The 143,338-nt window shown below is 46.2% G+C and overlaps 2 protein-coding genes, 6 non-coding genes and 1 pseudogene across 10 annotated transcripts; 2 read left to right on the top strand and 7 right to left on the bottom strand.

The window, feature by feature from the left end:
- The first annotated feature begins 3,697 nt into the window (after positions 1-3,697).
- LOC121149148 lies at positions 3,698-4,316 on the top strand (annotated as a pseudogene).
- Positions 4,317-14,240: 9,924 nt separating this feature from the next.
- On the bottom strand, positions 14,241-28,155 carry LOC121148980 (E2F associated phosphoprotein). Of its 3 annotated transcripts, none has more exons than XM_040969368.1 (6): positions 27,957-28,155; positions 25,973-26,154; positions 24,771-24,866; positions 21,129-21,246; positions 17,840-17,953; positions 14,241-14,800 (listed from the first exon to the last, which is right to left on the bottom strand). In XM_040969368.1, exons 1-6 carry the CDS (start codon positions 28,028-28,030, stop codon positions 14,524-14,526), a joined length of 861 nt encoding a protein of 286 aa, XP_040825302.1. In that variant the 5' UTR covers positions 28,031-28,155; the 3' UTR covers positions 14,241-14,523. The 3 variants fall into 3 exon arrangements, with proteins under 3 accessions (XP_040825302.1, XP_040825304.1, XP_040825305.1); XM_040969370.1 differs by having other exon boundaries at positions 21,129-21,243; XM_040969371.1 differs by lacking the exon at positions 17,840-17,953.
- Positions 19,484-19,590, bottom strand: LOC121149522. Its single transcript, XR_005882682.1, has one exon. It is a non-coding gene; the product is annotated as a U6 spliceosomal RNA (small nuclear RNA).
- Positions 28,156-31,359: 3,204 nt separating the features above from the next.
- LOC121149714 lies at positions 31,360-31,523 on the top strand. The gene has a single exon (XR_005882845.1). It is a non-coding gene; the product is annotated as a U1 spliceosomal RNA (small nuclear RNA).
- Positions 31,524-32,418: 895 nt separating this feature from the next.
- On the bottom strand, positions 32,419-32,582 carry LOC121149713. The gene has a single exon (XR_005882844.1). It is a non-coding gene; the product is annotated as a U1 spliceosomal RNA (small nuclear RNA).
- A 2,966-nt stretch (positions 32,583-35,548) lies between these two features.
- Positions 35,549-35,712, bottom strand: LOC121149712. Its single transcript, XR_005882843.1, has one exon. It is a non-coding gene; the product is annotated as a U1 spliceosomal RNA (small nuclear RNA).
- Positions 35,713-43,500: 7,788 nt separating this feature from the next.
- On the bottom strand, positions 43,501-43,664 carry LOC121149711. The gene has a single exon (XR_005882842.1). It is a non-coding gene; the product is annotated as a U1 spliceosomal RNA (small nuclear RNA).
- Positions 43,665-46,129: 2,465 nt separating this feature from the next.
- LOC121149710 lies at positions 46,130-46,293 on the bottom strand. The gene has a single exon (XR_005882841.1). It is a non-coding gene; the product is annotated as a U1 spliceosomal RNA (small nuclear RNA).
- A 6,140-nt stretch (positions 46,294-52,433) lies between these two features.
- Positions 52,434-110,872, bottom strand: SNX6 (sorting nexin 6). Its single transcript, XM_040968368.1, has 14 exons — positions 110,828-110,872; positions 110,622-110,669; positions 100,271-100,375; positions 99,236-99,346; positions 94,832-94,953; positions 92,503-92,626; positions 81,809-81,904; positions 78,170-78,275; positions 72,371-72,446; positions 69,850-69,889; positions 64,890-64,976; positions 58,213-58,372; positions 58,048-58,133; positions 52,434-54,052 (listed from the first exon to the last, which is right to left on the bottom strand). The coding sequence occupies exons 1-14, from the start codon at positions 110,831-110,833 to the stop codon at positions 53,999-54,001; spliced, it is 1,221 nt and encodes a 406-aa protein (XP_040824302.1). The 5' UTR covers positions 110,834-110,872; the 3' UTR covers positions 52,434-53,998.
- Between the last annotated feature and the right edge of the window lie 32,466 nt (positions 110,873-143,338).

Genomic DNA, 143,338 nt, shown 5'->3' with positions numbered 1-143,338 from the left:
GTGGAATGCCATTCAAATGACCATGCTCATTCAAAAAAGTAAATTTAGATTCCTTTCAAGCCTCCGCATCACAAGGCTCTACCAGTTTCGTGCCTCAGTGAGCGAGTGAAGAGCTAGCATTTCCGTGGCAGCATCAACAAAAGCTGCATCTGGCAGTGTGCAATTTGGTCTGGGTTATTTCTGCCAGGGAGAAGGGAGGAGTAGCATGAATCAAGCCTGCGATATATCTGAAACCCCAAAACTCAACCATTTTCTAACTTTATTTTAATTACCAAACAGTAACAAGACTAACAGCAACCTCATTCTTGGTTTTCTTTCACCCTGATTGAAAAGAATGAAGCCACTGAAAACTATCTGAAGGGTAGAAAGATCATCATGCACTCATATAATAGAGAAGCAGATAAGTCAACTTCTCAGTAATATTAACCATAGCTGTGTCTCAGTGATTCAGATCAGATGTCCAAAAAGTACTTTAATCTCTCATGTTTTAGGAGGAATTTTCTTTGGACATTTATCTACCATGAAACACAAGCTAGGGGTTAGTGCTGTGTCATATCAAGCTAAGCCTCTGCCTGTAGTGCTGGCATCCCATATGGGCAACAGTTCAAGTCCTGCTGCTTCACTACCAATCCAGCTCCCTGATGATAATCTAGGAAAGCAGGAGAGGATGACCTAAATCCTTGGGTCCCTGCATCCACATGGGGGACCCAGAAGAAGCTGCTGGCTTGAGGCCAGCCTAACTGTGGTCATTGCAACTGTTTAGAGAGTGGACCAGTAGTTGGGCGATTGATCGCTCTGTGTGTGTACCTCCTTCTCTATGTATATAACTCTGCCTTCCCTATAAATATAAAATAAATATTCTATAAAAAAAAAAGACACAAGCAGGTCCGGCATGATAACCTAGTGGCTAAAGTCCTTGCCTTGCATGTGCCAGGCATACGGGCACTGGTTCATGTCCCAGTGACTCCACTTGACTCCTGATTTGGATCAGCTCAGCTCCATCTGTTGTGGCTAGCAAATGGAGGATCTTTCTTTCCATCTCTCCTTCTCTCTATAAATCTGTTTATCCAGTAAAATAATAATAATAATAATAATAAAACATTTTTAAAATGACACAAGCTGGAGTTATGAGATGGGGAAGTCACTCTCTTGCCCTCAGAGATTTACCTGTCGAGATAAAAAGCAACAAGGCTGAATGCCAGCAGTTCAAATGACACACAAAAGGGGGAAAGCGACCAGAATCAAGATGGCAGAATAGGGTAAGGACGGAGAAACATTTAATCAGGATGAAGAGAACACACATTCCAGGAAATAGGAGAAGACAGAACAACAGCAGACGGGTACCTGGAGACTGTCGGACACAGGAAAGCAGCAGACAACAGTGTGCTGTTGTAGTGACTCGTACTCCAGTGGCATTCAGCTAACAGCCTGAGCTCCACCAGCAGCCGGAATTCCACCAGCAACCAGGTGGGAAGAGACTTTCACTGGGAGCTTGAGAGGTGAACCTAGACAAAGAACTGTCCATCCTGCTAGTCTGTTTGATTGTACCAAGAGCGGAAACTAAGCAGGTGTTAGAGTGTGGGTAAAATGCTATTGTTGGGCAGTGTGAGGTTCCTTTGTGTAGGGAAAACTGCTACTTTGCCAGGTCAGGAGGCGCCTGGACTTTGGGAGGATTCCGCTTTAGTGATAAATCTATTCTTTGCTGTAACCCAGGTGCAGGGGGACAAGGGCACAATTCTTCTCCAGTCCCAAGAACAGGAGGAAGATAAGGGAGTGAAAAATGGGATGAGCCATACAGATAACGGGTACGGGAATAGAACAGGCTGCCTGTGCCTGAAGGCCATAAAAATGAACATGTCTAAGTTGTTACTTTTAATTTATTTCCCAGCCCAAAAGGGCCTATATAAGCTTCTGTCTTGGACTGCTCAGGGTCCGACCGCCCGGCTTGGCTGGCCTGCGTGCCCCAAGTGCGGTTGGGCCCCAGCATGCTGGCGCAATAAACTCTGGTTGCTGTTTGCACTACCAGCGAGACTCTTTGTCGTACTCTGGGGGTTGACTGGCTCGCACCCTGACATCCGGGGGCTTGAGCCCAGACTCTAACACAGGTAGTGCGAAAACAGGGTAGATTTCACAGTCTAGTTAGCCCCCTACAGCCGAATTGGGCAACATTTTGTGTAAGAAGGCAAAGACAAGAAAGAGGACTGAGCATAAACTGAGCTCGGAGTGAACTCATTTTTGACTCGGTGAACTGCAGAAACGTGGCATCCTATGAGTTCCACCCATGACAGGTCTGGGTAGCCCTCAGACCTGCCAGCCAGCAGATCAAGAAGCCTATTAGTGGTACGTCGGGCGCCATTTTGTGCACTGTGGCAATAGCTTTGGGACTGCAGGGACAACAGTGAACTGCGCATGTGCTGGGCTCGCGAGAACTCACTGAGTTCCGTGGATTGCACTGGTCCCACAGGAAAATAATACCGACTGTGACATCATACAGGTCAAAATAGATCCATGTGGTACCCAGACCTAACGTCCAACAACTGGAAACCATTATGCTCAGTGGAATAATCCAATCCCAAAATGACAAATATGACATATTCTCTCTGACATAAAGAAATCTTCATGCAAAATGTAAGATCAATAGATGTATAGCAAACACGTATATATGTATATTCTCATAGATTAACTGTATAATAGAGACTAGCATAGCAGGAAGTGAAGATACATTGCAGTATACATCCTACTTCTGAATAAAATGAGATCTCCCAATGAAACTGTTAAATACATTTTGACAATATAATACTGTATTTTCTACCATTGCCTATACCTACAATTCCATGATACACTTAAATAGCAGAATGCTGGACTTGTGACTGTTGTTGAAGGACTATACTATTGTAATAATGGGGGGAGGGTATGATGGGAAGAGAGAATGTGAAGGGGGTGGAGGAGAGAATGCCTATATCTACAAAGCCATATCATGGAAAATAATAACAATTAAAAATACAAAAAAAGATGGAGTTTTAATGCCATATTAGGACTGGAAGTACCAAATACTGCTACATGGATAAGGAGGAAAAAGAAAGGCCAAAGACAAGAGAACTGACTCAAAGGTTGATTGAGGGGCATGTGTGATGGCTCAGGGCTAAGTTCTCACATTGCAAGTACTGGGATCCCATATGGGAGTCAGTTCTAATCCTGGCGGCTCCACTTCTCATCCAGCTTCCTGCTTGTAGCCTAGGAAAGCAGTCAAGGACGGCCCAAAGCCTTGGGACCCTACACCCCACACGTTGAAGAAGCATCTGGCTCCTGCCTTCAGATCAAATCAGCTTCGGCAACTGCTGCCACTTAGGGAGTGATCCAGTGGATGGAAGATCTTTCTCTCTGTCTCTCCTTCTCTCCATAAATCTGATCTACCCTTCCAATAAAAATAAATCTTTTTTTAAAAAATAATAGATTGAAAGCCAAGGATGCCCCAGAAAAATCACAAGATTTCCTCAACTCTGCAAGACACAGAAAACGTAATCTCAGGAGAGAGGGAATCAGTGAGACAAGAGGTTTGGGAAACTGGGCACAGCACAGAGAGGAACATGGCTGAAAATAAAGGATTCAACAAAACTTCTGATCGACACTGGTGGGCCTTTGGCTGGTGGATGATTCTGGAAGAGACGCTTCCAGGCTATTCTGAACAATTGCTGTCATGATGGCTCAAGGAAGCCTGGTCACAAACCAAGGTCGGCACTTCAAGTGGGCCACTGAGCTGAGCAGACTGGAAGACCGGTAGAGGCCGAAGTGACCAGGATAGTGGCCAGGGAGACAACCTGTACCTAATCGGTTACTTGAACAAGCAAGTGTCAGATACCCATGTGCAGGAGACAGACTGGGTCCAGGTGGAGAAGTGCTGCTGGGACATTGCCTTGGGTCCCCTGAAACAGAATCCCATGAACCTCTTCATCACACATATGGCAGGCAATACTATCTCCAATACCCTACCATGATGGTGTGCTCGATGGCCTGGCAATCCATTCAGGCACTCATGGCTATCTCAGCCCACTTTCAAGATGCTAGAAAGTTTAAGCCAGAAATTTCTACAGGGCTTGGTCTATCGTATTGGGAACCTGATGGGTTTGGCATTGGCTATTTACAAGTGCCAGTCTACGGGATTACTGCCTTCGCATGCATCAGATTGGTTAGCCTTCATTGAGCCCCTGAGACAATGGAGTTCAGTGGTGGAGGATGACTTTCATGAACCTGAGTCAGATACACCCAGCATGGGATTTGCTTCTCCTTCACATCCTTCTTCAGGCTCCAGTGGCTCTTCAGCATACCATTCACCACTCACATGGGAAAGAACCCAAAGCTCCTTTCTCCTGGAGAGGAGACAGCTCCTATAAGGACAATGTACATTTCCACTGCTGTCGCAAAGAAACACTACCACAACCCCTAGCTGAAAATAATTAATAATGCTTTTTTTTAAAAAATGTTGTGGGCTCAGCATGGTAGCCTAGCAGCTATAGTCGTTGCCTTGAAAGTGCCAGGATCCCATATGGGCACCAGTTCTAATCCCAGCAGCTCCACTTCCCATCCAGTTCCCTGCTTGTGGCCTGGGAAAGCAGTTGAGTTTGGCCCAAAACCTTGGGACCCACATGGGAGACATGGAGGAAGAAGTTTCTGGCTCCTGGCTTCAGATCGGCTCAGCTCCAGCTGTTGCAGCCGCTTGGAGAGTGAATCGATGAACAAAAATCTACATGGGAGGTCATAGGCACACAGCACACTGTGTCCCCGGGGGAACCCCTGACAACAGTTTCAGTTCATCGAAACCTCAACTTGGCCTATTTACTGGTCCTACAGGCCAGAGTGGTGGGCTGCACCCCAGTCTTTCTTCTCTGTTCTTGTACAAATTGTGCTGAGACTTCCTTGATAAGCAACTCTGAGGAGTCAGGTGCAGCCCACATTACCTGCCAACCAACCTGCCAAACTGAGTGTTGTGCGTGGCCGATGACATAATTTAAGAGTCCAGAGAGATAGATGTGCCTTCTAGCGAGAACAGTGCCATTGTTGGGTGGGAGGACTACTGGGAAATGTCTCCCTCTTTCCCTTTTCTTAGCCTATATAAGTTTGTACTTGCGGGCTCAGTACCGTGGCCTAACGGCTCAAATCCTCATCTTGAACATGCTGGGAGCCCATATGGGCACCGGTTCTAATCCCAGCAGCTCCACTTCCCATCCAGCTCCCTGCTTGTGGCCTGGGAAAGCAGTCGAGAATGACTCAACGCCTTGGGACCCTGGACCTGCATGGGAGACCTGGAGGAAGTTCCTGGCTCCTGGCTTCGGATTGGCATAACACTAGCCATTGCGACCACTTGGGGAGTGAATCATCAGATGGGAGCTCTTCCTTTCTGTCTCTCTTACTCTCTGTATATCTGACTTTGTAATAAAAATAAATAAATCTTTTTAAAAAAAAGTTTGTTCTTGCATTACAAAATGGACATGCTTGATTATACTGGCTCCAGTGGTTTGGACTGCAGAACACTGTGGCCTTACCCCCTTGGTGGTGGTTTTAGGGACCTGCTGGTCAGCAAACCCCCAAGGCAACACAACTGTTTATTGAATGGCCAAGTTGAGAAAGCCATTCCTGCTGCTTCTGTTTTCATTTTGCTTCTTTCATTTTTTTAAAGATTTACTTATTTTTGCTGTAAAGTCAGATATACAGAGAGGAGGAGAGACAAGATGTTCCATCCGCTGATTCACTCCCCAAGCAGCCACAATGGACAGAGCTGTGCTGATCTAAAGCCAGGAGCCAGGAGCTTTTTCCAGGTCTCCCGTATGGATGCAGGGCCCCAAGCCTTTGGGCCATCCTTAAAGGCTTTCCAAGCCACAGGCAGGGAGCTGGATGGGAAGTGGGGCCACCACAATTAAAATCAGTTCCCATAGTGGATCCCAGCATGTACAAGGCAAGGACCTTAGCAGCTAGGCTATCACACTGGGCCCTGGATTTTGCTTTAATTGCTTTAATCTTCCTCTCTGTCTCTCCCCCTCTCTGTATATCCTCCTTTCAAATAAAAATAAATAAATCTTTAAAAAAAAAAAAACTTACCGACAAAGACACCACCGACTGAGCTTACTCAGTTCCACGTGTCAGGACCTCAGGACAGCAAGAGTCCTTCAAGATCCCAGCCATGCAGCAGCAGCAGTGCCATTCCACTACCTTGCCCCGCATCTCCCAGAGACCCATGGGATACGCGAATCAGCTGCCTTGTGTCTGCAGGCCTTGCTTTATCGTAACACCCTCACTGCTGCAAATGTAACATGTAGTCCTGAGAAAGCTGCAAATCCACTCTTCCTCAAGATTCAATACAATTCCCTTCTTTGCATGACCACCAGGAACAGAGGATTATCCCTTTCTTGCCATAGAAAGCTGTATCACAGCACACAGAGAAGCAGCCTTAAGGAAAAACCTAGGTGCAAAGCTTCCGAGCACGTGTTTGTGAACACAGCACTCCACACTTTGGAAACTGCTGAACCAAGGAAATAACACCCTCAGGCCACCTGGCACTGACCTTGTACAACAACCTGAATCTCCACTCTTCCCCCTAAATCTTATGTTAATTCTTTTCTTCATTGGGTCCTGCTGTACAAGTTCTCTCATTGGGATGGATTCCCAATCCCAGCTGGATGGGAAGTGAGACCACTGGGACATGAACCAGTGCCCATATGGGATCCTGGGGCATGCAAGGTAAGGTTTTTTGCAGCTAAACTACCATGCCGGGCCCGGTTAGCTTGAAATTTGATTCTGTGCTGATGTTGCAATGATGAAAGTTTGGAAGTTGTATTGTAGAAAGCTTAAATCGGCTATAAAAATAAGATGCATGGGGGCCCATTGTGGTGACCTGGCAGCTGGAATCCTCACCTTGCATGTGCCAGGATCTCATATGGGCCCTGCTTCCCATCCAACTCCCTGCTTGTGGCCTGGGAAAGCAGTCGAGGACGGCCCAAAGCCTTGAGACCCTGCAACCACGTGGGAGACCCAGAGGAGGCTCCAGGCTCCAGGTTTCGGATCAGCACAGCTCCAGTCATACCAGCTCTTTCTCTCTGTCTCTCCTCTCTGTATATCTGACTTTCCAATGAAAGTTAAAAAAAAATCTTCTCTCTAAAAAAAAAAAAGAAAGTTTCTAGGAAAATCCAATACTCTTTAGGACATTCAGTATTAGAGTAAAGGATCAGGCTCCAGAGTCACTGGCTTTGAGGCTGACATTTTTTTTTTAAAGGTGAATGAACTCTGAGGCAACATCTGTGCTGAGTACAGAGATGAAGGATGGAGACTCGAGCAGCACAAAGGCGCAGAGGGAAAGAGGCATCAAAACAGCATGCTTAAGGAGGAGCAGGGCAGCACCACACCCGGACCCAGAAGCACAGGCAGCATGACAGGAGGAAACGCCGAGAGAATCACCCAGAAGCTTAGGAGAGTCCAAAGACCAGAGAGGCAGAGAGCTACAGAGTACAGGAATCATGTACAGCCACCAGCTGCAACCTGCAAGGTAGGAAATGGAGGAGCTGGTGTTGTGGCACAGCAAGTTGAGCTGCAGCCTGCAATGCCACCATCCCGCAAGAACACAGGTTCAAGTTTAGCTACTTCACCTTGAATCCAGGTCCCTAACGGCCTGGGAAGGCAATGGAAAACAGCCCAAGTGCTTGCGTCCCTGCACATACATGGGAGACCTGGAAGGAGCTCCTGACTCCTGGCTTCAGCCTGGCCTAGAGCTGGTTTTTGCGGCCATTTGGGGAGTGAATCAGCAGATGGAAAATATGCTTCTCTTTGTTGCTGCTTTTCAATACAATAAATAAACCTTTTTTTTTTTTTAAAGGAAAAGGAAGGATATTAAAGTTTATACCTTGTTCTTCATCTTAGCTCACTCCATGGGAAGCTGGTGCCGAGGACTCTCTCACAGCCATGGTAATAACCTGTGTGGCCATGTGCTACAATAGCCAACTTGCCAGCGATGAAGTTAGACCCTCTGAAAGCAGATCCCCCAGCCCCAAAGCTTCAGATGCCTAAAGTTTCAGCTCTAGCTGTGACCTCTTAAGACCTGGCGCGAGAACAGACCATCCTAGCCACTCCCCCAATTCACAGAACACAGAAACCGCAAGATAGCATATCATCTTACTTTAGTCTCCTAAATTCTGGGGAAATTTGTTATGCAGAAACATATGCAAAGAATCATGTGAAGGTAAGGCTATGAAATGTGCATCGTCTTGATTTCAGATTCTACTTTGCATCCAACCTCAGGCTAACATCATTACAGGAATTTTAGTCAGTTCTTTTTCTCACAATGTTGATCCCAATGTTTGGGACTGGCAGCTTAATAGGGAGTGCAAATCTATTGCTCAGTTCTTCCACCTAGTTCGTATACATCTGGGGTCTACTTTGTTCTTCATCTCTTGTGCAACTGTTAGGATTCCTGGCCAGTCAACAAATGCTACCACGTAGGCCACTCGAGAGCCAGATTACCAAGGAGCATCAGATCAATACCAAGAGTGTGAGAGTAATAAATCAGTATCTTGATGTGCTGAGTTTAATGGATACTCACTGTAAATCAACAAAATACTTAATTTAGGGACCAGCATTGTGGCAGGTGCTACAAGCATCCCCCACTGGGGCACTAACTGCAGTCCCAGCTGCCCCACGTTAGATCCATCTCCCTGTGAATACACCTGGGAAAGCAGCAGCAGCTGATCCAAATGCAGGGGCCCCTGCCACCCCGTGAGAGACCCAGATGGGGTTGCAGGTTCCTGCGTCTGCCTGGCCCAGCCCCAGCTTGTTGTGGCCATTTAGAGAATGAACCAGTATACAGACGCGCTCTCTTAACTCGGCCTCAAAAATAAATCTTTTCATTGTAAAGTTTTATTCCACTTTTAATAAACCAATTAAACCTCAACAAAGGTACAAAAAGACTTCAAACTTAATCCAGAAATATGTAGGAGTTCCCAAGTTCACCTCTGGTTTGTACAACTCACTAGTGTTATCACCTTTGAGAGGGTACCTTTATGTAGGGAAGGAATCCAAAATCGGGCCCTTCATCATCCTAAGTCACAAAAGTCAATAATAAAACTAAAGCTAAGCATTAACAATGTTAAGATTTACACAGCAAGGCTCAGCGCAGTAGCCTAGTGGCTAAAGTCTTCACTTTACACACGTCGGGATCGCATATGGACATCGATTTGTGTCCCAGCAGACCTGCTTCCCATTCAGCTCCCTGCTTGTGGCCTGAGAAAGCAATGCAGGACGGCCCAAAGCCTTGGAACCCTGCACCCATGTGGGAGACCTGGAAGAAGCTCCAGGCTCCTGGCTTCATATCGGCTCAGCTCCAGCCATTGCAGTCACCTGGGGAGTCAATCAGCAGACAAAAGATCTTCCTGTCTCTGCTCCTCTTTGTATGTCCGACTTTCCAGTAAAAATTAAAATCTTAAAAAATATTTACATAGCAGCCAAGAAATAAAAAAGCAAGAACCTAGCTTGCCAATCAACTTCTCTATCAGCTGGGAGCTCATGAGTCATAATGAGCAACAAGAACAAAGATCAGACATACCTAATAAATGGGAAGAATATTCATAGATTTTCTGGGAAAGGGACATTGTAAATCCTCAGAAGCCATTTTCTTTTTGTCCCTTTATGGCCTTTGACAACTGGGAACTGTCAAGGGGCTCATGGGAGTGGGTGTTAGCACAGAAATTACGAGGCTTGAAATCACATAGGCAGGCACCTTGGATCTCACCAATTGAAATGAGTTAATCAGAGGAGGAGCTTCTGCTGGGGAAACCCATCCTGTTGTCAAAGAGGAGAGACACCAGGACAGGGTAAAACCTCAGGCACTGCCCTGGGTAACGTTAGGGTCACAGGAGTCGACAGTTATACTCCCGGCTGTGATTACAGCGAAAGGAGGCAGAGTAAAATCAGCCAAGGAAAACAGCATGTGGGACTAAGGTCAAGGGGAAACGAAGAACCAGCATCCAAGGACACAAATCCCTAGTGGTAAGCTGTTTTTAAGATTTATTTTCTTACTTAAAAGACAGAGTTATATACAGAGAGAGGGAGAGAGAGAGATCTTCCATCCTCTGGTTGATCCCCCAATGGCTGTAATGGCTCAGAGTGGGCCAAGCTGACCAGGAGCCTGGAACACTACGCCATGGGTGGCAGGAGCCCTTCCTAGCTGCATCAGCAAGGAACTGGCCTCACAATGGAGCAGCTAGGACGAAAACTGGCACTCAGTGTTACAGCAAGCAGCCCACTGCCTATACCACAGTGCGGCACCTGCACCCGTACCCCACTCTCTTGCCCTGCCCCAGCTGTAACACAGGTGAAGATGTTGACCATAGTTGCTCATTAGAGAGTCAGTTCCGTGTTATTTAAGGCTGGTCACATACGCTCCCTCTGCCTAGCAGCACCAAAATTTCAATCTCAGTGTAGGTGTACAGCATACACACAAGGGCATTTCAGCACGCAAGCCACTGCTAGTTAAGGTGGCTGGATTCCCCCCAAAATTCCCAATACACCAGAGCCATCCAACGGCCAACTCTGTGAGCAGACTGCCCAGGACAGCAGTCAGTCATGTATGTTCACCCTTTCAGGCAATTTAAACACATTCTACTGATTTCATGAAGCAAAGGGTGCTAAAATCTACAGCTTGCACTCCCATATTTAAAAAAGCATTTCATCACCCACTTTCCCCTGATCCTCGATAATTTCCACCCTAGTAAACCCTGTAATCAGCATCAAATAAATAAATTTAAAAATAAATAAGTATTTCAATAGGCAGAAAAAAGCATTTGCTAAAATTCAGTATTTCAAGAAAACATTTTTAAGTAAAACACAACCTGAGACAGCATCACTAGCAGAGGTAGGCACCAGGCCTAGCAATGCAGCTGCCAGCTAAGGACATTCGTGCCCCCAACTCACATCAGTGTTCTGACGCAATTCCCAGCTACGGCTCCTTCCTCCAGCTTCCTGCTAATGCAGACTGTGGAAGCCAGCAGCTGACGGTTCAAGTAATTAAGCTCCTAACATCCACGTGGGAGACCTGAATTAAGTTCCCAGCACCCAGCTTAAGCCCTAATTGAGGGCCATAGCAAGTATCTAGAGTCAACCAGGAGATAAGAGCTCTCACCAATTAAAAAGTAAGTTCAATTTTAACTACAAAAATAGGTATACCCCAAATGCCTAACTTTATTTTTTTAGTAAGCATTGTTTTGATTTTAAGCAATCACTTTTTAACAATATATTTTTATTGTCTTTGAAAGGGAAAGGGAAGGGGAAGTAGGAAGGGGGAGCACACTTCCACCCAGTGGCCCTCCCCCCAAACACCTGCAACAACTGACGCTGGGCCAGGAGGAAGGCAGGAGGCTGGAATGCAAAAATCGCAGTCCTCCCAAGAGTCACAAGGCCATTATCTACTGTCTCCCAGCACTGCGTATGAGCAGGAAGCTGGACAGGAACAGAGCTAACACACCATATGCAGCACAGCTGTCCCAAGCAGCACTTCAAATACTATGCTAAACACCTGCCCCATTATCCTTAATATATAACTAGTTTATATCAGTATCAACTAAGTTTAAATAGTATCAAAAACTGCTTCTATACAGGTCTTTCCTTCTCATGTTGTTACCATTAATTTTATCTTTACACATTGAGATTTCTTCTTTCATTACACTAACACTCTTAACAATAAGCCTTCTCGAACATTTTTCAGGTGATTTTTATGTATAAGATCATTGAGAACCAGGATAGCACTATGGTACTGTGGCTCCAAGGCAAAGCAGGTAAAGCTGCCAAAGACAGCACCAGCATCCTATATGAGCACTCCACTTGCGATCCAACTCCCTGCAACTCACTGCTAATTCACCTGGGAAAGCAGCAGAGGATGGCCCAAGCACTTGAGCCCTTGCCACCTACACTGGAGACCCAGAAGCTCCTGGCTTCAACCTGAACAAGCTCTGGCCATTCAGGTCACTTGAAGAGTGAACCAGTGGAGGGAGACCTCTTTCTTTTTTTCCCCTTTATAACTTTTTCAAATAAAATTTTTTATTTTTTTATTTATTTAAAGATTTATTCATTTTGGGCCCGGCGCAATGGCGCAGTGGTTAAGGTCCTCGCCTTGCACACCCGGATCCCATATGGGCGCAGGTTCTAATCCTGGCTGCTCCACTTCCCACCCACCTCCCTGCCTGTGGCCCGGGAAAACAGTCAAGGACGGCCCAAGGCTTTGGGACCCTGCACCCGCGTGGAAGACCCAGAAGAGGCTCCTGGCTTCGGACCGGCATAGCATCGGCCGTTGTGCTCACTTGGGGAGTGAATCATTGGACAGAAGATCTTCCTCTCTGTCTCTCCTCTCTGTATATCTGCCTTTCCAATAAAAATAAAATCTTAAAAAAAAATTATTCATTTTTATTACAAAGTTAGATATGCAGAGAGGAGAGGAGGAGAGACAGAGAGGAAGATCTTCCGTCCAATCATTCACTCCCCAAGTGAGCCACAACGGCCGGTGCTGCGTCGATCCGAAGCCGGGAACTAGGAACCTCTTTCAGGTCTCCCACGCGGGTGCAGGGTCCCAAAGCTTTGGGCCATACTCGACTGCTTTCCCAGGCCACAAGCAGGGAGCTGGATGGGAAGAGGGGCTGCCGGGATAGAACCGGCACCCATATGGGATCCCAGGGCGTTCAAGGTGAGGACTTTAGCCACTAGGCCACACCCTGGGCCCTCAAATAAAAATTTTTAAAGATTTATTTTTATTGCAGTCAGATATATAGAGAGAGGAGGAGAGACAGAGAGGAAGATCTTCCGTCCAATGATTCACTCCCCAAGTGACCACAACAGCAGGTGATGCGCCGATCCGAAGCTAGGAGCTAGGAACTTCTTTCTGGGTCTCCCACATGGGTGCAGGGTCCCAAGGCTTTGAGCCAAACTCTACTGCTTTCCCAAGCCACAAGCAAGGAGCTGAATGGGAAATGGGGCTGCCCATATGGTATCCTGGTGCGTTCAAGGCAAGGACTTTAGCCACTAGGCTACCACACTGGGCCCTCAAATAAATTTTATTTAAAAGTAAAATAAAAAGACACTATTCAAGATAAGCACATCCCACACTGGAAGTGCCCAGGTTCAAGTCTCAGCTTCCTGTTACTGTGTACACTGGGAAGCAGCAAGTGATGGCTCAGGTACTCTGCTGAATCCCTGCCACGTACGTGGGCAACCTAGACCGAGTCCCAGGATGTTAGCTGTGCCTTAACTCACCTCCAGACACTGCAAGCACTTGGGGGGGGCGGCAACCAGCATCTGGAACATCTCTCTCCTGTGCCTTCTAAATGAATAAAAACAAATTTTAGAAATTTAAGCTTTTTTTTTGACAAAACCAGAAGGCAAGGAGGGTAGTTTCCCTTCATAGGAGAAGCTCCCTCAAGTCTTATTAACGCCCGACTTCTGCAAGCAATCACTACACGTGTCAAGAAAACTAGGCCTTGGGCCTGGTGGTGTGGCCTAGCGGCTAAAGCCCTCACCTTGAACACGCCGGGAACCCATACGGGTGCCGGTTCTAATCCTGGCAGCTCCACTTCCTTTCTAGCTCCCTGCTTGTGGCCTGGGAAAGCAGTTGAGGACAGCCCAAGGCTTTGGGACCCTGCACCTGCATGGGAGACCCGGAAGAAGTTCCTGTTTCCCGGCTTCAGATCGGCATAGCACTGGCCGTTGCACTCACTTGGGGGGGGTGAATGATTGGATGAAAGATCTTCCTCTCTGTCTCTCCTCCTCTCTGTATATCTGACTTTGTAATAAAAATAAATAAAGAAAGAAAGAAAAGAGAAAACTAGGCCTCGGGCCCGGCAGCGTAGCCTAGTGGCTGAGGTCCTTGCCTTGAACGTGCCGGGATCCCATATGGGCAACAGTTTTAATCCCGGCAACTTGCCTTCCCATCCAGGTCCCTGCTTGTGGCCTGGGAAAGCAGTCATGGATGGCCTAAGGCCTTGGGACCCTGCACCCGTGTGGGAGACCTGGAAGAAATTTTTGGCTCCTGGCTTCAGACTGGCACAGCACTGGCTGTTGAGCCCACTTAGGGAGTGAATCATCGGACGGAAGATCTTCCTCTTTGTCTCTCCTCCTCTCTGTATACCTGACTTTCCAACAAAAATAAACCAATCTTTAAAAATAACAAGAATTATTAACAAAACTCAGAAACAAAGATTACTCCCAACTCCAAACTATTTCAGTTCTAAAGAGCTTTTAATAAGAGAAAAACCCCACAGTTTCCAAATGCCCATCAAGAAGACGGAACGAATATTAGTCTTGTTGGTATTAGGAAGAAATGAAATTAAAGGATAAAAAAGAGGGAGAAATGATGACGGCTGATAACTGTTCTCATCCATAAAGACAAGATACCATTTCCTCAGGTGACAACTCCTACTACCACAACGAGCAGGCAGGAGCAAGGGAACCGTCCACATCGGCCTCAGCTGCAGCATCAGGCAATGAAATGGAGTCACACAATCAGGAATGGCTTGCTAAAACGTTGAAGAAGTGAAAGACTTCATCCTTGTCAAAGACGGCCACCTCCGTGGAGCACTCGGAGCACAGCACTGGGTGGTAGGTTTCCTCCACATCCGTCTCCACCTGCTGCACAGCGTCTTCCTGGTTAGACCTCATCTTCTTCCGGCCTCGCCATTTCTTCCTGTTCTCCGGGGCTTTGTATCTTAGAACCTCCTCCTTGTTGACAGAGCAATTCATCACGAACATTGCTCTATACTGAGTTTTATAAGATTCATGCCTAAGAGGAAAATGAAATGAAAAACTGGTATTTATGTTCTATTCTAACAGTTACCCATTTATACAAAACTTGAAAATACCAAGACTTACTGAAATACCAATCAAAGGTAAGTGGTGGGAATAAAATCATAAATTCAAACGAATATTATGATATGTTTTGGCCCCGGCATGGTAGCCTAGCAGCTAAAGTCCTTGCCTTGAACATGCTGGGATCCCATATGGGTGCCAGTTCTAATCCCAGCAGCCCCGCTTCCCATCCAGCTCCCTGCTGTGGCCTGGGGAGGCAGTCAAGTATGGCCCAAAGCATTAGGACCCTGCATCCACATGGGAGACCCAGAAGAGGCTCCGAGCTCCTGGCTTCAGATGGGCTCAACTCTGGCCATTGTGGCCACTTGGGGAGTGAACCAACAGACAAAAGAACTTCATCTCTGTATATCTGACATCCCAATAAAAAATAAATTTAAAAAACCTTTTTTTAAAAAAAGAATATTCAATAAAAAAGTAAAATAAGGGCCCAGCGCGGTGGCGCAGGTGGTTAAGGTCCTCGCCTTGCACACCCGGGATCCCATATGGGCGCAGGTTCTATCCCAGCAGCCCCGCTTCCCATCCAGCTCCCTGCCTGTGGCCCGGGAGAGCAGTCGAGAACGGCCCAAAGCTTTGGGGCCCTGCACCCGCGTGGGAGACCCGGAAGAGGCTCCTGGCTTCGGATCAGCATAGTATCGGCCGTTGTGCTCACTTGGGTAGTGAATCATTGGACGGAAGATCTTCCTTTCTGTCTCTCCTCTCTGTATATCTGCCTTTCCAATAAAAAAATAATAAAAATAAATCTTAAAAATAAATAAATAAATAAATAAAACAAAAGGTAAAATAAATATTTTTTAAAAAAGAACATTATCATATGTTTTAATTTACAATCAAGTAAGAAGAAATGTACTCTCTTTAAATGGAACTTTTACTTCAGGAAAAAATGGATTTGCTTTTCAAACATATAAAGCATGAAAAGTTGATTTGTGGCCCCAATGTAGTAGCCTAGTGGCTAAAGTCCTCGCCTTGCATGTACCGGCATCCCATACAGACATCAGTTTGTGTCCCAGCTGCTCCCTTTCCCATCCTGCTCCCTGCCTGAAACAGCCCCAAGTGCTACAGCTTTTTGAGGCAGTGAACTAGCAGAAAAAAATATCTCTTCCTCTCTGTTACTGTGTCTTTGAAATAAATAAGTATTTTTAAGTGTTTCTTATAAACTCATCAAATGACTGAAGGCTAGACAGCTTCTGGGTGCAAGCGGGTCACCTGCTGGAGGAGAGCTTGACCAGAGGGCTGGGACATCCATCCCACCCTCACCTCCAGAAGGCGCGAGGGGCTGGAGACTCGGCTAAGCATCAGGGCCCAAAGATGCAACCCATCACATTTGTGCAACAGACCCGCCATAAAAACCCTAAAGCTGCAGCCCGAGCACTTCCAGGCTGGTGAACACACCCACCTGGTGGGACAGACTGCTGGGAGCCTTGCCCTATGTTCCTCCCATCTATCTGCTCACTGACAGATGATGGAACCCCCAGCTTGTACCCAAGACAAAAGAGCAGGTAAACCTGGGAATGCACAGCTTGAAGTGGCATTGGAAAGGGCTTGCACAGCTGAGGTTTAGGCAGCAGCATCTGTACCAGCTCAGTGCATGTCAGAATTAAACTGCAGGAGAGGCACAACAGGCTAAGGTGCTGCTTGGGGCACCCAATCCCCATCAGAACAAGCTACTCCGTGTTCAATCCTTTCAATCCCACTCCCCAACTAACGTGTCTGGGAAGCAGCCTCAATGGCCCAAGCACTTGAGTTCCTGCCACCCACGCTGAGATCCCAGTGGAGTTCCTGGTACCCGGCTTCTGATTTCAGCCTGGCCCAGCCCAGGACTGCTCGCTCTCACTCTCGCTCCTCTTCTCCCTGCCCCACCCCATCACTCTCTCAAATAAATAACATTTTTTTGTTTTGTTTTTTAAACAAACTAATTAACTGGGTCTGGCATTCTAGTATAATGCCTACATTATACCAGAAGTCTCAGCTTCCAGTGCTGCCCCCTCATGTGGATGCCAGTCTGAGTCCCAGCTGCTCCACTTTCAATCCAGCTCCCTGCCAATGCACCTGGGAAAGCAGCAGAAAATGGGGAAGCATTGGGCCCTTGCATCTACATGAAGTTCCCAGCTACCAGCTTAGCCTGGTCCAACCCTAGCCATTGAGGTCATTTCAGGAGTGAACCAGTGAATAAAGAAAAAACTCTGCTTTTCAAATAAATAATAAACCTCCAATATTATGAAAATTTTTTAAAACAATAAAGTTAAATTTTTTTAAAAAGAGATTAATCATGCAGCATCAAGAATGTGCGTACAGGGCCCAGCGTGGTAGCCTAGCAGCTAAAGACCTCATCTTGCAAGCGCTGGGATCCCATATGGATGCCGGTTTGTGTTCTGGCAGCTTCACTTCCCATCCAGCTCCCTGCTTGTGGCCTGGGAAAGCAGCTGAGGACGGCCCAAAGCCTTGGGACCCTGTGCTTGTGTGGGAGATCTAGAACAGGCTCGAGGCTCTGTGTGTGCAGAACCTTATTAGAATTCCAAGCACCTTAAAAGTTTACTTTTGGGGCTGGCATACTGGCATAGCAAGCTAATCCTCTGCCTGCAGTACTGACATTCCATGTGGGCGCCAGGTCAATTCCTAGCTGCTCCACTTCCAATCCAGCTCCCTGATAATGGCCTGGGAAAGCAGAGAAGGATGGCTCAAGTCCTTGGGCTCCTGCAAACATGTGGGAGATCTGGAAGAAGCTTCCAGCTCCCAACTTCACGCCAGCCCAGCTTGGGCCTTTACAACCATCTCAGCAGCAAACCTGCAGATGAAAGCCTGCTCGCTTGCCCTCTAATCCTTTCTTTTTTTTTATCCTGACTTTCAAGTAAAATAAACAAACCTGAAAAAAAAAAACAAGAAGTTTACTTCTGACTTGAACAAAGCATCACAAGCTGCTCTCTTTTTTCGGTGTGCATGTAAGCATTCAGGTTACCTCTGGCAGTCCAGGCACAGAGTGGTCATGCAGGCAGGGCAGTTCAGCACAGCGTCACTATTGGGAACCGGCTGCTGTTGCTGGCGTGGTCTCTGCAGGCCAAACCCATGGTAACTGGAACAGAAAAAGATAATGTGGGAGGGGAAGGACATACCTGAACCTCAACTTGGTTTTTTAGTGCCACCCTCCAAAAAGACGAACCAGGGCTCCCTGGAAGAATAGCTGACTCCAAGAATGTAGCACACAAGACCAGCACAAGGTATTGTGGCACGGTGGGTTAAAAAGTCACCTGGGATACCTACACTGCATATCGGAGAGGCCAGGTTTAAGTTCAGACTAGCTTCTTTATCCAACGTCTCGTCTCGCTACTGTGCAAGCTGAGGGGCAGCAGATAATGGTTCAAGTACTTGAGTCTCTGCCACCACATGGAACACAGCCAGAGTTCTTACAGACGCAGAAAGTCAGGAAGCATTCAACACACAAAAACACAATGAGAAGGCTTTGTCAAAGGAACAGGAGCCAAGTGAAAGGGTTCCCGAAGGCCAAAGTGGAAAACACCTGAATAATCAATCATAAGGGAGCTTCAGCAATCTCTTGGAAGGGGCTGGCACGGCAGTATTGTAAGTTAAGCCCCTGTCTATAGCATCAGCACCCCATATGGGCACTGGTTCAAATCCCACAGTCCAACTTTCAAACCAGCTCCCTGCCCTCCTTGGCCCCTGCACTCATCTAGGAGACCCAGAAGTTTCTGGCTCCTGGCTTTGGATCAGCTCAGCTCTGGCTATTGCAGCTATCTGAGGAATGAACCAGCAGATGGAAGATCTGTCTGTCTTTCCCTCTTTATAACTGTGCATTTCAAGTAAATAATGTTTTGTTTTGTAAGTATCAAAAACTTCATGGAGCATGGAGTTTAAACATTTCAGGAGCAGACAAGGCACAGACACATCCCAGGTCAGGGTGTCGGGGCTGAGTCCCACCTCTGCTTCCAACCCAGCTTCCTGCCAGTGGGCCCGGAACTCAGGGTCCCGTCACTCATGCGGCAGTGAGCAAGAGGATGGAATCTCTATCTCTGCCACTCTACCTTTCAAATAAACACTCTTAAAAGAGAAAAAAGAAAAAAACAATTCATGTTTGGGCTTAGCATTGTGAGACACTGATTAAATGAACCGATAAACAACAGATCTCTCCATCAGCTTTTCAAATAAATAAATGTTAAGATTTACATTCAGAAGTCCAGCATGGTAGTCTAGCAGCTAAAGTCTTCACCTTGCACACACCAGGATCCCATATGGGCACCAGTTCTAATCCCGGCAGCCCCGCTTGCCATCCAACTCCCTGCTGTGACCAGGAAAAGCAGTTGAGGACAGCCCAAAGCCTTGGGACCCTGCACCACCCGCATGGGAGACCCGGAAGAGGTTCCGGTCTTCTGGCCACAGGTTGATGCAGTTGCGACCACTTGGGGAGTGACTCATCGGATGGAAGATCTTCCTCTCTGTCTCTCTTCTTCTCTGTAAATCTGACTTTCCAATAAAAATAAATAAATCTTAAAAAAAAAAAACACATTTTACATAAACTTTTTATAACCCCCTCAATACATTAAAATATAAAAGTGGCCAAGATTATCTTTTTTTCTTCCTTTTTTTGAAAAATATGGAATGCTTCAAGAATTTGCTTGTCATCCTTGCGCAGGGGCCATGCTAATCTTCTCTGTATCGTTCCAATTTTAGTATATGTGCTGCCCAAGTGAGCACAGATTATCTTTTGTTCTAAAGATTCTAAATAAATACTAAATTTAAATTCTTACCCCCATGCAATAAGATATTGTGATGTAACCAATGAATCAACAATCAATGAGAGTCAGATTGCTTATAATCTACATCAAAGAACTGAGAAACCTGATATGCTTTTAATACCCTATGTTATTCCATAATGGGTCAGGAGAACAAAGAAAGCTTCCACCTTCTTAGAGTGTGTGAGGAAGATGTCAAGATTATAACAGGTAACACAGACATCAGACTCAAATCTGCATTAGGCATTAGCAAAAGCTATGAAGACATGCACTGGGATCCAAGAGCGATCCTGACAGCCTCTTACAAGGAGGTCATATGCACAGAACAGGGGGACCCCAGAGTGGAGCAGGTGAACAGGAGGAGGCTTGTGTCCCAGCCCTGGAGACTCCCGGATCCTCACCTAGGACTATCAGTATGGGCACCAAGGACTACATCCCAACTGCCAAGGAGACCACAGGGAATTGGAGTGCCCTCACAGGACAAGAACTCTTCAGGTCATCCATTTCCTAACAGACCTCCCACACGGGATGGAAGAAGCCCACATCCTTCCTCACAGAATCTAATGTCATCAGGACAACAGCCAGGAGCCCTGAGTGGTCCGCAGAAACAGAACAATAAACTTCCTTCAGGACCCGGGAGAGGAGCTTTCTCTGGTCCTAACTTAGTTTCAACTTTGGATCCCTACCCTCTCTTGCAATGACCATCAGGGTTGCTCTGGAGCCCCCCCAAAAAATTAGATCAGATAGACAGAAACCAATAAGGAAAGCTTAGAACAGACAGGAAACGGTCAGCTTGGACTCACACATACCTTACTAGATAGGACACAAAGATTAGTTACTCCTTACTAAGGTATTGAAGATTTCTCTGCACACCCCTCCTAAAACTGTTCTGCGCCTCAATTTTTAACATATGCCTTGTTAGAGCTATAAGCCTCTTTGGACTATCCTAAAATTCGCCAAGTTCAGTAAAAATCACACTTTAAGACTATAAGCTGCTAAAAATAAAAATGAAAATAGACACGAGACAGCTGAATAGTACCCTATAACCATTTTTAGGCATATAGCAGCCAGTTGTGTATAAACTAAAATTGAAATTTCAATGAAGTAGTCACAGAACATGGTTAAGAACTTGCATTTTCTAACATATTAGTCACTCAATACCATATCAACTAACTCCATGATGTTGTAAATTGTTGTTGATGTTGTAAATTGTTGTTGTGGCTTTTCATTGGAGGGGATGATATTCTGCCAGCTCTACTTTCAGACCAGGGATGGTCTCCCAAGGAAACTGTTGAATTGATCTGGACAATAAGATTCTGGACTCTATGCATGGTACATGCCTGCAATGAAGGAATCATGACTGGATATGAACTGTACTACTGCAACAATGTGGAGGAATCCAACAAGGGGGGGGAGGGTTTGGGGAAATCCCAGAGCCTATGAAAGTGTGTCATAAAATGAAATAATAATAATAATAATAATAATAATAAAAATTCTTACCCCCTTCTCTGTGCATCAACCCAGGCCTGGTCTCTGTTGTCTTTTTCAGGATCATAGAGTAATTCATCATTTGTTGGAATCCTGTATCGTTTCTTCTTTTTTTTCTTGGTCTCCCCTGCTAATTTTCAAAATGTTCAGGATTATGGCTAAGTATAAAGTTGAAACTTTACATTTCTTATGCATAATGAAGAATCCAATCTCCCAAACTACAATTTTTTTTATTTTTCCTTCTTTAGAAAGTTTAGAAGAAAACTTTAGAAGTCATTCAAGTAAAGTTTTCAACCAATCAGTAGATTACTAAAACAAAAATGATACAGTAGGCAAAAATTACTTCTTCATCAAAAACTTCTATCTCCAGGACTACAGATAACAAAAATTTAGTCTCAAAAAGATCACTTAAAATGTATCAAGAGGGGCCCGGCAGCGTGGCACCATGGCGCAGCAAGTTAAGCTCCACCTGTGGTGCGGCATCCCATGCGGGCACTGATTCATGTCCCAGTTGCTCCACTTCCCACCCGCTCCCTGCTTACGGCCCGGGAAAGCAGCAAAGGATGGCTTAAGTCCTGCGGCCCCTGCACCTACATGGGAGACTTGGAGCAAGTTCCTATTCTGGACCAGACCCTCTCTGGCTGCGGTGGCCACATCAGAGCGATCAGAGCAGCCAGGTTCAGATCCCAGCTCTGGCTCCTGGCTCCAATTTAAGTTCATCCAAATCTCTAGGACACAGTTGTGATAGCTCAATCACCTGGCTTCCTGCCAGCTCTACTGGCCCAGGACCAAGTGACTGGCTCCCTGGTCTGACCCCAGCTCTGCCTTAGCCACTACAGGTCAGCAGATCAGAGCACTTTCGTCCCTCTGCCCCTCAAAACATCAAATAAATAAAATAAATCTGATGTTACTAAAATCAGAAGAAAAATACTTCAAAAATGAGTTGGGGAAAAACCACCACAGCTATCCACATACACTAGATTTTAAAAATGTGGCCTGACGGGCTCAGTGCAATGGCTCAGTAGCTAAATTCTTGCCTTGTACATGCTGGGATACCATATGGGCACCGGTTCGTGTCCCAGCTGCTCCACTTCCATTCCAGTTCCTTGATTGTGAACTAAGTAAGCAATTTAGAATGGCACAAAGCCTTGGGACCCTGCAACCACATGGGAGACCAGGAGAAAACTCCAGGCTCCTGGCTTCATCAGCTCAGCTCCAGCCATAGCAGGTTTTGGGGAGAGAACCAGCAGACAGAAGATCTTTCTCCCTGTACCTCCTTCTCTCTGAATCTGCCTTCCCAATAAAAACAAATAAATCTCAGACCTGGCACAGTAAAGTACTAGTCTTGCATGCACAGGGATACCATACGGGTGCCAGTTCATGTTCTGGCTATTCCACTTCCCTTCCACCTCCCTGCATGTGACTTGGGAAAGCAGTTAAGGATGGCTCAAAGCCTTGGACCCTGCACCAGCTTGGGAGATCCTGAAGAAGCTCTGGTTCCTGGCTTCAGATCAGCTCAGCTCCAGCCATTGCAGATTCTTGGGGAGTGAACCAGCAGACGGAAGATCTTCCTCTGTCTCTCCTCTCTGTAAATCTGACTTTCCAATAAAAATAAATAAATCTTTAAAATAAATAGGGTCCAGCATGGTGGCCTAATGGCTAAAGTCCTCGCCTTGAACGTGCAGGGATCTCATAAGGGTACCGGTTCTAATCCTCGCAGCTCCACTCCCCATCCAGCTCCCTGCTTGTGGCCTGGGAAAGCAGTTGAGGACAGCCCAAGGCCTTGGGACCCTGCACCCATGTGGGAGATCTGGAGGAAGTTCCTGGCTCCTGGCTCTGGATCGGCACAGCACTGGCCATTGTGGTCACTCGGGGAGTGAATCATTGGATGGAAGATCTTCCTCTCTGTCTCTCCTGCTCTCTGTATATCCGACTTTGTAATAAAAATAAATAAATCTTTTAAAAACATTAATAAATAAATAAAACAAATCTTTAAAAAAGGAAAAAATGTACTCTGGCAAACCAGTAATCAAGTACTATTTAATATGCAAAAATATAAAGTTGGAGGCAAGAGTTTAGCACAGAGAGCTGAGATTCTGCTTATGACACTGACATCCCATGGTTGGAGTACTGGTTGAAGCCCTGGCTATCTGCTTCTGACAAAGCTGCCTGCTAAGGGACCGAGATGGGGTTCTAGGCTCCTGTCTTCACCTTGCTCCAGCCCCATCTACTGCAGATATTTGGAGAGTAAACCAGTGGAGAGACATTCTCTTTACATCCATCTCTGTCTCTGCCTTTCAAATAAATTTTTTAAAATAAAAATAAAGCAGCTGGCACTACAGCACAGTGGGTTAAAACTGACGTCAGGGGGCCCAGAGCAGTAACCTAGTAGCTAAATCCTTGCCTTGCACGCACTGGGATCCCATACGGGTGCTGGTTCATGGCCCGGCTGCTCCATTCCCATCCAGCTCCTTGCCTGTGACCTAGGAATGCAGTAGAGGACAGCCCAAAGCCTTGGGACCCTGTACCTGCATGAAGAGACCCACAAAAAGCTCCTGGCTCTTGGCTTCAGATCAGCTTAGCTCCAGCCAATGCAGCCACTTGGAGAGTGAGCCAGTGGAAAAAGATCTTTCTCCCTGTTTTTCTCTCTGTATATCTACCTTTCCAATAAAAATAAGTAAATTTAAAAAACAAAACAAAACAAAAAACCTACTGCCAGGAATCCCAGCCTCTCATAAGAATGTCAGTGGACATTCTACCTGCTCTATTTTCAATCCAGGCCTCTGCTAATGTGTTGGGGAAAGCAGTAGATGATGGCCCAAGGACTTGGGTGGGCCCTAGCCCCTTGCCAGGGAGACCTGGATGGAATTTCAGGCTCCTGGTTTTGGCAAGGCCCAGGTACAAGCATTGCAGCCATTTGGGGAGTGAACTAAAAATATGAAAGTAAGTTAAGTAGTAATAAACACTATTTGGAAAAAAAAAGAAAAGAAAAGAAAGAAAGAAAAGAAACATTGTTTGGAAGTATGGAAGCAAATATTGCTATTCTGAGGAAACTAACGCATTGGGGAGCCAGGATCTCAGACAAAGGAATTGCTAGGTCCGGACCCTTTCTTCTGGTGGCAACAATGCTGGTGCAGTGCACTCACGCACTACACCCCCAGCTTCTCGGATTAATCAATTCTGCTTCCATTTCCACATCAGTGGCCTATAGTTTCTTAAAAGATAAAACTCATGGGCCCAGCAGTGTGGCCTAAAGTCCTTGCCTTGAACGCACCAGGATCCCATATGGGCGCCAGTTTGAATCCCGGCAGCTCCACTTCCCATCCAGCTCCCTGCTTGTGGCCTGGGAAAACAGTAGAGGATGGCCCAAATTCTTGGGACCCTGCACCCGTGTGGGAGACCTGGACGAAGTTCCTGGTTCCAGGCTTCAGGTTGGCGTATCACCAGCCGTTGTGGTCACTTGGGGAGTGAATGATCGGACAGAAGATCTTTCTCTCTGTCTCTCCTCCCTGTATATCTGACTTTCCAATTAAAAAAAAAAAAAAAAAAAAAGATAAAACTCAGAGGAACGTCTTAATATCAAACAATTGCTAAGCAAAGCTTCCCTCCTAAAATGTAACTGCTAGCCCCGGTAACTACCTGTGTATCACTCACCTGCTCTGTCTTCTTCCTCAGAATCAGAATCAAAATATACATCATCATAGTACTTCGTCACAACCGCTCCACCTTTCCCACTTCCTGAGGAAGACCCTATCAAAACCAGCAATGAAATTAACTCAAAGTAAACCACATAATTAACAAGAGAAATCCTTCATATATTCTTGCATAAAGGACTAGCAACTCATGTACAACCTCGTTTGGAGTGAGGAATATTGTCACATCAATGATTTTACTCCATTTCTTTGGCTTAAGTAATTACAAATTAAATAACCCAAATCGTGATAAAGTTATTCTCTCCCCTTTCCCACAACCATACCTAGACAAAAAAACATTCCTGGCTAGGGAGCCAGCAAACCCCTGCCTTTTAGCATGGAAGCTAATGCTAAGTAGAATTCTCCCTTCCTAAGCCAGCCTCTGGGTCAGGCCCATTTTACACAGAGCCCAAGAACAACAAGGAGGCATGTCCCATCATTATTAAAATGATCAAGGGCCAGGCATGATAGCCTAGCAGTTAAAGTCTTCGTCTTGCACACACCAGAATCCCATATGGGTGCTGGTTCTTATTTCAGCGGCACTGCTTCCCATCCAGCTCCTTGCTTATGGCCTGGGAAAGCAGTCAAGGACGGCCTAAAGCCTTGAGACCCTGCACCCGCGTGGGAAACCCAGAAGAGGTTCCAGGTTCCTGACTTCAGATTGGCTCAGCTTCAGCCACTGCAGCCGCTTGGGTGTGACCCATGAGACGGAAGATCTTCCTCTCTGTCTCTCCTCCTTTCTGTATATCTGTTTTTCCAATAAAAATAAATAAGATCTTTAAAAAAAAATGAAAAGAATGAAATGAACAAGAACTGGTAATGACACCTCTTTAAAAGTACTACATCAGGGCCATCTAATCCCAAAAATACTTCCACAGGCTTTTAAATAAAAAATTCTGAAGTTAAAACAAAAATAACAAAACAAAAATTCTGACATGAAAAACTACAAAAGCAAAGCAAACAATAGTGAAGTCGCTAACACAGCAGGACACTTCTCTTCAGTCATGAAAGAAAATTCTAGCTCAAGTAGCTGACCACACTGATTTCTTCACTCAGTGCTTCCTGAGCAGCTACTGAAAGTGCTCCAGAGACACCAAGCACACACACGGCTTCTGTCTTTATGGAGAATCCAAAAAACAGATGACAACTGAACCCAAAGTTTACCTGTTCCCAGAGAGGATAACTTGTCCTCCATTGTTTTTATGGTAGAGTTTAACTCAGCTTCCATTTCTTTTTCAAATTCATCTTCACTAGATGATTCACTTTCTCCAGTGAGACATTCTCTGAGCAGTTTTCGCTTTTGGTCTGGAGTTCCATGTAAAAGCACATCCACTTCATCTTCAGAACTAACCCAGGTTCAAAAGAGGAAAACATATATAAATATTTACAAAGCAAAATAACTGAAAGCCCCATCATCTCACTAGCCATCAATTTTCCTAAATTTACTTATGTGAGAGACAGAGAAAGCACTCTCACCCACTGGCTCACTCCCCAACCACCGACCTCAGCTGGGGCTGGCCAGGCTGAAGCCAAGGGCCTGGAACTCCATCCAGGCTTCGTGTGGGGGTGGCAGAGACCCACCCTCCACCCAGCCCTCCACACCCCACCCCAAGAATTCATCACCTACTGTGTCCCAGACCCTGCACTAACACAGAACCACAGCCAGGAGGCAGTGCAGGCCAGGGATACAGGCACTTCCATCCGGGACAGAGATGCTTTAACCAGCAGGCTAGACACCTACTTTCCCAAAGGCTACATTTGAAAGATCTAGATCACATATTACCTACAGCTAGACTCACTTAATAGATTAGCCACTTCCAAATATGGCTTTTTAAAAATATTATTAATTTTTATCAGTGAGGCAGAACAGATTTACAGGGTGAAGAGATAGAAAGTTCTTCCATTTGCTGGTTCTTCTCCAAGTGGCTGTAACAGCCAGAGCTGAGCCATTCTGAAGCAGGGAGCTTCTTCCAGGTTTCCTATCGGGTGCAGGGTCCCAAGGCTTAGGGCTGTCCTTGACTGCTTTCCCAGGCCACAAGCAGGGAGCTGGAGCAGAAGCAGAGCAGCCAGGACACCATCAGCGCCTACATGGGATGCCAGTGCCAGGATGCTGGTCCCAGTAAATAAGACCCCTCTCAAACACTAGTATCAGTTTGCCTTCTTAAAATAATACCCACTGGCATGGAGCGCTCAGCAGACAATGCATATAACAACACTCTTTCGGTTCCATAGTACTTATTCACTTATTTGCTTTGACAGAAAGAGAGGGCGTACACTCCTCTCCACAGGCCCCATCCCACATCCCTGCAGCAGCCCGGCCTGGCCAAGGAACTCAATCCTGTCTCCCACTGGTTCCCCGAGTCTACTTTAACAGGAACCTGGAGTCAGGAGCAGGAACAGAACCCAGGCCCTCCCACGCGGGATGTGAGCCCACAAGGTAGGCATTTCAACCAGTGGTCCAAATGCCTGCTCCCCAAACTCCTCTTTACAACACAAAGCCCATGTTGCCATCCTTCCCCAGAGTGAGAAAGCACGGGGAATGAAGAAAAGCGCAACGCCACCAACAACTGTGACAGAGACAACCAATGTTTTAAAGAGGATGAGTGGGGCGTAGCTGTTGTAGTACAGCGAGACACTGGCTTCCTGTACCTGGAGCACCTGCTTCAAGTCCCAGCAACTCTGTGTGTCCAGTGCAACCTGGTCCCAACGCACCTGCAAAGCAGCAAGTGATGGCCCAAGTACTTGCGCTCCTGCCACAGCCTTTCCTTGCAGTGTCTCCTCCCTCTCCTCCTTCCCCCCATATCTTGGTCTCTGGCAGAGATTCAGAAAAAGAACCAGCAGACAGAAGATCTCTGTATGCTTAACTCTTTCAAATAAAGAGAGGCAGGATTCGAGCCCACTGGGCTGTGCAGGACGAGGGCCGTGCCCGTGGCTTCTCCCTACCCCCTCACCGGCGCCGCCTGCCCAGGGCCAGCGTGTCCCCACCGGGGGCTCCCCGACCCTCGGCCGCCCATCGCGGGGGGCAACAAGCAGCGGACCCTCGAGCGGAGCTGGAGACCCCACGGCTCAGCAGGTGCAGCGACGGGAGGCGGCCAAGCTTCAGTCACGGTCTGGAGCCTGGCAGAGCAGAGCGGGGCCCAGGGCTCACCTGCTCAAGGCCGGGTCCTCGTCGCTGGGCTCTTCCACCGCATAGGGGTCGTTGTCATCCGACAGCCGGTTCATGGCGGCCGGGAGCGGCGTCCTCAGGCCGCACACACTCTTTGTGGCGTCGCTCTTCACTCCGCCAAGCCTCTCCGAAAGCGTCCGCACGCCACTTCCGCCCGTACTTCCGAGTCCTTGCTGCGCGCTTGCGCACAAGGCTCCTGCCAGAACGAGGGCGGAACCGGTGGGCGGGTTCCAAATCTCCCCGGGAGCTGCGGCCTCACTCTGAGGGAAGAGAGGCAGCTCTGTAGGACTCGGAGAAGGGCGTCTCCGGAGGAGGTGAAAACCCGGAGGCAGCGTCTAGGACCACTAGCAAAGCCGAAAAGTAGCTGCGGAGTCAGAAAAAAAAAAAACAACCAGCTTTTTCGACGCCTCACTCTGACCCATTCCTGTTTGTGCCCTCCTTAATTCTACTCTGCTTGAACAGCCAACGTGAAGGATGCCTGAGATCTGCAAATTTTACCTCACCCTGAACCCCACTACTAGTCCTTCCAGATGCCTAACCTGCCCTGGCCCACCCACTGTCACGCTTCTCATCACCTACTAGCTGCCACCTCCTGCTGCCTCCTCAGCAACTCAAACTTGGTGTGGTTCCAACCCAGCCCAGGTCCCGCTCTTGCCTGCACCTCAGCCCTGCACTGCTTCTGGCTCAGTTTCTGCTCAGGCCAGCCCCTCCATCCTCACACCTGCCAGAGGCTGGATCTCCTGCAACCCCGCCGCCTTGCTCTCTGTCCCTGAGCTCAGCTCCCAGGGCCTGGCATCCTAGCACTGTCTCCTCCCGCCATGTCCCCACTGCCTCCCGCCTGTGAAGCTTGACAACAGGCTCCCCCTAGCAAGTCTTCTGTTGGCTTTTCTTGCAAAATCATCTTGTACCTGGGGGACCATGCTTTTCTCGGGCCTCAAAGCATCTTGCCCAAGCCATGTCCTTCCACCCCGACCTGGAGCCAGCACGACTGGCGGATGCGGAATCTGTGTCTTTGCCCCCTCACAGCCTGTGCTGCTGCCCGAGGCACCCTCTCCTTGAACTTTGTCATGTCTGCAGACCAAAGCTCCGTCGGCAGGATGCACATACAGCAAGAACGACCCTCAGAACACTTGCAGCCCAGACAGGTGGGCTTCCAGGCACCCACCCTGCACGTTCTCCAGGACGCATTTTTAGATTCCCCGCTCCTGGACGCTCGCTCCTCCATCCACCCACTTGAAAGCTCAGGGTGCGTGCGCCATGCCCACATCTTGTCTGGTTTTCAGTTACTCTTCATGCCAACGCCCTTGCGAGGCATCAGGGGTCTCCATCAAGGCAGCAGAAGGAGCAGCGGTGGTGCAGCAGGTGGAGCCACGATGCACAGCCATTCCAAAAGTGCCTCGTTCACAGTTCTCTCCACAGGCCACCCCACAGTTCTCTCAACTTGGTGCTGAGGTCCTGCCATCCGCGTGGGAGACTCAGTTGGAAGACCTGACTGCTGCAGGCACCTGGGGAGTGAGCCAGCAGATGGGAGAGCTATCCCAGTGCACACTCTGGCTCTCCTGCGGAGAGATTCTATCACCCTGCCTTTCAAATTTTTTAAAAAAAGAAGAAGAAGAACAAGAAGAAGAAAGAAGAAAAATATAAGCAGGGGAGGGGTGAGGGATGGCAAGTTAAGCCTACACCTGTGGTGTCAGCATCCCACGTTGGCACCGGTTCTATTTCGGGCTGCTCCACTAGTGACTCAGCTCCTTGCTGATGGCCTGAGAAAAGCACTCACTCCCCTCATGTGTGTATGTGAATGTGCGTTGTACCTGTGTAGAACTGAAATAAAAATGGAGTCAGCATGGCTCATTGCTAAGTGCAATACTTCTCCCTTTTGTAACTCCTGCTTTGCTTGCTTGGCTATGAAACTGTATGAGACTCTGCAAGTGAGCCCCCACGTGACCTTCAACAAGTATGGTTCCCACTTCCCAGGGATTCACTTATGTCAACTCTGGTTATGTCACGGACGTTGCCAAGGCCTGACTCTGGTTATCTAGACTGCCGGGCCGCAAGGGAGTCGGGCACAGGATGCCCAGCTGGGACAGGCAGGGACCACACAATGCCTCCCTGCTCTCCTGCTACACTATGCAAGCCGTTGTAAAGTGGCCCTATAAAACTGTAAATGTGGTGTTCGGGGCCGCACTCCCGTAAGGGGTGTCAGTCCGGTCGGTCAGTCGGTGGGTCGGTCGGCTTGCTTCTCATTTAATTATAGTTTGTTGTGACTGTCACTGTTTTAGCACTCAGTGGATGCAACACTTTTTTTTTTAATTTTTTTTTTTAATTTTTCAAAGAAACTTCCGAGAGATGGTGAGGGGTTCACTGTGGTGGTTGGACTCTCCAGGCCACGGCCATCGCGGGGCCTCCGGTGCCTGCGACAGCAGCAAGAGAAGCTCAAGCGTCCGCCCAGAAGACGCTCTTCCTGACTCCTAACCAGGCCGGCCTCAGTGGCCGCTTCCTCCGACGGGCTCCTTGGAAGGCCACGGGCGCAGGTTCCAGGCCCCGGCCCCCAGGTACCTGGGGGAGCCCCGAGATACTGGGGGAAATTGGGGAGCAAAGCCGCAGGTGGAGGCTTTGTTCCCGCGTGTGTCTCGGCTTGCCTTTCCCATCGACAACAAATGGAAGTATCAAGCCCTCAAGCCCCAAATGTTCCCGGCATCCGCCTGGTCCCCTTGTGCTTCCGGGCGCGCTTGCTCCCATCCATGGCCTCTTGCCTTTCCCTGTCATTACACACAAACACCCCGACAGGAGGAGGGCTGGCTTCTCCTCAGTGCCAGACCTCTGGTTCTGCCGGGAACGAGCGTGCTCCGCGCCCACCCGGGGCCTCGGCTGGGGACGGAAAGCCTTGGCAGACGCCCGCCCGCCCGCGGACAGCAGGGCTCAGCCTCGAACCCGCGACCCGACCTGCCGCACCTGCCGGGACGGGGGCCACACGGAGTGGGAACGGTGACCAGGCCTGGTCCGTCCTTGCCGGGCGGCGGGGACGTGGCGGGAGTCCCTGCAGGCCCCAGCCCCGCGTCACAGAAGCTCGTCCAGAGCCGCGGCTTAGCGTGCCGAGCACGGGACCAGGGACGGCGACCAGGAGCGCAGCTGCGGGGACGTCACGGTCCGGGGCGTGTCGCATGCAGATGAGCATGGCGCGCAGAGGCTGCCGGTCCTGCTGCGTCCGGCGTGAACGTCCCGCGTGGGCGTGCGCGCAGGGTGTTGTTGGGCGCGCGTGTGTTTGTGGAGGGTTGCTGGAGGAGCGGGCGGCGCGTGGTGTTGGCGACGCGGGTGTTGGCGGTGGGCGTGTGTTGAGAGGGTGTGGGTGCGGGTGTTGAGTGTGTGTGTGTGGCGTGCTCAACTCATACTTACCTGGCAGGGGAGATACCATGATCACGAAGGTGGTTTTCCCAGGGCGAGGCTTATCCATTGCACTCCGGATGTGCTGACCCCTGCGATTTCCCCAAATGTGGGAAACTCGACTGCATAATTTGTGGTAGTGGGGGACTGCGTTCGCGCTCTCCCCTGATATTCCTTGTGCCGAATATCAGACTGATAAGTGTTTGCTCATTTATGACGCTTGACTAAGGTTCGGTGCTACGGTCTTCAGAATCTTGACCGCGTTAGTTTTCTTTTTTATCCTTGATAGCTCATCTCTCTTTAAAGGTCTTGCCATCTTTGATAGCGGAAAAGTGAAGATCTTTTTTCTGTCTCCCTCCCCTTTCCAATGAGGGATTGGATTTCAAATATTAAAAGACAAACGCAAATCCAAAAATAGCTGATTCCAGCACGTGTTAGTTTTGCCTGCCTAAGACAAAAGCAACCACGTCCACCACAAAGGAGCAATGGTTGAATCTACCCAACGCGGTGACTAAAACCTACCTTCTCTTCACTTGCCAGTTGTATCCTCGTAACCCCGCTATTCACTGGGCAGGGCATCCTGTTCGTGCTAATTGGCTAAGAACGGACTTCCGGTGACTCTCAGGTCGCAAACATGAAAAAGCGGCAGAGATTTCTTTCCGTATAAAAGTTGCTGAAGGGCCCGGCGCAAGTGGTCCTCGCCTCGCATTTCGGGATCCCATATGGGCGCCGGTTCTAATCCCGGCAGCCCCGCTTCCCTTCCAGCTCCCTGCCTGTGGCCTGGGAAAGCAGTCGAGGACGGCCCAAAGCTTTGGGAACCTGCACCCGCGTGGGAGACCCGGAAGAGAATCCTGGCTTTGGATCGGCATAGTATCGGCCCGTTGCGCTCACTTGGGACGGGAAGATCTTTCTATCTCTCCTCTCTGTAAAAATAAATCCTAAAAAGAAAAAGAAGTTGCTGAAACTTTGTAACTACAGCCTATGAGGGAAGAAAAGAAGCACTTGAGAAAGAAAAATACACTGACGTAACACTTATCAGTCTGATATTCGGTACAAGGAATATCAGGGGAGAGCGCGAACGCAGTCCCCCACTACCACAAATTATGCAGTCGAGTTTCCCACATTTGGGGAAATCGCAGGGGTCAGCACATCCGGAGTGCAATGGATAAGCCTCGCCCTGGGAAAACCACCTTCGTGATCATGGTATCTCCCCTGCCAGGTAAGTATGAGTTGAGCACGCCACACACACACTCAACACCCGCACCCACACCCTCTCAACACACGCCCACCGCCAACACCCGCGTCGCCAACACCACGCGCCGCCCGCTCCTCCAGCAACCCTCCACAAACACACGCGCGCCCAACAACACCCTGCGCGCACGCCCACGCGGGACGTTCACGCCGGACGCAGCAGGACCGGCAGCCTCTGCGCGCCATGCTCATCTGCATGCGACACGCCCACACCTCCCCTGCCGCCCCGCCCACCCGCGGCTCGCGCACCGCCCGCGCTCGCGGACCTGGGACCTCCGGGCCAGACCCCGCTGCCCGCCGGCCGTGGAGGGCCTGGGTAAAGGCACGGGCTGACTGCCGTCCCGTGCTGAGCCACTCGGGAAAGAAGCAGCCGTGGAGCCTACCTTCCGTGCGTGGGGACTGACTGCGTTATTTCAAGGGACACTAGTTCCTGGCAAGCTGGGGCCACTCCTGGTGCTCTGAAACCCCGAGGGGGGATGGTCGGCATTCTGAATTGCAGCTCAAGATGAAGGCAAACTAGCTGAAGGCAAACCACGATGCAGCGCAGCAGGTTTCCCAGGCAGCAGGCCTTGTCCTGGCACACGCAGCTGCCGGCCCTGTGTCCTTGCTCTTTCGGGATGGAGCAGTTCGGTGGGTGGGCTGTCTGCACCAGCTGCTGATCTTACACAGGTGGGAAACCTGAGAGTTGGAAGGCTGAGAGACACGTGCCTTAGTTGTATGTTCATAAAACTGCCAGGACCACGATAGCTTGTATGACATGTAATACAGAGAATTGCAGAAACAGGCAGAGAAAAGAGAGGAATCCTTGAGAGTGAGGAGAATTAAGATGCATCACGGCCCGGGTAGCATTCAAAATGTGTAGCATAGTGGAGCAGCATTACAAAGCCTTTCTCCATCAGCCCCTGGGGGCCTGGGGGTGCGGGCTCGAAGGGGGCCAGTCGTACCTGGGTCACACTTCCAGGCAGGTCCAGTGAGCCTGAGAATTCCCCACCTGTGATTGGTCCTGGACGGGGAGGGGCGAGAGGATGGGAGGGTCCTCGGTTACCGTGCTGTCCTGGTATGCTGATGGACCGGGTTTGGGGAACTATGAGTGGGCCTGGATCTCGAATGTGTGGTCAGGCAGAGCTCCAGGCCAGCACACCACGCCGCCGGAAGACAGGGAGAGGGGAAGACCGGGTGTCACAAGGCTGGGCTAGGGAACCCATGTGCTCCCTGGCGCAGGGGCTGTGGATGGGTCAGGGAAAGGGAAAAGGCCCCGTGGGGGAGGGAGGACCGCTGTGAGAGTGTGTTGCAGGTGAGGGTTGACTTCTGAGGGACTCCCGGTCAACAAGGCCACTGTACTTGCAGGGAAGCACGGGGACTGAGACCTAGAGCTCTGGAGGTTGGAGCTGGAGCAGGACCTTTATGCGTCAGACCGACGCACCAGCCCACGTGGGGGAGACCTGAGCTGGGCTAATTAGCATGGATCACCCCCCCACCACCACCACCACCACTCACCAGTACACAAGAAGGCTAGGGCTCACGGGCCTTCCTGGCAGGGCAGGACTAGGTCACAGTACCTGCCAGTGCAAGTCGCAACAGGAGATGGGCAGTGTTAGGCTGGGCCATGCCACTAACCTGCATGCAAGAGAAGCAGGCCTGGGGGCAGATTCTGTGGGGGATCCAGGGCCTCACCCCGTGGAGCTGCCATCTCCTCTGGTCTACTTGAGAGCCGGGGTGGTGATGCCCATGGGTACTGGGGTTGAGAACAGGGGAGTGGGTCCAGGCTGCAGCACCCACAGGAGCACCCAAAATTGGGTATGGGGCGGGCTGGGCCACAACAGCCGCAAACTCATGGAAAGGCTGGGATGAAGGAGATGAAGGGGGCTGACTCTGCCGGGTAAGGGCCTAGCGCCTGCCAGCACGTGTGAGATCTGGGAGTGGGTCTGGTGGGGGAACTTGGGACAACCCCTCCCCCCATGGTGGGACACAGCTCCCGCAGGTGAGGTGAGCATGTGATTCAAACCTGGGTGTTGGTCAGAGAGGGCAAGGCAGCTCCACCTGTCGGCAACTGTGGGGCTTGGTTCTGGCATCAGGTGGACTGGGCATGACAGGGCCCACCTTGGCCCACTGGCATGTGCAGGAGCCACGCTGGAGTGCGGGGCACGCCAGGCTAGGCTAGCACATGTACTGATTTGCAGGAGCCAGGGATGGGAGTGGATAGGGCAGGGCTAGGCCGCAGCAGCCCCCAGCTCTCAAGAGTTGGGCCTGGGGGGTTGGCCAGGGGCCAGGCCGGGCCAGGTTGCGACATGTGATGGCAAAGGGGAAGACGGGGCATGGGCTATGCAAAACTGTTTCAGAGCAGCCACTGACCACATGCAAGATGTGTGGACAGGAACAAGCCTGGCTGGGGAGCTAAAAGTACACCTAGGCTGGGCTGCATTGTGGTTCCACAGGTGAGAGTGAGCCAGAATGTGGGGTGTGACGGGGTTGGAGATCTGGGCTGGACCTGACCGCAGTCTGTTGCCATGAATGTGGACTGGGTCTGGGGTGTGCCAAAGGAATAGACTCCAGCACCCACTGGTGCTGGTGAGAGCCAGGGTGGGTGAAAGACAAGCTGGGATAGGTCTCGTCACTCGCCAAACCACAGGAGAGCTGTTTGTGCTCAGGACGGAGCATGAACATAAACTATAACTTAAGGCAGAGATGGGTCCCATACCTGGGGTCAGGTGGGCAGATGGCAAGGTGAAGCCAAGCACAAAATCAGAGCTGTTTTGTAATAGCAACAGGAGACAACAAATACCAGGACTACAACCAAAAGACAAAAAATTATAATGCCACGGTGGATGTTAAAATAGTGGAAACTGGAATTAGTGAATAACCAGAAACTCACAAGTGAGGAATACTTTAGTAGAAGAGCGATGACAGAGCAGAATCAGTCTGATTTTATGTACAAGGAATATCAGGGGAGAGCGCGAACGCAGTCCCCCACTACCACAAATTATGCAGTCGAGTTTCCCACATTTGGGGAAATCGCAGGGGTCAGCACATCCGGAGTGCAATGGATAAGCCTCGCCCTGGGAAAACCACCTTCGTGATCATGGTATCTCCCCTGCCAGGTAAGTATGAGTTGAGCACGCCACACACACACTCAACACCCGCACCCACACCCTCTCAACACACGCCCACCGCCAACACCCGCGTCGCCAACACCACGCGCCGCCCGCTCCTCCAGCAACCCTCCACAAACACACGCGCGCCCAACAACACCCTGCGCGCACGCCCACGCGGGACGTTCACGCCGGACGCAGCAGGACCGGCAGCCTCTGCGCGCCATGCTCATCTGCATGCGACACGCCCCGGACCGTGACGTCCCCGCGGCTCCAGGCGGGATGCTGGGAGGGGCAAGGGAAGGAGTCGAAGCCCAGAAATGACCCCGGAAGTTCTCTTTTTTTTTCTAGACTCAGTGAACAATCCTTTATAGCCTGAGATCTCAAGGGAGCTTGACTTCCTCACCCTCTCTGGCGGGCCTTGTCCCCAGGGAAGCCACAGCCCGGCGAGGCATCCCAGCCCTCCGAGGCGTCCCGACTTAGGGCTGTTTTTGGCTTTCCGGAGCAGGTGCACGCGTAGAGAGGGAGCAAAGTCTGTGCGACGCAGGCGGGAGCCGGAAACTCAAAAGGTCTTTCTGCCAAAGGGAATGAATCTCAGCTCAGAAAATCAAAAATGACAGAATTACCCAGGTGGCAGAAGCAAGGGGCAGCGGCATCTGCCCCAGGATGCCCGTATAAAGGCATCTACCTCTCCCACACCTCAGCCCTACCACCGAGGGATCACCCAAGGAGTGGCAGGATTGGTGCCACAAAAGCATGAGAAGATGCTGAATGGAGAAATGGTTTTCTTCATTTACACTACGGCCATCTTCCATGCTTTCAGGATGCCCTTTGGCTCTGAATACACAGACTTTTACAGCCCAAAACAACCCAGGTGTGGTACAGAGTTTCTTTAATCCTTATCTTAGCAGTCCTTAGAATAGTTATTATATTAAAAGCAACTGAAAAAGTAAGACACCAGTACAGGGGGTTTGGTATGCTTGGATTCATTCTGTAAAATGCAAGGAACGCAAGAAGAAAGTATAGCAGTAGAGTTAGGGATGCTTTCTTCTGTTATCTTTATCCAGAGCGAGGCAGGAAGGAGAGCTAGCGCCAGGACTCAGTCTGCCACTTGGTGTTCCATGGTTACTCACAAACCCGGGTGTTCCTGGCTTGTGACGAGCCTCCTTGTCTGCCGGTGCCCTGGGCTCCTTCATCTCCCCTGTCCCCGGAGTCTGAAGCACGGTTACCTTGACTGTATGTTGATGATGCGTCACGGTGTGCATTTGCGTGACTTGCCTCTAGACTATATAAAGACTTCATAAGCAAGCAAGAATTAGTGCATAAGTAAATAACAGTCCCCTGAACTAGAATAACTAACTCTATTGAAAGGATTTAAGAATGTTGGTGGGCAGGTCTGAGCAGCAGCAGCAGCATGACACAGGTGTCTGGGTCTCCCAGCCGCATGGCTGTGGCTGAGTTTAGAGTGCCTGTGTTAGGCCCGACTGCCTGGTGGGGATCCTGCTCCCCATGCAACCCTGCTGGGTGGTGGGAGGGTCCTGGGCTTGTGGGTAGCCACAGCGCCAACTGGCCCCAGGCTTTGCGCGCTGGCAAGCCCTCTGGCAAGCTCTGGGGTCTTCGGGTATGCAATTATTGTCTATAAATATTCATGGATAAAGCCGCAGTATGTACAGGCGAGGAATGAATCCTGAGGCACATTCAATGACAGGTGTATTTGCCGAAACTGTACTTTCAGGTAAGTGAGGGGACTGAGACCTGGTGGTTTGGAAGGTAGAGACCTGAAGATATTTTTGGGTAAGACCGGTGCACCAACCGACATAGGAGTCCCGGGTTGAGCTTGTTAGCATGGAGTATGGCTGACCACCACATGCCAGTGCACACAAGCTATGGCTGGGGGCCTCTCTGACAGGGTACAGCCCAGTACCTGACAGTGGGTGTCGGATCAGGGGATGGGTCATGTTAGACTGGGTCATGACACCAACCAGCATGCAAGAGAACCAGGTCCAGGCAGGGGTGGATTCCATGGGGGATATGTGGGCCCAACCCTTTGGAACTGCAAGTCCTGCTGGTTAGCTTGAGAGTTGGGATGCTGATGGGCTGAGCTAGGCATGACCATGGAACTCACTGATGCTCACCGGTACTGGAGCTGAGAACAAGTGGGGCAGGTCCAGGTTGCAGCACCTACATAAGCACCCTAAAGCAGCTTTGAGGCAGGCCAGGCCACACCAGCTCATACAAAGGTAAGGGCCAAGCACCCACTGGCATGCGTGAGATCTGGTTCTGGGAGTGGCCTGAATGGGAGAACCTGGGAAACTACCCTAGTAGGTCATTACTGGGGTCCATGCTAAGTAGGTGTGGACGACACAAAAGGGTGAAGAGAACAGCTCCCTTGTTTGGCACGGCCCGGGGGAGCTTCCCATTGCACGGCAGGGCAGGACCCGGCGGATCTCTCTACAACCAGCTGAACGCAATTCCATCTCCCTTTGCAAGGACACCTAACCACCCTGCTGCGAATTCTGTAATCTATTGAGGCATTGTTGTTTGCCCCTGTGAGATGGTTTTTTACAACCAATGTGAGCTTGGGAGTTAATGTTGCTGATAATGTCTTGGTGAGCGGGCCTTTAACAATGTATGCTGTCTCAGGTGCTCTGATGGCCCTTTGGCTGGAAGAGCTCAAGAATGTACTAACATTATAATACACACTTTCAGACAACTTAGGGTTACTGAGTCCATAGTTGTAGTGGGAATCTATGTTTGTAGTTTTTCTGTTTCTGATCTTTTCCCATTTGTGATATATTTTCTCCTCTAACTGATGAATTGTAGAATGAGAATTGTAGTAGGGGTGTATTATTGATTAAGATGAGTTGTCTACTGAGGAATTCCTGGCTGCAACCTCAGAATGGATAATGCCCTGCCTTAAGATGAAACAATTTGCAGAATTATCTTTGGAAGCACCGCTTGTCCATTGTAGAGATGAAATCAAAATGGAGTAAACATGGCTCATTGCTAACTGCAATTCTTTTCGCCTTTATAACTTGTGCTTCACTTTCTTTATTATTATTATTTTTATTGCAAACTCAGGTATACAGAGAGGAGGAGAGACAGAGAGGAAGATCTTCTGTCCGATGATTCACTCCCCAAGTGACCGCAACAGTCGGTGCTGCGCCAATCCAAAACCAGGAGCCAGGAACTTCCTTCAGGTCTCTCAAGCAGGTGCAGGGTCCCAAAGCATTGGCCCGTCCTCAACTGCTTTCCCAGGCTACAAGGAGGGAGCTGGAAGGGAAGTGGTGCCACCAGGATTAGAACCTAGAACCGGCACACATATGGGATCCCGGCGTGGTCAAGGCAAGGCAAGGACTTTATTACTTTTTTGTTAAGATTTATTTATTTTTATTACAAGGTCAGATACACAGAAAGGAGGAGAGACAGAGAGGAAGATCTTCCATCCGATGATTCACTCCCCAAGTGGCCACAATGGCCAGTGCTGCACCGATCCGAAGCTGGGTAACAGGAACCTCTTCCGAGTCTCCCATGTGGGGGCAGGGTCCCAAAGCTTTGGGCTGTCCTCTACTGCTTTCCCAGGCCACAAGCAGGGAGGTGGATGGGAAGTGGAGTTGTTGGGATTAGAACTGACCTGTATGGGATCCAGGCGCGTTCAAGGTGAGGACTTTAGCCGCTAGGCCACCGTGCTGGGCCCCACAGCTTTACTTTCTTGGCTAACAAACTGTGTGAGCTTACAGGCCTGATGGCCAACGTGACCTTTAGTGCCAATTGCCCCAATCCCCATAAACTAAGGCCCCAGCCTTATTACCCATAGATAATTCAAGGTCAGGATCTGGTTGTCAGATGTGGTGCCAAGGTTGGAGCCTGGACCTGAGGAGAGCAGGCAGCGGCTGGCAAGCAGAGAGAAGCAAGGAATGTGTAATCCTTCCTCATTCACCTGTTGTAAATTGTACCCCCCCTTGAAGCTGTCTCAAACTGCCCCTAAAGAAAACTTTGCAATTGTAATGCTCGGGCCCGCACTCTGTGGTCTAGTGGATACAACAACATGATGTACCCTTCTTGAGTTCTGAACTCGGCTGGAGCTGGCCTCCAGCGGGTCACAGCTCCCACTGATGAGCACATGGTCCAGGCCTGGGTGTTGGGCAGGCTGAGCAGTGTAGCACCATCTGTCGGCAAGCATGTGAGTTGGTTTTGCAAGGGGGCAGAATGGGCAGGGCAAACCATAGCCCACTGTCAAGTGCAGAAAAAGGATGGAGTGCAGGTCATGCTGGGCTAGGCTGTCACGCCTGCTAGTTTACATGAGCCAGTGATGAGAGCAGACAGCATGGCGAGGTTGCAGCACCTGCCCAGTAAGAGTTGGGACTGAAGGCTGGCTGGGCAAGGCCAGGCTACAGCGTCTGAAGGCAAAGGCCAAGACAGGGGAGGGGTTGTGCTAAGCTAGGTCAGAGTAATCACTGGTACCAGCGAGATCAGTGCCTGGGATCAGGCCTGGTTGGGAAGCTAAGGGGATACCCTGGCTGGGTTGTGGGTCCCACTGGTGAGCACAGGAGCCAGACTGGGTGATGCAGTCCGGTCTGGATATGGATGCAGTCTCCCTCACCATGGGTGTAGACTGGGTCTAGGGTATGGGTCTAGACTCCAGCACCCATTGGAACTTGTGAGAACCAGGATGAGTGCAGGACAGGCTGGGCTAGGCTTCTGTTCCCACTGAGCCATGTTTGAGCTGTCTGGGTATGGACTGGGCTTGGCTGGGCTGTAGCAAACAACAATAAGGACCAGAAAGGGTGAGGGCCAATCAGGAAAGACCACTGTTCCTGCAAGGACAGGAGGTGGACTAAGTAGGGCTGGCTCATAGACCCACTGGTGTGTGCAAGATCTAGTATTGACAGAGATCCTGATGGAGGAGCTTGGCAACTCCTCTGTCAGGACACAGTCCCTGCAGGTGAGTGCAAAAACCATGATAAGGAGCAGCCCATGACAGGTTATGATACCCATGGGCTTACCTTGGGCTCAGGTCTGAGATGAGCCAGATTGGACCAGTTCACATTACCTGCTGGCAAGTCCAAGAGCCAAAATGGTGTGTGGGTCATGCTGGTTCAGGCCACAATACCAGACATTTCACATTAGGGTCGGGAATAGGGGCTGGCTGAACTGGGCTAGACTCTAATCCTCACCAGTGTGACCTAGAACTGGGGTTGGACCAGGCTGGGCCAGGCTACAGCACCCACTGGCAAATGCCAAGGTGAGGCAGACCATACATATCAGACAGGGCCGCAGTGCCCAGCCAGCACACATGAGACCCAGAGTAGAGTGGGCAAACCCAGCAGGGGGGCTGCAGGGAGATACCCTGGTGGGCCACTATTCCCACTGGTGAGCGTGAGAGCTGCAGACAGGGGCAGACCAGGCCGGGCATTGCCAGAGGCCAGCTCCAGCTGAGTTCAGAGGTCAAGAAGTGTGCATGGAGTAGGTGTAAAGAGAAAAGAAATGGGCCTGGCCCCGTGGCCTAGCGGCTAAAGTCCTCACCTTCAACACACCAGGATCCCATATGGGTACTGGTTCTAATCCCAGCTGCCCCACTTCCCATCCAGTTCCCCATTTGTGGGCTGGTAAAGCAGTTGAGGACGGCCCAAAGCCATCCTTGGGACCCTGCATCCACAGGGGAGACCCAGAGGAAGAGCTCTTGGCTCCTGGCTTCGGATCGGCTCAGCTCTGGCCATTGCAATCACTTGGGGAGTGAATCATTGGATGGAAGATCTTGTTCTCTGTCTCTCCTCCTCTCTCTATATATATCTGACTTTGCAATAAAAATAAATAAAATTTGAGAGCGAAGAAAGAGAGAAGAGAAATTATCATAATGGACAATGCAAGAAAGCTATCCCCTTTATTCATACAGAAGCAGTCATAAGCTCTGGCACAGACTTTTTACGCCGTGGTCAAATGGGTGTTTCCAAGAATAATTCTGCCATGTGTTTTGTCCCGTCCAGCAGGACAGTCAATGGGGGTCGCAACCAACCTAGGAGAGAATGAAGGGACAAGAGACACGAAGAATGGACAGCAAGACAGGATGTTTGATCAAGCTGTCAGTTTATTGATTTTAATTGAGGGTTTTTATATTCTTCAGTAACTAAGGCTCAGGGAGGAAAGGAGAAACTGGGACACAAGCCATGGTTTCAAGACTGATTGTTCTTGAGCAGCTACCATATCAACAATAGTAACCACCATATCAACAATAGTGCAGGTAACCAGTAACAGGATGTTGGCAGGTACAGCATAAATCACATTCTGAAACAGTTTTTAGAAGCAATTGAAGCTAAACCTGTGATTAGTTTCATAACCTCTTTCCCAAGCATCTAACCAGCCGGGGGTTTTCCACTGGCCCATAGTTCTATATTCTAAATGGCTTCAGGGTGGCTACAGTACACGGCTCTTGACAGTGTTTCACCTTAAAGCAGTTTGTTATCCATCCTGACCCTGTGGTCAGGAAGTTCTCAATACATGGTGCATATCAATCAGTAACACATTCCTACTACAATCCTCATTCTACAGCTTGATGTTGAATCAGTTAAGGGAGGAAATGCAGCGCAGAAGGACCCACCTAAGGATGGTCAGTGGGGACAGTAAAGACAGAGACAGCATGTATTGTGAAAAGTCCTTTTGCTAAAACGGTATCAGCAACATCAACTTCCAAGCTCACATTGATAGTAAAAACCAACCCTGCAGCAGTAAAGGATCCCTAAATAGATCACAGAATTCTCAGCGGGGTGGCTAGGTGTCCATGCAAAGGGAGGTGGAACTGCCTTCAGGTGGTCGCAGAGACATCCGCTAGGCCCTGCCATGCAGCAGAAAATCCCTTGTGGCCTTACCTGCAGGGGAACAGTTCTCCACACACCTTCATGTCCTCCACACCCACTGCATGGACCCCAGCAGGGCAGGGCTACAAAACCTGTTGGTCTGCATATAAGTTCGATCGGGGACAAGCGAGGCTGTGTGGCACATGTGTAAACCAGAAGGGGTGAGGGTTGGTTGGACTCTGCTGCAGCATCAGCTGGCAGATGCTGGGCTGGGGGAAAAACTTTGTTGAACAACTGCAGAACCACCTGGAGAGTGCAAGATGCGAGTGTGGGAATGGACTCAATAGGGAACCAGCGGGCACCTCCCTTTTGGGTTGCCACTCTGGTAAGAATGAGAACCAGGACTGGGACAGTTTTGGCTTGACAGAGTGGCACCCGACAGCACATTGTGTGGGTTTGATAGTGGGGCTGGTTGGGTTGAAAGAGGCTTCAATGCCCACTGACATGCAGTGGGATGTGGGACAGATAAGGGGTGGAAAGCATGGAAAAAGGGGGAGGGACCTGGTGGGGGCTATTGTGGCTAGTTCCATTAAGCCACAACTCCCACTGGTTTGTGTGGGGGCCAACCGTGTGGTGGGCATTCTCAGGCTGGACTTTAACACCCATTAATTTGCATAAAGCCAGGGCTGATGGGCCGGAATATATCTTTTCCCCTGTGTATACCTGACAGCCACATAAAAAAGAAGGCCCAGTGTGATACTCCAACGATTAGTTAGCATAATCACCTGCAAGACTCTGGCATCACAAGAAGAAAATCCACCTAAATAAACACAATCTGACAGACCAAGAAAAAGACCATTCTAAATAAACACAAAGTACTCTTCCAAAAGGAAAAAAAAAGGTAAACCACTGACACAACATTTGTTGATGAAAAAACTTGCTGCAAAACCATCATGTTGCAAACAAAATAAAGCAAACTGTTCACACTCTGATTTTATGTACAAGGAATATCAGGGGAGAGCGCGAACGCAGTCCCCCACTACCACAAATTATGCAGTCGAGTTTCCCACATTTGGGGAAATCGCAGGGGTCAGCACATCCGGAGTGCAATGGATAAGCCTCGCCCTGGGAAAACCACCTTCGTGATCATGGTATCTCCCCTGCCAGGTAAGTATGAGTTGCTCAACCCACACACACACTTAACACCCGCACCCACACCCTCTCAACACACGCCCACCGCGCACACCCGCGTCGCCAACACCACGCGCCGCCCGCTCCTCCAACAACCCTCCACAAACACACGCGCGCCCAACAACACCCTGCGCGCACGCCCACGCGGGACGTTCACACCGGACGCAGCAGGACCGGCAGCCTCTGCGCGCCATGCTCATCTGCATGCGACACGCCCACACCTCCCCTGCCCGCCCCGCCCACCCGGGCTCGCGCACCGCCCGCGCTCGCGGACCTGGGACCTCCGGCCCAGACCCCGCTGCCCTCCGGCCGTGGAGGGCCTGGGTAAAGGCACGGGCTGACTGCCGTCCCGTGCTGAGCCACTCGGGAAAAAAGCAGCCGTGGTACCTACCTTCCGTGCGTGGGGACTGACTGCGTTATTTCAAGGGACACTAGTTGCTGGCAAGCTGGGGCCACTCCTGGTGCTCTGAAAGTGTCACAAGGCTGGGGAACCCATGAGCTCCCTGGCGCAGGGGCTGTGGATAGGTCAGGGAAAGGGAAAAGGCCCCGTGGGGGAGGGAGGACCGCTGTGAGAGTGTGTTGCAGGTGAGGGATGACTTCTGAGGCACTCCTGGTCAACAAGGCCACTGTACTTGCAGGGAAGCACAGGGACTGAGACCTAGAGCTCTGGAGGTTGGAGGTTGGAGCTGGAGGAGGACCTTTATGCGTCAGACCGACGCACCAGCCCACGTGGGGGAGACCTGAGCTGGGCTAATTAGCATGGATCACACCACCACCACCACCACCACCACCACCACCACCACCACCACCACCACCACCACCACCACCACCACCACTCACCAGTACACAAGAAAGCTAGGGCTCGCGGGCCTTCCTGGCAGGGCAGGACTAGGTCACAGTACCCGCCAGTGCAAGTCGCAACAGGAGATGGGCAGTGTTAGGCTGGGCCATGCCACTAACCTGCATGCGAGAGAAGCAGGCCTGGGGGCAGATTCTGTGGGGGATCCGGGGGCTCACCCCGTGGAGCTGCCATCTCCTCTGGTCTGCTTGAGAGCCGGGGTGGTGATGCCCATGGGTACTGGGGTTGAGAACAGGGGAGTGGGTCCAGGCTGCAGCACCCACAGGAGCACCCAAAATTGGGTATGGGGCGGGCTGGGCCACAACAGCCGCAAACTCATGGAAAGGCTGGGATGAAGGAGATGAAGGGGGCTGACTCTGCCGGGTAAGGGCCTAGCGCCTGCCAGCACGTGTGAGATCTGGGAGTGGGTCTGGTGGGGGAACTTGGGACAACCCCTCCCCCCATGGTGGGACACAGCTCCCGCAGGTGAGGTGAGCATGTGATTCAAACCCAGGTGTTGGTCAGAGAGGGCAAGGCAGCTCCACCTGTCGGCAACTGTGGGGGTTGGTTCTGGCATCAGGTGGACTGGGCATGACAGGGCCCACCTTGGCCCACTGGCATGTGCAGGAGCCACGCTGGAGTGCGGGGCACGCCAGGCTAGGCTAGCACATGTACTGATTTGCAGGAGCCAGGGATGGGAGTGGATAGGGCAGGGCTAGGCCGCAGCAGCCCCCAGCTCTCAAGAGTTGGGCCTGGGGGGTTGGCCAGGGGCCAGGCCGGGCCAGGTTGCGACATGTGATGGCAAAGGGGAAGACGGGGCATGGGCTATGCAGAGCTGTTTCAGAGCAGCCACTGACCACATGCAAGATGTGTGGACGGGAACAAGCCTGGCTGGGGAGCTAAGAGGACGCCCCGGCTGGGCTGCATTGTGGTTCCCACTGGTGACAGCCAGAATGTGGGGTGTGAGGGGGTTGGAGATCCTGGCTTGACCTGACCAGTCTGTCGTCATGAATATGGATTGGGTCTGGGGTGTGCCAAAGGAATAGACTCCAGCACCCACTGGTGCTGGTGAGAGCCAGGGTGGGTGAAAGACAGGCTGGGATAGGTCTCAGCACCCGCCAAACCACACGAGAGCTGTTTGTGGGCATGGGTCAGCATCCAGGAGCAAGAAGCGGAATGGGTGGGGGCTGGATGGGTCAGAACAGGATGGTGAAGCAGATGAAGTCTTCGAGGTCATAGGAACTAGTTGCGTGAATTTTGCCACTGATAGGAAGCCTGAGAGAGGTGCTTGCAGAACCCCTCTGGGTAAGACAGGGTCGGTGCAGGTGAGTGCTACAACCACAGCTGGAACAGCACAGGCTATATCTCTCCGGCTAACCCGGGTGACTCGGGTCTGGGGGAAAGAGGACAGGCCCCACAAATGGGGGCCAAAAAAGAGAATTGTCAGGTGAAGTAGAGAATAACCAGAGGCGGTTTCTAATTAGCAACAAGTGGCAAATATTGGATAACAGCCACTGACAAGTGAGAAAAGTCTCCATATCCGAAAGAGAGACATTTTATATAACAGCGGCAAGAGAGCAGAATCAGTCTGATATTGGGCACAAGGAATATCAGGGGAGAGCGCGAACGCAGTCCCCCACTACCACAAATTATGCAGTCGAGTTTCCCACATTTGGGGAAATCGCAGGGGTCAGCACATCCGGAGTGCAATGGATAAGCCTCGCCCTGGGAAAACCACCTTCGTGATCATGGTATCTCCCCTGCCAGGTAAGTATGAGTTGAGCACGCCACACACACACTCAACACCCGCACCCACACCCTCTCAACACACGCCCACCGCCAACACCCGCGTCGCCAACACCACGCGCCGCCCGCTCCTCCAGCAACCCTCCACAAACACACGCGCGCCCAACAACACCCTGCGCGCACGCCCACGCGGGACGTTCACACCGGACGCAGCAGGACCGGCAGCCTCTGCGCGCCGTGCTCATCTGCATGCGACACGCCCCGGACTGTGACGTCCCCGCAGCTGCGCTCCTGGTCGCCGTCCCTGGTCCCGTGCTCGGCACGCTAAGCCGCGGCTCTGGACGAGCTTCTGTGACGCGGTGCTGGGGCCTGCAGGGACTCCCGCCACGTCCCCGCCGCCCGGCAAGGACGGACCAGGCCTGGTCACCGTTCCCACTACGTGTGGCCCCCGTCCCGGCAGGTGCGGCAGGCCGGGTCGCGGGTTTGAGGCTGAGCCCTGCTGTCCGCGGGCGGGCGGGCGTCTGCCAAGGCTTTCCGTCCCCAGCCGAGGCCCCGGGTGGGCGCGGAGCACGCTCGTTCCCGGCAGAACCAGAGGTCTGGCACTGAGGAGAAGCCAGCCCTCCTCCTGTCGGGGTGTTTGTGTGTAATGACAGGGAAAGGCAAGAGGCCATGGATGGGAGCAAGCGCGCCCGGAAGCACAAGGGGACCAGGCGGATGCCGGGAACATTTGGGGCTTGAGGGCTTGATACTTCCATTTGTTGTCGATGGGAAAGGCAAGCCGAGACACACGCGGGAACAAAGCCTCCACCTGCAGCTTTGCTCCCCAATCTCCCCCAGCATCTTGGGGCTCCCCCAGGTACCTGGGGGCCAGGGCCTGGAACCTGCGCCTGTGGCCTTCCAAGGAGCCCGGCCTGGTTAGGAGTCAGGAAGAGCGTCTTCTGGGCGGACGCTCGAGCTTCTCTTGCTGCTGTCGCAGGCACCGGAGGCCCCGCGGTGGCCGTGGCCTGGAGAGTCCAACCACCACAGTGAACCCCTCACCATCTCTCGGAAGTTTCTTTGAAAAATTAAAAAAAAAATTAAAAAAAAAAGTGTTGCATCCACTGAGTGCTAAAACAGTGACAGTCACAACAAACTATAATTAAATGAGAAGCAAGCCGACCGACCGACCGACCCACCGACTGACCGACCGGACTGACACCCCTTACGGGAGTGCGGCCCCGAACACCACATTTACAGTTTTATAGGGCCACTTTACAACGGCTTGCATAGTGTAGCAGGAGAGCAGGGAGGCATTGTGTGGTCCCTGCCTGTCCCAGCTGGGCATCCTGTGCCCGACTCCCTTGCGGCCCGGCAGTCTAGATAACCAGAGTCAGGCCTTGGCAACGTCCGTGACATAACCAGAGTTGACATAAGTGAATCCCTGGGAAGTGGGAACCATACTTGTTGAAGGTCACGTGGGGGCTCACTTGCAGAGTCTCATACAGTTTCATAGCCAAGCAAGCAAAGCAGGAGTTACAAAAGGGAGAAGTATTGCACTTAGCAATGAGCCATGCTGACTCCATTTTTATTTCAGTTCTACACAGGTACAACGCACATTCACATACACACATGAGGGGAGTGAGTGCTTTTCTCAGGCCATCAGCAAGGAGCTGAGTCACTAGTGGAGCAGCCCAGAATAGAACCGGTGCCAACGTGGGATGCTGACACCACAGGTGTAGGCTTAACTTGCCATCCCTCACCCCTCCCCTGCTTATATTTTTCTTCTTTCTTGTTGTTCTTCTTCTTTTTTAAAAAATTTGAAAGGCAGGGTGATAGAATCTCTCCGCAGGAGAGCCAGAGTGTGCACTGGGATAGCTCCCATCTGCTGGCTCACTCCCCAGGTGCCTGCAGCAGTCAGGTCTTCCAACTGAGTCTCCCACGCGGCTGGCAGGACCTCAGCACCAAGTTGAGAGAACTGTGGGGTGGCCTGTGGAGAGAACTGTGAACGAGGCACTTTTGGAATGGCTGTGCATCGTGGCTCCACCTGCTGCGCCACCGCTGCTCCTTCTGCTGCCTTGATGGAGACCCCTGATGCCTCGCAAGGGCGTTGGCATGAAGAGTAACTGAAAACCAGACAAGATGTGGGCATGGCGCACGCACCCTGAGCTTTCAAGTGGGTGGATGGAGGAGCGAGCGTCCAGGAGCGGGGAATCTAAAAATGCGTCCTGGAGAACGTGCAGGGTGGGTGCCTGGAAGCCCACCTGTCTGGGCTGCAAGTGTTCTGAGGGTCGTTCTTGCTGTATGTGCATCCTGCCGACGGAGCTTTGGTCTGCAGACATGACAAAGTTCAAGGAGAGGGTGCCTCGGGCAGCAGCACAGGCTGTGAGGGGGCAAAGACACAGATTCCGCATCCGACAGTCGTGCTGGCTCCAGGTCGGGGTGGAAGGACATGGCTTGGGCAAAATGCTTTGAGGCCCGAGAAAAGCATGGTCCCCCAGGTACAAGATGATTTTGCAAGAAAAACCAACAGAAGACTTGCTAGGGGGAGCCTGTTGTCAAGCTTCACAGGCGGGAGGCAGTGGGGACATGGCGGGAGGAGACAGTGCTAGGATGCCAGGCCCTGGGAGCTGAGCTCAGGGACAGAGAGCAAGGCGGCGGGGTTGCAGGAGATCCAGCCTCTGGCAGGTGTGAGGATGGAGGGGCTGGCCTGAGCAGAAACTGAGCCAGAAGCAGTGCAGGGCTGAGGTGCAGGCAAGAGCGGGACCTGGGCTGGGTTGGAACCACACCAAGTTTGAGTTGCTGAGGAGGCAGCAGGAGGTGGCAGCTAGTAGGTGATGAGAAGCGTGACAGTGGGTGGGCCAGGGCAGGTTAGGCATCTGGAAGGACTAGTAGTGGGGTTCAGGGTGAGGTAAAATTTGCGGATCTCAGGCATCCTTCACGTTGGCTGTTCAAGCAGAGTAGAATTAAGGAGGGCACAAACAGGAATGGGTCAGAGTGAGGCGTCGAAAAAGCTGGGTTTTTTTTTTTTTTTCTGACTCCGCAGCTACTTTTCGGCTTTGCTAGTGGTCCTAGACGCTGCCTCCGGGTTTTCACCTCCTCCGGAGACGCCCTTCTCCGAGTCCTACAGAGCTGCCTCTCTTCCCTCAGAGTGAGGCCGCAGCTCCCGGGGAGATTTGGAACCCGCCCACCGGTTCCGCCCTCGTTCTGGCAGGAGCCTTGTGCGCAAGCGCGCAGCAAGGACTCGGAAGTACGGGCGGAAGTGGCGTGCGGACGCTTTCAGATGTTGGCTGATGGTGCAGCAAGTGGAGGCGGGTAGTAGATGAGTAGTGTGACAGTGGGTGGTCCAGGGCAGGTTAGGCATCTGGAAGGGCCAGGGGTGTTTCAAAGTGGGAAGATGTCATAGTTGATCAGAAATGCCTCATTTAGGTCCGGTGGCGTGGCCTAGCGGCTTAAGTCCTCGCCTTGAACGTGCTGGGATCCCATATGGGCGCAGTTCTAATCTCGGTAGCTCCACTTCCCATCCAGCTCCCTGCTTGTGGCCTGGGAAAGCAGTCGAGGGCGACCCAAAGCTTTGGGACCCTGCACCCGTGTGGGAGACCTGGAAGAGGTTCCTGGTTCCTGGCCCTGGTGCAGCCCGGGCCATTACAGCCACTTGGAGAGTGAATCATCGGTTGGAAGATCTTCCTCTCTGACTTTGTAATAAAAAAAAAAAAAAAAAAAGGAAAGAATGAAAAAGAAAAGCCTCATCTGCTTAAGCATCCAATAGAATTTTGAGGGTGGGACAAGGATTGGGATAGAGAATAACCAACCATCTTTGAGATGTCTCTAGGCAACTATGTTCCTGCTTTGTAAGTAAGACAGTGCCCAAAGAATGTTCAAGTCAGAATCTAATGGAGTATCCAGCTTGACACATGAGGGCTTGGTGTGATGGCTTAGTGGCTAAAACCTTGGCTTGTATTTACCAGGATCCCATATGGCACCTGTTCGTGTTCTAGCCTCTCCTCTTCCCATTCAGTTCCCTGCCTTGGCTTGGGAAAACAGCATCTCCCAAGCCTTGGGTTCTTGTCACCCAATGTGGGAGACCCGGAGGAAGCTCCTGCCTTTGTACTGGCCCAGCCCTAGCTGTTGCAGCTGCTTGGAGGGTGAACCAGCAGATGGAAGATCTTTCCTTCCTTCCTTCTCTGTAAAATTGACCTTTCCTGTAAGTTTCACACAGGATAGCTGCTGTTTTCACACAGGCCTTGGCTGTGGAAAGCAGTCAGTGTTGATTCATGGAGTTGGATAACGCCTGTCAGATTTGTATGGCGTTCCTGACTCCCAGCTATGGCCTAGCTCAACCCTGGCTTTTATAACGCTGGCACCCAGTATGCAAGTATTAGCTGGCGTTCTGGCTATTCAACTTCCAATCCAGCTCACTGCTAGCACAAAGCAGAAAATGGCTCAGATTGGGCCCTTTTCACCCACATAGGAGGCAGCTGGCTGGAGTTCTGGGGTCCTAGCTTCAGCCTGGACAAGTCTTGGCCATTGTAGACAAGAGGAAGTGAACTAGTAGGTGAAAGATATCATTGTCTGTCACAACAAATACCTTCTCTGCTACCTGGAAGTCAGACTGTAGTCCATTGCCGTAGTAGCTCAGACAGCAGTCAAGCACAGGAGTTCACACCTGGTCCAGCAGAGCAGGGGAGCTGTAGGTGAAGCATAGCCCCAAACCCCTTGTGCTGACATCCTGGGTGAGCAGTGAGCCCTACCTACCTGTCCAGGCTGCTTACTCAGTCACCTGTCACCAAGGCTGTATCCTAGCCACTGTAGAGTTCTTCACTTTGATACTGTGAGCTAAAGATGGCCATGGTGTTAGTGGACATGTTTGGAATTTTTTTTTAGATTTATTTATTTTATTGGAAAGTCAGATATACAGAGAGGAGGAGAGACAGAGCAAGATCTTCTGTCCAATGATTCACTCTCCAAGTGACTGCAACGGCCAGTGCTGTGCTGATCCAAAGCAAGAAGCCAGGAATCTCCTCCAGGTCTCCCACATAGGTGCAGGGTCCTAAAACTTTGGGCCGTCCTTGACTGCTTTCCCAGGCCACAAGCAGGGAGCTGGATGGGAAGTGGGGCTGCCGGAATTAGAACCAGCATCCATGTGGGACCCCAGCACATTCAAGGCAAGGACTTTAGCCACTGGGCCACTGTGCCAGGCCCTGGAATTGGTTTTTGTTTTTTTTTTTTTAAAGATTTATTTATTTCTTGCAAAGTCAGATATACAGAGAGGAGGAGAGACAGAGAGGAAGATCTTCCTTGCGATGATTCACTCCCCAAGTGAGCGCAATGGCCGACACTATGCCGATCTGAAGCCAGGAGCCAGGAACTTCCTCCAGGTATCCCACACGGGTGCAGGGTCCCAAAGCATTGGGCCATCCTTGACTGCTTTCCCAGGCCACAAGCAGGGAGCTGGATGGGAAGTGGAGCTGCTGGGATTAGAACCGGCACCGATATGAGATCCCGGGGTGTTCAAGGCGAGGACTTCAGCCTCTAGGCCACCGTGCCAGGCCTCCTGGAATTGTTTTAAACCAATGAATTGTTCCCTATTCTGTCAGTTTTTTCCTAAACCAACTACTAATATTCCCTTCGTAACCCACCTTGACGCCTCACCCTCCGATCACCTGAAGGAACTCTTCGACCTCCCTCAAGGACAACTCTGTGGTCCCCAAGGACCCTCATGGGTGTGTTCCTGTTGCACTTCTGTGTCTCCAGGGCACCAGATGGTCCCCTGTGAAGCACAGGCCTCAACTTAGCAGCACTGAATCCAGGGCTGGCTATTTTTGGCAGCAACTAACAGTGAGCTATAAATACACATCTCAGTTGTTCACCACTTGCCCTTCAGAGAGTCATATACATTCTTTACCTTATTTGTAAGTTTTGTTACTGAGAAGGCTTTGTATAGGGCAGCTGTAAACTCACTGTGTATATTAAGTCTCTCCCTCCAAAACACACACACACACACACACACACACACACACACACACACACACACACACTCTTAACAAAAACATGGCTTATGTCATATCCCTGATCTCAAAACAAGCACTCAAAATATGCAAACCAAGGGATGCAGTTCCCACTCATCCTCCTCATCCACCAACCACCTGCCCTGTTCTTGTAGGTTGGTTGCATTTACACATCATCTCTTCTCTTTTCCAAAGCATGATACCAACATTTATTAATCCTCACAACATCCCTGTGAGGTAGGTCAACGTGTCCTTTGTAGTAGAGAACTGAGGCAGAAGTCAAGCAAACTTGCTCAAACCTGGCTTGAGGCCACAGAGGCAATGAGTGAGGGGGCTGGGTCTGAATCCAGTAGCTAGGCCCCAGTCCTGGGTTCTCTCACTGCTGGACTTCACCAGGGCATACTTTTATCAGTTGAGATTACACGAAAGACAAAACACACAGATGTGTCAGCCAACAGAAACATCAACAGTTCAGACAGCATTGTGGAACATGTCCATTGAGATGCAACATTAACCAGCACATGAATGAGGATGCCAAGAGTACACGCTGTTGAAAAAATGCTGGCATCACCACAGCGGCAATGAGCCTGAGATCAGGCCTTCTTCAGAGTGGCTTTGGACAATGTAAACAAGTTAGGAACCATCCCAGGGGTGACCAACCCACATGCCTATGGTTTCCCAATGGGAGAAAAGTTAGAAAAAGTGTGAAAAAAAATCCAACCACTCAATCAAACTTTAAACCAGGAATGACAATAATGTTCATTCACATTAGAAAGGCCAGTACCATTCGTCAGGTAACTGCTGGTACATAGTATCCTACTGTACACCAATTTTCATTCAAAATATTGTACTACTTTTACCCTACAGGTAAGTGCTGTTCCTTTCAGCAGACCTCCTTCCCTCTACATACCAATCTGTGTGCTGGCATGGCAACTACCAGGTGGATGAATGGCATCTATCTCATATGTGACTCACTGGGCTAGGGACGGAATCTGGGACACTCAATGGACTGCCTACTGTCTGCTCCTTGCTCCAGATACAGCTTTCTCTCACCTGCCCCCGTGCGATTCCATCTTCTATGAAGCATACACAGAGGAGCAGTTCCTTCTTTTGTGGAGGGACTGGTGAACTCAGTTCAAGGTGTCATTTTAAAAGTAAGAAAGAAGAGAAACTAAAACCTGCACTGTGAAGCATAAGACAGGAGTCGGTTTATTACAGCCACTCTAGATTCCAGAGCGTGATACCATGACCACAGAGCGAGAACGATCACTGTTACCGCTGGTTATTTTATAGGAATTGGTTTAGTCTACAAGTTTAAGGCAAACATACTAATGCATTTGCTTTCCTTCAGAATCATACTTATAAAGATACATAAAGTTTGTCCCAAAACATCTAAGAAATGTTCATTAATTTTAATAAGATTGGCAGCCATAAGGAATACTATTTGTAAAATAAAGATAGTTATGGAAGCTACTTTAAAAAGACTGAACTTGGGGCTTTTGAGTAGGCCAAGTGCATGAAGACGGACAACTGTCCCTGGGAAGACAAAGCAGGGCCACACCACAGACTGGCATTACCTGGGCGTGGCAGCGTTGCTCCCTTATGGACTTTTTCAGAGAAAGAAGAGTATATGCACTTTTCAGCTGCGTTTTTGTTGTTTCCAGTGAGCATATATGCCTAACAGTATTAAGAAAACAAAAATAAAATTGGAAGAAAGGCAGCCCTTTTGAATAGGAAGGCAGAATATGCCTTATGTATCTCCATTTAACACTGCCAGGCAGTTCTGCAGCAACTGTAGGTTACCCTAAAAAAGAAAAAAGAAAAATATGAAAAAACATACTTTTAAAAAAGTTATTTTTTATTTAAAAGGCAGAGTTAAAGGCAGAAAGGAGAGAGGAGAAAGAAAGAGACAGACTGATTGACCTTCCATCCACTGGTTCACTCCCCACATGTTGCTATGGTTGAGCTGGGCCAGGCTGATGCCAGGAGCAAGGAGCTTCTTCTGGTTCTCACACATGGGTAGCAGGGGCCCAAAAGTCGGGCTGCCCTCTGCTGTTTTCCCAGCACATCATAGAGCACTAGATTAGAAGTAGCTGTGACTTGAACTGGTGTCCATATGGGATGCTGGTGTTACAGGTGTTACCTTAACTTGCTGGGTCACAGAACCAGCCCGAAATTAAAAATCTCTACATGGGATCATGCACAATTACAAAATCATTAAGAAATATCGGGCTTTAGGTTTCTCAGCAGCAGCACTCCTGACATTTTGGTTGCAGCGGTCTGCCCTGAGCACTGTATAGCATTTAGTGGCATCTCTGGCCCTTTTAACGTATCATATACCAGTAAAAATGTCTGCAGACATTTCCAACTGCTCCCCAACAAGCAGAATCACCTCCACATGTGGCTCACTGCAACAGAGCAGCTAACAGAAAACTGAATTCAGCAAACTCATTTTAGAAAGGATTTGGAAAAGTACAAAATGGGGAGCCAGAGACTTTTCTGTAAAACGCTAAAATAGTCTAGGTGCTGAGAGACATACAGTACCTGTTTCAAATACTAGTTAGCTATGGTAGTAGGGAAAAACCCAAGGTATCAGTGAACAGGCATTCCAATAAAATCTTGAATCTTTAAAATTTATACAGTTATTACATCTCATGAAATATTCTTCTACGGCCCGGTGCAATAGCCTAGTGGCTAAATCCTTACTTTGCAGCCAGCAGGATCCCATATAGGCACTGGTTTGTGTTCTGGCTGCTCTGCTTCCCATCCAGCTCCCTGCTTGTGGCCTAGGAAAGCAGCAGAGGATTGTCCAAAGCCTTGGGACCCTGCACCCATTTGGGAGATCTGGAAGAAGCTCTTGGCTCCTGGCTTTGGATCCGGTTAACTCTGGCCATTGCAGACATTTGGGGAGTGAACCAGCGATGGGGGACCTTTCTCTCTCTCTCCTTTTTGTAGATTTGACTTTCCAAAAATAAATAAATAAATAAATAAATAAAATCTTAAGAAATATTCTTCTAGTGTTTCTCAACAACCATTTAAGACTGTGAATGATTCTGAGCTCACAGTCTCTAAAAAGAGATGGGCTATAATTTACCAACTCCAAGCTTATAGCAAAATTTTTGCAAGTTCTTGAGTTTAATAAGATAACAATTAACATTAGAAACCTACACAGGCTAAATAAAAGTAAATCATGCCAAACTGCTGAGGACATTTTATGCAGAGAGTTACCACACCAGGCAATCAGATAACAAATACCTTAATTATGATTTTTTGACAATTACACCCTTTATACATAAAGCATAGATAGAAATGGCTGATTATATGCTGATTTAAAATTGAATAAATATAATCAAAGAATAATAATAATTCAACACAAATTAGTATAGAAGGAAAAGAAATTTCAGCCTTTTCTGGAGTCATGTACTATTGCATATTCTATTAGATTAATGGATTTTTAAAAACCATATTTTTATTTTTAATTAGTATTTAATAAATTCAATGTTATTTGCTGAACGCTGGTTCCTGTTGTCCTAATCATTTAAAAAAAATATTTATTTATTTTTATTGAAAAGTCAGATTTACAGATAAGAGGAGAGACAGAGAAGAAGGATCTTCCATCCACTGATTCACTCCCCAAGTAGCTGCAATGGCACTGAGCTGATTTGAAGCCAGGAGCCAGGAACTTCTCGGTCTCCTTTGCAGGTGCAGGGTCCCAAGGCTCTGATTGTCCTAGACTGTTTTCCCAGGCCACAAGTAGGGAGCTAGATGGGAAGCAGGGTGGCCAGGATATGAACCAGTGCCCAATGGATCCTGGCACATGCAAGGTGAGGACTTCAGCCATTCGGTTATCATGCTGGGCCCCTAATTTAATCATTTAAAGCAAGGCTTTGATGAGGAGGCTCAGTTAAGGGTTCAATTAGTTAATCCCCTGCCAGTAAGCACTAGCATCCCATATGGGTGGTGGTTCATATCCCAGTTGTTCCATTTTATATCTAGCTAGCTGTTTATAGCCTGGGAAAGCAAGGGAGAATGGGACCCTGTACACATGTGGGACTCCATAAGTTGTTCCAGGCACCCAGGACTGGATCAGCTCAGCTCTGGCTGTTGTGGCTATCTGGGGAGTGAACCAGGCAATGGAAGATCTTTCTCTTCCTGTAGATCTGCCTTTCCAATGATGATCCAAATTCTTGGGGTCCTGCACCAACGTAGGACAGGTGGGGGAAGATTCAGGCTCACGGTTTTAGACCAGCCATTTGGGGAGTGGATCAGCAGACAGAAGATCTTTTTCTCTGTCTTTACCTCTCTAAATCTGCCTTTCCAATAAAAATGATCAACAGCATTTCAGAATTATAAAAACGACCTGGGCAGATGGAATGTGTGCCACATCAGGACCCTGGCTTGCTATCAGGCGGCTTTTCCCTATCCCCAGGTACTGGGGCAGTTGAGAAGCTGGGTATGGCTTCTCCCCTTCTCCCCCCCTCACCCTAGAAACAGGAAGAAGAAACAAAAAATTTGGAAACAATGATCTCTTTTCCCTAGCCCTTGATCCTTCCCACTCATCTAAAAATAAAGGTTTGGATCCAGGCTTTTCTCTGCTTCTTCTCACATATTTGACAGAAGGAGGGAGGGAAGATGGGAGGAAGAGAAGAAATGCCAGTTTACTAGTTCCCTTCTAAAATGGTTGCAATGGCCAGGCCTGGGCCAGGAGCTGGGCACTCAATTCTGGTGGCAGGAATCCAGCGAAAAATCATCATTGCTATCTTAACAGTGTCTTTATTAAGAAGCTGGAGCCAGGAGCTGGAGCTGGGGCCTGAGCAAAGCATCAAACTCAGGTACTCTGATACGGTGACACAGGTTATCTCAATTCACACCTTAACTGCTAGGACAAATGCTTGTCTCCAAGTCTTTCTGTTTTATTCATTTTTAAAATATTTCTTTTTTTCCCAAGATTTATTTATTTTTATTGGAAAGGCAGATATAGAGATGAGGAGAGACAGAGAGGAAATCCTCTGTCTGATGATTCACCCCCCAAGCAGCCGCAATGTCCAGAGCTGAGCTAATCCAAAGCCAGGAACCTGGAGCCTCCTCCGGGTCTCCCACAAGGTGCAGGGTCCCAAGGCTTTGGGTCATCCTCGACTGCTTTCCCAGGCCACAGGCAGGGAGCTGGATGGGAAGGACAGGGTGGCTAGGACTCAAACCAGCACTCTGTTATGGGAAGCATGCATCCAAGCAGCAGATGAACCAGCTGCATCATATCCTGACACTCACCCCTCCATTTTTGTTAAATGTTTACTCTATCCACTGGTTCATCCCCCAAATGCTTACAACAACCAACACTGGACCAGATCAAAGGCAAGAGCTCAGAATTCCAGTCAGTTCTCCCACATGGGTGGCAGGGTTCCAAGCACTTGGGGGATCATTTATTCTTGCCAAGGATGCATTAGCAGAAAGTTGGATCAGAGACAGCTTCTGGCGTGTGAATCAGCACCTCAATAGGAGATGCAGGTTTCGCAAAGAGCAGCTCAACTTGTGCTGCAGGCATCACATATCTAACCTGAGCCTTTATATTGCATAATAAACAAACACTGCTAAAAACAAAAACCCAGATATTAACATATTAACTAATTTTTTTCTGAAGCACTAAAACAATATTTGGAAAACTTAATTCCAGCTCAGCAATAGTTCTTAAAGTACTTTGGTAGGCAGCAACTGTCAGTAAAGGATCAGGATCAATTTCATAACTGAATCAACTGTAAGTTACACAGCAACCAAATCATTACATCTTTAATGTGAGATTACCTTTGCATGTTTCAGTTCCAATTCTGCAAGTTCCACTAAATTTTTCCTGAATGCAGCAACTCTTCTTGTCTTAAAATCTATAAGTTCTGAAAACAAACCATGATTATTCAATTTATATCAGGGTCATAAAGCATGCCTTGTGATTCAAGATCAACATAATAATACCTTGCTTTGCAGATTCAGATATTTTTTCAAATTTCTGACAGCATAATTGTTGGGAAGTTTCAGCTTGGAGAACATCTTTATTTTTTGCTCTTGCTTTATCCAGTGCTTTATTAGCATTTTCATAATCTACTAGTGACCTGGATCTTCGATAGAGGAGATCCTATAAAACAGAATGCTTCACAATATTATGTGAGTCGGCTGCACATTTCTGCTACTCGCATGCACTCATCACCAGCACCACCACCACTGTTAGAGTGAATACACGGGCACAGTGAATACTAGATGCTAACCTGCTGCTTTTTTAGTAATAGTTTTTCCAAAGATATAATTCACATATAAAACTCACTTGCTCAGAGACTTGTGTAACCATTAGCACAATTTATTTTAGGACTTTTTTTTAATAAAGAAATCTCATGCCCATATGCAGCTGTTCTTCATTCCTCCCTCATGTCCTCATGTCCTTAGCCATATACAACAGACAATGAATTGATCTATTCTGGACATTCCATCAAAGTGAAATCTCATAATACAAAGAAACTTTAAAAAGCTCAAGAACATGGGACTGAGGGGGCCAGCGTTGTGGCACACCTGGTAAAGCTGCTGCCTGTGATGTTGGCATCCCTTCTGGGCACCAGTTCTGTGTCCTGGCTGCTTCACTTTGGATCCAGCTTCCTGCTAGCATCCCGGAATAAGCAGAGGTGGCCCAAGTACCTGGGCATCTGCATCGAAATGGGAAAACTAAATGAAGATCCCGGTTTCAGCCTGGCTCAGTTCTGACCATCATGCCCTCCGGGGAAGTAAATCAGTGGAAGGAAAAATCTGTCTTTTTCTGCACCTCTTGACCTTTTTTTTTTTTTTTTTTTAAAAAAAAACTTATGGTTCATTGGGAAGGCAGATTTACAGAGAGAAGGAGAGATACAGAAAGATGTTTCATTCACTGGTTCACTCAATAGATGGCCAGAATGGCTGAAGTTGAACCGATCTGATGCCAGGAGCCAGAAGCTTCCTTTGGGTCTCCCACGTTAGTGCAGGGTCCCAAGGCCTTGGGTCGTCCTCAACTGCTTTCTCAGGCCATAAACAGGGAGCTGGAGGGGAAGTGGAGTAGCCAGGATACAAACCAGAGCTCATATGGGATCCTGACATGGCAAGAAAAGGATTTAGGCACTGAGCCATTGTTCTGGGCCCAAATCTTGATCTGAACATATAACATAACTCTTAGGATTGGTATATATGGGCACTCTTCATGCATCAAATGCCCTATGTACTATTTTTATAGTATATATAACTATATTTATAGTTCTATTTACTGATTTTTATTTACTTGAAAAGCAGAGTGAGAGATCCTCCCTCTACTATACTTTCATCTCCAAATGCCTCCAACAGCAGAAATGGCCAGGCTGAACCCAGGAGTCAGAATTCCATCCAGCTCACCTCTATGGGTGTCAGACACCCAAGAACCTGGGCCATCATCTGCTGCCTTTCAGGGTGAGTATCACAGGGAGCTGGACTCAAAGCACAGGCAAAACTCAGTAATTGAAGGCACTCTGAGAAGGGATCCGTTATCCCAAGCAGTGCTTCATTTGCTGCACCACAATGCCCACCCTAACACCACAGAGCTGCCGAAGTGTCCTGACATACATTCTTTGCACAATTGGCTTTGCATCACTTAGTAAGATGCGTCAAATTCAGCCATCTTATAGTATGAATCAACACTTCACTCCTTTCTATGGTAGATTAATATTTCATTCTAAAGATGTATCACACTAACTTACTCATTAAACAATCCAGTGGCATTTGATTTATTCCACTTTTTGCTCTACTAAATAATGCTGCTGCACATATTTAGGAACATGTGTTTATGTGGATATGCTTCAATTTCTCCTTATTAGCGAAACTGCTGGGTTATTCATTTAAAACATTTTGAGAAACTATTGGACTGTTCCAAAGTGGCTGCACATCTTACATTCTTACCAAATCTACATGAGAGTCGGTCGGTCTGTCTGTCTGTCTGTCTGTCTATCTATCTATCTATCCAGTTTTTAAAAAAGATTTATTTATTTTTACTGCAAAGTCAGAAATACACAGAGAGGAAGAGAGAAAGAGAGCAAGATCTTCCATGTGATGATTCACTCCCCAAGTGACTGCAATGGCCGGTGATGTGCCTATCCAGGAGCTCCTCTGGGTCTCCCACAGGGGTGCTGGGTCCCAAGGGTTTGGGCTATCCTTGACTGCTTTCCCAGGCCACAAACAGGTAGCTAGAAGGGAAGTGGGGCTGCCGGGATTTGAACTGGTGCCCATATGGGATCCCGGCACATTCAAGGTGAGGACTTTAGCCACTACGCCACAGCGCCGGGCCCTATCTATCTAGTTTTTGAAGATTTATCGTAAAGGCAGATTTACAGAGGAGACAGAAAGATCTTCCATCCACTGGTTCATTCCCCAATGGTAGCAACAGCCAGAGCTAAGCCAATCTGGTGTCAGGAGGCAGGAACCTCCTCTGGGTCTCCCATATGGCAGGATCCTAAGGACTTGGGCCATTCTGTGCCGCATTCACAGAATACAAGCAGAGAGCCAGATGGCAAATGGAGCAGCTGGGACCCAAACCAGTGCACATATGGAATGCCACTGCTTAATGGTGAAGGATTAGCCAATACTGCCATTGCGCTGACCCCCTCCATTACATTCTTCAAAGATAAGGGCCCGGCATGGTATGCTAGAGGCTAAGTCCTCAACATAAATGCACCAGGATCCCATATGGACACCAGTTCTAATCCAAGCTGCCCTGCTTCCCATCCAGCTCTCTGTGGCCTGGGAAAGCAGTTGAGGACGGCCCAAAGCCTTGTTTCTCTGCATCTATGTGGGAGACTTGGAAGAAGCTCGGGCTCCTGGCTTTGGATTGGCATAGCTCTCGCTGTTGCAGCCACTTGGAAAGTGAATCAACGGTCAGAAGATGTTCCTCTCTGTCTCTCCTCCACATCTCTGTAATCTGACTTTGCAATAAAAAATAAATGTTTTAAAAAAATTTATTTACTTATTTGAAAATTGCAGTATCGAGAGATCTTCCATCCATCAGCTCAGCCTCTACATGACTGTAAAGGCCAAGGTTGAGCCATGCTGAATTCAGGAGCCAGGAGCTTCATCTGGGTCTCCCTCCTGGGTGTCAGGAGCCCAAACACTTGGTCCATCTCTGCTATTTTTCCCAGGCTGTTAAGCAGAACTGAAAACTGGAGCAGCGAAGACACAAATCAGTGCCTATATGTGATGCTGGCATCATAGGAAGTGGCTTTACCCAGTATACTACAATTCTAGACCTAAGGGTTCCATTTTTTTTAAAGATTTATTTTTATTATTTTTTTATTGGAAAGGCGGATATACAGAGAGGAGAGACAGAGAGAAAGATCTTCCGTCCAATGATTCACTCCCCAAGTGAGTGCAACGGGCCGATACTATGCCGATCCGAAGCCAGGAGCCTCTTCTGGGTCTCCCACGTGGGTGCAGGTTCCCAAAGCCTTGGGCCGTCCTCGACTGCTTTCCCGGGCCACAGGCAGGGAGCTGGAAGGGAAGCGGGGCTGCCGGGATTAGAACCGGCGCCCATATGGGATCCCGGGCGTGCTAGGCGAGGACCTTTAACCACTTGCGCCACTGCGCCGGGCCCAAGGGTTCCAATTTTAAACATCCTTGCCAATACTTACTATTGGTCTTGTTGATAAAAGCCACATAATGTCATTTCAGTTTTAATTTGCATTTCCTTGATAGCTAATGATACTTATCTTTTTCATAGGTTTCATAGCCATTTTTGTATCCTTAGAGAAACATGCTAAGTCCTTTCCTTATTCTAAAAACTAAGGCTATTTGTCTTTTTACTGATTTACAAAAGGAATTAATTTACCTATCTGAAGCCACAGCATTCAATTAGCAACAGGGCAGTAACTTCCATAGGAGGACCATACTGAAACCAGGCGTCAAGAACTCCATCTGAGGGCCCGGTGCCAATATCTCAGCAGCTAAGGTTCTCACCTTGAGCACGCCAGGATCTCATATGGATGCCAGTTCCTGATGGTCCCGCTCCCCATCCAGTTCCCTGCTTGTGGCCTGGGAAAGCAGCTGAGGATGACCCAAAGCTCTGGTTCCCTGCACCCACGTGGGAGACCTGAAGAGGCTCCAGGCTCCTGGTCCATTCAGCTCTAGCCGTTAGCCATTTGGGGAGTAAACCAGCAAATAGAAGACATTTGTCTTGGTCTCTCCTCTTTTAGCTCTTTCCAGTCAACCTAAATAAATCTTACAACAAAGCAAAACAAAAAAGATTTATTTAGGTTTACTGGAAAGGTAGATCTATCAAGATAAGGAAAGACAGTAAGATCTTCCATCTGCTGGTTCACTCCCCAGATGGTCATAATGGCCACAGCTGAACCAATCTGAAGTCAGGAGCCAAGAGTCTCCTCTGAGTCTCTCACGTGGGTGCAGGGTCCCTTGGACTTGGGCCATTCTCCACTGCTTTCCCAAGCCAGAAACAAGGAGCTGGATGGGAAGTGGAGCAGCTGGAGTACGTACATATGCCCATATAGGATCCTTGTCGTCAGAGATGAAGATTTAGCTAGTTGAGCCAATACATTGGTCACAACTCTATCTCTTACAAATATGGTTTGACACATCCTGAATTAATACATCTTGGTGTTGTGAGAAGGTATTCAACGTCAATGTTACCAGACACTTATATCTTGTCCATGGGTTTGATTCCCTGTCTTGCTCCTGACTCTGTGTCTATGGCAGTGCAGACCCTTGGAGACAGCAGTGATGCTGCCACCAACACAGTAGCCCTGGCTTGTATTTCTGGCTCCCGGATCTGGCCTCAGCCCAGTTTGTTGTACGTATCTGGGAAAGAGTTGGGAGCTTTTTGATTCTCAAAAAATTAAACAAAACTATCTTTCTTAATAGCTGACTGTCTTACATATATACACACATAAAATCTGGAAAAATGAAACAGAAACCTGACCCCCAAAAAACTCCTGAAACTAACAAAAGGATTTTAGCTAGATCATAGGATTTCATGTTAGTAGACAAAAATCAGCTGTTTTCCTATGTGCCAGTGACAAACAGGTAAATTTGAAATTAAAAATATAATGCCATTTCCACTAACAATCCTCAAAATGAAAAAACATTAATTTCACAAAACATTATAGATTTGTATGAGAAAAGCTATAAATCTCTCATGAAAGAAAATTAATTTTTTTTTCTTTTTAAACAATACATGCTTGTTCCCCAAATGGGTGCAATAGCCAGAGTGGGCCACATGGAGAAGCCAGGAGCCAGGAGCTTCTTCTGGTCTCCCATCTAAGTACAAGAGTCCAAAGACTTGAGCTATCATCTTCTACTGCTCTCCCAGGCACATTAGCAGGAATCTGGATCAGAAGTAGAACAGTGGAAATTCAAACCAGTGACCATATGGGATCCTGGCACTGCATATGGCAGTTTTACCCACTTTGCCACAAGACCAGTCCCAGAAATTAAGAACTAAAAAGATTTAGAGATAAATCATGTTTATTAATAGGAATATTATGAAGCTATCAGCTCTGGGACCGGCAGTGTGGCATACCAGATTAGGCCACTGCCTGTAAGACTGACATCTCACGTGACAACCAGTTTGAGGCTGGCTGTTTTATTTCTGATCCAGCTCCCTGCTAATGAGCCTGGGAAAACAATGGAACATGGCCCAAGCCCAAGGGCTCTTTCACCCACATGGGAACCCTAGATGAAGTTCCTAAATCCTGGGACCATTTAGGAAGTGAATCAGTGGATACAAGATTTATCTTTCCCCAATTCTGCCTTCCAAATAAAAAAACACAATCTTCAAAAATACAAATTCTAGTTTGTATTAAATCAAATGTTTATAGGGGAGTTTTTTTTTTTTTTTTAAAAAAAAAAGATTTTTTGTAATGGGAAAGTCAGATTTACACAGAGAAAGAAAAACAAAGAAAAGTCTTCCAGGGTATGGCGTGGTGGTCTAATGGCTAAAATCCTCGCCTTGAATGTGCTGGGATCCCATATGGACACCGGTTTTAATACCAGCAGCTCCGTTTTCCATCTAGCTCCCTGCTTGTGGTCTGGGAGGGCAGTCGAGGATGGTCCAATGCCTTGGGACCCTGCACACGCATGGGAGACCTGGAGGAAGCTCCTGGCTCCTGGCTTTGGATCGGCTCAGCTCCGGCTGTTGTGGCTGCTTGGGGAGTGAACCATCTGACAGAAGATCTACCTCTGTGTCTCTGCTCCTCTCTGTATATCTGCCTTTCCAATAAAAATAAATAAATCTTTAAAAAATTAAAATAAAAGAATAATAAAGAAAAAATTGGGCATGGTGCAGTAGCCTAACAGTTAAAGTCCTCACCTTGCACATGATAGGATTTCATATGGGCGCCGGTTCTAATCCCAGCAACCCCATTTCCCATCCAGCTCCCAACCTGGAGCCTGGGAAAGCAGCTGATGATGGCCCAAAGCCTTGGGACCCTGCACCTGCATGAGAGATTGGGAAGAGGCTCCTGTCTGCTGTCTTTGGATTGGTTCAGTTCTGGTCATTGTGACCACTTGGAGAGTGAAAAGTGGTCTGAACATCTTTCTCTCTGTATATCTGCCTTTCCAATAAAATTAATATTCAAGCAAACAAACAAAACGATGAAAATTACCTTAGCTGCTTGAGATTCTCTCAAGTAGTACTTCAAAAGATCAGAAAGTTTGAGGTCCTCGTCAGCAGACACTCGTGCTTCTATCTTCTGAAAAAGGAAGTCAGGCAGGCATTTAGTTAGTAATTAAATTCTGCTCTGAGCACTTTCCTTAATTACTGTGAAAACACTGAATCTATAAAAAAATTTGCAACACTCAAATTTGAAAACATTACATCAAATAAAACGACTATACGAACTTCATATCTGATTCAAAGTACTTGGCTATCATGTGTTTCAATACTGCCATTCAGCTTCATTTTCTTCAACGGTAACTGAAGGTCAGCATGTCATTGAAATGTCAATTTGAACCCCTGGAGCTCTACTTCCAGCTCCCTGCTAATGTGCCCGGGAAAGCAGTGGGAGATGGCCCAAATACTTCTGGCCCTGTTATTCTTACGACACACCTGCAACAATCTCCTGGTTCCTAGCTTCTGCCACACCTGTCCGTACCTGAAAAGCAAAATCAGTGGATGTGTTTCTTTTCTCTACTAACTCTGCCTTCAAATAATAAATACATAATCTTCCAAACTAATTCCTTTAGAAAGATTTATTTATTTTACTCAAAAGGCAGATCTGACACACAGAGAGAGAGGTCTTTTATCCACTGGTTCACTCTCTAAATGGCTGCAATGTCTACAGCTGGACTGGTCTGAAGCTAGGAGCCAGGAGCTTCTTCTGGTTCTCCCACATGGGCACAAGAGCCCAATGTTTTGGGCCAATTTCTGTTTCTTTCCCAGACCACAGACAGGGAGCTGGATTTAAGTGTAACAGCTAGTACATGAACCAACACCCACATGGGACCCTGGCACCACAGGCAGAAAGTCAGCTGCTTATACCACCATGCTGGCCCCTTAAAACAATTCTAACCCTTAAAAGAAAAAAAAAAAGATTGTCAGAGCTCCAGTTTGAGTCTCAGTTGCTCAGCCTCCATCTCCTTGTTAATGCATTTGGGAAAAGCAGCACAGGTGTTCAGGACCATGCCACCCATGGGAGTCACGGTAGACTCCTAGGCTTCAGTCTGTCTCAGTTCCAGCCACTGTGGCTGTGACAAAGCACATGGAAGATCTCTATTTTTCCCTGTAATAACCTCTGTCACTCTAACTTCCAAGGGTTTAAGAAAAATCATCAGTTTCCACTTTCTGTTAGTTGGCACACTTACTTTTGGAACCTAATCATCATGCTGCAAAGGTAATCTAACTGCTTCACTGCCAGACATAGGTGTTCCAGCCAAGAGTGCCAGCAAAAGTCCTAATGAACAGCCAGCATCACTTCAACCTTTCCCTGATGTGGCAGTAAAAGAGCCTTCAGATAATTCTAGCTCAGTCTTCCTATCTTCCCTCAGCTCCAGGTATCAGAGTGCAGAGGAAAGCGCTCCCTGCTCTTTCTGAATTTACATTCCTGGTTTCAGGATGGCCTGTTTCAGCACAAAACCAGAGTGCTATAGTATCCAAGGAAAAACTACTAGCATCTCCTTAAAGAGAAACTGCTGAAAGGAACATAGTAAGTCTCTGTGCCACTACAATCTCTATAGACTTAGAACTGTGTACACACCAAGGCTATGTTCCAACCCCATTCCACCCTCACCTGCATTGGTTGAATTCAACATAACATAGGGAACAGGAAGGCCCGCCCAATCTTGCCTAATGTGGCACTTCTCCAACTGGCTCCTCTGGCTTGGGGAACTCCCTTAAAATTGCTATACAGCCCTGAGACTTTTCCTCTACCTTATATACTGTCAAACCTATACTGCAGCCCAAAGGTTCTTTTTTCCTCCTTGTTTTTCTCTCTTCCTCTCTCTTTTTTTAAAGATTTATTTATTTATTTTTATTACAAAGTCAGATATACAGAGAGGAAGATCTTCCCTCTGATGATTCACTCCCCAAGTGAGCGCAATGACTGGTGCTGCGCCGATCAGAAGCCAGGAACCAGGAACTTCTTTCCAGGTCTCCCACGTGGGTGCAGGGTCTCAAAGCTTTGGGCCATCCTCAACTGCTTTCCCAGGCCACAAGCAGAGAGCTGGATGGGAAGTGGAGCTGCCTGGATTAGAACTGGCGCCCATATGGGATTCTGGCGCATTCAAGGCGAGGACTTTAGCCACTAGACCACACCGCTGGGCCCATGTTTCTCTCTTATTTTTAAAAAATTAATTTATTTTTATTGCAAAGTCAGATATACAGAGAGGAGGAGGGACAGAGAGGAAGATCATCCCTCTGATGATTCACTCCCCAAGTGACTGCAATGGCTGGTGCTGCACCAATCCAAAGCCAGGAGCCAGGAACCTCATCCGGGTCTCCCACACGGGTGCAGGGTTCCAAGGTTTTGGACCATCCTCAACTGCTTTCCCAAGCCACAAGCAGGGAGGTGGATGGGAAGTGGAGTTGCCAGGATTAACACTGGTGCCCATATGGGATCCTGGAACAATCAAGGCGGCGAGCTCGACCACCATGCCGGGCCCTCCTCATTTTTCAAAAAAAAAAAAAAAAAAAAAAATCCTTTGTACCTTAACCTTATCTTGATATTCACTTTTCCGGGGCCTTAAATAAACATAGGGCTGTTTTATGATGCAGCTCTATTCTGTTAAATATTAATATATTGATGGCTGATGTCTGCATAAATCAAGACTGACAATATTAAATTATTACTGCCATCAGTTCAATTTTTACTCAAGTGTACATGATCTCTTTTAAATCAATCTCTTAGGGCCCAGCACGATGGCTTGTTTTGTTAAATCCTCTCCTTGCATGCACTAGAATTCCATATGGTTGCTGGTTCATGTCCCAACTTCTCTACTTGCCATCCAGCTCCCTGTTTGCAGCCTGTAAAAACAGTCAAGGATGGCCCAAAGCCTTGGTACCCTGCAGCTGCACAAGAGACCAGAAAGACTTTCCTGCTATTGGCTTTGGATTGGCTCACCTCCGGCCATTGTGGTCATTTAGGGAACAAACTAGCGGATGAAAGATCTTTCTCTCTGTCCTCTCTGTAAATGTGCCTTTCCAATAAAAATAAATAGACGTTTCTTTTCTTATAAAAAAAAAAAAGTCAATCTTTTAGGGGGAACAAAAACAATACGGTATTGTTAAAGTTACAAAATCAAAACTTTCTCTTCATAAAAAGTCTGACTAATGAACGTTTTCTTTTCTTTTTTTTTTTTAAAGATTTATTTATTTTTATTACAAAGTCAGATATACAGAGAGTAGGAGAGGCAGAGAGGAAGATCTTCCCTCTGATGATTCACTCCCCAAGTGACTGCAACGGCCGGTGCTGTGCTGATGCGGAGCCAGGAACTTCCTCTAGGTCTCCCACACGGGTGCAGGGTCCCAAAGAATTGGGCCATCCTTGACTGCATTCCCAGGCCACAAGCAGGGAGCTGGATGGGAAATGGAGCTGCTGGGATTCGAACTGGGGTCCATATGGGATCCCGGAGCGTTCAAGGTAAGGAGTTTAGCCGCTAGGCCATGCCACCAGGCCCTAATGAATGTTTTCTAACCAAGAATACTAGCTTTTGGGGAGCCAGTGTTGTGGCATAATAAGGTAACCCATATGGGTGCTACTTGATGTCCTAGTTGCTCCATTTCCAATCCAGCTCCTTGTTAATGGCCTGGTAAGGCAATCCATAATAACTTAAATACCTGGGCCCTGCCACCCTTGTGAGAGACCCAGAAGAAGCGCCTGGCTTCAGTTTGGCCCAGTCATGCTGGCCATTGCAGCCATCTGCACAGTGAACAAATGAATAGAAAGAAGGTCTTGGGCCCGGCACAATGGCTTAGTGGTTAAAGTCCTCACCCTGAAGCACCGGGATCCCATATGGGTGCCAGTTTTAATCCCAGCAGCTCCACTTCCCATCCAGCTCTCTGCTTGTGGCCTGGGTAAGCAGTTGAGGACGGCCCAAATACTTGGGATCCTGCACCCGTGTGGGAGACATGGATGAGGTTCCTGGCTCCTGGCTTTGAATCAGCACAGCACCAGCCGTTGTGGTCACTTGGGGAGTGAATCATCAGAGGGAAGATCTTGCTCTCAGTCTCTCCTCCTCTCTCTATGTATATCTGACTTTGTAGTAAAAATAAATAAATCTTTTTTTTTAAAAAAAGGTCTCTCTGTAACTGATGTATAAAATAAAAACTCTTAATATATCTCAAATATATCTCATTATCTTCCTGAAGTGAATACTTTTATCTGAATGAAGTTGAATGCAATCACAGAAGTTAATACTACAGTCTGCAGAGGTATAAATTCCTAAAGGTTATGCAGGGGTAGGCAACCCTTTTTCTGACACAGGCTATTTGGATATTTATAACACCATCCAGAAGCCAAAGATTTACTAATTTTTGAGTCCTACTTGTGGCCTTGACTGAACCATATCAATAATTTTGCAGGGCTTATACAGCCTGTGAACAAGACATTTCCCACTCCTGGCTAATAGTTATTTTGTTTTGTTTCTAAATTATTTATTTATTTAAAGGCAGAGCTAAAGAAAGAGAGAGGAAGAATGAGAGAGAGAGCAAATGAGAAAGAAAGAGAGTGACACAGAGAGAAAAAACCGAGACATTTTCCATCTGCTGGGTCACTTCCCAAATGGCCACAATGGTCGGTGCGGGGCTGATCTGCAGCCAGGAGCTAGGAGCAGGTGCAGTGCCCAAGGTCTTGAGCCACCTTCTACTGCTTTCTCCAAAACATATTAGCAGGGAGTTGAACTGGAGGTGGAGCAGTCAGGAGTCAAACTGGTGCTCATATGGCACGCTGGTGCACACAGTGGTTTTATTCATTAAACAACAGAGCTAGGCCAATAATTTTTTTGTAAACAAAATTTATGGTAATAACACTTAACATAAAATTCACCCTTTTAACAGATTTTAAAGCATACAATGAAATACTGTTAACCATATCATAGGCATAATAGCAGACTCTGGGATTTAGTACTTACTCTGGTTTTATCAAACAGTTCTGAAACTTTGAGGAAAAACCTGGAAGATAACAATATTTTCATGAGGTGTTACATTTGAAGCAATTTTGATATAACTGTTCATAGAATATACATTCAACTATATTAGTAACATAATCTCACTACAATAACATTTAATAGTCTTGTTAACTGAAAACTTCATTTAGTTTAAGAAAATTCTCCCCATGCTCCCACCTATACAACAGATTGCTTGAGATTTGTTATAGAAAATACACCCATTTAATTTCTAGAAGGAGGTCTAAGTTGAACATTAATCTTAAACCGAACATTTACTTTGATATTATTTAGTAATAGATCATACAAATACCAAGCAAAATCTGCACCTGTAAAATTGCAGAAAAATTACAAAGTAATAACATTGAATGAGACAGAGTCTAATTTAACAGGAATACACCAAAGCTGGAATAGTTCTTAAAGTTTCCTGACAGGAAATACAGCTGCCTTAAAACAGAATAAGCTTGTAGGGATAATGTTGGGGTATAAGTGAAATTGTTCCTGGTGACACCACTATACCATTATTGGAGTACTGAACTGAGTCTCAGCTGCTTCATTTCTTATGCAGCTTCTCATTAACACACCTGGAAAGGCAACAAAAGATGTCCCAAGCAGTTGTACTACTGTCACTGTGGAGGAGACCAGGATGGAGTCCCTGGCTCCAGGCCTTAGAAGTGGATACTGTATCCATCTGGAGACTGAACCAGAACATGAAAAATCTCTTTCTGTCCCTCTTTCAAATAAATGTGGGTATTTTTTGTTTTTGTTAAGAATTAAGCTTGTTTGGCTCTTAAATGTCTACTGCAACAGAATATACTGGAGAAAAGTTCAAGGATATTATCTGGAAAAAGAGACTTTTGAAAATACCTTTTTCAATTAAAAATGCTTACATATTTTTCAATAAAGAGTTTAAACAAAACTGCAGGAACAACTAAAATTACTGTTAGAATGAAAACCTAGCATAAACTACAGAATAGCTATATGGGGCAGGTAGACATTTGGTTTAAGTATAAGGGTCTGCATTACATATTTTGGAGTGTATGCCTGTAGCTGTGACTGCTACTATAGGTCTTAGGAAGCAGCAGTTTGATGACTCAAGTGGTTGGGTTCCTGCCATCTGTATGAGAAAACTGTTTCTGGTTCCTGGATTAAGCCCCACAGGCACTTGAGGAATGAGCTGGAGAATGGAGCCCTCTCAAATTAAATAATAAATTAATTTTTTGAAAGAAAGAAGAAGAGGCAAAAGCAAAAGAGAGAAAGAAAAGAAGAATGAAGGAAGAAAAGAAGAAAACAAAAAACAACCAAAAACCAGCTATTGTAACCAAACCTCCAAAGTACTTCATTATACTAACATATGCAATATCTTCACTGGGTCATTCTAGAATTACTTTAAGATTCACTACAAAAATGAAAACAGCAGGAAGATGCTGGGGTAGACTGCTACATTCCAGGGAGGAGCACCTAGGATTGAGGCCTGCCCCCATTTAACATTGAGCTTCCTGCTAAGGTACACAGGAGGCAGCAGAAGCCCAAGCACTTGAATCCGTGGAAGATCCTGGCTCCTGGTTGTGGTTCAGCCAGACCTGGTCCCAACAGCTGGGGAATGAACCATTAACTGGAAGATTAACAGCACGTTCTTTTCTTTCCCAACCTCACCTTTCAAATAAACAAGAATAAACAACATAAAAAACCTTCTTGAACCAAAATAAATGAATAAATTTTAGAAAGCTTGTATCTTTTAAAAAGTAAAAATGATAGGATCAAATTTTACTTTAAAATTTAATTTGGGGGCCTGGCGGTGTGGCCTAGCGGCTAAAGCCCTCGCCTTGAATGCTCTGGGATCCCATATGGGTGCTGGTTCTAATCCCGGCTGCTCCACTTCCCATCCAGCTCCCTGCTTGTGGCCTGGGAAAGCAGTCAAAGCTTTGGGACCCTGCACCCACATGGGAGACCCGGAAGTTCCTGGCTCCTGGCTTTTGATTGGCTCAGCTTCAGCCATTGCGGCTACTTAGGGAGTGAATCATTGGATGGAAGATCTTCCTCTCTGCCTCTCCTCCTCTCTGTATATCTGACTTTCCAATGAATAATTAAATGTTTTTAAAAAATATTAATTTGGCCTTCAATGAAATACATATACATACACAATCATACACACATAATTCAAAACAGCATTTATGATAAACTATCAAAACCTAACAGCAATAAATTCTTATATAGTCACAGAAATCAGTATATTTTAGTTAAATAAAACATTGTAAATATTAAAATTATACACTAAAGTCCACTTTCATTTCCCAAATCTTAAAAATATGAGAAAGAGAATAAAAAATTTATTGATCCAAGTTCATCATAATGCTCCTTATCAATGTGTTTTGACAAAAATAATCCAAAATGTCTGCCTGCTGTCAGAAGTATTGTGGGCATCTCGGCTGCCAAAAGAAACTTTCCTGTTTTACTTATATTTGATGGTTTTAATTAGAATCCTTACTTGCATATATCTGTAGAATCCTGAGTTCCTAAAGCATATAATGATGAACCAATTCTATTGTAATCATCTGCAGCACCTATAGAAAAAGTTTTAAGAATTTAATGTATACATTGGTTTAAAAATACTAAATACTATCTGCCAGCAATGTAAAATATGATACCCAAAGTCTAGCAAAGAAAACACAACCAACCATAATGCCATATGATGCATATTATATCAGACATAAAACTACTTGGAAAGTAGGGGAAACAGATGAACAGAATGAGCTAGTTAAAGCTTGTAGGATGAACAGACATTTACTAGGCAAAGGGAGAGCATTCTGGATAAACAAAGTGACATGGGTAAAGGCCAGAAAGACATTAAGACAGCAAAGTATACTCAAAGAGCCTTGTGAGTTACATATCGTAAATTCACAGGGGAGTGGGCAGAGCTGAAGACGGGAAAGTTCAAAACTTTCTGGGCAAAAAGCCCTTGTGGGTCATGACAGAGTTTGGATTTGATTTCTGTGAATGGATGTCATTAAACATGCTTAAGTCACAGTACTGGGGAAATTCTGCAGGGAAGGTATGTGGCAGAGCAGTCAAATGGTTGCTCAGGAGGCTCCTATCTGAGAGCTACCTAGAGCCCCAGATACTGCTTCCTACCCAGCTTCCTTCAAATGTGTTCCCTGGGAAGAAGCAGATGATGGATTCAGTAAACTTGAGTCTCCACCACTCACACAGGAGCCCCACACTGAATTCCAGGATTCTGACTTCATCCAGACTCTGCCTTAGCTGTTACAGACATTTGGAAAGTGAACCAGTAGACAGAAGATCTCTCTTCATCAGACTCTTTCATTCAAACAGAATGAAAATAAATAAATGTATATGAAATATAAAGCACTTGATACTTTGAGAAACACAGAGAATAAGGTTATCAACCAAGAAACTGTTACAATAATCTGGCAAAAGATTCTGAGGGGCAGCATAAGAGGAAAGTTTTAACAAGTAGGATTTTCCAAAGAGCAAACATGAGGTAAAAAGCAAAGTTATGGAGCTTGGGAACAATAGTGGCACTCTTGCTCTCAGCTGCTCGGAAGCAAAGTGCTTCGCTTAAGCACAACACTCCTCCTAGGTAAGGGTCTCTCCACGGGGCAACAGTCTTCTCAGACTGTATGCAGTTAGCACCAAGGTGTAACTGTAGCCTGAAAGCTGGCATCCATTGTGGGCAGTGTTTTGAGTCCCAGCTGCTCCACTTCTAATCCAGCTCCCTGTTAATGCGCCTGGGAAAGCACTCAAAAATGGTGAAGCCTTGGGCCGTGGCATTCACTTGGGAGACCCAGAAGAAGCTCCAGGCTCCTGGCTTTGGAGCAGCTCAGCTCCAGCCGTGTCAGCCATTTGGGGAGTAAACAACAGATGGAAGATATCTCTCTGTGTTTCTCCTTCTGTCTCTGTAAATCTTCCTTTCAGATCAAAATAAATGTATGTAGCTACACAGTGCATAGTAACATGATACCACAGAAATATTTCCTTTATTTAAAAAAATATATTATTTATTTTTATTGGACAGACAGACTTACAGAGAGGAAAGACAAGGTTTTTCCATTTGCTAGTTTACCTCCCAAATAGTGGTAACAGCTGGAGCTGAGCTGATCCAAAGCCCGGAGCTTCCTCCAGGTCTCCCACATGGGTGGAGGGTTCCAAGGCCGTAGGCCATCCTCTACTGTTTTCCCAGGCCACAAGCAAGAAGCTGGATGGGAAGTGGAGGAGCCAGGACATAAACCAGTGCCCATATGGGATTACAGCGCTAGCCATTGAGCTTTTCTGCTGGGCCCTGTTTCTTTATCAATTAACAAAGTCCAAGACATTATGCATGGAAACTCCCAATTATACTAGCAATATTTCTACAAGTGTTTATTTCTAAATAAAACAGTTATCCTTTGGGGGTGTGTTACAATGGGTTACATCATAGGTTATATTTCATTTCAGAACACCTGGGTCAAGCCCTTGTGACTCTATTTCTGATACAGCGTCCTACTAACGTATCTGGGAAAACAGCAGATATCATTTGAGTCCCTGCAAACCATGTAAAAGACCCACATGGAGTTCTGGACTCCTGGCTTTGGCCTGGCCCAACCCCAGCTACTGAAGGTATTAGTGAACAAGCAGATGGAAGATGGGTTTCTCCCTATCATTCTTTCAAATATACACATGACATTTGGGAATTTTTTTTTTTTTTTTAGATTTTATTTATTTGAAAGGCAGAGCTGAAAAGAGAGGATGAAGAGAGACAGAGAGACTCTCCACTCACTGTCATTCTCCAGTCCAAAGCCAGGAGACTGGAGCTTTCCCTGGGTCTTCCACATGGAAGCAGGGGCCCGAGAACCTGGCCATCTTGTGCTGCTTCCTCAGACGCGTTATAAGGGAGCTGGATCAGAAATGAAGCAGCCGGGTTCTAAAGGGTACCTGTACAGGATACTGGGCACCACACATAGTGTGCTACCCTCTATGTTATCCCACTGACCTCACATAAGTATTTTTTAAAAATACTAACCCTTGTGTTGCCAAAAATTACATTTAACTAATAAGGCTGAAATTTGGTGACTATTTGTCAAGGCAGAACTAATTGGTTTCTTTTAAAAAAAAAACATTGAGTATAAACTTCAGATTCTGAATAAAAGATCTCTTCTGTGAGATTCTTTACTATTATGTTAATCTAAAAGTTTAATATTAAAAAATAGTAACTAGGGGTTAAGTCTAGTGCCTGTGATGCTGGCATCTCGTACAGGTGTCAGTTCATGTTCCTGCTGTGCTACTCAAAAATCCAGCTCCTTACTCAAGATGGCCCAAATGCTTGGGTCCCTGCCCCCAGCGTGGTAAACTTGGATGAAGCTCTTAGCTCCTGCCCTCAGCCTGGCCCTGGCTTGGGAGTGTACCAGCAGACTGAAGATCTCTGTGACTTTGATTTCCTTTCTTTCTTCTTTTTTCTTTTTAAAAGATTTATTTATTTTTTATTGCAAAGTCAGATATACAGAGATGAGAGAGAGGAAGATCTTCCGTCTGATGATTCACTCCCCAAGTGACTGCAACGGCTAGAGCTGCGCAGATCCAAAACCAGGAGCCAGGAACCTCCTCCAGGTCTCCCACATGGGTGCAGGATCCCAAGGTTTTGGACCATCCTTGACTGCTTTCCCAGGCCACAAGCAGGGAGCTGGATGGAAAGCGGGACTGCCAGGATTAGAATCGGCACCTGTATGGGATCCCAGAGTGTTCAAAGTGAGGACTTTAGTTACTAGACCACTTCACTGGGCCTGTGACTTTGATTTTTCAAAAGCAATCAACCAATCTGAAGAAAAAAAAATTGTGGAGCCAGCATCTGGCAGATCAGTTGACACAGTTGAGGGGCCAGCATTGCAGTGTAAATGAGTTAACCTGCCATACGCAACAGTTCAAGTCCTGGATGCTCAGCTTGTGACCCAACTCCTGCTAATGTGACTGGGAAGACAATGGAAGATAGCTCTAGTACTTGGAAACCTGACACTCATATGTGAGACCAACCTGGAATTTGTAGGTTCTGGTTTCAGCTGGCCCAGACCTAGCTATTGTCATTTTGGTTGTGAATTAGCAAGTAAGACCTCTGTCACTCTGTCTTTCTTTCTTTCTTTTTTAAGATTTATTTAATTTATTGCAAAGGCAGATATACAGAGAGGAGGAGAGACAGAGAGGAAGATCTTCCGTCCAATGATTCACTCCCCAAGTGGCCGGTGCCAACCCGAAGCCAGGAGCCAGGAAATTCTTTCTGGGTCTCCCACATGTGGGTGCAGGGTCCCAAGGCTTTGGGCCGTCCTCTACTGCTTTCCCAGGCCACAAGCAGGGAGCTGGAGGGGAAACGGGGCTGCCAGCATTAGAACCGGCGCCCATATGGGATCCCGGGCGTGTTCAAGGCGAGGACCTTAACCATTACGCTATCACTCTGGGCCTCACTCTGTCTTTCAATTGAAGAAATAAATCTTTTTTAAGAAAAGATTTATCTGTATTTGAAAGGTAGATTTATCAGAGGGAGAAGACACATCGAGAAAATGATCTTCCATCCACTGGTTTACTCCTCAAATGGCTGCAAAGCCAGAGCTGAGCTGATCTGAAGCTGGGAGCCAGGAGCCTCCTCCAGGTCTCCTCCCACATGGATGCAGTATCCCGAGGACTTGAGCCATCCTCTGCTACTTTCCGAGGCCACAAGCAGAGAGCTGGATTAGAAGTGGAGCAGCTGGAATAGAAGTGACACTCATTTGAGATGCCAGAACCACAGGACAAAGGAGTGGCCTGTTATTCCACTACACCGATCCAAACATAAGTCTTACAAAAGAAAAAAAAAAGGGGCAAAGTTAACAGAAAGAGAGATGGGGGAGGGTTGGAAAGGAAAGAGATCCTCCATCCATCCACTGGTTCACTCCCAAAATGGCCACAATCGCTGGAGTTGGGCTGGTCTGAAGCCAGAACCAAGGAGCCTCATTGGGGGTGCCACATGTGTACAAGGACACAAGCACTTGGGCTATCTTTCATTGCTTTTACAGGTGCACCATCTGGGAGCTGGATCATAAGAGAAGCCAGATGCTTAACCTACCTACTATGCACAAACTGCTCATCTCAATTGCTACACTTTCAAAGAAAACTTTCATACTTCAGTGCTTTAGTATATAAAAAGTGCTTTACACATATCTTTGATTTCATTACTTCGAATACAAAACAACGTGGTCTTAAGAGTATATTTTTATTATAAGTATTTTTAAAGCTTCTTCTCTTATTTACTAAATGCATTTTTAAAAAGATTTATTTATTTTTATCAGAAAGGTAGATTTACAGAGAGACAACTTCCATCTACTGGTTTATTCCCCAAAAGGCCACAATGGCCTGAGCTGAGCTGTACTGAAGCCAAGAGCCAGGAGCTGCTTCTAGGTCTCTCATGTGAGCTACAGCTCAAAGACTTGAGTCATTCTCTGCTGCTTTCCCAAGTGTGTTACCCTGAACCTGGAGTAGGTAGGAATCAAACTAGTGCTCATAAGGCATTCCAGTGGCTTTATTCACTGCACAGTTCCTTATTATAGTTATATTCATTGTTTCATCAAGGATATTCTTAATGTTAAGTCCCACTTTTTAGAATTCTTAAGTGTCTGATGAGAAGACAGCAACTATCGGGCCCAGTGCCATAGCCTAGTGGCTAATGTCCTCGCCTTGCACGCACTGGGATCCCATATGGGTGCTGGTTCATATCCTGGCTGCTCCATTTCCTTTTCAGCTCCCTGCTTGTTGCCTGGGAAAACAGGAGGAAGACCCAAAGCTTTGAGATCCTGCACCTGTGTGGCAGACCTGGAAGAATCTCCAGGCTCCTGGTTTCAGATCGACTCAGCTCTTGGCCACTGGGGCTACTTGTGGCATGAACTAGAGGACGGAAGATTTTTCTGAGTCTCCAGTCTCTTTGTAAATCTGATTTTCCAATAAAAATAAATAAAATTAAAAAAAAAAAAGACAGTAACTATCAGTGCAGCTTGGTGCCACTGTCTCAAGACATCAGCAGTTATACTCATTTTTTCTTTTGTAATTTCTGTGTTACACAGTAACAAAGATAAAATTATCACAATGTTTTAATGAAATGTTTTAATTCACAGACTCACTCTAAAAGGTTCAAAGGTCTTGAGATCCAAATTTCATGAACCAGTTCAAGAAATCACTTTTCTATAACAAAACTCTTAGAAACTGTAAACAACATGCCAATGTTATACTTGTGAGATTCAAAATGTAAGCATTAACAAGAGAAAAATCTTACTTTTGTGGGATCTTGTCATCTTGTCAGATTTAGCCGATGCATCCTTAACCCGGTTATGATATTCTAAAAGAAATGTTCGTTCATGCTCAAAGAAATCATCTACATCCTATAGGATCAACAGAAAATGTGCATTTTTTCACTTATTTGTTGTAATGTCATACATAAATCACTTCGTGTTACACAAGATCACCAGTGAAACAGTACAGCTATTCTCTGTTAACCAAATGATCTACTGATTTCATCAATAAGTTAAGAATTTGTAAGACACGTATTTCTGTTAAGAAACCTATGGTATTTGTAGTTAAACTCAGTGTTCTTTACCAAGTTCATGTTCACACACTACATGCTGAAAAAGGTTTTGCTTGTGACATGCTTGCCCAGCAAACCCTTCTGCCGATCATGAGTATTCTATGGCTTTTTGCAACCAGGATTTAATTTCCTTACATTTTGATGCTTCTTACGCATTAACACAAACATTTTTCTTAGCTAGTACCACTACTGTTGACCATGATTTTGACAACTTAATTGGTAAAATAATGACTAATGTTTGAATGAGCCATATGCTGATGGACAATCCATTTTCTTCACCTTCACTGTATCTGTGGTGAGGATGAACAAATTGTTTTTGAGAACGAAAAAAAAAAAAAAATCAGGGCATACTGAAGCAAAAATATATGGTTTTGTTTTTAATCTAGAATGCATTCTTTGGCTTCCTGGCCTCGCCCATTACGGCTCTCACCAATAGCTTTGGGGAACATGGTCAAGTTAGCTACCTGGGAACAATGGTCAGGTCAAACACTTTTTTTCTTAGATTTACTACTCTTTATTGGAAAGGCAGATTTATAGAGAGAAAGATCTTCTATCCTCTGGTTTACTCCCAAGCTAATCTGAAGCCAGGAGCTTTTTCTGGATCTCCCACAAGAGTGCAGGGTATGTCCCAAGGCTTTGAGCCACCCACCCTCTTCTGCTTTCCCAGGCCACAAAGTAGGGAGCTGGAAGGGAAGTGGAGCATCCGTGATCCCAATCAGTTCCCATATGGAATGCCATGCTTGGAGTGAGAGGATTAATCAACTGAGCCATCAAACCATGCTCCTTGTTTTTCTTTCTTTCTTTTTTTAAGTCAGGCTAACTACATACTAAAACTAAATGGAACTTTTTCCTTTCTAAATTAGCAACCATTCACTGGAAGAAAGTCAGTTGATATGAGGTAATTTGAAGACCATATCAACAAAACACAAATAGCAAGAGTTGCTACTGACAAAACATCATTTAAAACTTCTAATTCTGGGCAGATGTAATGGCTTAAAGCACTAATCATCTGCCTGCAAGCCCTAACATCCGGTATGGGCACCGGTTTGTGTCCCAGCTGCTCCACTTCTGATCCAGCTCGTTGCTTATGGCCTGGGAAAGCAGCAGAGGGTGGCCTTTGGACCCTGCATCGATGTGGCATCAATTTAGCTGCAGCTATTGTGGCCAGTTGGGAAGTTAACTGACAGATCTTTTCTCTGTCTCTACTTTCTCTGTAAATCTACCTTTTCAATAAAAGTAAATAAACGAAAACAAACAAAAAAAACACAACTTAAAATTTAGGGGCCAGCATCATGGCCCAGCTGGTGTTGTTTTAAGTCCTGGCTGCTCCACTTTCAATCAAGCTTCCTTTTAACACGCCAGGGAAAGCAACAGAAGAGAACAAGAGTGCTTGGGGCCTGCTACATATGGGAGACCTGGATGGAGTTCCTACCTCCTGGCTTTGGTCAAAACGACCCTGGCTATTGTGGCCATTTGGGAGTAAATCGGCAGATGGAAGAAGCTCGCTCTCTCATTGATTATCACTGTGTTTTTCAAATGAAATTTTTTAAAAATTTGGCAATTCATAGGGTCAACACAATAGCCTAGTATCTAAGGTCCTCACCTTGCACACACTGGGATCCCATACAGGTGCTGGTTTGTACTCCAGATGCTAGACTTCCTCTCTAGTTCCGTGCTGTGGCCTGGGAAAGCAGTCAAGGATGGCTCAAGGCCTTGGGACCGTGCATCCATGTGGGAGATCTGCAGGAAGCTCCTGGCTTTGGATCAGCTCAACTTCAGTCATTCTGGCCATCTGGGGAGTGAACCAGAGGACGAAACAACTTTCTCTGTCTTTCTTTCTCTCTGTAAATCTGCAAAGTCAGATATACAGATATACAGGGAGGAGGAGAGAAAGAGAGAAAGATCTTCTGTCCAATGAACCACTCCCCCAGCAATTGCAACAGCCGGAGCTGAGCCAATCTGAAGCCAGGAACCTGGAGCTTCTTCTGGGTCTCCCACATGGATGCATAGCCACTGCTTTCCCAGGCCACAGGCAGGAAGCTGGATGGGAAGCGGGACTGCCTGGATTAGAACCAGCACTTATATGGCATCCAACTCATTCAAGGCGAGGACTTTAGTTACAGGCCACCGTACCTGGCCCAAAATTTAGCAATTCTTAAGGACTTTTTTAGATGTAAAGAGTGGGATAAATCTATCTTTCCATAATTACAGTGAAGTGTGCTATCAATCAAAATTATATTCATGTTCAAGCATCAGTTGTTTTTTCATTAACAAAGTTAACAATCATAACAGTGATTTACACTTAACTTAAAAAAATGCTTAATATTAATGCATAAGAATCATCAAAATGAAAGGAAGTTGATTCTTCAATAGGAAGAACCAATAACACATACATTAGTAATATTCCAACTGTGCTGTCTCTGAATAATCAGAGTACATTTTAATTAAACAGAATATACTCAAGCTTTATTGTATATTTACCTATAATAACAAGCAATAGCATCCAGAGCCATTATTTCATAGCTTTTGCCTGATAATATTTTTCTCATTTTAATAACTGCAAACAAATTAAATTTTTTGCCATTATTACAACGTCATTAAGAAAATTTAGACCAACAGCTTTCTAAGTATTTTCACACACTTTATCATTCAGTCTTAGCAACAATCTTGTGAGCTAGGCTAGTATTATTAACCTTCAAAATGAGGAACTGAGGATTCAGTGAAAGAAAATGATTTTTCCACGTAGCTATCCCCAGGCATACCAAAACTTCAATTGTGTTTTTCTAGCTCTAATCTTAACTTAGGAATACCTTGGAGTGTTGCTAGGCTAAGTAAGCTAAAGATAAGTGTACAAGCAGAGGCAGGCTCTTGGCTACTCTGCAGCTCAATCTGTCCCACACCTCAAGGAGCTCTTGTGCATGGCAGGTAAACATTCCAGCTTGATGTCTTGTCTGCCATCCCTTCTCTCTCCATCCCCAGCTGCTCCTTGTTACAGTCACTCCTTGTTCACCCAGGGAAGCTATCCACACAAGACCTGAAGGCTTGGGACAGGACAATACACTGGGGGCAATTTCTTCCAATGGACTGATCGGAAGAAACAAACATGAGTTCCAGGCAGATTAATACCCTTGACTACAAACTTTACATCCCCTGGAGAAGAACACTTCTTAGAAAGGAACCCAAAGTATGGAGTACCATTTCCCAGACTCAAGGATTTTACTGTTCAAAGTTTTCTTTTACTGTTTTATGTTTTAGCACATTGGATATCTCAATTGATTTCCCTCTAAAGAGTTCTCAACCAATACCACTGTGAATCTAAAAAAATCTTACCTTTACTCCAGAAACAATTACTCCATCTGCTGACTTAACCATGTTTTTAAAGAAATCTTCAAGTTTCTCCTTTTTATTTTTACCTCGAACACTCAACTAAAAAAAAGGGTAATTTACATTAGTATTAGGCTACAAATGGATAGTGGTGTCTTCTATATTCTTTGACATTTAAATGACATCAAAAGCACCTCAGTTATCAAACTTAACAAAAAGATATTCTGCAAATTCCTTATTCTGAATTAACTTAAATATTCTTTTGCCTTGTTTTGAGGGTCAATGGCTAATGGGACAACAGAAGATAGCTTTGAATGGCATGATCATCTAAGGGCAAACTGAGCAGCAGTTCTTTGGCCCTTAACACCTGTTTGTAGTATGAAGGAACCACTTAAAAGGAACATAACATCTGACTTTCTTATGTTAATATATTACCATGATCCTACTTTAATGCATTATGATTCACAAACCTCTACTATGTTTGCAACTAAGCGTTACCTCCATCCCCAAGACAACACTACTAAAAGGAGGGTTCTTGGAGAAGTGAGAGCAAAGCCTTAAATGGGATTAGTATCCTGGGTTGGGTGGGTGGTGTATGAAAAGGGGTAGAGCTGGTGCCAGAGGACAGCACTGTGGTAAAACAGGTTTAGCCACAGCCTATAACAATAGCAACATCCCACACAAGCACCTATTCAAGTCCTAGCCACTCCACTTCTGATCTAGCTCCTTGCTAACACACCTGTGAAAACTGTGGAAGATGGCTGATGTCCTTGAACCCACATGGGAGACCCAGAAGAAGCTCCTGCTTTGATCAGTCTCAACCCTGGTTGTTGTGGCCACTTGGAGAGTGAACAAATGGATAGAAGATCTCTCTTTTTGTCTCGCAAATCAACCATAAAATTAAAAAATTTGTTAATATTTTTAAAAAAAGATTTATTTTATTTTTATTGGAAAGGTGGATATACAGAGAAGAGAGACAGAGGAAGATCCCCCGTCCGATGATTCACTCCCCAAGTGAGCGCAATGGGGCTGATGCTATGCCAATCTGAAGCCAGGAGCCTCTTCTGGGTCTCCCACATGGGTGCAGGGTCCCAAAGCTTTGGGCCGTCCTCTACTGCTTTCCCAGGCCACAGGCAGGGAGCTGGATGGGAAGCGGGGCTGCCGGGATTAGAACCAGCACCCATATGGGATCCCGGGCGTGCAAGGCGAGGACCTTAACCACTGCACCATTGCGCCGGGCCCCCATTAATATTTTTTTAAAGATATATTTATTTTTATTGGAAAAGCATATATACAGAGAGAAGATACAGGGAGAAAGATCTTCTGCCCACTGATTCACTCCCCAAGAGGCTGCAACAGCTGGAGGTGAGCTGAGCCAATCCAAAGCAAGAAGCCAGGTGCCTCTTCTGGGTCTTGGAAGGCTTTGGGCCATCCTCAACTGCTTTCCCAAGCCACAAGCAGGGAGCTGGGTGGGAAGTGGAGCTGCCGGGATTAGAAGCAGCACCCATATAGGATCCCAGTGCGTTCAAGGTGAGGACTTTTAAGGGTATATTTTTCTGAGAAGAGATTCTATGAGTTTTTTTTTTATTATTATTGGAAAGGCGGATATACAGAGAGGAGAGACAGAGAGGAAGATCTTCCGTCCGATAATTCACTCCCCAAGTGAGCGCAATGGCCGATACTATGCCGATCTGAAGCCAGGAGACTCTTCTGGGTTTCCCATGCGGGTGCAGGGTCCCAAAGCTTTGGGCCGTCCTCGACTGCTTTCCCAGGCCACAGGCAGGGAGCTGGATGGGAAGCGGGGCTGCTGGGATAGAACCGGCGCCCATATGGGATCCTGGGTGTGCAAGTCGAGGACCTTAACCACTTGCGCCACGGCGCCGGGCCCCAAGGTGAGGACTTACCTGCTAGGCCACTGTGCCCGTTCCCAACTTCTTCCTTTCTCACACATCTCAAATTCTACCAGCAATGTCTGAAAACCGTCCCTTCCACTAAGCCTGTATCTTTTCTTCCCTATGACTGTTAGTTAATAATCCTCGTCTTATTTCAATACATTTTGCTGCCTGCCACAGTTTTCCAAAATCAAATTTTGAGCATTTATTTCATCCGCATTCAAAATTTCATGAGGTTTCATAATGCCACACTCCTCCTTAGTACGGTAAGGAAGACTCTGAACAATCTGGTTCAATACATCTTTCCACCCACTAGCCTACTCCCACAGAACCTTATGCTTCAAATAGTTCTCAACTTCTGCTTTCTCTGTGGAATGGTCTCTTAACACCTCACCAAAAAGTTGACTTAAATTTGAACATCCAACTAAAAGAGGCATATATGAGGGGCTGGTGCTATGGTGTAGCAGATTCAGCCACTGCTTACATCACTGGCATCCTATTTGGCACTGATTCAAGTCCCCACTAATACACCTAGAAAAGCAGTGGAAGGTGGCCTAAATGCTTAGGTTCCTGACACCCATGACGGAGACTTGGAAGAAGCTCCTAGCTTCAGCCTGGTCTACCCTGGCCACCTGGGGAATGAACCAGCAGATGAACGATCTATCTCTCCCCTCTATAACTTGGCTTTTCAAATAAATGAATTCTTTGGGGTTGGGGCAATGACTGAACTAGCGAATCCTCTACCTACCAATGTCAGCATCCCATATGGATGTTAGTATGTATCCCAGCTGCTTCAATTCCTATTCAGCTCCCTGCTTGCAGCCTGGGAAAGCAGCAGTGGATGGCCCAAAATCTTGGGACCTTGCACCCGCATGGGAGACTCAGGAGAGGCTCAGCTCCAGCCATTGTGGTCATTTGGACAGTGACCCAGTGGATGGAAGATCTTTCTCTCTCTTTTCTGTAAATTTGCCTTTCTAATTAAAACAAATAAATCTTTTTTAAAAGTAAGGAATATGAAATCATTTCATTGCTATAGGCACATCTGGTACAGTGGTTAAGCTATTGCTTGGGACAACTGCATCCCTTGCCAGAGCCTAGTCCTAGCTCTGTCTCTGATTCTAGCTTATGAGAGGCAGCAAGGAATGGCTTGTGCAGTTGGATCCCTGACCACATGTGGGAAACCCATGTTAAACTTAACTTTTGGCTACAGCCTGGCAAAGCCTTGGCTGTCTACTACAGTCATACACTGTGTTGGGGGACCGTGACATAAAAATCAGTACAAAGGAGGACACAGAAAAGCAAGTATATGATCAAACACAGTGTTACTAGTGTAACTTTAGAGGTAAACACAGGGACTAAGAGGAGCTGCAGAAGAACTCAGAAGAGACATAGGGAGTGAAGGGAACACAAGGCTAGTGGTTGAATGACTGACCACCTAGTACCATAACCCATGTGAGAATTATAAAAGTTGGAATTCAGGTTGGGGTGGGAAGAGAAGGGCTGGCTGCAGGTTGCCCAAAAGGAGGGGTCTGGGGACATACTGGAGTGGCAGAAGCTGAGGGCATGTTGACAAGGGAGAAATAATTTTTGGAAACATTCACAAACTGGGTCACTGCACTTGCAGGTAAGAGAGCCAGGAGGGAGTGATTTGGAGGGGGTGAAATCAAGGGCATGTCTGGGTCAGGTCAAGGAACAGGCCCACATGGAAAACCTGGGCTGGGCAAGGCCTGAGTACCTTCCTCTGAGCAAGAGCAAGAGGTAGCAGAGCAAGGGGTAGACCATGTCAGGCTGGGTGGTAGCACCCACCAGAACATGAAAGAACTGGATCTAGGCGCAGAGTCTTTAAAAAAAAATTGTTTTTGATGATGTTTACATAGCTAAGCAAGGTTGGAAAGACTGAGGACTAGGGCAGTGTGGGTGAAACCACTATTTCCAAGTCTTCTCCCTCTTCCTCCTGTATCTGGAGGAAGGGGAGAAATTAAGGGAGAAGCTGGACCCAGCCTACCCACCGCCCCTGTACCTGGGGATGGGGAATGGCCACCTAATGTCATCCCAGAACCAATGTGGGTCCTTCTCTGAGGGTTCCGCTTGAGTGGTTTTGATAGTTTTGAAACACTGTTGATCTTGCCAATTCAAGGATGAGGAAATCCTTCCAAATTCCAGCTGCTGACACAGTCAAACCCAGAGTCTACATTCGCCCAGATATTTGCTGTCAACACTTGGCTGGGGGCAACTGAGCAATTTGTTCTGCTCTCCTTCCTCTGCTATGATACCAGATATCCTCCGCAGGTTCCAAGGGACTGCCATATCTTCCATGTGCATCTGGGCATACCATCATCCACGGCTTCATGTTTGCCACGGTTCAGGTCTAGTTCTGACACATGCACTCTACGGTCAGACCCCAGATCCTGCAATTCTCCCCATGGTTTCCCCATATAAACCTTGTCTGTGGCGATCCCAGACCTGACTCTTGTGGTTGCTAGTATGGGGTCTGGCTCAGTCACTCTTTTAGCCTATACACACACTGGTAGTTGCAACTGCTGGGTCAGTTCTATCTCCAATCTCAGCTTATGTAAACCAGTGGATGCTATGGCCCAGTCCAACCCTGCTCACCACTAACTTGGCCCTCATGTGCACCAGTGGGACCTGCAGCTTAGTTTGGACGACCCCCGGTAACCCTCACTAGGCCTGTTCCCAGCCCTGCTTCCTATGCTTGCCAGTATGTGAAGCAGATTGGTTCAGTCTGTCTCACATCCTATTCAGCTCTCATATCAATGGATGTTGAGGCATAGCTCAACCCAACCAACCCCACACCCATGCTGGTGGGTGCTGCGGCTGTCTAGCCAGACTAGCCCCCAACCCTGATTCTTGTGCCCACCAATAGGAGTTATAGTCCATCAGGGAGGTGCCCACAGTTTCCCTAACAGGCCTATTTCCAGCCCTGGCTCTTGTACTTGAAGGGTGGTTCTACAGTCTAGGTTGACAGGATTTGCCTGGGGGCAGATTCTATAGGGAATTTGTGGGTTCACCTCTGTGTGACTCAGCACCCACAGGTTTGCACAGAGAGCTTGGGAGTAGTGACAGGCTAAGCCTGGCTGCAGTATTCGCTGGCACATGCAAAGGCCAGGACTATGGGCAGACCATGCCATACAGGGATGTGGCACCTGTTGGAACACGTGAGATCTGGGGCTGGGAGCAGGCCTGGTAGGGGAACTAAGAGAAATCCCCTGTTAGGCTATAGCTCCTGCTATGGAGAATAGCCAGGGCTGGGGGCAGGCCAGGCCAGCCAGGGCTGCAGCACCCAGTGGCAAGTGCCAAGACTGGGTACAAGTCCTGTCAGGCTGGACTGCAGTATACCCTGGCAGACACAAGATACAGGGCTGGAAGTGGGCCTAGTAGGTGAACTGCAGGCACTCTGCTGCTGGGCTGCAGCTCCCAGTGGTGAACACGAGAGCCAGGGCTAGAGGCAGTTGAGGCTGGTGAAAGCAGCAGTATCAGGCATATATGCGGGGAGAGCATATATGTGGGGGCATGTTGGACTGAGCTAAACTGCAGCATTCATGGGTATGCAGGACAGCCAGATGGGATGCAGGACAGACTGGGCTAGGCTGTAGCACATGTCAGCACAAGCAAAAACCAGGGCTGGGAGTAGGCCTGGTGGGGGATGTAGGGTGTTTCTCTGACTAGGTCCAGGCACCTGCTGATATGCATAAAGATCAGGCCTGTGGTGAGCTGGGTTGGGTAAGCTGTAGCACCCATTAGTTCATGTGAGAAATGGAGCTGGGAGCGGAACTGACCAGGCAATTACATCCACTGGTATGTATATTGGCTGGTGCAAGTGGCAAACTGAACCTGGCGCCCACAAGAGTCAAGTCTGAAATCACTCCTGGCAAGGTTTCTTGGGGGACTTTCCAACTAGACCACTAACTCAAACGCAGTCATAGAGGAAGACCACAAAATATGTACAACCTTAAAGTCCATGTATTGGGACTGGGCCTTCTCAGCTGCTGGTGCTTGTGCACTGGATAGCATGCCCAGATGCATAGGGAGAACATGATAACTGGCTCATCTAGGTCAGTAGAGGACATCAAGTGCCATGTCAGAAGATGAAAAGCAAAAGGAATTGGACTACTCTCCTGGCCAAGTTTTGCACCATGTTCCTGGACCTGGTTAGCCAATAGACCTTGGAAAGATTTTCTCAACCCCAGTGCAATGAAACCATGATGACTCAGAACTATTAAAACCACTCAAGTAATACTCTTAGAACACTCTTTCCCACATCAGGGTCTCTAAGGTATCATCAAAGAACCAGCCCCTATCTCCAGATATAGTTTGACAGCAAGGAGTGCCTCCCACCCCTTCTCCTTCTGTGGACACAAGAGAAAAAGTTGGAACATTTGTGCTATCCACCTTTCTCCCTACCCTAATTAGAGACCCACAAGGACTTTGTCCCTCTCACTACGTAAAACAATTAAAAATGTTTAAAAATCTACTTTTCATGGTAAGTACACTAACAAATTAGGAATACAAGGAAATATCTTCATAAAGAACATCTGCCAAAAACTTGTAACTAACATCATACTCAATGATGTAATAATAAACATTATCTCCCTTAAGGTAAAAAAACAAAAAGAACTTTTGTAGATAGGGCAGTTACACAAGAAAAAGCAATGAGAAGCAACCAGACTGGGAAAAGAATAAAAGCAAAAACAAAAATCTGAAAGTTGACAGACGTGGCTCCTAAGGCAGCTGAGTATTGCAGAGATTACAGAAGGAAAGTTTAACAATTTGATTTCTGATTGGGTGCCATTTCCCTGTGAAGGCGGTCATCTAACCTAGATGAACTGTTCTGAGCTGAAACTAGCTTTTACAAAAAATGGAAGACTCTAAAGATTTAAGTTTGATAGGAATAATAGAGAAGGTACTAGATACTGTATGAGCAAGAAGTAAAAGTTGGTGATTAAGGATCTAGATCAATGAGTGAGTCAAAAAACATAAAAAAGAAAAAGAGGTTCACTGCCTGCTGCACCAGTATTCCATATGTGTGCAGGCTCAAGTACTAGCCCAAATCCTTGGGGATCTGCATTCATACAGGAGCCTTGGAGCTTGGAAGAAGCTCTGGGCTTCTGGCTTTGGATCATCTCAGGTCTGACCTTTTGGCCATTTGGGGAATGAATCAACACATGGAAGATCTTTTTCGTTGTCTCTCCTCTCTCTCTGTACCTCTGATGTTCAAATAAATAAATAAATAGATTTTTCTAAATAAATAAATAAGAAGTAGAGCAGCCAGGACTAGCTGTTACGTACAGAATGCAGGCATCATGTAGCAGCCACAACATTGGTCTCTAAACAAATTTTTTAAAAAACAGATGTCTGTACAATTTCAAATAATAATGTCTGTGGCAATAGGGCAGAGAACCTGATGAAGCAACTTGAGTCCAAGTGACCTTGTACTGATGGTATCATGCCCCACTACATGCTTATGTTGTACCATCAAAATCATTGCTAAGGTTTTAGCCCAGGCTGTAAGCAAAAATCAGACTTAGAGACGAAGTAGAAGCCAGCACAGTGACAAAGCAGGCTAATCCTCCACATGTGGTATCAATCCCCTATATAGGAACTAGTTCCAGTACTGGCTGTTCCATTTCTAATCCAGTTCCCTACTGATGTGCCTAGGAAAGTAGTGGACAATGACCCAAGGCTTTGGGCCCCAGCACCCATGAGGAGACCCTGAGGAAGCTCTTGGCTTCAGATCAGCTCAGCTCCAGCCACTGTGACCATTAAGGGAGTGAGCCAGCGGATGGAAGATGTCTGTGTCTCTCCTCCTCTCTGTAAATCTGTCTTTCAAATAAAAATAAATCAATCTTTAAAAAAAATGTAAAAAACAGAAATGCTCTATGTCTTGAGACAAATGTATGCCCATGTGGACCTTCAATTATGGTGGAGCAGGTTTAGGAAAGTGGGTGAAACAAACATTTCAGTTCTAAATTTTGTTTCCTCCTGTGTGTGGTCGGTGGGGAAGGGAGGGAGCTGCTATGCTATACTTATTTTTGTCTAAAATTATTAATTACTCTTGTTATCAATACAGGCTTCAACATCTGGATCAGCCTTCCACATTTTTTTTCCCAGCACTACAAAGAAATCACTAAAGTTCAATCACCTTAATCTTTTTGCAAGGTGACAGTTTTTAGGCAGGAACGATAATTAGCAATCTGCAGGTCAGTTATGCTGACCAAAAGTCAGTGATGTGTGGCCAGCATGATGGGTTGTGGTTTCTCCAGCAAAGCTGCTGCCCATAATGCCAGCATCCCATATAGGGACCCGTTCCTGTCCCAACTGCCCCACTTGTGATCCAGCTTCCTGCTAATGGCCTGGAAGAGCATCAGAGGATGGCTCCAGTGTCTGGATCCCTGCCACCCACATGGCGGACCCGGATGAAGCTTCTGGCTCTTGGCTTCAGCTTTTCCTGGTGCATGAACCAGCACAGGGAATTATGCTATCCCTCCCTTTCTCTCTCTGTAACTCAAAACAAAACACTTAAAAGTCAGATTTAACCCTAAGTAACCTTGAAATCTTTTTTCCCCAAACATTTATTTTATTCATTTGAGAGAGTTACAGAGAGGGGCCAGGTGTGGTAGCCTAGCGGCCAAAATCTCTGACAGCTGTGGCCACCTGGGGCGTGAACCAATGGATGGAAGATCTTTCTGTCTCTCCTTCCCTCTGTAAATCTGACTTTCCAAAATAAAAACAAATAAATCTTAGAGAGAATCCTCTAGCCACTTCTTAGATGACCACTGTTGGGCCAAGCAGAAATGATTCCTGAAGGAGCTGAGTGCATCAGAAGACAAGGAAGTTTATCACAGGCCAGGAACTCCTGGTAACCTTGCAACACCAAGCAGCCGACTGAGTCCTGGTGTTGTCTCCTTCCTGCCCTCCTCCTGCCACAAACAACAGAAGAGAGCTTCTCTAGCCTCAATGCTACCTTTGACAAGGTCAAGCAGACACTCCCATCCAGAAATGTTTGGAATGCTGAACATCTACACCCACCATGACGTCACAAGCATGCACAAACTGAAGAGCTGCTATCTTTCCCCCTCACAGGGTCACCAAGCCATGTGGAAGTGGTCCTGGGCTGTCTCCCACTAGGGAGCAGTCTGTCAGACTTTCTTGCTCCTGATTAATCAAGCCCTTTATCTAAACTAAAAGATTTAACTGCTTTCATGTGGATTTCATCCTCTACCAGTGGGCTGCTGCTCTCCTTCGCTTTGAGAGAAAACCCTGTGTGGACCCTGGCTACTGACAATAAATCTGTGAGTTTCATGGTGTATGGTGTGGGTTTGTGACTCAAAAGCACAATGGCCAGGTTGAAGCCAGAGGCCAGCAACTTTATCCAAGGAATTGGGCTGACTTTCACTGCTTTCTTAGACACATTAGCAGGGAACAAGTTTGGAAGAGAAGCAGCAAGGACTGGAACCAGTATCTATATGGAATATTGTTGCAGCTGGCAACTTAATAATCTATTTTGACACAACATTGTCCCCCAACCTCTGAATTCTTCAGCTCATGCATATTCTGGGAATTCTACATAATGTTTCAAGACTTGAAACTCAAATTTAAGAAACATTAATGAATTTGATAGCCCTCCTTCTATTAATCACAATTCAGTATTTAAAAAATCAACGTCCTACATAGTAAAGGTTGAGTAGTCCTTATTCCAAGTGTGTGAGACCACAAGTGCTTTTAGATTTTGAGGTTTTTTCAGATATGGAAATATTTGCACAGACTTATTGGTTAAGTATCCCTAATCTGGAATCTAAAATCTGGAACATTTTGAGCACAATCATGTTGAACTAAAAAAGCTTTAATTTCTGATTCTCATATTAGGATTACAAATGCTCAATTTATAACATAAATTCCCTGAATTTTCAATTAATGTCCTTAAATTCTACCAAAATATTACTGAAAATGCATCACTCTTAACCCCCTTGATAAGAAAAAATAATTTTGTAGAGACTGAATGTTTGACATGTTACAATGTTACTATGTTTGACATAATATAACTTTATAAGAAAGAAGTAAGTGTTTAGAGAAAGAAAGAAAGGAAGAAAGGAAGAAAGGAAGGAAGGAAGGAAGGAAGGAAGGAAGGAAGAAAGGAAGAAAGAAATAAAAAAAGAAAGGAAGAAAGAAGTGTTTAGAGATCCACATCACGGTGTAATAGGCTAAGCCTCTGCTCTCAGCATCAGCATTCCATACGGGCACCAGTTCATGTCCCAGCTGCTCCATTTCCCATACAGCTCTCTTATTTACAGATGGTTCAAATTCTTGGGCCCCTGCACCCACATAGGAGACCCAGAAGAAGTTCCTGGCTCCCGGTTTTGGATCAGTTCAGCTTTGGAGCCACTTAGGGAGTGAAGGAGCAGATGAAAAGACCTCACTTGGTTCCTCTCCTTTCTCTCTGTAACTCAATGATGTTTGATCCTCAAATGGTCTTGTAATATTTTTCTTTTTAGACAGCACTCCATATGGCTTTTGTAGTGCATACATGTCTCTAAGGACTTGTGCTACTGTTCCATTTGCATTTCTCCCTTTAATCAGCATGGCATTTTTAACATTTTGATTAAGATTCAGTTCTCTCCTCTCAAGGAATCTTTTGGCCCTTATTGTTTTGGATTTTACAATCCAATCCAGAGGGTCCATTCCCACCCCATGGATAAATATTCTTAAAAAGACCTAATTTGTTTCTAACTACTCCTTGTCTTTTCATATAACTACAAACTTGATTACTGTTCTCATCAATTTGATACTCACATCTTGATTATATTCCAAGAAGACATGGAAATTTAAATCTTTTCTCAGAATAGGATGTGCTGCCACCCGACATAGGAACACTTCATGCATTGCAACTGTCTTCTTAAATATTGCCAAATATTCACTAGAAGCAATGCACAAAATTAAACATTAAAAAACCATACCAATTAAAGTCATCTACAAACATTTTTCTAACACTCTCTGGTTTATTCTAAATGCAACCTGGAGACATTTCAGCTGAACTGTTAACAAAATGTGTTAAGATCCAGCTCTGAAAAGGATTGCATGCTAGTTAACAGTACTGATTATATCCAAACATTAGTGCTTCATAATCTCTCTTATTACACGAGTTAATAGAAGAAAGTATAGGGATGCTTGTTTTCACAGCTCCAGAAAAAAGTACTACAAATTATTTTATACAACATTATGATTCAATTTCTACTTTTTAACACCTTAATACAAATCTAATTTTCAGGAAATATATTTTCACATTAATTATTTCCATCTAGTAGCCCAAACACACAGGATACACACCGTAAAGAAACTCATTTTTGGCACTGCCCTGAAAAAATTTGTTTAAAGGATTTTTTATGATATCAATATTCAGAATCTCAGCAACCACACAGTAATACCTGCAGATCTGAAAAAAAAAAAAAACAAAAACAAACACTCAAAGAAAAGGCTCAATATTCTTGCTTCAACTATGTGGCAGGAGGGATAAATTGTACATACCAGCAAACCAGCAGGACCAACGTTGGGAGCAGTTTGATCTCTGTGAGGGTAGTCATTCAGTGAAGACAAAAAAGAAGGATGCAGAGGATGGAGGTAGTAGCATAAACCCAACGTTCTCTGTTATCCAACCCCTAACCAGACCACAAAAGAACCATGATCAGGGCCACTAGAAAATCATAGACTCCTCAATAATAATGTGCTCTGCTAATTTCCAGTTTTCAGCCTTATAAACTTTAAGAACATATCTACTTGCTATCAAACTAGTGCTCTATTTGACACCGATAGGATTTCTGAAATATCTTATTATATTGCAACAAAGAAAATCTACTTTGAAATTACAGTCTTATGTTTAGAAGTCTGAAGAGGAGTCTGATAGTGTAATTATGCTTGAAAACAAACTATGTGGGAGAAGAAAAGGAAATACACTAAGGAGAGAAGTAATTAGAAAAAGAGCATGGAAGTGATGATAATGAAAGGAAAATTTATGTTTTTATATAACTCTCAAAATTAAGAGAAGCAATATACAGAGAATCTGAAATAACTTGAAAGTTAATAAAAGGGGAAAGATTGTTTTTCACTGTGCTTAACTTGAAAAATAAATTATCACAAGTTTTTGAAGACTGGATATATTTCTAGTATATATGAAACAGTCATGAAAATTGTTAATATTCTCTAGTTACTTTGCTCCTGTTCTGGGCTAGAGGCCATAGAAAGAGGAAACAATTATTGGGGGAGGGTAGGGAACTATATTGCATACATCTGATATTTTTTTCCCCACATATGACTTTTTTCTTTTTTTACTGTTATCTTTTACACATAACTATCATTTTAGCAATTTTATTTATTTTCATTTCATTTAAAAGGCAGAGAGACAGAGACAGAGAAAGACATAGATGTATTTGTTGGATCACTCCCTCAATGCCCCAACAGCTAGGACAAGGCCAGGCTGAAGGCAAGAGGCAAGACTCCACCCATGTCTCCTGGGTTAGTAGCACGGATTTCCATACTCAAGCTGTTACTGCTTCTTCCCAGGGTGTCCATGAGCAGCAAGATGGATCAAAGACAGAGTGGCCAGGACTTGAACCAGGCATTCTGATACGGTAAGGTATGTGTTTAACCCAAGCAGCATCTAAATGGCTGCACCAATGCTTGTTCCCACAATTTAAAAAACTAACTATGTATATTTACATACATTTATTCTATAGCATAGTCTATGAGAAACAGAAGTTTCCAAAGTATGCTTAAAAGATAAAAATAGGCTAAGAATAATTAAGGTCTTATAAGTTATCAAAAAAAAAAATCAGTCCGCACTTTTTTTTTAAATGTTATGTTCCTTTTTAGTTTTTATGAGCTTTTAGATCCCCTGTTTTCAATTTTCACTGTTCGTTTAAATAGTAAAGAATTTAACTATGAAGACAATTATTCATTCTATAATTTTCACGTAGGCTCTGATCATGGTCATCAACACTGGCTGTGTGACTTAAACCTGCATTCTGTGAGGTCACTAGGCTAAAGTGGTTAAAAGAATGGAATATCAGAGAGCATACAAAAAGGCACTAAAACAAGCACAATTAACAAACAGAACAAGATCACTTACGCTTCCAGTTCTTGCTTCATCTTTGTGAATTCTTCCTTTGTCATTGACCCTTCTCCTTCTCCAAGTTTCTGCAGTTTTTCCCGTGAAGCATCAAAATCAGGTCTCGGTGGTGCTGGTGGGATCTGCAACAGAACAAATCACTAATTTTAAGGGACATTTATTCCTAGCAGCATGTTTGACTGTCACCACCAGATGGAAAAGTTCAATGAATTCTGACTGTACAAGGCACTAGGGAAATCTAACTTCACATGAGAGAATGTAACTAATCCCAGGAATTAAAACTAAGGTAGAAATATAGCACTGGAAGAAATACAGAAGAAATGCCATTACTTCCTGGGGTAGAATAGTTCTCAAAATTCATTCTGCAGTTTCCTACATGGCAACCCAGAGTACTCAAATTTCAATGTGCCCCAGCTCTGACTACTAGCATGTATAACAAATATGTATGCCACTTTCCAAAGGATGTAAACGATATGTTTAAATGCTAATATATATTTTTAAATTATAGTCACAATAGCGTTTTAAACGTGCCTGAGAGGCAGATAGACGTAACACATCAGCTGGTTCACTCCCCCAATGACCATTACAGCTGGTACTGGGCTGGAGAAGGTGCTGGGAATGCAATCCAGGTCTTCCCTCTGGGTGGCAGCCACCCAATTACCTGGGTCATCAATGCTTCCTCCCGGGGTCTGCACTGACAGGAAGCTGCAGCCAGAAATGGAATCCAGGAACTCAAATGGGATGCAGGCTTCTGACTGCCAGCCTAACTTTAAGTTTCAACACAGTAAATTTATGTTATTTATTTTTTTTAATAATAACTAGTAATCAGAAGACCCAAAAAAAGAGAGCTAAAAAAGGGCTCTGGATTAGAGGACTGTATCAGAAGCAAGAAATGCTTTAAAAACAACAGCACCAGCATTGTGGCTCAGCAAGTTAAATAGCTGGTTGTCAAACAGTGGTGGCATGCTATATTGCAGCGACAGTTTAAAGTCCTGGCAGCTCTGCCTCTGGCCCATTTTCCCACTAATGTACCTGGGAAGGCAGTAGAGAACTACTCAAGTAGTTAGGCCCCTGTTTTTCATACAGGAGACCAGGACTGAGTTCCTGGATCCTGGTTTTGGCCTGGACAAGCTCTGACTGTGGCAGTCATTTGGGGAGTGAACCAGCAGATAGAAGATCAATCTCTACATCAGTGTGTTCTCAATCAAATAAATCATTTTTTATAAAGAGGGCCTGGCACGGTAGCCTAGTGACTGAAGTCCTAGCCTTGTATGCACCGGGATCCCATATGGGTGCTGGTTCATGTCCTGACTGCCCTGTTTCCCATCCAGCTGCTCCCTGCTTGTGGTCTGGGAGAATAGTCGAGAACAGCCCAAAGCCTTGGGACTCTGTATCCGCATGGGAGACCCGAAAGAGGTTCCTGACTACTGACTTCAGACTGGCTTTGCTCTGGTTGATGCAGCCACTTAGGGAGTAAATCAGTGGATGGAAAATATTTCTCTCTGTCTCTCTTCCTCTCTGTGTATCTGAGTTTCCAACAAGAATACATTTAAAAAAAGAGAGAGAGAGAGAGAGAATGGAGCAGATGTTTGGCTTAGTGGTTAGAACACCTGCATCCCTATACCAGAATGCCTGGGTTTTAGTTCCTACTCCACTTCTCTATCAGTTTCCTACTAATGCACCCAGGGAAGCAGGGGCTGATGGTTCGAACAGCAAGTCATTCTCACTCACAGAGAAACCTGGGCTGAGTTCAGAACTCCAAGCTTTAGCCCTGCCTTCCAATCCTGACTGTTGCGGACATCTGCGAAGTGAGTTAGCAAAGGGAACTGACTCTGTCTCCCAAATTTAAATAGGCAAAACTTTAAACTAAAACATAGAAGAGTAAGACACAAACTAACGGATAGCTTCATTTTATTCATTCATAGTCAAGGAGTAAACAATGACTTACCTTAAGTAAAAATAAAAGATCTAGAAGAAATACTTCAAAGGCAGGAAATAAGAAAAAATTATCCAAGAAGGAAAGGCCTACAGCTAGAACTACAAAGAGGGAAGTAATGGAAAGTTATAAGAGATCACTGCAGTAAAAGGGAAAAAGTTACAGAAAGAACAACTAAAAGAAAAAGGTTACAGCAAGTAAAGAAACAGTGTCAGAAATGATCAAATACTGTTTAGTACATATTTGTTGAACATCTAATAAGTCTGCTTAGGCATAACTCTATAAACACTGGACAAAGATACACAGAATCAATTCTGGTTTTTGGGGAGTCCTTAACCCACAGAAAAACAACGTAGTAACAAAGTGTTACAAGATAAGGTTGGGGGAAAAAAGGTAGAAACAGAATGGGGAAAGAACACAGTACTGATTGCTCACCAAAATCTGAATTACAGAAAAAGTAGTCACTATTGTGGCACTGCACATTAAGCCACAGCCTCTGATGCCAGTATCTCAGTGAAGTGTCAATTCAAGGTCCCACTGATTCAACTACTAATCTAGTTCTCTGCATCTGACAAAGTAGCAGAAGATGGCCCAGGTGCTTGGGTCCCTGCCACTGGGTCCTGGCTTTGGCTGGCCCAGTCCTGGCCAGTGAGGAAGGAGCCAGCAGGTGAGGCTCTTCCTGTGTCTTCTCTAACTTTGGCTTTCAAGTAAGAAAATAAATCTAAGAAATAAAAGATAAGGAACAGAACACAACAGAAAGAAAAGGAAGAAGAGAAACAAATAACTGAAAAAGGAATAGGCACCCACAAAGGATGGAAACAAAATTATTTCAAGGAAACCAAGCCAATTTAAATTTTAGAAACCTGAGCATGACTAACTGATGATGCAGAATAATCATCTCATAATTATATGACCTGATACATATTCATATTAGATATCCTCTCAAGATCTTTAATCTCTTAGAACAAGCCTGTTTAATTCAAAGAGTTGAAATTAAGTTTAATGAGGCTGGCATTGTGGCTTAGCAGGTAAAACCACAACCAGTGCTTACATCCTATATTGGTGCTGAAAGCTCCATTTGTGATTCAGCTCCCTGCTAATGTGTCTAGGAAAGTAGCAGAAAATGGCCCAAACACTTGGCTCGCTGCACTCACGTGGCAGATCCATCCAGAAGCTCCTGGCTCCTGGCATTGGATCAGCCCATCTCCAGCCACTGTGACCATTTGGGGAGTGAACCAGCAGATACACAATCTGTCTCTTCTCTCCCTCCCCTCCTCTCTCTATAGTTCTGTCTTTCAAATAAATCATTTTTAAAGTTTTTTAAAGTTTAAATGAGAACACAAAATATCCAGTCTGAAATTTGACAAATTAGGATAAAAGGTGATAGCCAATTTTTTTTAAAAAAGATTTATTTTATTTTTATTACAAAGTCAGACATACAGAGAGGAGGAGAGACAGAGAGGAAGATCTTCGGTCTGATGATTCACTCCCCAAGTGACCGCAAGGGCTAAGAACCTCCTCCAGGTCTCCCACGTGGGCGCAGGGTCCCAAGGATTTGGGCCATCCTAGACTGCCCTCGCAGGCCACACGCAGGGAGCTGGATGGGAAGTGGAGCTGCTGGGATCAGAACCAGCGCCCACATGGGATCCCGGTGCATTCAAGGCGAGGATTTTAGCGGCTAGGCCATGCCACCGGGCCCCCAAAATATTTTAAAGATTTATTTTTATTATTTTTTCATTGGAAAGGCGGATATACAGAGAGGAGAGACAGAGAGGAAGATCTTCCGTCCGATGATTCATTCCCCAAGTGAGCGCAACGGGCCGATACTATGCCGATCCGAAGCCAGGAGCCTATGCCGATCCGAAGCCAGGAGCCTCCTCCGGGTCTCCCACGCGGGTGCAGGGTCCCAAAGCTTTGGGCCGTCCTCGACTGCTTTCCCAGGCCACAGGCAGGGAGCTGGAAGGGAAGCAGGGCTGCCGGGATTAGAACCGGCGCCCATATGGGATCCCGGGCGTGCAAGGCGAGGACCTTTAACCACTTGCGCCACCGCGCCGGGCCCCAAAATATTTTAAAAGTACTTTTTAATGTCACCATTTTTAAAAAGATTTAGTTATTTTGGGGTTCAGCGCAATAATCTAATGCCTAAAGTCCCACATGGGTGCAGGTTTGTGTCTTGGCAGCCTCGCTTCCCATCCAGCTCCCTGCTTGTGGTCTGGGAAAGCAGTCGAGGATGGCCCAAAGCCTTGGGACCCTGCATCCACAAGGGAGATCCAAAGGAAACTCCTGGCTTTAGCTCAGCTCTGGCTGTTGCAGCCATCTGGGGAACGAACCAAAAGATAGAACAACTCTCTGTCATTCCTTCTTTCTGTGTAGCTCTGATATTCAAATAAAAATAAGTCATTTTTCAAATATGCGCAAAGATTTCAACACTCCACAAAATTAGATTAAAATGAAATCTCAATACTTACTATGTAACCTGCATAGTCTTCATTTTCAACGAAGGAATCATGAAGCCAAATAAATTCCTCATGTTGTCGAACAACAGAAAACTCATTCTGTTTAAAATTTGGCAACGAACTCTGCAAAGACATTCATGTAAGTCAGAATTACAATAAGAAGTTTTTAATAAGCATATTATATCAGGTTCTAAAAAATTAATCTTAACTGAAAGACTATCAGTGTCTTTAATATAAAACCCTGAGATATATAAACAAAATAATCCTCAGATCTTTGGGAAACCAAGTTGACAAGCATTTATCAGATTGTACTTCAAGTACTAAAAAGTTATCCTATTGGAGCCAGGGCAGTGATTAGCAAGCTAATCCTCCTCCCATCTCATACACGTACTGGTTCAAGTCCTGGCTGCTCTGCCTCCTGGCATTCTCTCTCTCCCCTTCCAATAAAAATAAGTAAAATTTTATAAAGAAGTTATACTAAGTCATGTACCAAAAATCTAGAGAGTCGATTTTATATTATGCTAGGCCCTGTGAATTACTAAAACATTAATTAAAAAAAAGAAAGTGAAGTTGCCTAAAACATATTTGTTAAAGGGCCTGGCATAGTAGCTTGGTAGCTGAAATCCTTGCCTTGCATGCATATGGGTGCCAGTTCTAATCCTGACAGTTCCACTTCCCATCCAGCTCTCTGCTTATGGCCTGGGAAAGCAGTCAAGCACAGCCCAAAGCTTTGGGACCATGCACCTTTGTTGGAGACCCGGAGGAAGTTCCTGGTTCCTGGCTTCGGATGCGCTCAGCTCCAGCCGTTACGGCCATTTGGGGAGTGAACCATTAGACAGATCTTCCTCTGTCTCTCCTCCTCTTTGTTTATTTGACTTTGCAATAAAAATAAATAAATCTTAAGAACACATATTTGTTAAAAATAATAGTGAATTATAAACTAAAATAGTTTCTTTTTCCACTTTGTTCAAAACTAGGTTCCATTCGATATGTGGTTGCATATTCCATTAGCACAATCAACAGCTAAAATGCAAAAACCAGATTTACCTTTGTGTGCACTGTGAATTTTACTTTGTCTCTCTCACTAAGGGCATCGGAAATGTCAACCTGCAGGGCGGCATCACTTTGAAGATCTACATTTATTGCTTTAAGCTGGAAAAAGAAAGAAATATTCCAATCAAAGTTCCGTGTGTGCTTTTATATAAATTCATTTTCCCAGACAAAAAGACAATAAAAAAGTAATTGTAAGTTCAAAAAGTGTTCAATTTGATTTACACAAATTTTGTGGCAGATACTTTGAGTAAAGTTAACTATAATTTTTATTCTGTATAATATTCTATCCTGTGTAAGTAACTAAGTAAATCACTATTCATTAATGACCAATAAAACCACTATTTTCCAGGGGCTGGAGTTGTGGCACAGTAGGTTAAATCCTCTTTATGTTGGAGTGCTTATACTAGGTTGAGTCATGGCTACTCCATTTCCCACCTATTTCTTTTTTTTTGTTTTTTAAAGATTTATTTTATTTTTATTACAAAGTCAGATATACAGAGAGGAGGAGAGACAGAGAGGAAGATCTTCTGTTCACTAATTGACTCCCCAAGCGGCTGCAATGGCCGGAGCTGATCTGCACCAAAGCCAGGAGACAAGGAGCTTCCTCCAGGTCTCCCACATGAGTGCAAGGTCCCAAGGCTTTGGGCCATCTTTGACTGCTTTCCCAGCCATAAGCAGGGAGCTGGATGGGAAGTGGAGCTGCCAGGATTAGAACCGGCGCCCATATGGGATCCCGGCGTGTTCAAGGTGAGGACTTTAGCTACTAGACCACGCCGCCGGGCCCTCCCAGCTACTTCTTACTAACGTATAAGAGCAAGCAGCAAAAAATTCTGGCTGCTCCACTTCCCGTTCAGCTCCCTGCTTGTGGCCTGGGAAAGCAATAGAGGACAACCCAAAGCCTTGGGACCCTGCGCCCACCTTAGAGATGCAGAAGCAGGTCTTGGTTCCTTGCTTCAGATTGGCTCAGTCTTGATTGTTTTGGCCACTTGTAGGGCGAATTAGCAGACAAAAGATCTTTCTGTCTCACCTTCTCCCTGTAAATTTACCTTTCCAATGAAAATAAATCTTTAGAATAAAAACAAAAAAAAAAAGTTCTTGTGTTCTATAGTTAAGGAATATGGCCACCATTTAGGGCAATTAAAATAACATTAATATTTAGGTGTTAGCATTTTGGAGTAGCACACTAAGATTGCCTGTGAGGCCGGCATCCATAGTGGCACTAGCTACAGAATCTCAATTGCTTTACTTCCAATCCAGCTCACTGCTATTGTGCCTGGGAAACCAGCAGTGACGGTTCGAGTGCCTGGGCACCTGCTACCCATGTGGGAGACCTAAATGGAATTCCAGAATCCTTGGCTTTGACCTGACACAGCCCTGGCCATTTGGAAAGTGAAACCAGCAAAAGAATCTCTCTGCTTCTCTAACTCCTTTGAACTCTTCTTTTGGAATAAATAAGTTATCCTTTAAGAAATTAAGTAATAGGGCCAGGCACAGTAGCTTCGTGGCTCAAGTCCTCGCCTTGAAGCACCTGGATCTCATATGGGCACCAGTTTTAACCCTGGCAGCCTCACTTCCCATCCAGCTCCCTGCTTGTGGCTGGGAAAGCAGTCGAGGACAGCCCAATGCTTTGGGACCCTGCACCCATGTGCGAGACCCAGAGGAAGTTCCTGGTTCCTTGCTCCAGATCAGCACAGCACTGGCCGTTGCGCTCACTTGGGGAATGAATCATTGGACGGAAGATCTTCCTCTCTGTCTCTCCTCCTCTCTGTATATCTGACTTTCCAATAAAAATAAATGTTTAAAAAAGGAAGTTGAGTAATAATTTTAACTACTTCTTTAAGTTTTGGAATAAATAATGAAACTATTAAATGTGGGTTTTTTTTTTCCTTTAGAGATTTATTTCCTTGAAAGACACAGTTACAGAAAAATATAGACAGAGAGATCTCTTATTTGCTGTTTCATTCATTCCCAAACGGCCACAAAAGCTGGAGCTGGGGTGGTCCGATTCAGCTTTTTCTGGGTTTCCCAAGTGGGTGCAAAGGCTCAAGCACTTAGATTGCTTAGGTCCTAGGCACATTAGAAGAAAGCTGGATCAGAAATGAAGCAGCGTGGACTTGAACTGGTGCCCATATTGGATGTTGGCGCCACAGTGCAGGCCCCCTTAAATACGGTTAAATACATTATATATGTTAAGCACTAAGAAAGATACTACTCAATGAATGACTCTAGGGGCCAATGTATGATATAGCAGGCTAAATCACCATTTACACAATGCTGGCATTCCATATCAGGGTGCTTTTGAAAATCTCAGCTATCCTGCTTCCAATCCAGCTTCCTAAAGCTCCTTGGAAAGCCAAATGCCCAAGTACCTGGACTCCTGGCTTTAAGGAGGAAACCAACAGATGGATGCTTGACCTCTCTGCTTTCTTTCTCTATTTCTGAAATTCTTTCTTTGCTCTCTTTCAAGATTTATTTTTATTGGAAAGTCAGATTTACAGGGGTAAGGAGACAGAGAGAAAAAACTCTTCCATCCGCTGGTTTACTCCCCGAGTGCAAAATCCAGAGCTGAGCTGATCTGAAGATGGATCCAGGAGCTTCTTTCGGGTTTCTCACATGGGTGCAGGATCCCAAAGCTTTGGACCATCCTTGACTGCTTTCCCAGCCACAAGCAGGGATCTTGATGGGAAATGAAGCAAGGAGGACAGGAACAAGTGCCCATATGGGATCCCTGTGCATGTAAGGTGAGGATTTAACCACTGAGCCATTGCTCTAGGCAATACTCCATACTCTTCCAAATGAGTATATACATAAATCTTTAAAGGTACCACCAGCAAAACCAGCATACATCCATGTGTGCCAGTTTGAATTCCAGCTACGTTGCTTCCTATCCAACTGCCTGTTAACACACCTGAGAAGGCAGAGGAGGATGGCCCAACTGATTGGACCCCCTGCCTCTCACATGGGAAATGAGGACAGAGTTCTTCGCTCCTAGATTTGTCCTAGCCCAGCCCTGGCTTACAGCTATTTGGGGATTGAACTAGCAGACAGGAAAATCTCTATCTCTTTCAAACAAATAAACAAACCTGTTCTTAAAAATAATAATTATAACCAACCATCTTATTATCTTCCCCCAACCCCTGCTGTTTTCCTTTGTGGTTTGTGTTTTTTCTTCCTCCCCTGCCCAGCCCAGCACTTACTCAGTCAGTAGACCCTATCAATGCTATCTCCTAAACCTTGCTTTAACATGTTCCTCCTTTTATTCCCTCTTCCACTGTTTTAGTTCTATCTTCATTTTTCACCTGAACTGTCAATATAACCTATTAACTGGCTTCTTCACTGGCTGAGGTATATCAATCCATTCTCCAAGCCAGCAAAATCTATCATATTATTTCCATTGCTCCTGTCTTTCCCAGCTTTAAATCCCTAGCACTTCTTCTCTCTCTCCTCCTCTCTGTATATCTGACTTTGTAATAAAAATAAATAAATCTTTAAAAAAAAATGGTCTCGGTGGAGTGGCCTAGCAGTTAAAGTCCTCACCTTGAACACACCAGGATCCCATATGGGCAGTGGTTTGTATCCTGGCAGCCCCATTTCCCTTCCCATCCAGCTCCCTGCTTGTGGCCTGGGAAAGCAGTCAAGGACGGCCCAAAGCCTTTGGACCCTGTACCCATGTGGGAGACCCGGAAGAGGCTCCTGGCTTCGGATCGGCGCATCACTAGCTGTTGCGGTGGGGAGTGAATCATCGGATGGAAGATCTTCCTCTCTATCTCTCCTCCTCTCTGTCTGACTTTGCAATAAAAATACAATAAATCTTAAAATAAATAAATAAATAAATAGATAGATAAAATCCCTAGCACTTTCCACCACATGGAATCTTTACCATGATGCACTTACACTCTATCTGGTAAAAACAGGCACTCCAAGAGGAATCACATTACCTACAAAAGCTATCCCGTCTGCTGGCAGGTCTTGCTTCTTTCCCGCAAGAGTCTACAATATTTAACAATATTTAGTTCATTTTGGTGACAGCATGGTGCTAAGAACACCCTAGAATCAGACTGCTGCATGTGACAGCACTTCCTACCAGCTGTATGACCTTGGGCAAGTCACTTACTCTCTTTAGACCTTGGTTCTCCTTCCCAAAGCAGGAATAACAGCAGCAACTACTTCCTAAGGACTTGAGAATTAAGCTGACATATCAAATCGTGTAATTGCTGTGGTAAGTGGTCAATTAGTATGTCTTCACTATTGCCCTTTCCCCAAAGTGAAACACACTGTCTTGTGTTCCCACAGGACTTGATCACAACGGACTGTACCTATTCCCCTCACTACAATGTAAGGGCCCAGGCAGGAACTTGGTCTTACTCATGTTTTTTTATTCCCAGCTAACACAACACAAGCGTGGAATGTTGTCTAGACACAAAGTCAAGTGCAATCATCTAGGTCAAGTCTTAGAAGAAGCTGAATTTTAAGTGAAAGAAGAGGTGAAGAGTAAAAAAGAGCTCCATGACACTGCAGACATTACAGGGCAGAAGGGGAGGGCGAGTGATTTGCCCAGCTGTTGGGATGTCCCAGTCCATTTCCTGCTCCAACTCGAGTCCAGCTGCCCGTTGATGCAAACCCTGGGCAGCAGGTGATGGCCTGTGTCGGGTTCCTGTCACCTAGTTCTCTGGGTCCTGCTCTGGCTGTCTGGTCACTGCAGATATTTTGGGTCAGTAATCAGTCAGTAAGAGTGTTCTCTCAATAAATTTGAAAAAGTACAGAGATGCTTGAGCAATTACAAGTTGGGTGGAGTAACTCCACTGAGAAATGAACAGTATAAAGTGTTGGCATGAAGAGTTTGGATCTTACTCCCAAAGAATGTGGTCCTTTTGATCGGTGATGCCATATGGTTTTGTCATGTTAGTTACACAATGTCAAAATCGGGTTAAAAATTTGAAGGCTGGGGGCCAGTGTTGTGGCATAATAGACTAATCTTCCGCCTGCTGATGCTGGCACCCCGTAAGGGTGCTAGTTCTAGCCCCCACTGCCCCACCTTCTGATCCAGCTCTGGGTTTAAGGTCTGAGAAGGCAGCGGAGGATGGGTCCCTATGTCATGTTGGAGACTTGATGGAGGCTCCTGACTCCCAGCTTTGAACAGACTCTGCCATGGTCATTGCAACTATTTGGAGAGTGAGCCAGCAGAGAGGATTGCTCATGAGCACTCTGTGTGATTCTGACTTTCAAGTAAAACAAATAAATCTTTAAAAATCAAAGACTAAAGACAGAGGTTAATAATAGGGGAGGGAAAAGGGAAATTTTGGTTAAAATGTACAAACTCTCAGTTAAGAATAAATTTTGAAAATGTTTAGTAATTGTGACATTTAATAATAAATTACTGAAAGTAGATCTTAAGTGTTTTAACATACATAATGACCCAGGCAAGAAGTAAACAGCAAGGACTCTATAACAGAGGCCATACAAATAAAAGATAAGGGAAAAAGTTCCCAGGTGAAATTCACTAGCCTCAATACTATTCAGGCTACAAGATAATTCAGAGGTTTCTCGTACAATTAGAGAATGACGCCACTAACGAAGAGAAGGAATAGAGAGGGAAGAGAGAAGCCTGGGGTCCAGGAAATGATGTAGTTATTCCATCTAAAGTAATTTTTGAAAGCAATAAACATATTATTTAGGAACGAAATTAAATTATACAAGCCAAGTATAATTCTGGCATGCACTGCTCTTATTTAACAAGCATACTGGAGCAAAATGCGTCCAGCTCAAAGGGTTCATTTAGGGGCAGACACTAAGACTCATCACTTTAAACTACTGCTCGGAATGCCCACATTCCAAACTACAGGGACAGTTTTTACCCTGTCTCCTCTATTCTTTCCTTCCATTTTACAGAAAAATTTACTTGGTTTATTTGAAAGGCAAAGTACTCAGAGAGACAAAGATCTTCCATCCACTGGTTCTCTCCCCAGCCGCCCACAATGGCCAAAACTGGGCTAGCCCCAACCCAGAAGCCAGAAGCTTCTTCTAAGCTTTCCGTGTGGGTAAGACCCAAGCAGCTGGTTATCCTCTGATGTTTTCCCAGGCACTGTAGCAGGTGGGCTGGATCAGAAGTGGAACATCTGGGACTACAACAGGTACCTGGCTTCAGACAAGCCTAGGCAGCAGCCCCACTTACTAGGGCCAAGGTGTCAGTCCCTCCTCTGCTTCTAACCCAGCTTCCTGCTACTGCATCCCAGGAGGCAGCAGATCACAGCTCAGGAGATTGGCCCTGGGCACCTGCATCTGAGTACAGGATGGAATTCCAGGATCCAGGCTTCAGTCTGGCACACAGGGAATGAGGAAGAGAACGGAAAAGTTCTCTGTTGTAAGTAGATGAAAATGAACAATTTTTTTAAAAAAGATGCATGTGTTCACTAATATGTCTTTCATGAATGGGTTAGTCTATCTTGTAGAGCTGGGGCTTAAAGAGACCAAAACATGGGGCTGGTGTCGTGGCATACCAAGTTAGGCCAGCATCCCACGTGAATGCTGGTTTGAGTTTCAGCTGATCCATTTCCAATCCAGCTTCCTGGTAATGTGTCTGCTAAAACAGAGGATGACCCCAATGCTTGTAACATGCTTGTATCCCTGCACCCACGTGGGAGACCCAAAAGCAGCTCCTGACTGGCTTCTGACTTCAGCCTAGCCTAGCCCACCTCATTTGGAGAGTGAACCAGCAGATGGAAAATCTCTCTGCCTTTCCTCCTCTCTTGATAACTCTACCTTTTAAAAGTAAATTAAAAATAAGCCTTAAAAAAAAAGAAATCAAAACATGAACAATGATTTTCAGCATCAGATATTTTTTTAAAGATCTACTTATTCTTTTTATTACAAAGTCAGATTACAGAGAGAATTTTCTGTTCACTGATTCACTCCTCAGATGATCGCAACGGTCGATGCTATCCTGACCCGAAGCCAAGATCCAGGAACTTCTTCTGGGTCTCCCACGTTGGTGCAGGGTCCCAAAGCTTTGGGCCGTCCTCAACTGCCTTCCCAGGCCACAAGCAGGGAGATGGATGGGAAGTTGAGCTGCTGGGATTAGAACTGGCGCCCATATGGGATCCCGGAACGTTCAAGGCGAGAACTTTAGCCACTAGGCCACGGTGCCGGGCCCAACATTGGGTATTTTTAAAGCCTACCTTTTTGATTTCTCACAAAAGTTTTCTTAAAGCTCAAGGATTCTATTCTAACTTAACACTTATGAAATATTTTAAATTACTGACTTGGTCCTGGTGCAATAGCATAGTGGCTATACCTTTTGTATAACTAAATGGATATCACTTGTATGAGAACAGCTCAGTGAATGATAACACTTGGTGGAATAAACAAAACAAAAGGAGTTCCAAACAAAAGTATACAAATGTTGATGGGTTTTGTTGATAAGCTCAATACCTCCTCCCTTATCCCACATAACCTTCAGTGTATAAAGTGTGATGCCCCTAATAAACTTTTCCACCATGAAAAAAATAAATAAATAAAAAAGAAATCTTTAAACAAAAAAACTACTGGGCCCAGCATGATAACCTAGCTGGGTTCCATATGTGCACCAGTTCTAATCCCGGCAGCCCCTCTTCCCATCCAGCTCCCTGCTTGTGGTCTAGGAAAGCAGTTGAGGATGGCTCAGAGCTTTGGGACCCTGCACCCATGTGGGGAGACCTGGAAGAAGTTCCTGGGTACTTGTTAAAAATGCAGTTATCTGTGATGCAGCAAGGCAAGCCTCCACCTGTGACATCAGCATTCCATGTGGGCAATGAATGCATTCATCTCCCCTTTTCTCCACTCCATGAGATTCAGATTTAGCAAAGATATACTATTCAGAAGCTTTTATTTCCCCCAACAGCCTAGGTGATTCTGAGGCAAGTATTTTAAGGCCACCTTGCAAGAACATACCCCACCCAGACGTGAGAGAAGCAGCGTGAAGTCCAGCTTTGTCACTCACTGCTACATAAGGGGGCTATGGATAGGTTCAGAAGACAATGAGAAATTAAAAAAAAGAAGGAAACATCTTTTGAAGTGCCTAACACAGTACCCATTTATAATTATTACTGTGACTCACCCAATTCCACAGGACAAAAGTAAGAACAAACTAGACACATCTATGTATTCATCAAGACCTTCTAAAATTAAAAGCCAAGTCTGGCGCAGTAGCCTAACACCTAAAGTCCTCACTTTGCATGCGCAGGGATCCCATATGAGTGCCGGTTCTAATTCCGGCAGCTCCGCTTACCATCCAGCTCCCTGCTTGTGGCTGGGAAAGCAGTCGAAGATGGCCCAAAGCCTTGGGACCTTGCACTCATGTGGGGGACCTGGAGGAAGCTCCTTGTCTCCTGGCTTTGGAGCAGATCAGCTCCGGCCATTGCAGCCGCTTGGGGAGTCAATCAGTGAACAGAAGATCTTCCTCTCTGTCTCTCCTCCTCTCTGCATATCTGACTTTCCAATCAAAATAGGATTAAAATTATCCAAATGCATGATTTTTCCCCATCTTCAAGCTAAAAGTCTCATGTACACAATTCTACATGAATTTCTCATCAGGCATGTTCTTTATCTTCCTCTCCCTTTAATTTTGTAATACACAAAAAAGTTTCCAGACACGGCAAAAAGTTTCCTACTCCATAGCAAATCCTACCAAAGGCACAGAACCATGAACACAAATAATCAGCAGAACATGCTCATTTCTCAGCTCCTCATTGCAAATATCTCAGAAGCTAATGCTTAATGAAATACTGGTCAGATTTTACCCAAAGCAAATTCTGTTTGCTTTTCCTGGTAGTTCAGAAAAATAAGACACAGAATTGCTTTCTTAAAAAAAAAAAGTAGATAAACTCAGTATAGTTGTGCTATAATCAATTTCTCAGGTCATTAACTCATCTCCCCTATTTAAAAATATAAAATGAAAGCTATAATGTGTTCATCTCATTTTCCTTTCTTATCCCAGAAGATACACATGCTTTTACACAAATACATCATCTTGTGATTCACAAGAAACTGAATTTTTGAAGCAATGGGTCATTTTCTACGTAATGCTTTTGTGCAAACTGGATTAATGGATCATTTATAAAGCCACATTGTACCATACTTTCCAGATATCTAAAGCTGTAGAAAGCTCATCTCCTATTATTAATAGCAACAATACCTATCGATCCCCTCCAGAAACACATGGGTAACGAAAAACAAAACAGAAGGCTAAAGTGCCAGCTGTTAGATGTGAAGCAATCACGAGACTGTGGGGTGCCAATTATCATATCAATATTTTTCAAGTGCTCACCGGTACAAGGCACCTTACATCAGCCAAGGCAAATGGGGGGAGGGGAAGGAGAGAGAGGGAGGACTCGCATCAGGAAGGCCCTTTCTCAAATGGAATGCAACCTGCCTCAGAAGGCCAAGGGTAAAACAGAGATTAGGAAGGCCTGGCAGCGGCTGAGAAAGGGAAATGTTGGTCAAAGGGTACAATCTCAGCTCCTAAGGTAAGTTCCGAAGATCTGCTGTACAGCATAGTAACTGTAATTGCTAACTAAGGATGGGTCCCAAGTGTTTTCACTCACAAAACTGTTAACTAGGTGAGGGGATGGATCTGTTAGCTTGACTGTGTTCATCACAACATAAACGTGCATCAAAACACGTTACATGCCTTAAAAATATATATTATATATAATTTATGAATCATATACCAATAAAGCTAGAAGGGAATACAAAACCAGTAAACCCTTACAAAACATGCGTTTGGGGAGTTTTCTTTTGATTATAGAAAACGTGCGGTGGGCTACAAGCACTTTGCAAAATCTAGCAGAGTATTAAAGAAGAGTCCAGATTAGGCGATTGTAAAATAAAAAATCACTGCAAGGGGATAACTTAAAATAAGCTCCTACTGTTGGGGGAGAGGGGGCGGAGAGCGTGTAGCAGAGGGTCTCTGAGAGGTCTACACTGCGAGAAAACCCAGGGTGAGGCCGGGAAGGTGTGAGAAGTGATTTTTGTCGTCCCAAAGTGGCCAGGGTGGGGGCGTTAGCGCTCCAGGCCCCATCTTCACTTCTCTATCTGCACCCCGACCTGGAAGGGGGCAGGAAGACCAAAGGAGGGTCCCACCTCGGTTAGGGGGACAAGAAAGAGGCCGCCGGTCCCGGGGAAAATCAGGGTCGGTGTGGCCCCCCCAGGGAGGGAGGGCTTGAGGAGGGCGGGGCGCGGGGCGGTGAAGAACCCCAAAGGACGACGCCGGGGAGGAGGTGCAGCGCAGCCGGGGACCCCTCCCCACACCACACCCAGGAGCCGAGGCAGAGGAAGGAAGGTTCCGAGAGAGGAGGCGGCAAAAACTTACTCCGCGGTCTTCCTCAGAGAGGAAGTCGGGGCCGTCGTCCAGGCCTTCCTGCGGGGTCGACAGGCCCAGCGCGCCGGGAGGGAGAAGGTGGGAAGGGGGAGACACAAAGGGAGACATTAGTGCCAGGCCGGAGCGGTCCCCGCGCCCGCCCCGTGCCCGCCGTCCCCACCGCGCGCCCGGGGCTCGGCGCCGCGGAGAACACCCACCATCATGGCTGCTCCGGGGTGAGGGCTAGCGCAGGCGCGCACTGCACCGGCAACCGGAGGGAGCCGGCGGCAGCGACGGGGTGGGGCGGGGCCGGAGGGGCGGGGCCCGGCGCAGCCCCGCCCCTCCCCATGCTCCCGGGGGGGGGGGCGGGGGATCCGCGATCGCGGAGGAGGGAGGTCAGCGCCCGGGGAACAAGGTCGAAGCTCCGAAGCTTGCGACAGACGGATGGTCCAGACCCGGTCGGCTGAGGCAGCCTGCGACTGCCGGTGCTGCGACCCTTCGGCCACACGGGAGAGCTGTCCGGTTGTTTTGCCCTAAAGGCTCCGGCAAGAAATGCTTCCCGAGCCCTCCGGAAGCCACAGCCGCTCATCTCCTCTTTGTGTTGAGCCGTACGATAATTAATCACAATTAATACCAGCTTGCTTATGGAAGTTACGGGAACCATGGACCTTCACACAGTAAACAGTCAGGGGCTGTAATCAAGCTTTTACTGCTGACGAGGTAATAACTGCCTCGGGGTTTGGGACGCTAATGGGAGCGCTATAAAAAAAAAAGGACAGAGAGCGAAAGGAGCTGTTCTCATTATGAATATTTCTTTCCTTAATGCCAACAAATCTCCCCAGGTCTCCTATGTCAGCTGGAATCGCTCCACACGGAGCCTCAAATCAGACAAAATGCTTCCCAACCCTTGCCCCACCTCATCTGCTGCACACACCCAACTCCCTGCTTCCTTTCAGTTAATGACATCACCAGAGTCCAGTGTGTAAGCTGGAAACCTCAGTCCTAATCAATCTTTCCTCTTCCTGGAAATTCTACTGCTTCCATGGTAGGTTGCTTCTCTGCTTCACCTTTTGAATTGCTCCCACAACCTCCACTGCCACTGTAATTACTATTAGCCTTGTCCAGAGCTTCCCAAGACTCCCGTAACTTCTTATTTTCCTCACTCTCCTCTCCTACTCACTGCTGCCCGCTGTCCTCTGAGGACACTGGTAATGATTATGGCTTGCTCCAGAACCTTTATCAGGCCCCGGCGCGGTGACCTAGCGGCTGAAGTAGTCTCCTTGAACTCACCAGGATCCCATACGGGTGCCAGTTCTAATGCTGGCTGTGGCCTGGGAAAGCAGTCCAGAATGGCCCAAAGCCTTGGGACCCTGCACCTGTGTGGGAGACCTGGAAGAACTCCTGGCTCCTGGCTTTGGATCGGCTCTGGCCTTTGTGCTCCCTTGGGAAATGAATCATGGGTGGGAAGGTATTCCTCTCTGTCTGTCCTCCGCTCTCTATATATCTGACTTTGCAATAAAATTAATCTTGGAAAAAAAAAAAGAACCTTCACTAAAAGAAATCTTTACACATCTCCATTCTGTGAAGGTCCTACTCAGCCAAATATTTATTATTATAAATGTTAAGGTTTATGTATCCATTCTGAAAGAATTGCGGAGTTACAAGGGGACACAAAGCGAGGGGGCAGTGTGGGGTGGGGGAGGAGGGAGAGAGCTTCCATACATGGCATCAGCCAACAGTTCAGGGCCCTCCACATTTGAATCCCTCTCTTGTCCAAGCTGTCTGAACCAAAGCTCTCAAAACTATAATACAAGTACTGAATTTACTACTATTACCAAGGGATGGGATTATACGTCATTTTGGATGTAAGGAGAACTGAGGCATGTACAGATTAAGTAAGTACCCCAAAAAGATGACTGTCTAACATGAGGAGGGTCTTTGTTTTTTCTTTGCCTTTTGTTTCTTGTTTCTGGGGCGTTATAATGACTACAAAGTAGTCTTTTTCACTGAGAGTCATGAGGCCTCATGTGGTGCTTGTGTAGAATGAAGTGTCAGGATGAATGTTCCAAAAATTTGTTGTTGATAAAAAGTTCCAGTATGGGGGGGCCTGGCGCGATGGCTTAGTGGCTAAAGTCCTCACCTTGAACGCACCAGATCTCCAGAGATTTCTGGCTCCTGGCTTCGGATTGGCACAGCACTGGCCTTTACGCTCACTTAGGGAGTGAACCATCCGATGGAAGATCTTCCTCTCTGTATCTCCTCTTCCCTGTATATCTCCTCTTCCCTGTATATCTGACTTTGCAATAAAAATAAATAAATCTTTTTAAAAAAGATTTCAACACCAAACAAAACTTAAAAAGAGATTTCAACATCAAAAAAATAAATAAATTGGGTCCGGTGGCGTGGCCTAGCGGCTAAAGTCCTCGCCTGAACACGCCCGGATCCCATATGGGCACCAGTTCGTATCCCAGTTCTAATCCCGGCAGCTCCACTTCCCATCCAGCTCCCTGCTTGTGGCCTGGGAAAGCAGTCGAGGACGGCCCAAAGCCTTGGGACCCTGCACCTGTGTGGGAGACCTGGAGGAGGTTCCTGGCTCCTCGCTTTGGATCTGCGCATCATCAGACGGAAGACCTTCCTCTCTGTCTCTCCTCCTCTCTGTACATCTGACTTTGTAATAAAAATAAATAAATCTTTTACAAAAATAAATCTTTTTTAAAAAATAAAATTAATTAATTAAAATTTTTAAAATATGTCAACATCAGACAAATTCTAGATGAAATTTCACTTTGGTCCTTGAACTGAGCATGCTCTGTGCCATGCTGAATGAGATCCTGTTGTTTCCAAAAAAAAAACAGTCACATGGGACTAAGTGAATTGTCAACATGCTCCCTAAAGCATGTGTGACAAAGTACCCTGCCAGATAGTAATTGACATGTTGTTGTTTTTCAAGGGAGAGGTCAGAAATAAATTGAAAATAGCCTCACACCCAAAAGCCACTAAAGCAAGTAGTGACTGCCGGGAGTGAGGGCAACAGGAAGTAACTACTAATGGGCACGTGGTTTTTTTTTTTAGGGTGATCATAGTGCTCTGGAATGAAATGGTAGTTATGGCTGCACAACTTTGTGAGAACACTAAAAAACACAGAAATACACACTTTAACCTGATAATGATGAGGGTGGCATATGAATTGAATTTCAGTGTAAAGGTTGAGAATGCAGTGATTTGGAGAATTTCCTGCTTAAAAACTTATACCTTGAGTTTGTAAGACAGGTATTTGGAAAGGTCACCTTGTTCTTCAGTGACAAATAACCTGCATGTTTACATAAAGAAGAATAAGTAATGTATTCAAAGTCCAGGTCTTGTTTATGAAACCTGCTGCTTCTATCTTTCTCAGGGTAGCTTTATCCTGTTGTTTAAGATGTAAGATTATTAAGGGTAAGAACAAACTTTCAACAATGACTAATGGGATTAAGCCCTTGGGAGGTTATGAAGAGGTTTTAGTCACTGCCAAAGGAAACATGTAGGGATCAGAGAGGCCTTCCAACCCCTGAAGCAAAAGATTTAGATATCTGCTAAGAGGTTCAGCCACAGGCCTGGGTCAGGCTCAGTCCACACACAGGAGTTCTCCAGTTCACAAGAGAGCTGGAAGTAGTTTTGGAGCGCCTGGCTCAAATATCAAATAATATTTATTTTGCCTAATCCTCCTCCTCCTGCAAGCGCCAGCATCCCATATGGGTGCTGCTTTGTGCCCCGAATGTTCTGTTTCCCATCCAGCTCCTTGCTTGTGGCCTGAGAGGTCAGTAGAAGATGACCAAAAGCCTTGGGATCCTGCACCCATGTGAGAGACCTGGAAGAAGCTCCTGGCTTTGGATTGGCTAGTTGTGGTCCTAGGCAGCTGGTTCAGGGTCACGAGCTTGGAAACCACTCCTACCTCTGACATATGTGGTCCTTTCTGCCTACCTGTGATGCTCACCTATCATCACCTGCATTATCGCATTATTGCGTAATTGTTCTCCTCACAATCCCATGATAGGGAGAGGCTGTCTCGATCGCATGTTTCTGTTGTTCTTGCACTCTGACTCTTGGCCTTCCCAGTACTTGTTTGGTCTCTGTCTTCCTGCGGACAGATCCTGAGACAGGTAGCCTCTGAGCAAGGACCCTGTAATGTCTGTATTCCTTGCTCTGTGTTCATTGTTTGGACAGGAGAGTAAAGATGTTAATGTTAAGAAGCTTTGTGTTTCTAATTTGTGTGCTTTCAAGAGTTCCAGGAGAGGTAGGGCCTAGCAGTAATGGAATATGGACAGAGAAGTCAGGAAAAAGCAAATGTTTGCAGCTTTGTAAGTGTGTCCAGGTTGTTTGCTGCATGTCTCAGGATAACTTACATTGGCTGGGGAAACTGGGACAAAAGTCTTCAGTTCAATCGATGGGTTTCATGGTAATGGCCATTTATTCCTCTTAGGGTTTTGATTCAGACTGGGTTGCCACTGGACTTGTCATTTGCTAATTTCTAGTGAGGCTTGTTATCACCAAGCTTGGTTACTGAAGACTCTTTAATACATCCTAGACTTATCTGGCATGATCTCTCTTAGAGCCCGCAACAGGCTCACCTCCAGCCATTGTAGTCATTTGGAGAGTGAACCAGCAGTTGAAAGATCTTTATCTCTCTGTCTCCTGCCCTCTGTAAATACATCTTTCCAAATAAATAAATAAATAAATCTTTTTTTTTTAAAAAAATAGAAGTAGTGTTTGGACGTTGTGTTCAGTAGGGTGTAAAGTGAAAGTTAAATGAAACTGATGTGTGGGTGCTCAACTTCCCCCTCATGTTGAAAAGCAAACTGCATTCTGTCCTGTTGGACGCAGCTGCCGAAATTTTGGGGTGCATAGATGGAACAAGGTCTTTTTCTGTTTTTGCACCCTAAGCTGACTTCCTCTCTTATCTTTGCCACTCCCATTTTCTATCCTCTAAGTTCTGGCCTGGGGGATACCTCCCCTGCAATGGTTAAGAATGGGCTTGGGACCCACGTGGGAGACCTGGCTCCTGGCTTCAGATTGGCTCAGCTCCAGCCGTTGTAGTCACTTGGGGAGTGAATCATTGGAAGGAAGAGCTTCCTCTCTGTCTCTCCTCCTCTCTGTATATCTGACTTTGTAATAAAATAAGTAAATCTTTAAAAAAAGAAAAAACAATGGGCTTGGGCTCTGAGACAGCCAAATGCAATCCTTCCAGCTGTAACCATGGCCAGAGCAGTAGTCTCTATGCACCCATTTCCTTGCCTGTGATATGGAAATAGCAACAGATTCTGAATTCAGACTACTCAGTATAAATCTCAGCCTTCACACTATAGTACTCTGGATCCTCAAGTGTTTTTTCCCCCACACACTTTTTTTTCTCTCTTTCTTCAGTTTTCCTTTTCTTTACAGTGGGATAAAAGTATGTACCTATATCAGACCCAGCACTGTCTGGGTGTCCGTTGGCTAATTGTCCCCTTGCAAAGCACCAAGACCCCATATGGATGCTGGTTTGGGTCCCAGCTGCTCCACTTTCCATCTAGCTCCCTGTTTGTGGCCCGGGAAAGCAGTCAAGGACAGCCCAAAGCCTTGTGCTCCTGCACCCGAGTGGGAGACCTGGAAGAGGCTCCTGGCTCCAGATTGGTGCAGCTCTGGCTATTGTGGCTGCTTGAGGGGTAAATCAATGATGGAAGATCTTCCTCCTTCTCTCTGTATATCTGACTTTGCAATAAAAATAAATAAATCTTTTTAAAAAGCTGCTTGTCTGACTCAAGGGGTAATGGGGCTGCCCTGACTAACCTTTTAAAATCTTACTGAGGAGTCACCATTGTGGTACAGTAAACTAAGCCTTCAGCTGCAGTGGCAGCATCCCATATGAGTTGTAGGTTCAAGTTTCAGCTGCTCCACTTCCCAGTCTAACTCCCTGCTAGTGAGCCTGGGAAGATAATAGAAGATAGCCCGAGTGCTCGGGCTCCTCACACCCACATGAGACCCAGGATGGAGTTCCAGGCTCCTGATTTTAGCTTGGCCTAGCTGGCTGACCTCCATGGAGTGAACCAGCAGGTGGGTGATTCATTCTCTCTAGCTCTCTCTCTAGCTCACTTTCTCCAGTAAAATTCTGAGAAGGAAATTAAGGCCTTTGTGACAAATAATGAATCAGGATGTCTGCCGTAGAGCCTCGAATGCTACCAGGCATGGGTACTGAGAGCACCAGATTACATGGGGAGCTTTAGCAGCCAAGCCTGGCAGCAGGGACATCCCTTCTGCCCCACACTCTGTCATCCAGAGGCAAAGGGACCTGGGGAGAGTATCCCTGGGCTGGGCAGCAATGTGCACATGCAACCATGTGTCAGGAGAGAGGAAGCAGTGGTCATGTAGAGCCCACCTACCAGCCAAGGTTCTATAGGAAGCAGATAGCATTTGGCTTCAGATGGTTCCAGGGGAACTCAAAGAGGGAAAGTTCCAAGCTGAGCGTGGAGTTAGCGCAGGAACCCAGGACCAGCCAAAGCCCCAAAGGATTTCCCTCTTCTTGAGCAGAGGGGGAAGTCCACCATGGCAGCAGTGTACAGAGTGTCCTTTATGGGCCCCTGGCAGTTTTCAATGAAAGGTATTAAAATGAAGTCAGTTAGGCAGGCACTTGCCACAGTGGCTAAGAAACTGCTTCCCAAATCAATAAATAATTTTTCAAAAGTGGAGGAAATGAGCCAGTGTGATGGCTCAACTGGCTAATATTCTGTTTACAAGCATCAGCATTCCACATGGAAACTGGTTTGTGTCCCAGCTGATCCATTTCTTCTTCTTCTTGTTTTTTTAATTAGAACCGGCACCCATATGGTACCCCAGTGCATTCTAGGTGAGGACTTTAGTCGGTAGGGCACCACACCAGGCCCAGCTGCTCCACTTCCCAACCAGCTACCTGCTTGTGGCCTGGGAAAGCAGCAGAGGATGGCCCAGAACTTTAGGACCCTGTGTCCATGTTAGAGACTCAGAGAAGCTCCTAGCTCTGGATCAGCTCAGCTCTGCCATTTGGGGAATGAACTGGTGGGTGAAAGGTCTCTTTTTGTGTCTCTGCTCTCTGTAAAATTTATCTTTCCAATAAAAATAAACATTTTTAAAAAGTGAAGGAAAAAAAACCTAGGAAATATAAAACAATATATTCAGTCTACTTAAGTGTCTCTATATCCTGTTTCTCCATTTTTGTCAGTTCCAGGAGGAAAATGATTACTATAGGGAATTTCATGCAAAAAAAGGCAAAGGCAACCTCAATCCTTGTCTCACACTAAAGAATTTTCATGGGAACAATTTTAGCGAACAAAGCAAGATTTATGAACCATGGAAACCTGCTGTAACATCTGGAGGCAGATTTTGAAGAAAGATCCGAGAAAATTATTTGAAGCAGTGTCGTTAAGCACAATATTGAGAGAGAGAGAGGAAAAAAAAGTAGGACAGCAGTTAACAATCACAGGCTGGAATTCCAATCTTTATCTAGCTTGCTCAAAAACGAAAAGCCAACAGAGCATGTGATAGGCCACCTCTTCCGATTTAGCTCCCTACGTGTGGCCTGGGAAAGCAGTGGAGGATGGCTTATGTTCTTCAGGTCCTTGCACCATGGGAGAGACCTAGAAGAAGCTCCTGGCTTCTGCTTTCAGATTGGCCCAGCTCTGGCTGTTACAGTCATTTGAGGCATGATCTGGCAGATGGAAGTTTTCTCTCTCTTTGAAACTGTGCCCTTAAAAGAAACTAAACTAAAAAAAAAAAAAAATTCCTCTCTGTGGTTCTATAGTTTCTCCTTACACATATACCTGCTGCCTTACCCAACCAAAGGTGGAAGGTTCCTGTGTAACTCCTGTTCTATGGAAGCAACAGTGGAGAGGTGAGGCCTTCACTTGGAAAGAAAAGCTATCCTTGCTTGCATTGTCTAATCCAGTTCTTCAGAACAAGACAGGCAATGGGAGTGTGTAGGCTCCAGGTATGGGAAGACAATTGATGCAGTTATTAAGCTGACTGTTGAGACGCCTGTGTCCCAGCAGCTCCACTTCCAATCCAGCTTCCTGCTGTTGGGTGGGAAATTAGATATTAACCTTTCCATATAAGAGGGGCTGAAGAGCAACAAGGAGGACTGTGGGCTCTGAAGCAGCCCAGCCCCTGCTTAGGTGGTTCCCTACCTAAGCCCTGCCCGGGGGAAGCTTGGGAAAATCTTGGGGGCCTGTTAATGCAATAACACTGCTCTGATGAAGTTCTGGGAGGAATGTGACAAAGGTCCGGAAAGCCTTCCACCCAGCAGTCTCCCAGAAGAAGAAGCAGAAGGGAGAAGAAACAGTGGTCCCACACCCACAGAAGTGTCAACATGAGTGTAGATTGTGCTCTCAATTCTTTGCTGAGATGCCTGCCTGGCCTGACAGGTAAGTTCTCTTCATTAAACGTTGCGGCCTCACTTACTGTTACTCTCTGGCTCACATCTGAGATTCTTTTCTTGGCAAAGACAAGAACTTGGATTCAACCAGCCAGAGTGCCCCTGTTAATGCACTTGCTAAGAGGGAGTAGGTGATGGCCCAGTAGGTGACTGACTGGCTCTCCATCGTCCACTCAAATTTGGTTCCTGGATCCCAGCTTCAATCTGGCCCAACCTGCACCTGTACTGTTACTGGGGAATGAACTGGAGGATAGAATATCTCTGCCTTTCAAATACATTTAAAGAGAGCTGACTTGCTCCCCAAATAGCTATAATAGCTGAAGCTAAGCTGATCTGAAGTCAGGGACCAGGAGCCTCTTCCAGATCTCCCACATGGGTGCAGATGTCCAAGGATTTGAGTCATCCTCTGTTGCTTTCCCAGGCCACAAGCAGTAAGCTGGATGGGAAGTGGAGTAGCCAGGACACAGACCAGTGCTCAAATGGGATCCTGGCATTTGAAGGGGGAGGATTAGCCAGTTCAGCCATTGCGCCAGCCCCACACACTTATAGTGAAAATTCTTCCTTACTTCTGAGCTTCAAAACTGTGAGAAAATATATTTGCATGGTTTTAAGCCTCTGACTTTTCAGTAATTTCTTCTAGCAACAATAGCACTGTAATACAACACACAGCATCTTCAATTTTGTGAGCAAGTCTAGGATTTCTCCTACAAATCCTCCTTTTCATTTAAACTAGTTTGAACTGGGTTTTAGTCTTCTGCAACTCAATTTACAAGATCCCTCATCATACAATACTATTAATTTTTAGAGACAGAAATGTTTTTCCAAAATTAAACACACAAATTAAACCTTAAAATGCCATGGCAAGGGGCTGGCATTTTGACATGGCAGGTAAAACTAACTCCTATATTGCTACTGGCATTCCATATGGATGTCAGCTCAAGTCCCAGCTTCTCTACTTCTGATCCAGCTCCCTGCTAATGCACCTGTGAAAAACTGTGGAAGATGGTCCAAATGCTTGGGCTCTTGTACCCACTTGGGGGTCCCAGAGGAAAGTCACAGACCCTAGCTTTGGTCTGCCTTAGATCTGGTTGTGGCCATTTGAGGAGTGAAGCAGCAGAAGGAAAAACTCTCTCCATAACTCTGCCTTTCAAATAAATAGTCTTTTTAAAAATGTCATAGCAAGATTTCTGCAGCACAATGACTGGACAAGAAAAACAGGAGGGGCCAGAACTATGGCCAAGCAGGTTAAGCCTCCTGTTGTGTTACCAGAATTTCCTATGGGCACCAGTTTGTGTTCCAGCAGCTCCACTTTTTTTTTTTTTAATTGCTTGTATTTTATTCTTTTTTTTTTTTTACAATCCTTACATATTTAATTGAGGTAAGAAAGGTTTAAGGCCTAAAGGGGGATATAGAGGAAGAAGCCCCACCCAGTTTCCCACCCACCCTAAGTCCCGGATGTGGGGCATGCTCTGAGATACTCGATCAAGTGGTTCCAATAGCAGCTCCACTTCTGATCCAACTCCCTGCTTATGGCCAGGGAAAGCAACAGAGGATGGCCCAATTGCTTAGGCTCCTGTACCCACATGGGAGACCCAAAGAAGCTACTGGTCTCTGGCTTTGGATCAGCTTAGCTCTGATCATTGCAGCCACTTAGAGAGTGACCCAGCAGATGGAAGATATCTCTGTAACTCTTCCTTTCAAATAAAAATTCTTGTATCTTAAAAAGAAGAAAGAAAGAAAGAAAGGAAGGAAGGAAGGAAGGAAGGAAGAAAGAAAGAAAGAAAGAAAGAAAGAAAGAAAGAAAGAAAGAAAGAAAGAAAGAAAGAAAGAAAGAAAGAAAGGGTTAAATTTTTAAAAATTTGTTTGCGGTCCCGGTGCCTAAGCCTAGTGGCTAAAGTCCTCACCTTGCATGTGCCGGCATCCCACATAGGCATTGGTTCGTTTCCTGGCTGCTCTACTTCCCTTCCAGCTTTCTGCCTGTGGCCTGGGAAGCAGTCAAGGATGGCCCAAAACCTGCACCCATGTGGGAGACCTGGAAGAGGCTCCTGGCTTCAGGCTTCAGATAGGCTCAGCTCCAGCCATTGTGACTACTTGGGGAGTGAACCACCGGATTGAAGCTTTTCTCACTGTCCATCTTCTCTCTGTAATTCTGAATTTCCAATAAAAACAAATACATCTTTTAAAAATTTTATTTGAAAGACAGGTAGGAAGAATGAGATCTTCATTTGTTGGTTAACTATCCACATGCTGAGTCAGAGCAACCACTGGCATGCGCGTGACCTATGGCTGGGATCAGGCCCAGGCGGGGAACTAAGGGGACACCCTAGCTGGGTTGAGGCTCCCACCAAGGAGCACAGGGCTGGAATGGGGGCTGCGTTCTGATCAGGATACAGTTGTAGTCTCACTTAGCACAAGTGTGGACTGGGACTGGACACACCAAGCTGGGCTAGACTCCAACACCATCTTGTGCTCTGGAGGACCAGGGTAGCTGTGGGATGGACTAGGCTAGGTCTCAACCCCTACTGAGCCATGTGAGCTCTATGTGGGTATGGACAAACCATGGCTGGGCTGAAACATCCAACAGCAAGAACCAGATTGGGTTGAAGGCCAGTCAGGAAAAGCTACTGTTCCTGCTAGGACAGGAGGTGAACTGAGTAGGGCTGACTCATGGACCCCCTGGTATGTACGAAATCTGGCATTGGGAGAGGTTCTGATGGAGGAGCCTGGGCAACTCCTCTGGCAGGACACAAACCCTGCAGGTAAGCCCAAGAAGTATGAAAGGAAACAGCCCAGAACAGGCCATGGAAAGTTTCCCACAGGCATACATTTGGCATGGGTCAGGGGCAGACCAGGCTGAATCAGTTCACATCATCCACTGACAAATCCAGGTACCAGAACAGAATGTGGGTCAAGCCAGGTTTGGTCGCGACAAAAACCAGTGCACAATACAGAATGCCAAGGTGAGGTTATCTGTACCAGATGTGACGGCAGCGCCCAACCAGCACACGTAAGAACCAGGAAGGGAGGGGGGTAGAGCTGGCAAGGGGAATATGGGGGTGCTCCCCTGCTGGACGGCTTGTCCCACTGGAGAGCGTGAGCTGGGATAGGGGCAGACCAGACTAAGCAGAGCTATAGCACCTGTGCGCCTCATGTGGACCAGATCAGGGAAAAGCCAAGCTGGGCTGATTGTTCCTACTGGTGCAAACAAAATTAGAGTGGGTGAAGGTTGATTGGGCTTAGCCACAGCATCAGCTGGCAGAAGCTGGCACTGGGGGCTAATTCTGAGAAGTTAAACCACAGAACCACCTGGAGAGTGCATAATCTGGGAGTGGAAGTGGCCTAGAAGGGAAATAGTGGGCTCATCCCTCTTGGGTTACCACTCCCACTGGAGGGCAGAAACCAGGACAGGGGCTGGGGTGGCTAGAGAGAAACGATGTCTGTGTGGGCTGGATAGTGGAGCTGGTTAGATGGAATTAGGTTTCAATGCCCATTGACAAGTATGAGAGATGAACGGGATGTGGGACAGAGTGGACTAGTCTGCTGCACATACTGGCAGACCAGGGTAGGGGCGGGCCTGGTGGGAGTTATTATGGGTAGCTCCGACTAGGCTGCAGCTCTCACTGGTTTATGTGAGGGCCGAGTGTGTGCTAGGCAGAACTAGGCTGGACTACAACACCCCTTGGTTCCAGTGGAAGACAGCGCTGGAAACAGATCCAAACCAGCGATCACAACCACCACCTGATCAGGGCGATGGACTATGTTGGGCCCTGTACTTGCTAGTACATATAAGAATCTGGTCTGGGAATACCTCAGACAAAGTTTCTTTGGGGATCTCCCCAATCGAACTGCCAGACTCAGAACCCTAACCATGAAAAGACGGAAGATAGAACAGGTCAATCAACTACCTCAGCCATATGTTGGCAGTGAAAAACTGGGCAAACGGAGACTCTAAGATGGACTATGTCAATCAGTGGATTCTTCAATATCCTCATAGTGCTTGGAGTGGCAAGACTGGCAGCAATTCATAACTGGTGAAGTATCAAACCACATGAGCAAGAATCTCAGAGCATGCCCCACATCTGGGACCTGGGGTGGGTGGGAGACTGGGTGGAACTTCTCCCTTAATATCCCTCTTTACCTCAGATACATGAAGGAAACAATGTGGAAATAATAGTCTTACCCACTTTCCTATAGCCCTTGAACCTTTTTACCCTAATTAACTATGTAAAGATTGCCAAAAATATAATTTAAAAAATGGAAAAAGTTAAAAAAAAAAAAAAAACTATCCAAATGCTCACAAGAATCAGGGCTGGGCCAGGCCAAAGCCAGGAGCCTAGAATGCTATGTGGGCCATTGTCTGCTGCCTCCCAGGCACATTAGCAGGAAGCTGAATTGGAAGCAGAGGCAGCACTCAATCCTAGGCCCTCCAAAATGGAATTCCAGGTGGCAGCTTAATCACTGTGATTGTGATACAATGTTTGTTCTTTAAAATAATTTAAAATTTATTTTCATTTTATCTGAAAGGCAGAAGGACGAATATCCATCTCTCAGTGCTAGTTGACTCCTTAAATGCCTGTGATAGCCAGGAATCTGAAACTCCTTAACTCTCCAAGGCAAATGGCAGAGACCCAAGTACTTCCATTGTCACCTGCAACTTATCAGGATGTACATTAGAAATACTGGAATTAGAAGCAGAGTTAGAGCCAGGAATCAAACCCAAGCACTCTGAAATTAGATGTGGATTACTTAAAGACAGCTCCAAATTCTCCCCATAGCAGTCTTAAATTGAGGGTTCCCACTTCTAAGAAATAGGTTCCTTTCCTCTCCTTTCCTTTCTCCTTACTTCCTTCCTTCTTTCCTTCCTCCTTCCTTTCCTTCTCTTCTCTTCTCTTCTCTTCTCTTCTCTTCTCTTCTCTTCTCTTCTCTTCTCTTCTTCCTCTCTCTCTCTCTTTCTTTCTAGAGCTATTTTATTTTATTTCAAAAGCAGTTCCAGAGGGGTGGGGAAAGGCAGAGAAAGAGATTTTCCATCTGCTGGTTCATTCTCCACATGACCACGATGGTTGAGCCTGGCCAGGCTGAAGGAACAAACCAGCTGCTTCCTCTTGGTCTCCCACATGAGTACAGGAGCCCAAGGATTTGAATCATCCTCTGCATCTTCCCCACATGAGCAGGGAGTTGGCTTACAAGTGAAGCAGCCAGGACTTGAATCAGCACCCATATGTGATGCCTGTGCTGTTGGTGGCAGCTTTACCCATCGTGCAAAACACCAGCCCCAAGAGAACAGATTTCTGAGTCCTGGATCTGATGCCCTGATTAGGAGGTTTCTCCATCTTACACTGGAGAATGAAAATGTTGCCTGTCTCATGGGTGAGTTCTGGCAATACTCCACCCAGTATTGATCGTTGGTGTTTTCTTCGGCCTTCGTATTCAGAACTGAGCTGAAGACTTGAGGAAAACACATTTCAGATCTCCAGAACTCTCCTGACTAGTACACTCCTCTGTATAGCGCCACCTTCGGTTTTCCATGTTAGGAGATGGTCTCCTTAACTCAGGTCTGTCTCCAAGCTACACTCCACTGCTCGGGCAGCTGCCCGCAGGTTCTCCATGGCACCTGTGGGACTCTGTTGTTTGCTTGCAGGAGGCACTGTTCTAGGCTGCCTGGTGTCCAACATCTGAAACAGCTGTTGCAGTTGTCGTTCCTGATTTTAAAATCTTAAAAAACAGGAAAGAAATTTGCTTTCTGTTACTCTATCACAGCAGAAAGCAGAAGTTCATGGAGTCATATTCCAATTATGGATATGCCCTTTTATTTTCTCAGATCTTACTTCCTTAAAGAAATTTTAAATGATTTATTGCAGAGAGAGAAAGAGAGAGAGAGACTGAGTAGACAGGCATCTTTTTTTTAAGATTTATTTATTTATTTGTTTGTTTATTTATTGCAAAGTCAGATATACTGAGAGGAGGAAAGACAGAAAGGAGATCTTCCGTCTGATGATTCACTCCCCAAGTGACCACAACGGCTGGTACTGTGCCAAACTGAAGCCGGGAGCCAGGAACTTCCTCCAGGTCTCCCACGCGGGAGCTAAGCCAGAAGCCAGGAGCTTCTTCCAGGTCTCCCATGTGGGTACAGGGTCCCAAGGCCTTGGGACATACTCCACTGCTTTCCCAGGCCACAAGCAGGGAGCTGGATGGGAAGCAGGGCCACTGGGATTAGAACCAGTGCCCATATAGGATACTAGTACATTCAAGGCAAGTAACCAGGCTGCTGCGCTGGACCCGACAAGCATTTTCTATTAACAGATTCACTCTCTGATTGCCCCAACAGCCAAGACTGGGCTGGGCCAGGCTGAAGCTAGGTGTCGGGGGCTAGGAGTTTAGGTCATATTCTGCTGTTTTCTTAGGCACATTAGTAGGAAACTGGATCAGAGTAGAGCAGCTGTAACCTAAACTAGAGCTCATAAAAGATGCCAGGACTGTACATAGCATTTTTAAAAAGATTTATTTATTTATTTTTATTACCAAGTCAGATATACAGAGATGAGGAGAGACAGGAAGATCTTCCATCTGATGATTCACTCCCCAAGTGAGCGCAACTGCCAGTGCTGCGCTGATCCAAACCCAGGAGCCAGGAACTTCCTCCAGGTCTGCCATGTGAGTGCAGGGTCCCAAGGTTTTGGGCCGTCCTCGAGCCCAGGCCACAGCAGGGAGCTGGATGAGAAGTGGAGCTGCCGGGATTAGAACTGGTGCCCATATGGGATCCCTGTGTGTTCAAGGTGAGGACTTTAGTTACTAGGCCTCCATGCCAGGCCCTGTATATAGCATTTTTAACTGCTGTGAATTACACACACACATATAATTTTTTTCATTGGAAAGTCAGAATTACAGAGAGGAGGAGAGACATTCCGTCCAATGGTTCATTCCCCAAGTGGCCACAATGGCTGGAGCTGAGCCTATCTGAAGCCTGAAGCCAGGAGCCTCTTCCAGGTCTTCCAAGTGGGTGCAGGGTCCCAAGGCTTTGGGCTGTCCTTGACTGCTTTCCCAGGCCAAAGGCAGAAAGCTGGAAAAGAAGTGGAGAGGCTAGGACACGAACCAATGCCTATGCGGGATCTCAGCACATGCAAGGTGAGGACTTTAGCCACTAGGCTTAGGTGCTGGGCTCAATATATATATATATTGGAAAAGCAGATCAGATATATGAAGAGAAGGAGAGACACAGAAAGATTTTTTTCCGTCTACTGGTTCACTCCCTAAATGGTCATAATGGTCAATGCTGAGCCTGTCTGAAGCCAGGAGCCAGAAGCTTCTTCTTCATCTCCCATGTGGGTGCAGGGTCATTAGCCAGTGACCATCATACTGGGTCTGCAAATTATCCTTTTAAAGCTATATTTATTATTTATTTGAAAGGCAGAGTGAAAGAGAGACAAGGAGACACAAAGAAAAACGGTATTTTCCCTTTGTTGGTTCATTCCTCAAATGGTTGCAACGGCTTGCTTGGCCAGGCCAAAGCTAGGAGCCAGAAACTCAGTTTAGGTCTCCCACATGGGTGGCAGGCACTCAAGTACATGAACTGGCTTCCCCCTAGAGTGTGTGTGTTAGCAGGAAGTTGGAATTGGAAATAGAGTCAGGATTTTAACCCAGACACTCCAACGTAGTGTGCCGATGTCCCAAGCCAAGCTTAACCACTCTGCCAATGGGCAGCCCTAGATTTTTCTAACACTTCTGAACTTTAAAATTCCAGTGCATTCCTTCTAATGGAGAAATCACCTTGTATCTCTTGTATTCAGACCATAGTCTCTGGGCATTGTGCCAGGCTGCCCTCAGGGTCACTGTTGGCCATTAGAGTGTGCAAAGGGGGGGGACCATGCCCCACACCTTCAGGAGACCTTGAGACGCACAGCTTAGCAGCAGGAAGCAAGCCGGATTGCAGCTCCAGTGCCCCGTCTGCTTGCTGACTTGTCTCCAGTCCCTCAGTCCTCATTCACCTCCTGACCCAGTGGTTTAGCTCTTTCTTTATTGGCTCCAGGTCTTCCAACTGAGTCTCAGAGGGCCTCGTCTTCATAATTAATTTGAAAATGTGCTCCTTAAACCTTATTAGTTTTAATTAACCCTAGGATAAATTTCGTTACCCACCCCTCTCCTCACCACTACACGTACACCATAACCATACTGGTGCCAGTGCAGGCAATGTCAGGTGTCCGTAAGCAAACATGTCGCAGTTGTCTTTCCTGGTTTTAAAATCTTTTTGAATTTTTGAATTATGTGTTACAATTTCATATAGACTGGGATTTCCCCCCAAACTCCCCCCCACACACACACAGATTTTCCCCATTTTACTACAGTGGTATAATTCTTCTTTAGGAATTATAATTCCATCAGTCTCTTATTTGAGTGTACCCCAACATTGTTGGTACAAAGTCAGACAGTCCAGCATCCCATTGTCTACATTTATCCAACAGTTTCATTGGGAATCTATCTTTCATCTGGAAGCAGGGATGCATGTTGCATTATACCCCCGCATCTGGATATGGTAGTCCCCAGTACTCCATCACTATACGTTTCCATAATTGAGAAGCCATGAAACAAGGTCAACAACTGGTATGAGTTAGAACAATAGCCACAACAAGAAACTACAGCTCCACGAAAACACACGCCACATGTAACCAACACAAGGGTGACAAAAAGGAGATACAAAAGTCTCTTGGGAAAAGTAAATGGTTTTTCTTGGATCATGTGAGTGGTCGTATATTATAAAATTTAAAGTTGTGTGTTGAAAGGACTTTAAGCTCTTAAAATAAAAAATGCTTAAACCTGCAGATACATTTACAGATATCTCCGTATGGCCGAAAGCCAGCAAGTTCTGGCGAGAAAACAGGATGCTAGCTCAGCTCTGGAAAACGCTACATTGCTAGAGTCATCACATTTTCAGACAGACTGAGGGAAGCAAGAGACGTGAGCCTCATCTTTCACATCACACATTTCTGCAATTCCAAGATGCACCGACAGCATTTAGAGGAAACAGAAAAGGCTGCATCTGAGATCTTGACACCAACTGCAAAGCTGTATCCGATTTCAAAATGCTGAAGGGAGGGTAATAGACGCGTGTCTGAGAAGCACTGAACTGTTTCCGGTCTCTGCTCCAGTTATCTAGATACTGGAGGAAAACTCACTTGGAAAGATCATTGTTACATAAATGCAACAGTCTTCCAAATAAAACCAGAAATTCAATATAATCATATCTGGGTGCCAGCTGAATTAGTGTCTTTCTAAACTCCATAGACTATGATATATTAAAACTTTGGAGGCAATCAGAATAACAAAGCCCAACCTCTCTAAGCCTCAGTTATCTCACCTGTATTGTGGGTAACATAAAGTGACATCTCCATCAGGTTGGTAAACGATTGATTGTAGGGTTGTTCAAGGTAGCAAAATCGCTGAGGATGGGTTTAAAAAGATGGAGAAGGATTAGCTGAGGTAAAGCAGAGAGGGCCTGATCCCAGGAAATAGGAGAGGACAGGTTGGCAGCAGAGGGATAGCTGGAGACCCTTGGACAGGGGAAGTGGCAGACAGCAGGGTGGTGCTGCTGTGGATAGATACACCAGCAGCGATCAGTGCTCCACTGGTGGCCAGGTGGGAAGGAGACTTAACCGGGAACTCAGGATGTGAACCCAGCTGTAGAACTGCCCGACTTGCTGATTTATTTAATTTGACCATAAGCAGAAGCATAGTGGCAGAGCCCAAGCAGTTGGGTACAGGAACAGGGTGGATTTCACAGTCAGACCTCGCACCAGTACCACACTGGGTGTTATTTTGTGAACTGATGTAAACACTGGGGGATGGGGTGGTGGTGTGGGCATGGAGGGACAACAGAGCGTTGCACATGCTCTAATCTGGGAGAGAACTTATTTCCAGCTCAACACATTGCACTTGGTCCCCCAAGGAAAACAAAATTGACATACCATCCCAGCAGTTCTATCCAAAATAGGTCTGGGTTGCCCCCAGACCTAATTTCCCGCAGGTTTTGGTAAGAAGCAGGCACCACCGACAACCCTGTGATCTAGGATGGCTGATGCTTCCTTAACCCTGGCCACTGCGGGAACCAGGAGTAGGAGAAAGGCTGAATAGGCAAAAGAGGTGTTGTCTCATCCACTTTACCCCATTCCTCAATCCTCCCCACCCTAATGTCCACAAGGGCATGCATCCTTCTCAACTATGTCAATTCATCAAAAATAAAATGAATTTATTTTTTAAAAAGCAAGGTAAAAAATATGAAAGGAAAAAAAAACCATGAAAAGAATTTAAACCTGAAACAAGGAATTAAAATTATCCCTGTTTGTGGGCTATATGATTCTATGCATAGAACCAAAAGACTCAATCAAAAGATGATTACAACTCATAAGTGAGTTTGGCAAGGTAGTAGCATACAAAATTAATGAACATAAATCAATGGCTCTAATATACACAAATAACTCCATGGCTGAGAAAGAACTCATAAGTACAGTCCTCTTTAAAATAGCAGAGAAAAATCTTAAATGCCTTGGAATAAACCTAACCCAAGACAAGGAAGACCTCTGTGATGAAAATGACACAATATTAAAAAAAGAAATAGAAGAAGACATTAAAAGATGGAGAAATTTACCATGTTCATGGATCAGCATCATCCAAATGCCCAGATTACTGAAAGTAATATACAGATTCAACACAAGCTCAATCAAAGTCCCAACAACAACATTCTTCTCAGAAATAGCAAAGATGATAGGAAAATTCATCTGGAACACAAGCGACCATGAATAGCCAAAGCTATCCTGAAAAATAAAATTAAAACTGGAGGAATCACAACAGACTTCCAGACATACTAGAGAGCAGTGGTCATCAAAACAGTCTGGTACTGATACAGAAACAAGGAAGATCAATAGAACAGAATAGAAACCCCAGAAGTGAGCTTACACATGTACAGCCAACTACTCTTTGACAAGAGAACTGAAAATAATTCAGGGAGAAAGGTTGATCTCTCTAGCAAATACTGTTGGCACAATTGAGTAGCAGTCCGTAGAATTAAGAGGCAAGGGGTTCAGCTCGGTAACCTAGTGGCTCAAGTCCTCACCTAGAATGCACCGGGATCCCATGTAAGCGTCAGTTTTAATTCTGGCAGTCTGGCTTCCCATCCAGCTCCCTGCTCATGGCCTGGGAGAACAGTGGAGGACGGCCCAAAGCCTTGGGACCCTGTACTCACGTGGGAGACCAAGAAGAGGCTCCAGGCTCCAGGCTCCAGGCTCCTGGCTTAGGATCGGCTCAGCTCTGGCCATCGTGGCCACTTGGGCATTGAATCATTGGATGGAGGATCTTCCTCTCTGTTTCTTCTTCTCTCTGTATATTTTGCCTTGCAATAGAAATAAAAATAAATCTTAAAAAAAAAAGAGAAAGATTTAAAAAAAATTCATGGGTCAGCATTGTGCGTAAAGCTGCTGCCTGCAATGTCATCATCCCATACAAATACATGTTCAATACTCAGCCGCTCCACTTCTGATCCAGCTCCTTGTTATGGCCTAGGAAAGCAGAAGATAACCCACAAGTGCTTGGGACCTTGCACCCACAAGGGAGACTCGGGGGAAGCTCCTGGCTCCTGGTTTCAATATGGCCCATTCCTGGCCATTGCAGTTCATTGTGGAATAAACTAGTGAACAAAAAAGCGCTTCCACCCACCCCCCTCTCAGTCTCTCCTTCTGACTTTCAAATTAGTAAACAAAGTGTAAAATGAAATTAAATAGTTTTAGACCACTTGCATTTAATGATTTTCCTGAAATCCTAGATCCAATAGAGATGATTGATCACATCTTTAGGGCCCGGTGCAATAATCTAGTGGCTAAATCCTTGCCCTGTGTGGCCAAGGATCCCATATGGGTGCTGGCTTGCATCCTGGCTGCTTGTTCCACTTTCCATCCAGCTCCCTGCCTGTGGCCTAGGAACGCAGTAGAGGATGGTCCAAAGCCTTGGGACCCTGCACCCACACGGGAGACGCAGAAGAGGCTCCTTTCCTGACTTCAGATCAGCTCAGCTTCAGCTGTTGCGGCTACTTGGTGAGTGAACCAGTGGACAGAAATATTTTTCTCTGTTTCTCTTCTTTGTAAATATTTCAATAGAAATAAATGTCTTTTAAAAAGGCATCTCTTACATATATATAAATAACAAAGTTAGGACTTTAAAAAATGTTATTTTTCCAAATAAGTGTTCAGGAGAAGACTGTAGGGAAATTGTAGGGAGATAAAGGGCTACGTTAGTGTGTCTCAAAAACCATTCTTGGGCCCGGCGCGGTGGCGCAAGTGGTTAAAGGTCCTCGCCTTGCACGCCCGGGATCCCATATGGGCGCCGGTTCTAATCCCAGCAGCCCTGCTTCCCTTCCAGCTCCCTGCCTGTGGCCTGGGAAAGCAGTCGAGGACGGCCCAAAGCTTTGGGAACCTGCACCCACGTGGGAGACCCGGAAGAGGCTCCTGGCTTCGGACCGGCATAGTATCGGCCCGTTGCGCTCACTTGGGGAGTGAATCATCGGACGGAAGATCTTCCTCTCTGTCTCTCCTCTCTGTATACCCGCCTTTCCAATGAAAAAATAATAAAAATAAATCTTAAAAAAAAAAAAAAATCATTCTTATACCATCAGTTGTCTGCCTTTCCAGAATATAACCATTAGAGGGCGCTCTAAGCTTTACAGAATGCTGAAACTGCATGCAGGTGTCCGCACTCAGCCTCAATCTTGTATCTTCAACAAAATAATTTGATTTTATTATGAATTTGCCTTTTGAATTATTTTCTTGGTGATGAAAAATAAAGCTTCTGAACTCCCAAATTGCCATACTAACGAATATTACACAAGCAGTTTTAAGAAGGGTGAGGGTTTAGCTCAGTGTTAAGACACTTGAATCCAGTGTTGAAATACACAGATTCAAGCCCTGGCTCGGCTCTGCATTCCTGTAGGAAGTACCCTCAAGGAAGCAGCAGATGGAGGCCCATATGCTTGTACCTCTACTGCCCAAGTGGGAGACCTGGACTGAGTTCAGTAAGAAAATGGAATAAACTGTAGTCCTAATTATTCACTGCTCTGGGGTCCAGTGGGTAAAGCCACTGCCTGTAATTCTGGCACGCTGAATGAGTGCTGGCTTGTGGTTTGCTGCTCCACTTCTGATCCAGCTCCCTGCTAATGCACTTGGGGAAAGCAGTGGATGGTGCCCAACTGCAGCAAGAGCCTCGGCAACCACGTGGCAGACCAGGAGGAAGCTCCTCCCTCCTGCCTTTGGTCTGGCCCAGTGCTGGCTGCTGTGGCCATCTTGAGAATGAACCAGCAAATGGGAAGATCTCTCTCCCTCTGTCTCTCCCTGTCTCTCTTGCTCTTTCAAAGAATTATATACATCTTTAAAAGAAACAATAAAATAAAAATGTGTTCTCAAGCCATGCAAAGCCAAGCTACCTAAAACAAGTATTACCAAACCAAAGAAACCAAAGGTATTCAAACATTCAAACCAAACATATTCAATGGTTCCAACAGTGTGCTGTTCTGGGAAATGCGAAGCCACCAAGACAGCGCAAGGAGAGGGTAGGAATGGAAAAGGGCGAAGAGGGTGGAGCATGGACGACCGATAGGGCTGGGAAGCCACTCCCTATGATCCTTAACGATGACAAGTCTCTGTATGTTTGTCCAAACCTGCAGAATATACAGAACTAAGGGCATACCCTCCTGAAGGCTAGGTGGCTTTCTGAGTGGTGATTTGCCAATGTGAGCTCCTTCCTTGACTGTGACAGATCTATTGCAAGATATAGGATGCTGATCCTGGGAGAGGCTGTGTAGTGTGGTGTACGGGGTCTCCCTATACATTCAGATCAAAATTTCTCCAAACCTAAAACTTCTCTTAAAAGTAAAGTTTATTGGGGTACATGCAGTGGCATGGCAGGCTTATCTTCCACCCTGTGGTGCCAGAATCCCATACTGGTAGCAATTCTAGTCCTGGCTGTTTCACTTCCCATTCAGCTCCCTACTTCAGAAGAGCAGAAAGTCAGACCTGAGAAAATGGAAGAGGAAGGCCCAAGTCCTTGGGACCCTGCACCCACATGGGAGATCCAAAAGAAGCTCTAAGCTCCTGGTTTCAAGCCAGCCCAGCTCTGGCTGTTGCAGCCACTGGGAAGCAAACCAGCATTTAGCCTTGGCTGCTCCATTTTCTTTTTTATTTCTTTTTTTTTTAAATTTTATTTATTTATTTATTTTTATTATTTTTTTTTATTGGAAAGGCGGATATACAGAGAGGAGAGACAGAGAGGAAGATCTTCCATCTGATGATTCACTCCCTAAGTGAGCGCAACGGCCGATGCTATGCCGGTCCGAAGCCAGGAGCCTCTTCCAGGTCTCCCATGGGGGTGCAGGGTCCCAAAGCCTTGGGCTGTCCTCAACTGCTTTCCCGGGCCACAGGCAGGGAGCTGGAAGGGAAGCGGGGCTGCTGGGATTAGAACCGGCACCCATATGGGATCCCAGGCGTGCAAGGTGAGGACCTTAACCACTAGGCCACCGTGCCGGGCCCTGCTCCACTTTCAATTCAGCTCCCTGCTAATGTGCTTGGAAAGCAGCGTAGGACTCACCAAGTGCTTGGGCCCCTGTGTCCACATGGGAGACCGGGATCAAGCTCCTGACTTCTAGCTTTGGCCTGATCCAGCCCCGCTCACTCCAGCCATTTGGGAAGTGAACCAGTGGATAGAAGAACTCAGTCTCTCTATCCATAACTCTTCCAAATAAACAAACAAAAATATTAAAATATATGAAGTTCACTTTAAAACAATATAGGATACTTGCATCGGCAGTATTCAATTATTCAGTTTGTTCTTTGAATCAACTACATAATTGTTCAGGTTTCAGGAGACAAAAGCAACATTCATGAATCCTGGGGCAGGTGTTCTATGGCAGGTGTTTTGCACAGCTGTTAAGATGCCACTTGGGATGCCTGTATTCCATTTTGGAGTGCCTCATGTCCACATGGCAGCTTCCTGCTAATGAGCACTCTGGGTAACAGCAGATGATAGGCCAAGTGGTCCTGGATGCCCGTGATTGAGAGCCAGGCTCCTGACCTCAGCCTGGGCCCAGCCCTGGCTGCTGCTACAGGAATTTAGAGAGCAAACTAAGGGACGGGAGATGTCTCTATGTTGGTTTGTCCTTCTATCTGTCTATCTTTCAAACAGATTTTTAAAATATATATATTTATTTTTATTGGAAAGGCAGGTATACAGATAGGAGCAGAGACAGAGAGGAAGATCTTCTGTCCAATGATTCACTCCCCAAGTGACCACAATGGCTGGAGCTGACTCAGTCTGAAGCCAGGAGCCTGGATCCTCTTCCAGGTCTTCCACACGGGTGCAGGGTCCCAAGGCTTTGGGCCGTCCTTGACTGCTTTCCCAGGCCACAGGCAGGGAGCTAGATGGGAAATGGAGCTGCCGGGATTAGCACTAGTGCCCATATGGGATCCCGGTGTATTCAAGTTGAGGACTTTAGCCACTAGGCTACTCTGCCAGGCTCTAAAAACAAAATCTTTATTTTATTATTATTTTTTTAAGATTTCAGGCTTGGTTTATTCTTTTTTTTTTAATTAATTACATTGCATTATGTGACAGTTTTATAGGCACTGGGATTCCCCCACCCCTCCCCAAACCGCCCCCCCCATGGTGGATTCCTCCACCTTGTTGCATTACCACAGTTCAAATTCAGTTGAAATTCTTTCATTGTAAGCATCTACCAAATATAAAGTCCAGTGTCTTATCGTCCAGATAAGTTCACGGTTTCTTGGTGAGACCATCTCTGGTCTGAAGATAGGGCTGGCAGAGTATCATCCCGATCAATTAAAAACCCCAACATTACATCAGTAACAATTTATAACATTATGGAGTTAGTTGACATGGTATTGAGTAACAAATATGTTAAAAGATGAAAAAAAAAAAAGAATGCAAGTTCTGAACCACATCCTGTGACTTTTACATTGACATTTCAATTATTAGTTTATATACAACTGGTTTCTATACACCTTAAAATAGCTATAGTTAACTATTCAGCTGTCTCATGTCTATTTTAATTTTTGTATTTAGCAGTTCATAGCATTGAAGCATGATTTTGCTGACCCTGGCTGTTTTTTGGATACTCTAACTCTATAACTCTAACAAGACTTATGTCAACAGTTTAGGTGAAGTTTTAGGAGGGATGTGCAGAGAAATCTTCAATACAGTGAATTATAAGTGCATCCCTGCTGACCGTTTGCTGTCTGGGTCTAAGCTTGCCTTGCTGTACTCTGTCTTTCTATTCTAGTTAAAAACTAAATCTTTAAACAAGAAAACCCACAAAAGTTTTTTAATCCTGTACACCCTTGCCTGAATACACATTCATTGCCCGAATGCTTGTGTATGTATTTCTACAGAAGCCTGAACTAACCCTTTAAAACATCCACGCCCTCTGAAAAGCCTGGCAAGAGAGCAAAGCGTGCCCTTTTCTGTGTTTTATAAACTGTGTACACAGCAGGATTAGCATTTTCCTTAGGAACATCCAGAAGCAACCAGAACTTCACCAGGAATGAATCCAGACGAGTTACAGACGCAGCCAAGATCTTCTAGGGGAGGGAGGCGGGTTCACATTTGCCAAACCCCTGGCCCGAGGCAGCCACTTGCTAGGCATTTTGCAGACCCGCTGTCCTGTCAGGTCTCTGGGCTAAGGCTTACCTTGGCAGCTGTGAAAGCTGCAGCTGCCCAGGACATGCAGTGAGCTAGTGGCAAGGCGAGAGGAAAAGCACCCCCAGCTGTCTGTGGCTGCAGGCACCTCGCTGTGGGGCAGCTGACCGGCTCTCTGGTCGGACACTCTGCTCTCTGCATTTCCCTGGCATTTTTCCGCAGCTGTGGTCCTGTGGGGTTCGTTTTCTGTGATTTCCTATATTTTAGACTTTGTCTTTTTATAATAAACTCATGTTCTTACAAAATTGTCCCCAAAGCTCTAGTAAAAGAGGCTTTCTATTGGTTTTGATTAAAAAAGAACTTTCATGCAGGAGTTGTGTGGTGCCAGAGGGAGCTGGGCTAGGACAGAGAAGAGAATCAGGGCTTTGGGGGCGCCCGGCGTGATGGCTCAGTGGCTAAATCCTCACCTTGCATGTGCCAGAATCCCATACGGGTGCTAGCTCATATCCTGACTGCTCTACTTTCCATCCTGCTCCCTGCTTGTGGCCTGGGAGGGTGGTGGAGAATGGCCCAAAGCCTTGGGACCCTGCACTCATGTGGGAGACCTGGAAGAAGTCCCTGGCACCTGGCTTCAGATCAGCTTAGTTCTGGCTATTGCGACCACTTGGAGAGTAAACCAGTGGATGGGAGATCTTTTCTTCTCTGTCTCTCCTTTCCATAAATATGATCTGCCTTTCCAATAAAAATGAATAAATATTAAAAAAAAGAGAGAGAACTTGGGTCATCACTCTACATATTTCTGTCATTAATGCCTGTGATGACTGGACCGTACTTGCTCACTAGTTTGTCTTTAATAGAGGAGAAAAGAGGCTTTCTAGGCAGATACGAGAAAGCAATGGAGAAAGAGCCTCAGGGTCACATATATTCTGTTTTTATGATATATTCACAGTCACTTGAAGATAAAGACCTCTTTTGAGACAAGGACCAAAGTCTCATTATGCGGGTGTGTGATTCTGCCCTCACACCCTCTATGCAGAGACACAAACAAAGGCCTGTCATTGTTTCCTCTTGTGGCGCAACGATGACTAAGTGGCTGAATAAATCACCCAGAGTGACCAGAACTGCCTCCTAGTCATTTGACACCATTTAGGGGAGACTATGTTGGAAATGTGCAGCTGTTCCAATCCCTGCCACCCCCACTTTTTGAGGCACAGAAAAGAAGTCATTCCAGTGTCCTAAGTGAAATAGCACATGTTTATTCTGAACAGTTATCCCATTAATTTGAGGATGAAAATGTGCTTTTTTTTTTCTTCCTTCTCCAAAATGCCAGTACAGTTTTCAGAACAAACCAAAAGCAAACGGTTTGTACACGTTTTAGGGGTTTGGATGGCAAACTAGAGAGTGTTGAATTCATTCATGATACCAGAAAGAATTATAAAATTTGGATCAGTGAATTCAAGCGCTTTGTGTTTGGTTAATCTCATGGGAGACAAGCAAGGACAAAATCACCTCACCCTGAGGATTCAGTATCTGCTGAAGAGGGGTCACAGGGGCAAAGGAATGCGAGAGGGAAGCCCAACATCGACCTGCCTCTATTATTCACTCTGCTCAAAAGCAAATTAGAACTGGAGTGTTGGGAGAACTCTTGGTATTATATTCACTCCTGGGCAAACTTCCCCCATCATGTGGTAGGTGAACTCCAGTCTCATCTCAACCTGCAGCAGGTGGGACCTCGCACTGACCTTGTTCACACTACCTGCAATAATCAGGAATGCCTCCTGTGGGGAGCAAGTTCTATATACAGACATGTGTCCATGCATATCTTTGCATGTGTAGAAATATATGTAATATCTGTGTGCATAAATGTGTATACAAATACTTAAGTGTATAATCAAACACACATTCATTTGGGGGTAGAGGAAGAGGGTCATATAACTTAGGAAACTGAAGATCTTGGCCTTAGCCAAAAGACCAAGAAGTGATGAAACTGAAGATCTTGGCCCGGCGCAATAGCATGGCAGCTAAAGTCTTCTTCACCTTGCACGCGTTGGGATCCCATATGGTCACCAGTTCTAATCCTGGTGGCCATGCTTCCCATCCAGCTTCCTGTTTGTGGCTTGGAAAGCAGTTGAGGACCACCCAAAGCCTTGGGACACTGCACCCATGTGAGAGACCCAGAGGAAGCTGCTGGCTTCAGATTTGCACAACCCTGGCCATTGAAGCCACTTGGGGGTGAATCAGTGGACGGAAGATCTCTGATTCTCCTCCTGTCTATATATCTTTCTTTCAAATAAAAATGAATACATCTTTTTTTATTTTTTTTTTAAAGATTTATTTTTATTATTTTTTCATTGGAAAGGCGGATATACAGAGAGGAGAGACAGAGAGGAAGATCTTCCATCCGATGATTCACTCCCCAAGTGAGCGCAACGGGCCGATACTATGCCGATCCGAAGCCAGGAGCCTCTTCCGGGTCTCCCACTCAGGTGCAGGTTCCCAAAGCTTTGGGCCGTCCTCGACTGCTTTCCCAGGCCACAAGCAGGGAGCTGGAAGGGAAGCGGGGCTGCCGGGATTAGAACCGGCGCCCATATGGGATCCCGGGCGTGCAAGGCGAGGACTTAACCACTTGCGCCACCGCGCCGGGCCCTACATCTTTTTTTAAAAAAAAAAGAAATAAACTGAGTATCTGGAAAGCAGCAGAGAATGACCCAAGAATTTAGACCCCTGCCCAGGTGTGTTACCCAGATGAAGTTCCTGGCTCCTGGTTTCAGCCTGATCCAGACTTGAGCTGAGCTGATCTGCAGCCAGGAACCAAGAGCTTCTTCCAGATTTTCCAGGGAGGTGCAGGGTCCCAAGGCTTTGGACCATCCTGTACTGCCTTCCCAGGCCACAAGCAGGGAGGTGGATGGGGAGTGCAGCAGCTAGGACATGAATCGGCACCCATACAGGATCCTGGTGCTTTGCAAGGGGAGAATTAATCTATTGGGCCATTGTACCAGGCCCACAAACTTTAACATCGTAACAACATGCACTCAGGCCATCTGTTCACCACGTTGAGTAGATTTGCTGCTGTCATCATGACTAGGTTAGGTTCCCTTACTTGCTATTTTTATTTCATTCCCTTGGCTCCAAAGACTTTCTGGTAGCTATGCTTTTCAGGGAGGGTCTACATTCATCCATGGAGGATGCTTCCTGCTTATCCAATAGCACACAAATTCGTGATTCCACCTAGCACCCAGGAGAGCGGAGGGGCTGCTTCGAAGTTGATCTTTGGTGGCTTGATGTGGTCAAGGACGCACATTCTTTCCGCTCTCTCCCTGGCCATCCCAACCCGTTGGCTTTTGTCCCCCAGCTTGTCCCTCACGGTCTCTTGGGCAACGCCTCTTCCTGATGATTATTCTTGGCCTTTCCCCTTTGCTGCCCCAGAGCCTGCTCCGGTTTCCTTACCTAAGGCAGACTGGCCTCAGGAGATCTCCGCCTCGGGCTTTGCACCTCTCACTGGCCTCCGCCTGCCCCTCCCGGAAGGCTATGTGATCTGACGCCAGCTGGCATCCTTGGGGGCCCTGAGGTTTAAGAATTAATTTGCATTTTGAATCTAAAATCACCAGCAGCGTAGTGATGGGGACTCCTTGCCTTTTTTCCTCATTAGCTAGGTGCTCCTCTTCTTCCTCATCTCCCAGAGGCCCTGCTTGCTCACTGGTCTTTCTTACAAAACATAACCTCAGCTCAGCAGCTGTCTCTCTCATCTCTCCCTGTAGGTGACTGTCCTCATCTCCCTTGAGGACACACTCAGGCTCCTTTCTGCTACCACATTTGGCTACCTGGACATTCTGTCTATACTTTGGGGTGAACTCCTGGCCCTCCCATTCCCCATCTGCACCTGTCATGGTATATATGCTGTTAATGCATTATACCACTTGGATATCATTTAAAGCCAAAAACTGAAAACAAATGGGATTATGTCAAGTATAATTCACATTTCTTTCAAGTACTCATATCAAAAATAAAGGTAAGGAATCACTAGGATATGCATTATCCAAGAAGTAGGAATGAACGAGTTTGAAAACGGGAGGCAGCAGCTCCAGCACCGGGGCTGGGAGCCTTCATTTCAGCAGAACCAGATGACACATCACAACTCAACATGATGTGTGATTATTCTTTTTTCTTTTTTCTTTTGCCACTGATTAAACACACACACACCACAAAAGTGGGAAATTTTGAATATGGCTGGTTATTAGATGATATTATGGTACTAATGTTACATTTTCTGAGGGAGATATTTGCTCTATGATTATGTGGGAGCAATGCCCTTGCTCCTAGGAAATTCATGTGAAAGTGTTTTGAAATGAAGTGTCACAATGTCTATAATTAACTCTCAATGGTTCCGGAAAAATAAAAGCTTTTAAAAAGCTAGGCAAAAAAGCAAATGCAGGGAGATTGATATATCAAAGCTGGTTACGTTACTGGCAACTTTTCTGTAAGTTTGAGAGTATTCAACATAAAAAGTTGGGGCAAAGCTGTGACAGCTGGAGAAACCCTCAGTCAAGAACGATGTGTGTTCCTGGGTGAATGAGTGTGTGTGCGTAAGCATATGACTGTGTATGTGTGTATGCAACCGTGTCAGGGCTATCATGGTTAATTTTATATTTAGAAACTGCGGAGGTGTGATCATTGAAGAAAGCAATGAGATCATTATCTATTTAAGACCTCCATTAACAGTCTTGCTGGTGAAGGGCTGATGAGTCGTGCTATTTCTTGAAGGCAGAGCGGGTCTGCGCCGTGTCTGCATATAAGGGTCCACCTTTCACACAAAGCCCTCTTGGCAGGGCCTGTCCCGTGGAGAAAGCGGGCTGTGCCTTCACTGTGGTAACTGTTTGCTTGATTCTCTCAGGTGGCTGAGCTGTCACAGAGGTGGGAGGTGGAGCACTGATCCTGTCTGTCGTTAGGCTCTGTTCTAGAGTCTCACGTGCATTTTGGGGCAGGTGTTATGGAGCACACGGTTCAGCCACAACCTGGATGCCCACACCCCATACTGGAGTGCGGGTAATAGTCCTACTCTGGAAAAAGTCCTTACTTCACTTCTGACCCAGCTTTTCATGAATGTATCTGCTAGGCAGCAGATGATGTTACAATATACTTGGGTTCCAGACATCATGCATGTGGGAGACTTGGAGAGTTCCTGGCTCCTGGCTTCTGCCTGGTTTAGCCAGCCCTGGTTGTTGTAGCCATTTGTCTGTCTGTCTGTCTGCCTTTTCTATATATATATAATATATATATATATTAAAGGGAGTTATTCTGACACTTCTTAGGTCTTCATGTCAGCACTGGATCTTCTAAAGAAATCGATGAATAGGTTGAGTCATGGGTCATCCTGCTCTTCACATACCCACTGTTCAAGAAGAAACTGACCCTTTGCATTGACATTTTGGTAAAACTTCAGCTTTTGTCAGTTCCATGCAGTTCCTTCCTCAAGTACAGGTACCAAGGATCAGGCTGTGTAAAGGCCAGCCATAGTAAATGAGAGTTTTTATTTTGCTTTAGAATCAGCGGGGATGAGTAGTACTTGAACTAAAGTCTCTGCTACCTTAAAACCAAACACCTGAATCATGTTGGCTTGCATGTGCTTTGCTTTTTCTGTCACCTGAATTACTAATGGACTGCATCTGGCCCTTCCTGACCACCAGTTGTGCCTGGATCCTGACTCTGCTCCACTGTCCCTTCAGCAACACTGCATAAAGTATGGCTGTTTAGCTTTTACTTCTTTTTCAAAATTTTCATTTACCTTTTTGTTTTATTGGGAAGGCAGCAAGGAATATTTCGCCTGCTACTTCAGTCCCCAAGTGCCCACAAGCAGATGGGCTGTGCCAGCCTGAAGTCAAAAGCTAGGAACTCAATCCAGGTCTCCAGCTCTAGTAGTGGGGACTTGAGGAGTTGAGTCACTGCCTGCTGCTTCCCAAGGAATGCATTAGCAGGAAGCTGACTCAGAAGCAAAGGCAGGACTTGAACTAGGCACGTTGACACCTGCCTCTAGCGTTCACTTCTCTTATCGTGATGTAGAACTTGTAGCACCAGATCTTACATAGTATTTCTGAGTAAAGACAAAAAGATGGAATTTATATAATTAAACAGCTGTTTGTTGGCCAGGCATTCTATTCTTTCACCATTGTCCACTCATTTAATCAAAGATGAATGTAGTTTAGCAGCAAAGAGTTCTGGGACTCTTGGGAATGAACCAGCAAATGGAAGATCTCTTGATGTGTGTGTACGTGTGTGTTTCCTTCTGTAACTCTCCCCTTCAAATAAATTTTAAAAATAAGTCTTTTTTAAAAAAATTATTTTTATTGGAAAGGCAGAAATACAAAGAGAAGGAGACAGAGAGGAAGATCTTCCATCCACGATTCACTCCCCAAGTGACCTCACCTGCTGGATCTAAGGTGATCCTAAGCTAGGAGCCAGGAGGCTCTTCCAGGTCTCCCATGTGGGTGCAGGGTCCCAAGCCTTTGGGCTGTCCTTGACTGCTTTCCCAGGCCACAAGCAGGAAGCTGGATGGCAAGTGGAGCACCCAGGACACAAATTATTGCCCATATGGGATCTGGTGTGTTCAAGGTGAGGATTTAGCTGCTAGACTATTGCACCAGGTCCCCAAAAGAGTCTTTTTAAAATGCATTTTTGGCCTAAAAGTGAAATTAGACTTCCCCCACACACATACACACACAGAATAGGATGAATGTGAATCTGGTAAAATATTAGCAATTATTAAATCTGTGTGGAGGGCATACAAGTACTCTAATTTTTTCAACTTTTAAAATTTTTTATAATAAAAAAGTATGTCCCCAGGTAAACATGATTATCATGTTACGTAGCATATAACTGCTTGGTACATTCCCAAGAGAAATGAGAACACAGATCTACACAAGGGAACCTAGGAAACAAGCGTCTATAGCAGTACTGTTTACAATAGCCAAAAGAGAAACAACCTAAAGTCCCACCAAGTCATGAATGGGCAAATTGAAAATTTAACACTTCGTCATAATAGGATATTATTTAGAGATAAAAGCAATGCAGTTCTGATATATATTATACTATACTATACCTGGATGGATTTTGAAAACATGGTGAGAAAACAAATCATAAAAAAGGTGATGTCTTTTTATGTTCTCCTTTATATAGAAATGCAGAATAGGCAAATCCAAATATGTAAGAAATTAGTGTCTGCCCATGGCCAGAGTTGAGAATGAGGGAAGGACGTGTTAAGGAGCCCGGAATACTCTTTAGCAGGGGACCACATGCCCCAAAGTGAGATTTTACTGATGCCTTCACAGTCCTAGAGATACACTAAAAATCACATACTTTGTGGGTGAATTATATGGCTTATCAATGATTAAATTTCAAAAAAGCAATCAAAAAACAAAAAGAATGAGAACTCATGTTAAGATGGCCTGAGTTGGGATTCTGTCTCTATCATTTTCTTAGTCATGTAAACTTCAGCAAATTATTTAACCCCTAAAATGCAGTTTCTATTTCACACAATTGCAGCAGCTTGTTTGAGAAGGAACAGAATGAGATCGTGTGTACGGAGTGCCCAAAGTAAGTGCTCAAAATATGTCAGGAGGGCCCGGCGCGGTGGCGC

The sequence above is a fragment of the Ochotona curzoniae genome, unplaced genomic scaffold, assembly GCF_017591425.1.
Source record: "Ochotona curzoniae isolate NIBS_2020 unplaced genomic scaffold, NIBS_Ocur_1.0 scaffold_4701, whole genome shotgun sequence".
In the NCBI taxonomy this organism is placed as follows: Eukaryota; Metazoa; Chordata; class Mammalia; order Lagomorpha; family Ochotonidae; genus Ochotona; species Ochotona curzoniae.
This window is presented reverse-complemented; position numbering and strand designations above follow the sequence as displayed.

Bases quoted from the DNA above. Each gene is read 5' to 3' on its own strand.
- LOC121148980 (XM_040969368.1), bottom strand. From the start codon at position 28,030: ATGAACCGGCTGTCGGATGACAACGACCCCTATGCGGTGGAAGAGCCC. The intron at 26,155-27,956 runs GTGAGCCCTGGG...AACCTGGGTTAG, and splicing joins GAGGACCCGGCCTTGAGCAG to TTCTGAAGATGAAGTGGATG. The intron at 17,954-21,128 runs GTAAGAATTTTT...TTTCTGTTCCAG, and splicing joins GTTGATGCACAGAGAAGGGG to TTACCATGGGTTTGGCCTGC.
- SNX6 (XM_040968368.1), bottom strand. The intron at 99,347-100,270 runs GTAAATCTGGTT...ATGTCTTTGCAG, and splicing joins AATTCACAGTGCACACAAAG to AGTTCGTTGCCAAATTTTAA. The intron at 94,954-99,235 runs GTAAGTATTGAG...GTTCTGTTGCAG, and splicing joins AAGACTATGCAGGTTACATA to ATCCCACCAGCACCACCGAG.